Source organism: Zeus faber (genome assembly GCF_960531495.2).
Source record: "Zeus faber genome assembly, chromosome: 5".
NCBI classification, from domain to species: domain Eukaryota; kingdom Metazoa; phylum Chordata; class Actinopteri; order Zeiformes; family Zeidae; genus Zeus; species Zeus faber.
Window position 1 is genome coordinate 30,001,993 of NC_137192.1, and position 117,731 is coordinate 30,119,723.

The 117,731-nt window shown below is 44.5% G+C and overlaps 10 protein-coding genes across 10 annotated transcripts; 6 read left to right on the forward strand and 4 right to left on the reverse strand.

The window, feature by feature from the left end:
• Positions 1 to 11,493: 11,493 nt before the first annotated feature.
• On the reverse strand, positions 11,494 to 12,587 carry LOC307229957 (calcium/calmodulin-dependent protein kinase II inhibitor 2-like; the record flags this gene model as incomplete). The annotated part of the gene is made up of 2 exons (XM_080000092.1): positions 11,494 to 11,564; positions 12,419 to 12,587. 2 exons carry the CDS (start codon positions 12,585 to 12,587, stop codon positions 11,494 to 11,496), a joined length of 240 nt encoding a protein of 79 aa, XP_079856218.1.
• A 5,082-nt stretch (positions 12,588 to 17,669) lies between these two features.
• On the reverse strand, positions 17,670 to 21,417 carry LOC307230674 (trypsin; the record flags this gene model as incomplete). The annotated part of the gene is made up of 5 exons (XM_080001112.1): positions 17,670 to 17,867; positions 18,783 to 19,049; positions 19,431 to 19,572; positions 20,507 to 20,666; positions 21,363 to 21,417. The coding sequence occupies 5 exons, from the start codon at positions 21,415 to 21,417 to the stop codon at positions 17,670 to 17,672; spliced, it is 822 nt and encodes a 273-aa protein (XP_079857238.1).
• A 4,535-nt stretch (positions 21,418 to 25,952) lies between these two features.
• Positions 25,953 to 27,660, forward strand: LOC307230675 (trypsin-3; the record flags this gene model as incomplete). The annotated part of the gene is made up of 4 exons (XM_080001113.1): positions 25,953 to 26,119; positions 26,636 to 26,777; positions 27,095 to 27,352; positions 27,508 to 27,660. Coding segments are annotated over 4 exons (720 nt in total), but the record flags the coding sequence as incomplete, so codon positions are not given.
• Positions 27,661 to 30,615: 2,955 nt separating this feature from the next.
• On the forward strand, positions 30,616 to 34,877 carry LOC307230677 (cytidine deaminase-like; the record flags this gene model as incomplete). The annotated part of the gene is made up of 4 exons (XM_080001114.1): positions 30,616 to 30,814; positions 33,620 to 33,731; positions 33,902 to 33,959; positions 34,740 to 34,877. 4 exons carry the CDS (start codon positions 30,616 to 30,618, stop codon positions 34,875 to 34,877), a joined length of 507 nt encoding a protein of 168 aa, XP_079857240.1.
• Positions 34,878 to 35,066: 189 nt separating this feature from the next.
• dnajc16l (DnaJ (Hsp40) homolog, subfamily C, member 16 like) lies at positions 35,067 to 46,494 on the reverse strand. Its single transcript, XM_079999971.1, has 16 exons — positions 46,043 to 46,494; positions 45,768 to 45,834; positions 44,126 to 44,274; positions 43,747 to 43,922; positions 42,217 to 42,401; positions 41,995 to 42,099; positions 41,726 to 41,884; positions 41,508 to 41,638; positions 40,894 to 41,071; positions 40,132 to 40,314; positions 39,929 to 40,005; positions 39,572 to 39,652; positions 39,339 to 39,428; positions 36,980 to 37,150; positions 36,363 to 36,855; positions 35,067 to 35,427 (listed from the first exon to the last, which is right to left on the reverse strand). The coding sequence occupies exons 1-15, from the start codon at positions 46,228 to 46,230 to the stop codon at positions 36,363 to 36,365; spliced, it is 2,433 nt and encodes an 810-aa protein (XP_079856097.1). The 5' UTR covers positions 46,231 to 46,494; the 3' UTR covers positions 35,067 to 35,427.
• Positions 46,495 to 47,591: 1,097 nt separating this feature from the next.
• Positions 47,592 to 50,505, forward strand: b3galt6 (UDP-Gal:betaGal beta 1,3-galactosyltransferase polypeptide 6). Its single transcript, XM_080001458.1, has one exon. It carries the CDS (start codon positions 48,097 to 48,099, stop codon positions 49,114 to 49,116), a length of 1,020 nt encoding a protein of 339 aa, XP_079857584.1. The 5' UTR covers positions 47,592 to 48,096; the 3' UTR covers positions 49,117 to 50,505.
• A 3,133-nt stretch (positions 50,506 to 53,638) lies between these two features.
• tmem167b (transmembrane protein 167B) lies at positions 53,639 to 56,534 on the forward strand. Its single transcript, XM_080000344.1, has 3 exons — positions 53,639 to 53,772; positions 54,735 to 54,866; positions 55,454 to 56,534. The coding sequence occupies exons 1-3, from the start codon at positions 53,763 to 53,765 to the stop codon at positions 55,534 to 55,536; spliced, it is 225 nt and encodes a 74-aa protein (XP_079856470.1). The 5' UTR covers positions 53,639 to 53,762; the 3' UTR covers positions 55,537 to 56,534.
• Positions 56,535 to 57,570: 1,036 nt separating this feature from the next.
• On the forward strand, positions 57,571 to 75,145 carry mapk14b (mitogen-activated protein kinase 14b). Its single transcript, XM_080000178.1, has 12 exons — positions 57,571 to 57,822; positions 63,025 to 63,154; positions 67,804 to 67,862; positions 68,756 to 68,867; positions 69,311 to 69,340; positions 69,764 to 69,811; positions 69,969 to 70,083; positions 70,328 to 70,399; positions 71,921 to 72,000; positions 72,311 to 72,389; positions 72,568 to 72,741; positions 72,943 to 75,145. Exons 1-12 carry the CDS (start codon positions 57,704 to 57,706, stop codon positions 73,008 to 73,010), a joined length of 1,086 nt encoding a protein of 361 aa, XP_079856304.1. The 5' UTR covers positions 57,571 to 57,703; the 3' UTR covers positions 73,011 to 75,145.
• A 1,912-nt stretch (positions 75,146 to 77,057) lies between these two features.
• Positions 77,058 to 101,849, forward strand: srpk1b (SRSF protein kinase 1b). The gene is made up of 16 exons (XM_080000460.1): positions 77,058 to 77,256; positions 77,812 to 77,866; positions 93,075 to 93,202; positions 94,355 to 94,463; positions 94,658 to 94,745; positions 94,842 to 94,929; positions 96,168 to 96,274; positions 96,496 to 96,661; positions 97,122 to 97,147; positions 97,258 to 97,483; positions 97,823 to 98,146; positions 98,231 to 98,325; positions 99,261 to 99,368; positions 99,518 to 99,587; positions 99,994 to 100,086; positions 100,257 to 101,849. Exons 1-16 carry the CDS (start codon positions 77,244 to 77,246, stop codon positions 100,439 to 100,441), a joined length of 1,881 nt encoding a protein of 626 aa, XP_079856586.1. The 5' UTR covers positions 77,058 to 77,243; the 3' UTR covers positions 100,442 to 101,849.
• A 637-nt stretch (positions 101,850 to 102,486) lies between these two features.
• lhfpl5a (LHFPL tetraspan subfamily member 5a) lies at positions 102,487 to 105,536 on the reverse strand (the record flags this gene model as incomplete). The annotated part of the gene is made up of 3 exons (XM_080001115.1): positions 105,122 to 105,536; positions 103,020 to 103,256; positions 102,487 to 102,497 (listed from the first exon to the last, which is right to left on the reverse strand). Exons 1-3 carry the CDS (start codon positions 105,522 to 105,524, stop codon positions 102,487 to 102,489), a joined length of 651 nt encoding a protein of 216 aa, XP_079857241.1. The 5' UTR covers positions 105,525 to 105,536.
• Positions 105,537 to 117,731: the final 12,195 nt, after the last annotated feature.

The following is a 117,731-nucleotide window of genomic DNA, read 5'->3' on the forward strand; positions in this document are numbered from 1 at the left end:
AGCGATGCTTATGTCAAAAAGCCCATCAATCAGAATCAGAATCAGAATCGTAGTTTGACTGCCTTTACAGAAATGTGTCACTCGTGTTCCTCATGAAGCAATGAAAGCAAATTCCATGAATGCACAATGAATGACTGTACCGCTGGGCTTTCTGCCTCTGAATGCACGTCATTGTTTTTAGACAAATTGGATTTCTCTTTATTTGGATATTAACAATGTGAATATAAATGGCATTACAAAAAGACAAATCAAACGTTCGAAAATTCCTAGCAATACTTATTTGATCCCTGCGAAAATGTCCCGTTGCACTTGTGTCCCCTTAAAAACTGGATAACTTGTCATGTTGGCGATCCATCAGATTCCCATACAGATGTCATTGTGTTTTTAACACTGCCTTCTATATAACCTTTTGACTTTCGGGCTCTTGGCAGGTCTTTTAATAGTCCTGATAGCAGTCCTCTTAGTGTTTGCTGCTACTGTTGACTATTGTTACTGTCTTCCTTTGTAAATGCATCACTTACATTGGTCTTATTTACTGCCAATCACAATAAGAAAATCCACAGGTTCTATGTCATTAGTATCATTTGGGATTAGCCAATTCCAATACTAATAGCAACTAAAAGCTAATACTTTACCATTAATCACGTCATCCCATGCAGATTTAAGAGTGACCTTATTAGTTGTATTCAAAATGCAATATGATTTGACTTTACTTGTATTTTTTTCTTCCTTCCCTGCATTTTACTGCTCTGGGTTTTTAAGCATATTTAACTTTGTTAAAACTGCGCAGCTTGGGGTCTGTTTTATCATACAGCTATGAATTGATCAGTGGAAAAAAGCAACTTACGGAGGATCACTAAGTTATAATTGATTTCCCAGGCAAAGTGCATTGCAGGTTCAGGTTTGATAATCAACAGTATAATGGTCAACGAGGGTCTCATATCACTGAACACTCATCCTTCGCATTTCCTTAGAGCATGGCGAGCCGTCGAATTGTTCCTACCTGCTGCCTGTGCGGTTCGACAATGGAATACCAACAACACATGTGAAACTATGGAGCACTAAGAACACAATTGGTTCCAGTCTGTTTCCTCTTCCCTCACTCGCTCCTTTCTGTCTTGCTCTCTTTATCTCCCTACCATGGAGGCACTCAGATTCTTAGCCATCCATCGGCAACTAATTAATCTGAATCAAAGGGAGGCAAATCCTGTAAACAGACCATGGCTCCATGGTCCATAGGATAGCCAGAGAGTGGGAGAGGGAGAGAGAGAGGGAGAGAGAGAGAGAGTAAGGGAGATTAAGAGTGCATTCTCCCCAGACCTCTGCTCCTCTTCCTCTTCCTAGAAGTCATTAAGATTCACGCCCATGATCCTTCGCTCTACGCCTGCCCCTCAGTGCTCGTTCAATGTATCCCTTGGAAGAAGAAAAAAGTATCCCTGCACACCCACGCCAGAATTAAAATGGTGATGCAGCAATTGTTTTTCTGTCTACAGGAGAGAGTATGAGACTTGGTGAGAGGAGCGATGGGAGGGAGGGAGGGAGGGAGGGAGGGAGGGAGGAGGGGGGTTCGCAATAAAACTGGTTGGTATTCCTCAGGCTTAGCCAGGGAGGCCAACGGTGCAGAGTGGACATCACCAAGGAATTTCAATGGGGATGAAATGGCTTTGTCGAGTCAGTGCTATGCTGCCTAATGCACCGCAACTGTCCTATACATCACTGTGCTTTTCTATCTTAATGCACACGGACATTTAGTGTGCTCGTTAGCGAAAGGGAAAGAAGAAACCGGTTCGATCATTCCATAGAGTTAAGCCAATTGGTTTAGAGTTAAGCCAATCTTTTTTTTTTATAAAATCCTATAGTGGGACATATTAACCTTCATCTACCAAACCAAACACAAATCATTTTGGTGAGCAAGGTGATTTGCCACCCTAAATATTTAACCACCTCAACAACTCTAATAAGTCATTATTGTAATCTCAAAGTTCCTGAACTGCACACAATAGAATAGAATAGAATAGAATAGAATAGAATAGCATGCATTGGACGAGGCGAGCTGATGGCCGCCTGAAAGCTCTAACTCCTCAACCTCTCACACGCCTGAATGCAGATCTTCAGACGGGGCCCTCTTGGCCACTCTGAAATGTAGGCTGAAGTCCAAAGGTGAGTGCACATTTGCCATCTGGGCCCCTAAGCTTCGGAAAAGTCCAGCTGCGCCGCTGGGAATATCCAGTATTGTCCCTTAATCATCTCTTGAAAACATTTTTGTTGCCGCTTTTAAATGACATTTTGTTCGTGCCCATCTGTATCTTTTCCAATGTGGGGCTTGTTGCTGATGGCATAGCATCATGCAGTATTTGTCCCGTCTGTTGTTCATGCACATGCTTACACTTGGATCAACAGTGGGGCCAGGTGAAGGGTAGGTGCCGGCGTGTGTGTGGGTAGGCGGAGTGGCCCTCCAGGAGCCAACCCAGCTGACGATCACTGGACTAAGCCAGGCAAACACAAGCATCTGGACCCAGCATCCCTTCTCTCAAGGGGAGACTGAGCTCCCAGCGATCCCGCCCGTTTCACTCAATAAACAGATGGATTATTACATAATACAAGGGGAATGGACGTGACTCCGTTGCAAAATGTGAAAACGTGAAGCGGCAGACTTTTACACTTGCCGAAGCAGTTTGGGTTTTTGACACTTGCTTAGCCACAGGGGGTGAACAGCTTCAAGGCCATCAAGCCCTGGCTCAACAATTTTCAATTCCCTTATCATTTATTGATGGCAGGCAATCAAATTGCATATCAATAATGTAAGGGCTCAGTACAATGTTGATACAAAACACCCTTTCAGTTGTGTTCATTCATGCTCACAGACCTGCAGACGTACGTATGCGCTATGTTTAGTCCCACATAGTCCAGCACTGGCACATGGCACGATTCCCCTCCGCATCAGTGAGCTATACAGTATAATGCCAGCTGACTGTGGCGCTCTTTAAAGGCTCCTTGTGAGTTTTTTTTGTCTTATGACGCTCTCCATAAATGTGCGCTGGACGAAGTCATGGAGGGGAGAATACACCACGCTGACACACAGGGAACATAGAGGTACAGGGCACAGACATCATTGGAGATTGGTGCCCTATGTGATGTGAACGTGCGTCCCACTCCAAAGTCCTGGTTAAGACTTCTATGCAAATTTGGACGCTGGCATCATTTGAGCCTAATAGAGTCACACTCCGTGGCCTCCCCGAACGCCTCCCCCATCGATTGGACAATTAGACTGTGTTTGGCCATGAGCCAATCATGCATGTAGGACAAATTAAGTGACCAATGGTGGATTTCCATCTAGGTCAGCATCTTTTATTCAGGAGGCACGCGTACACAGTTACATGCCATCTCGCCCCGGGGGCCCTGCTGAGACCCACTCTGCCACCGAGACTCAGCCCACCATTTTGTTCCATTTAGAAAATGATCTCCATGCATGAGGGTAGCTAGGGGCCCATAAGTGCTTCCCTTTGTTGTGTATCCCAGTTTGGATTTTTTTCGGCTGGTGGAAAATGTGTGTGTGTGTGTGTGTGTGCGTGTGCGTGTATGGAGGCATGTGTGTGTTTATGTGTGTTTACACATGTGTATCTGCTTGTTTCTATGCATGCGTGTGTGTGTGTGTGTGTGTGTGTGTGTGTGTGTGTGTGTGTGTGTGTGTGTGTGTGTGTGTGTGTGTAGAGTGTGGGGGCTTTGCCCAGTGCAGGGGGAACACGATCTCGGTGAGACACCCGATGCCCGTTCTGTGCCTAAGACCGCGGTGTGCCGCCGCTGAGCTCAAAGCGAAATCTCCTCTCAATTAAATCTCAATCTGTTCTCTGTGTCGACGTCTGTCCAGATTTTATCGCCGAACACGCGTCGCGTGCACGTGTAGAGTATGATGCATACAGAATAATGTCCTTGAGAACGCCACGGAACACATCGCTTATGGAGGTCATGAGGGAGCTTATCTCCGGGGTCATTGACTTGAACTTTCCGCGACCCGGGTGCTCGTGCACTGTGCAGCGATGCATTCCTGACCCCTCGTCTTTGACTCCACGCGTACACGCCGCTGGGTTCTTTGCACTGTGGGGAACCCGCTGTGCGCCATTTGGGTGACACTCGTCGAACACAATGGAGGAAGACTAATTAAGGCACACCCACAACTGAACGGTGTTGAAGTTAGTTGTGTCAGCCTCGGTGATGATACCACTGCACCAAAATGCTTTCTGGGAAAAAAAAAAAAAAAAAAAAAAAAAAAAAAAAAAAGCTTCTCTCTCAGATGTTGGTTTCCCTCCACAGACGTACAGCCGCAACAAAGCAACTAGACAGAGAGAGAGAGGGCGAGAGAGAGGGAGAGAGAGAGAGAGAGAGAGGGAAGGAGGGAGATGAGGGGGTAGACAGAATGAGAGGCAAGACAAAAAGAGAGAGAAAAATAAATAATGAAAGAGAAAGACAGAAAGAAAGAAAGAAAGAAAGAGAGAAAGAAAGAAGACCAGGAATGAGGTTGCTATAGTAACCATCCGGTAGGTCTCAACCGTTTCTTTCTGCCGTACATTTCAGCATATTGAACACCCCCCCTCTCTCTAAGTCTATTCTCACTCTGTTTTATCCTCTTTTTTCCTCCTATACCATGGCTCTCTATATCTCATCTCACCTCCAGTCTCTCTCTCTCTCTCTCTCTCATCCTGCCCTGCGTCCTCGGAAAACAGTGGCCGTTTGATGTGAATGCACCACGTCCCTTCCTCACTTTCGGGATCCTTCCGTTTCCCGTTCCCATCTCGTCACCTCCACTAAAGCCAAATCCCTCTCGTTTATGACCCAAAGCCCCGGGGGGGGCACCGGGGTAGGAATTTGGGCTCCTGGTTGGCCATCTGGGATCAGAATGCGATGGGCATTTTTAGACGCGCTGGACCGACCTCTGAGCGGGAACCCACTTGAAAGGCTGACGTCATCGGCGATCAGGCTTTAACTGCAAACAAAGCGGATTTCTACATTCGGACACACCACAGAGGGTTGTTGTTTTCTGAGTTCCCCCCCCCTCGGTCAGTTGTTCTGACTTGGCTGCCGGCCAAAACAAATCTTCGTTCACGAGCGGATAGAATATTCCAGTGAAGTACGCACGCTGACATTTTTCCAACCGGGACAATGTTTCCATTTCCTGTTCTCAGAGGTTGTTCCCGTTGAATTCCCAGGAGAGAGTCGCCCGGCAAGAGAATACCTGATGCCATTGCCAAGGGAATCTTCGCACCCGGTGCACACACACACACACACACACACGCTCACACAGACACACATGCACACGCACACGCACACACATCTGCTCGGCATGCAAATAGAAACGGGGCAAACACACAAACAGCTACACGTAAACGAGCCACACATGCAGATCACTACATGCTCACTCAGTGAAATGCAAATGACGTCAAAGTCATTTGCATGCTGTGCACATGCAGCTGCGACTGATTCATACGGAACCCATCGATTCGGGCCGAGACAGGGAAGAGGTGATTATCCCATTGGGTGGTTCTGAACCAGCCAGCCAGGGTTACAGCAGGAGGGTGTTTCCTCTGCAATAAGCCAGAGAGGGAAGACCAAGGTCGCACGCAGAAGCCCAGCACAGAGCTGCTGTGCACACGTTTTTCTTTCTCAGGGACGGCAGTGTGGGAATTTGCGAGTGGTTATCCTCGAATGTGTGTGTGTGTGTGTTACAGTCTGCGCGATTGCGTGTGTGTGTGTGTGTGTGTTACAGTCTGCTTGATTGCATGTGTGTGTGTGTGTGTGTGTGTGTGTGTGTATGTGTGTGTGTGTTGCAGACTGCTCGATCGCGTGTGTGTGTGTGTGTGTGTACGTATGGGTGCAGCGACCCTCTATATGTCAGTTCCCGAAGAATTCCTTGATCCCTCCTTTCCTCCTTCCTTCCTTCCCTCCTTCCTTCCTTCCCTCCTTCCTGCTCTAACTTTCCCTCCCACCTTCCCCTCTCCCATCCCTTCTTTCTGTGTTTCTCCTCCCCTCCTCCCTCTTAAAATTCTTTCTCAAAGTGTCTCTCTCTTCCTCTGCCTGTACACCTGTCAGGGCTTATGTAACCAAACAGCTATCCGATCCCGGCTCCTGTCGGCCTGTTCTCAGAGCATCAGTAATATTTCCTTGTGCAGTCCTCAGAACCAAACAGATAGTCTCAATAGAATAAAAATAAACCCCCCTACCATCAATCACAGGAGACTGACGGCTCTTACGCAGCATTTATTTTAAGGGGTCATTCTGAACTTGAACCCACTGTTCAAATGTTCATCTTGCACCATAGCTGTAATAGTGAAGTGCTTTACATAAATATATAGCAATGAAATACTACTTGTACTACTTCTAATACTACTAATAATAATGATGATGATAATAATAGTAATAATAAATATAACTGCATGCAGCAATACACAGGGTCCAGTTTATACATTTTAGGTACAAAGTTGTTTTTTGGTTTCTGTTAAATGCATCAAAATTTACTAAACTTACAAACATCAAACTTCATGGAGTTTGTCCATAGTATTTTTTTTTAAGAATATTGTGACTGACCTTGAGGACTGGATTTTTAGACATTTTTCTTTATTGCCTAATAGTCGGTCGATTTATGACTATTTTTCGGCATCTGGAATAATAATAAAAACAAACTTTGTAATTACTTTTCATAACAATAATAACACATTTTATTTATAAATATAATAAGTAAATGTTAGATTTGATTAGTACTTTATTGTATTTTTCTGTAAATAATTAATAAATAATACTTATAAAACAATTCAGTTGAATAAATGACTTGTCTATATTGTAACATATAGCACACAAGAATTTGTGATTACAATTATTATGGAAGAACTTGTCAATACTTAACACTTTGTATTTTCATTTAAATCTGCTACGTTTATACCTGACGTTTCATTAAAAGAACCATTTATTCTTTACTTTAAACCAAATCTTGTCATTGTTAAAACTTACCTTATTGTATGCGGGGGCGTTTGGGGTGGACCGATGGACTCTTTCTTTCTGACCGTGTCAGACCAGACGTCACTGAAAATTGCCGATTCTCTCTTTAATCGCTCTCCTATTGTGGGAGCCGCGCCGGGCTGGCGTTTGGAGGAGGGCGACTTCAAGTTCTAGTTGTCTTTTGAGGAAGACCCGCCGCATCAGCTCCGGGGTACCTCATCCCCGCCGCGCTGCCGCCTGGAGGGCGGAGGAAGCACCGGCGCTCCTGCTGTACGATTGGCTGTTCGTGTCACATGGTTGTTTCGCTGCTCTGTAGGACTGGCTGTTCGTGTCACATGGTTGTTTCGCTGCTCTGTAGGACTTTCTGTTCGTGTTGTGTCTTTGAGCGTAGAGGAAAACTGACTGTGTATCAAACTGTATCGAAAAGAAATATCATGAATGTATCATCGTTATCGCGGAAGATTTTATTGTAAAATTTTCTAGATTGTTTTATCGCCCAGCCCTACCATGAAATACCAAAAACCTTCTGATATTTCTGTGATTAATTACCATTGCACGGCCTCTACACCCCATTGCACGGAGTCTACCCAGCACACTGGACATTCTCAATGGGAATCTGTACATTAAAAGTAAATAATATGATGACATCATAAAGCGTCTTACTGTAAATCTCATCTCCTTCATTTTAGAACGAGACGTGTCACTTGTCAACTAACCAAGACAGCTGAATATTTTGGGTCAATGTTTGTTCAAATATATGCTCTGTATGTGGATCGATTTTGTTTAAATATAAACAACGAGATCCTTATTACATACAGGTTTAAACGACACCTCAACCGTGTTCAAAGCTTATGCCAAAGTATGTGTTCCAGATAGTTTAGCTGGGTTGGACATATTTCGGCATCAAATGCATTGGCTGGTCTGTGTAATCTACTTAAATTTGGTCGGTTTTTCGCTAATATCTGCTCCGTATGTGGATAGATTTGGATGAAAATTTAACCACGAGGTCTTTGTGGCAGCGCAGTTCAAACAAGACGTGCCGTGGTCGTGTGTTATGTTGAAGTTAGTGTGCCGGATAGTTTTAGACTTTAACATTCTGAGAATTTTTGCCAATAACAATAGGGCTTCGGCCCTTTCAAAATAATATTGAAGAAAAAAGCAAACAAGCAAGATCAGTTATTATTTTTCCCAAATGATTGGTCTTGGAATATTAGTCTTGAGCTACTCCAAGCAATTCTAAAAATTATCCTCCACAATAGTTTGATTCCGTAGAAGAATTATTTCTTATTCGCCCAGCATTATCTGCTGCATCTCACTGGGGTTTTGCAGCTTCAGCACATAGCCTGCATTGAGTGATAAATGTATACGTTCCCAAAACAGGGGTCACAATACCTGGTGATAAAGTGTCACCACGGTTGGATATTGATATTAATGGAGCGAGGCAGACACAAGGGCTGAGGAACACAGTGGCAAAGTGATCTGCAGAAAATATCCCTTTTTGAAGCTTGTGCCGTTGTGGCTCTGCGAGGAGCACAGGAAACATATTCAAGAATGACTTTTAAACATGGCTACAACTCCTTTTTCGCTCTCGGCTCAAAATGCTAGAGGAAAAGGGGGAAATGAATGATGAACGATCATTTCATAAACCCTGACCTGCTGTCAGTTATGTTTATATATATTGAAATAATATGACTATATATTCATAGGACACCATTTTAGACCCTCCTCCTTTCTGTGCATTTGATTATTCCACCCCTCAGCTGCTGAAGTGCGTCACCTTCAGCTCCGACCAAATGGCTTCCCCTCTTTTGCGGGACCACGACCACTTCATTGACAAAAATGAAGTGGTGAATACTTATCATAAGCCCTGTTCCAATGTGATTTAAAAGCCTAATACTGAACATTAATATGAAGTTTGACTGCCCGCAGGTACATTATGGGATGAGTGGTAACTCGGTACCCTCAGATTAACTGCTGTTTAAAAATTGAACCTGTGAGACTCTTAAGAACTACACAGAGGACATCGACACCAGGCTCTCGCCGCATTGTTGCGGCTGAACGAATGAAGCACGGGGGAAAAAATAATAAGCTCTTACATTCTGACTGTAAAACGTAGGATGCTATCAGCTTGTATGGGAGGGTGGTTTGTTGTCCAATATTGCAACCGCGCTATTGTTGTGGACGGTTGCCATCTTGGAAGAAGGGACTGTTGGGGAAGGATAATGCGGTCACGCCACACAGTGAATGGGGGTCTTGAGAGAAGAGGGCGCAGATAAGAGAATGGAGAACATTCCATTAAAGATAGCGATGGTATCATGCTGTGGCTCGGGGAGGAGGATTCGGTGCCAAAACCACCGCAGCACCATCAAGCACAAGGTGCATCTGTTACCATGGTACCCGGCCCAGGCAGCCCCGTTCGTGTCTGTCAAGACTGGAGAGATAGAGGAAAGGAAAGAGGGAGAGAGAAGGGGAGGAGAGACACAGACTAACAACCGGCAATATTTTGCCGTCGCCGACGTGTACGTACGTATGTACTGTACATATGCGAGCGCATCCCCGCGCCCCGGGGCATTCGATGCCGTGTGCTGGCAGAGGCTCATCACAAAACATGAATCATTTAGCCACCACAACAGAGTCGGAAATGCCACGTCTCATCAGCATTCCCCACGCCTCAGTGCCCCTGTACTGTTTATAGCTCCAGCAACTAAGTTATCGAGAAAGAAAGAGAGAGAGAGAAAGAAAGGGAGAGAGGGGGTTGAAGACGGGAACTGAGATTTTTCGGAAGGAAAGGGCCGATCGCGTCGTCAGGTTTTTCCCCAGTCGTGGGCTTTTGACCCGAGGAAGCCTCCGTGTAGCGTGACACCCTGGGCGCGGGAGGCGGTTCGTGAGACGCAGAGGCCCCGGTGCCCTTCAACTCAGGTGTGCGTCGTACATTCTTAACGGGAATTTGCTGCCGCACCAGCCCCGATTTTCCCCGCGTTGCTCAAGATCCGGTCTCTCTCATAGCGGAACTACTCGCCTAGGAGGAACATGCCAACTCTGCCCTCCCTGGCCGCCAGATGGGCACTCGCAGCAAAATGGATGTAAAAATGGAACTTTGGACTCGACGTCGAGTCAGGAAGCAGGATTTTGTGTTGGACCTACAAACAGCAGTGGGCAAAAATAAACAATCGCTCCTTGAGTTAAAAATAAATGAAATAAAATCAGGATTAACAGTAATGGTGAATATTACATCTTCAGAATCTTTATTACAAGATATTAGGCCACTGTACAAATCAGTGAGAATCGTACAGCACGACGTTGAATTAAGACCGTTACTTGAGGTTTGTCATTCAGAGCTGTATACGAGGTGTTTCAAGAATACACAAGAGTTTCAGAACTTCTGCCATGCATGCATGATTCAGTATTCGCCATGCATGAGTTGGAATTTCAGTGTTTTAAGAAAGATCCCTAAAAATGGCAACCAAACAAACAACTAAATAGTACAAATAAATGTATAAAGCACAAAAAATAACAAGTTGTCCGGTATAGTATATCCTTCATGAGATTTGGCACACACGATAATGCACAATGCAGTATAAATAGTTTATCAATACGGTGTGTATAGTCAACTTACAGTATCAACCAATCCAGGTGAAAGCCTGGGAAGCTTACAAACGGGTGGGAGGTACACTGTATATAAATGACTTTTTAGCTGCAAAGTATGGTAACAAAAAACACTCAGGCAACATCAAGGATTTTAAGAAAAGAGAAAAAAAAAAAAATCACTTTCATTCGTTCTTAATTATCGCGACATACAAAAAAAATCTGCCTACTGGAAAAGACATATCTCAAAGGTTCAATAAATAAGGTCTTCTATACAGACAGAACAACGAGTAGAACCGCTTCCCACCTTGTGCAAGAAAAAGAGGGCGACCCATCCCGTATCTACAAACTCTCAGCTACTTGTTTGCCCTCGGTCCGACTGAAGAGCTTTCGGTATGTTCGGATAAATAGAAGTGTGTGCTTTCGTTTTACATGACATTTACAATATACCTTTATCCTGTCCCTGATTTCTGCGTTTTGACAGCATCGCTCCGGCCCACAACAGAAGCCCCCCCGCCCGTCCCCGCCCCTTTGTTGTCACCTTCTGCTGCTTTTGTGTTCATGGCGAAACCCCTGTAATCAAGGTTTAGTGTGTTTATGAGTGAGTGTGTGTGTGTGTGTGTGTGTGTGTGTGTGTGTGTGTTGGTAGGGGTCCACCTGGAAGAGGGTGTGTGTGTGTGTGTGTGTGTGTGTGTGTGTGTGTGGGGGGGGGGTTCGTTCTTTCGCTGCCAACCTCCAGCCCTGCCAGCGTATGTCACCCAGATGGACATGACTGACTCGGAGAGGAGGGCGTGGAAGTTTTGCTTGCTGCCACATGAGAGAAAGTGCTTATATACAGTGTCTTTGGATTAAAACTGGTCGATAATCACCATAAAAAAATTCTCGAGAGCGTCTCTGCGAAGGAGTGGCGAGCGGCGCGTCCTAAGCCTCCGTGGGGGTCTTCTCTGTTCCATTTTTCGCGTCGTTGTCGCCGTTCTCCTCCTCGATCACAACTGTGGATGACAGGGAGGGGGGGGGAATGGTTAATGGGGGGGGCGGGGGCGGGGGGTGGCTCATCTTGATGCGGCGTCTCTGAGATTCGCCGCTGTCTGACGGCGCACGAGAGCCTCCGAACCCCCTTACTGCACTGTGTGTGTGGGGGGCGGGGGGCGCATGAGCGTGTGTGGATGACCAAGAGCATGCACACACAGTCAATGTCGTGTCTGTCTGTCTGTATTTGGATGGGGAGCCTCGCTGTGGTGTTCAAGAGCTCCTCCTTGGCAATTTAGGCACGTCTTGTGCGAACCCGAGATGTGTGTGTGTGTGCGTGTGTGAGTGCATGTGTGTGTGCATGTGTGGGTCCCTGCTTGTCTGCGTTAACACCGACGTGAGCCAAGCCGGCAACGCAGGGACACATGGAAGACATACGCACACACAACCTGCACAATAAAAAATAATTAAACATTTGGACCATGCAAATACCAACCACACCAACCATCCATCCATTCATCCACTCACTCACGCATTCATTCATTCAGTCATTCCTTCATTCATTCATTCATTCATTAGGACTCTGCTGTGCAGCATTGGCGAGGCATTACCAGCACGCACGCACGCACTGCGCATCCAACTTGTGTTGCAATGCGATCGGAATAACAATAAAAACAGGAGAGTGGGGTTCGACACAAAGGGTGACACAACATACGACGCAATGTCTTTCTTGTGATTAAACCCCAGACTGTGTCGGGGCGATCCGGTGGTGCACCCCCAGCCCCCAGATCGATCGACAGGTCTGTATTGTATGTGCGCCACGATCGCTCTCCGCCGCCGCCGCCGGTCGCGCCGCACCGCACCGCACCGCACTCACCCCGTTTGCTCCGTCCGATCTGGCCGAGCTTCGGCGGGCGCTTGTTCTGCGCGCCGTTGAAGAAGTTGTTGGTGTCCTGCAGGCGGCAGGTGAAGGACAGGTGTCCCTCGTCGCCCTCGCTCCCGTAGTGACTCATTTTCTCCTCGTTGAACGGCAGCACCTCCGACATCTCTCCACAAAAATAAAATAAACAAAAAAAATAAAAATAAAAAAATAAAAACACAAAGAGCCGCGTCTTGGTTTTTTGTATCGCCGACAAAAAAAAACCCAACAAAATTAAAAAAAACACCAACGAGACCGATTGAGAATAAAAATGGGAAACAAGCCACAGCTCGAGCGCGCTTGTCTCGAGCGTCACCACGAGCAAAACAAAGGAAGAAGCCGCGCGCGCTCGAGCCGCTTCCCTTGTTTACCTCGGAGGCACGTGTCCCCCCCCCCCAAAAAAAATAAAATAAAATAAAATAATAAAAAAAGGAAACGGAAATCAGATCGAACGGCGTCTCCTCATCGGTTTCCGCGTTCCGCGAGCTCCGGCGACATCATTCACCGGTTTCCCCCGATTAACGATTTTCTTTTTTTCCCCCCCAATTTCCAAAAATCAAGGCGGGGGGGAGGAGGAGGAAGAGGAGGAGGAGGAGGAGGAAGAGGAGGAGGAGGAGGAGGAGGGGGTCTCTCTCTGTGCGCGCTGGTTCCGACAAGCCGCTGGTGGAGCCGCCGCTCGGAAAATGAAGAAGAGGAGGAGGAGGGGGAAAACCCGGAGCCGGGGGAGGAGCTGGAGCGGAGCCGCGTTAGGGTGGACGCAGTCAGAAAGTCCCGCGATTCGGGGTGCGGGGGATCCGGGGTGCGGGGGGATTCGGGGTGCGGGGGATCCGGGGTGCGGGGGGATCCGGGGTGCGGGGGATCCGGGGTGCGGGGGGATCCGGGGTCTCGACGCAGCCGCAGCCAGTGGGGGGGGGCTTTATTCCGCGATGAGATACGCAACGAGAATGATTTGGAAACGGCCGCGTGTCCACGACGGCAGCCTCTCAATTCCTCTGGGCATCCTCTCTTTTCCCATTTTCATATCAAGGACCCACGATTAAATACAAACAAAATGTTTGTTTTGGTGTCTGGGAGGCCGGTCCGAGATTTTTTTTTTTTTAGATATGATTTACTCAAAAACGCCACACCTTGCACGGAACTGACTCAAACAGCCATTATCACGAGTACATTCCCCAATGTCTTCAGCAGCTGTAGTTTTAACTACTAATTATTTTGCTGGGGGACTTCTTGGATAACCCCTGTGGGTGGGTGGGGGACCCCCACGTTTTGGTTTTCAGCATCTATTTCAAACGGGCTTATTTGTCTGCATTCTGTTTCACACCCGCAGCTTTATATCCTGACAGGCTGTGGACCCACAGAGAGTGAGAGCTCACCAAGGGATGGCAGTGTTTTCACAGGGTATGGCGTGGCTGTGGCCCCACGCGTGGCGCACTTCCAGTTCCACCCCTGAGACCCTTATTATAACCACGCTTACACTTCACAGCAATCTAACATCTAAAGTGTTGGGGCATTTTGTGTTTTTTTATTATTATTTTTTTGATTTTATTTTGTTTTTTGGAATGCTGCCCTTGTGAAGGTGGGTTCAAGTGCGTCGTTTTCAGGGGGGTCAAAAGATAGGTTGTATTTGGCTGGTTGAATCCGGTCCACTGGATGGTTTGGAGAAAAATTTTAAAAAAAGTAAAGAACAATAAAAATAGAAAAAATATGTTCACTAAAATGTTCACTTCAGTATTATTATGGGATATAGTTATTATTCCATTTTTTTTATTATAAATCTCCTTGCATTTTGTGGTCTTAACCTGTCTGGAACGCGACAACCACTGGAGCTACAGACACGAGGTCTCGTCAGAACCGGGACATCACAGACATCTCGTGGCTCAAGTTTCACCCATATCGATCCACATTCGGTGCAGGAATCAGTGAAATGAACGATGAAACGATGAAATTTGACCGGAACTAGCCGTGCGTTCGTGCATCGCCCACACGCCAAGGTTCTAAAACTTCTGGTGGGGCGGTGGAGCGGGATGAGTTTGTGGAGTAGGATGCTTTGTGACAACATCATCCAATTCGCTATATGTGCAGGTTGTGGCTACGAACGCACATTTGCGCCGCGCAAGCGGCGTAGTGTAGACTCCATCGCTCTGTAGTGGTTGCAAACTGTATGTGTGTGTGTGTGTGTGTTTGCCTTACCTGCTGGATGTTGGCAGGGCATTTCGTCTGATATTTTATCTCTTTTATTCTTTTTGTAAATATAAACATATTGTGTTTGCATGTAGCCATGTGTCTTTCCTTATTTTGCTGCATTGGATCCACTCGTAACACAAACTGTAGGAGTCAAACAGTCCAAAACATATTCTGTGTTTGTGACCTCACACATGGAGTTCACTTGCAGCTCCAGAGCAACGGGTCTGAATCGTGTCCATTTTATTTTTGTCCCAAAAGTAAAAAAAAAGTGGATGAAATGTCTCTGAGGGACATGCAGCGTTGAATGGAAGCGTGTTGTTGGGAACTTCCACACAGAGTGATTTCCTTCCACAGAGACACCGTGAGGCAGGACTCTGTTGAGTACAGGAAGTAGACAGACACCTTCTCATTTTTAGGATAAAGTCATAACACACAACAAGTTGATCCTTGTATTCGTGATTCTGCGTGTCACCAGGACGGGGAAAACCCGCGTCATTACATCATTACCTCAGCCGATGCTGCGTTCAATGGAAACTCTGAAAATTGTAACTCATTTTAGACGTAATGCTGATGAGCAACAGCACAAACTGACGCTGCGTTCCACTCAAAAAAATCTAATTGGTAAAAAAATGGCATCTATACGTGTCTTATCTTATACTGTATGTGTACAATTAGTACAGATACAGCTATATCAGTTGCAGTTTAGTTGAGGTCTTAAGGAGATTGGAGCCAATCTAGTCAATCTTGCTCGAAAAATAAAACAAAATTCATAGAATTAAACACTTTGTGGTTTGAGCAGAGTCACGATTTAACAAAAAGGAATTGGGTGCTACACGGAGTCCTTTTTATGATCAGTCCGACCTGCTACGTAAAATGCTTTTGACACCCCAGATTTAAAGAACATAAATGTATAATTTCACTTACAATATTAAAGAGCATATTTTTGCGATCCATCAGATTTATTATTGTTATTGTTTAATTGATTATTGTTTGGTTTTGTCTAGTTTTACTTGACACATTTTGAGACTCGTCACAGCAACATTCTCTACTGGGCCTTTGAAGGACGTAGTGGATGGAGCTGAAGTCATGGAAGTTGTCGCTGGAAAAGGAAAATTCCATGAAAATGTCCCATTTGCATATCTGTTGCACGGAAAGCACCAGAGATCACACGTCACGTTCAGTTTGCCTCCCAGAAACAACATTTAATTCACCCAACAGCAAAAAAAACCCCCAAAAAAACTTTAGCCGTTTGACAAATTGGCAGTGTCGTCTGAAGGGATGCCATGGGGAGCAGCAGTGGTGTTTGGAAATAAAATCAAGGGCGACGATTCTTGTGTTAATTGGCTGTAAGGAAAAAAATTGCGATCTGTGTTGCGTGAGCTGTGGATTAACAATAGGTGTTTGCTAAGCAGAGACCCCTGGGATTCTCTGGAGGTAAATGCCATTTGGATTTAACATACATTCAAGCCACTCCATCGGTTATGATTGTTTGAAACATGTCAGACAAAAATGTCTGAAACATTCGAACGGATAAAGAGTGGGGTGGAGGCCTCGAACTTCTCACGCCGATTTGGCCATTTTCATTCTACAGGCAGGGGAAGGAAAGGTCACGAAATGAGACACCTGTGCTCGTATCACGGCAAACTCTCATATAGCGTCGACTATTCACTGAGAAGATAGAGGCACTGACACGCCCGGCACGAGATGGTATGGTCCGCCCGGCCTTTGGGAACATTGCCGTGCCAACTCATAAAGGTGCCTCTCATCACGTGAGAAAAACGTGCTCCATGAAAAATATTGCCGTTTCGGTCAGGTGTGTGGAGCGCGGTTCAAACTACTTACAGTGCCGTACGCTTGAGCTCAGTGGTGGCCCGAGAAGATTTTGACCGGAGTTTCCGGTTGAATCTGGTAAATATTTCCGGGTGCGACACGAGGAAAGGCTATAGCATCACTTGAGTTCTAAAATAATTTACTTTAATTGTATAAATCCCATTTTATGTCCGATGTATGTAAGAGAGGATTCCCTCGTGCCTTACAAAACGCTCGATTGATGTTGCGGTGCACGGCCAACATTCAGTCCAACTCTCTCTTACGCTTCAAAAAGGTAGGAGTGAAGGGTGGACGTTGACGATTTGCTTGAAGAAAAATACCGACTTCACACCCCTCCTGCACATTTAAGAGGGACGGTGATGATGCAATTTCTTGTAAGTTATTTGCCGATGTCTCCTGACATTCACGCTGACAGGAGGAAACACCGAAAGTGATTTTAAGGTTGAGGCCTTATGCATCAGATCATTTTCTTTTCATAATTTTCTTCTATACGTGTCATAAATTTTCATTAAGGGATAGGTTTGCCATTTTCCACCCGTGTGTTAAACTATTGATTCACTCATCAATTATAACTTCATGACACAACCTCGCTGAACGCTTTGCTATTGATAACCTCACCGCTCCGCTGCAGCTTCTGCATTTAAATGCCGTCCAGTGGGGCTAACGTTGAAGCCTTAAAACAACAGAAATCTCCTTCTGAAAATGGGAATCCTTAAACATAGTCAGACAATCACAATCGGTGCATTTGATCAGGTTTTTAATTTTATTGATCCTTCTTCACCTCTGAATATCAACTCTTGGATACGTCAATGCTAATGTAAGAGACTAGAAACAGAGAGTTGCGCCGCTTTTGTGCGAAAGTGCGGATATCTAGTGCAGAAGTTTAGAAGTCATTTCTATGTACTGCGGCAATTGCAAAATGTAGTTGCACATAAAGTGTCGGGTTACTTTTATTCAAAACATGTTTAAAATATACACTAAGCAGGTGGCTATAATGCGCGTTTCCCGTTTTCAAAAAGTCTTTTTTTTTTTTAGCATTAAACGTTCATCCCAATGGACTGCATGAAGTGAGAAGCAGCAGCAGAGCTGCAAAGCATTCAAAGCTAGTAAAGCAGTCAGCGAGTCTGTGCTATGAACAGCTATAACCTATAACATTTTAATAAAGGCCTGGGCTGAAAACTGGTGGGCCAGGCCGTTAAGATCCATCGGGGCTCCATTTTGCCTCGTATTTTGTGCAACGGAGGAAGGAGCCGTAGATAGTCCGGTCTATCCACCGGCGAAACTTGGACACAGCCGTGTAAACCCCTGGGAAGTTGGTATGGCCGCAGCCATTGCCCCAGGACACCACACCGTAGACGCGCCCCTCACACACCAGCGGCCCGCCGGAATCACCCTGCAAGACAAGAGCGGCCACACCCGCCTTCAGGCTCCGTGCCAATGCAGTATGAAAGTCGTGAAAAACACACACAGTAGTAGCTACTTTAAAGGTGTTGCCCTCTATTCCAGAAAAACACAGCACATTCATTGGCGTGTGCGTTTGCTTTTACTTTTTTTTTTACCCAGGTGTGAGTAGCCGTGGTTACACAGAAAAACATTTTGAATTAAGCTGGTGTTTGGCATAGTCTCAGCAAAGTCGGGCGTCTTCTGTGACATAGAGGGGATTCCTAAAATTGATTACGCAGTCGCTCACACGCCATGGACACATAAACAGGGATGTCACACGCTAAAATGAAACGTCGTCCAACTTTGAGGGTAGTGCTAGATGGTACAACAACCCAAACCTGAGTATCTTGTTGTCTTTTTGTCTGCATACTGGAGAATTACGGAAGATTTCGAGTATCGATTTACACTATTGCATTATTCTCTATTTACCTTTGGAGCCTCCCCATATAACTTAATCCAACAAAGATAATACTGCTGTGCAAGATCTGATTAATAAATGACGTAAGGACAAGTAAGGAAACCTATGACCACATAATAAACATCCATGCAGGGTTTTTGGGAAAGCTTTTAAAAATTGCTGTTTTGCCCCAAATGTTAACCATTAGAACGAAACAAATTCTTATTGTATTTCACATGTTGGTGGACCAGCATCCTTCATCACCTCATGGACATAGACAGACTCCTTTCTGTACTGGGAAATGCATTCCTTCAGGTTCCACATTCCTAGGGCGGGGGATTCCCCGCTGTGCCGAAAGACCCTAATGTACAAAGCCCTGCGCAGCTTGAATTCCAGACCGTTCAAGGTGAATGCTCGGCCTGAGTGAAAGACTTTGAATTGGCGATCGCCCCCGGTCCGCTGCTGTACCTTGCAGGCGTCCTTCCCCCCGGCGCCGTAGCCGGCACAGATCATGTTGGCGGTGATGTTTCCGCTGAAAGACTCGCTGCTGTTACACCGCGCCGCCGAGACAATGGGCACCTTGACCGTCCTCAGCGTGAAGGGTGCCTGGCCTCCAACCAGACTGGTGTAGCCCCACCCAGACACCTGACACAAGCGGCCCTCTGTCACGCCAGCCCCCTGTCTGGGGAGGACGGCCAGGGACACGTACTTGTTCAGCACCATGGGGGCCTGCAACTAGACAAAAAGTTTTGTGACGAAATCACAAAGAAAATGGATGAGTACGGTATTTTTTTCCCCCCTTGTACTGTTTTGAGCTTTGTCACAAAACGGGACCATACTGGTGTCGAATTGAGCTTTAGCCCATTCATTAGTCAGTGCACACAGTTTACATTACCCTCGAGCATTTTCCTGATGATTGATCACATTTTCAGATTTTTAATATTATCTCCAAATTGGAACCTTTAGAGAATTAATATGTATTTATCTGGAGGTTCCTTCATTTTGCCGTATTTGATTTCTGTTAATTCCATGTTAATGCTTCCACCTTTTCAAATGGACTATGGTCAACGGCTGAAACTCAAACTAAACTAAATCCTGATGCAGCTCCCGCTGTACCTTGACGAGCATGAGGTCGGCGTTGTTGGTGCTCCTGTTGTAGAGCGGGTGGGCGACCAGGCGCCGGGCTTTGGAATACTGCTCATTTCCCTCATAGGCGCCAATGGTGTAGTCACCCGCCACTATCACCATGTGTTCTGCCCTATGGGTCAACAGAAGGCTCAGCATCCCATACAAAAACATTCAGATAAATGTAATAATAATATTGTAGCACAAAACAATATGACTCTAATCTGACCGTTTTTTTGCCTTTATATTTCTTTACGCCCCAAGAGTAAACTTTTTTTCATAGGATTGGACCATTAGTGTGGCTTTGGGTATGAATCTTAATTTCCATGTTTTAAACCTCCGGTTTATCACTCAGAAAATTGTTTGATTCCTGTTTTACCAGATGTAGCAGTCTACTTCACTACTACTACTACTACATTTAACAGGATAGGCGAGATTAGGAGTCACACGAGCAACAGGTGGTGATGAGTAAGTGGGTTGTACTCCAGTCCACCCAGTTCTGTTTATTTAACTGAATCACACGCATTCATTGAGAACGATGTCCATCCGAAACGATGAAGGAATGGATTTTAATGGGGGTCGTAGCGTCTGTCCGTCCGTCAACACTGGTCGACTGTATTAGAGCTGGGGCACAATGACAGAAATGTTCCCAACTTCCCGGTTGGCGAGGGACTGCCCCGCCCCCACCATGCAGTGTGCATGAGGTAAGCCTGGCCATTTCAAGCCTGTTTTATTTTCACACTCTCCAAAGCTAGCTGCTTTATTGTGTGACCAAGCAATGCGCTGTACTTTGCACGATGCCTTTTATTTTAAGACATCTGTTGGACCATCTGCCGTCCCTGGTTATCTCCCTCACGGTGAATTTATTATGTGCTTTTGTTTTTGCCCAAAGCAAAGCAGCCATTGAAAGAGCCTGGTCCTCTGTCGGACCGTAACTCTGATCATTTCTCGCGTGAGAATCCCGTGTGGAGTGAGATCAGATGCATTCAGACAAACAGGTTTTCTGGAGACGATGATGTCATTTATTTTGTGTGAAAACAGGCCGCCCAATGACAAGCCACCCTTACCCGATGTTGCAGTGTGCCGCAGTCAGCACCCAGAACTTGTGAACCAGCGATCCTCCGCAGAAGTGCTGGCCCTTGGCGCTCTGCAGCGACACAATGTATTTGATGGAGTTTGGGGCCGGGGTGTAACCGCCCACTATCCGCCCCTGCATGAGCACCTGGCCTGGACGGAAACACACACATTGAGGAAACAGAAACGATTCCACGGCGGTACGTGGCAAAGTTGTCCCCTCCGTGTTTGTACTGCGAGTGGAAGCTGAGGAAACTCCCCAATCACATCATCTCCGCGCGGCACGGAAATTCAACCGGGCGCCCGGGAATTAAGCGAGCCCGAGGGAACGACGGAAGGCGTTAAATAAAAAAATAAAATAAAATAAAAAACACGACGACCTCTCATCCTCCTTCTCGCCAATTAACCCGGGCCCACGATCAGCGGATTTCTGCGACCCGGGAAGTCGCCACGTGAGGGGAGGAAATCCAATATTGCCTCGGCTTCTAGTGTCACCATCGCACCCCGGGCTCTGAAACACTAGAGAGGGCTCACCCTGCCCGTGTTACGCAACAACCCTGATGCAGTACATCGGCCTGAGGCTGAGAGGCATGAAAGGAACACTGATGCTCATTCATCGGGAAAAGACGCACGCACGTCCCGTAACAGCACATATACCCCTTCATGGATGTAAAAAATATACTCTTGTAAAAGGAGTCACGGGGAAGAGAGAAGGGCTCGGAGAATGACTTTGTTTTTGGGAGAGATAGCCCAATAGCTCTCGATAATCACCCATTATTCCCATCGTTCTCTCTCCCCGCAGGAGTTCCGAAGCGTCAAACGCAGCGGCGGCCCGTAAGCCGTACTCACAGTTGACCGCTACGAGTCCCAGCAGCGCCCAGCACACACCCAGCGGCGGCTCCATCGCGGCGTCTCCACCGGCTTGCGGGCGACGGGGCGACGTTCACCTGTCCTCCCGCCTCCGCCAGACCAGCGGTCGCACTGACCCGGCCTCCGGCGCCGTCCCCTCCGTTTTTTTTTCCCGGAGCAGGTGGCATCGATCTCAATCGGCCTTGATCCTCGGGTTTCCGCCGGGTGGGTGGGTGAAAACGCGCTTTCAATGTCATCGCTCTAACAATATAGGGTTGAGAGGAAGACGCAGGGAAGCCAGAGAGAGAGAGAGAGAGAGAGAGAGAGAGAGAGTGACGAAAGTTCACCTTCACATCCCGTCCAAGCTCGTCCGTCCTCCCTGACAGACCACTATCACATCTCCCTTTCCTGACCCCCCCCCCGACTTGTCGAAAGGCCCCGCGTTGTTGCCATGGTAACCTGGGCTACTGAGAGGAGCTGGTTCATCCATACTGTATCAGCATGCCATGTCTGTGTCATCGTTGCAGCTTATCGCCGCTGAAATGTTTCAACACTCTGCCGCGTGCGTGTGTGTTTTTTTCGATGCCGCCTGTGTGTGTGTGTGTGTGTGTGTGTGTGTGTGTGTGTGTGTGTGCGTGTGTGTGCGTGCATGTGTTTGTTTCGCTGCCGCCTGTGTGTGTGTGTGTGTGTGTGTGTGTGTGTGTGTGTGTGTGCGTGCGTGCGTGCGGGTGTTTGTTTCGATGCCGCCTGTGTGTGTGTGCGTGTGCGTGTGCGTGTGCGCACGCGCGTGCGTGTGCGGAGAAATGTGTAAATATGGGAAGCCAGAGAACACAACAGTGAGATATTCCAGGCGGCGGGGTGCCGGCGTCGTTCCGTGCGACCATGACTCATCACGCGTTAATGGATCAACGTCTGCAATGACAATGACTCATTACCATCAGCATAATGATCATCGTTATCGCCATTAACCGCAGCCTTGTGACAAGTCAGCGCTACGGACAGCACGGGAGGGGGGCCGCGCATGACCTCCCCGCGTCCCACATTTAGAAGGAGCTGAATAATTGATGATTGCCCGGTGCAAATGGGGGGCGGGCGTGGCGTCATGGCGTCGTGTGGCCTTCCACCGTCAGGTATTTCCTGAACCGCATCTCACCTGCCCTCCCAGAGAAACTGCTGACTTCACACTATGTTTATGTTGTGGCTCAAGGGCATCTAGACATCTAGAACGATCTGTCCGTCTGTCTGTCTTCGTCTGTCTGTCTGTCTGTCTGTCTGTCTGTCTCGCTATCTAACTGCCTGTCTGTCCGTCCGTCCGTCCGTCTGTCTGTCTGTCTATCTGTCTATCTATATATCTGTCTGTCTGTCTGTCTATCTATCTGTCTATCTATCTATCTATCTATCTATCTGTCTATCTGTCTGTCTGTCTGTCTGTCTGTCTGTCCGTCTATCTAAAATGTAGGAATAACTGACTGTTTCATGTAAAAATTCCATCTGGTTTCCTTTGAATAACACCAAACAGGATAAAACAACAGCAGCACCTTTATTTCGCTTGAGGTTACGCAGCATTTCTGTTTGGCTGAAGGTGGAAAGCTGTGACTACAAATCAAAGTAGTGTTAAAAAAACAAACAGGCTTGTATTTGAAAAAAATGCATACGAAAAATCATCATTTTGTGACTTTGATTTGGCGTCTAATGAGGTTAGCTTGTGCTGTTTCATAAGGGGAAACACACACACACACACACACGCACACACACACACGCATATCCTGTTTGTCACTGCGGATTGGCACCTGAGGGAAAGAGGAGTACGCTATCATCTTTCACCCCCACGGATGGGATGACACCTTGGGGAGTGCACACAGTGAGGGTGCCGTCCGCGATCACACCTCCCACCCACCACCTGTGTATAGCCCCCGTCCTGGGAACTCCTGGTATAGAGAACATGGGAACATAACTGGGAGACACCTGGGGAGGAGAGAGAAAGAGGGAGAGAGGGAGAGACGGGGAGAGAGAGAGAGAGAGAGAGAGAGAGAGAGAGAGAGAGAGAGGGAGAGAGAGCGAGAGAGAGACAGAGAGACAAGGAGAGAGGGAGAGGGAGAGAGAGAGAGAGGGTGTGAGAAACAGGGCTAACAAAACAATATCTCACTGCTGGGTGAAAGTGTCGATCGGCCTCTTGTCGAATAGCCACATGTGCAGCGCTCACACTCAAAGCCTGGGCTTCAAGGGATAAACGGTGCGCAGCGAGTCCACAAACTAGAAATGGGATCAGCTGGGTTTTTTTTTTCTTTTTCATCCCCTTCTGATAATCCCAATCTCCAGAGAGGATCTCAGGACGGTCCCGCCGCAGAGACATTTGGGCGACCAGGTTAATGTAATCTTTTGTTCTGCCTCTAATAACATTGCGGGGCACAACAACAAAAAAAAACAAAAAACCCACGTCTGGAGAGTATTGTCTATCATCACCCGGCTTTGCTGGGTTTCACCTCCCTGCAGATTCTCTTTCTTAACCGCTGGGGGACAATGGGCTGAATGCGCGCGCACAAAGGCCTTCAAAGCCTCATAAAGGGGAAGACAGTGGCTTTTGTCACATAGTAGGTCATCTTCACCGTGTGTGTGTTTGTGTGTGTGTGTGTGTGTGTGTGTGTGTGTGTGTGTGTGCGCGTGTGGGTGGGGTGGGGGTTTGGGGGCAAAAGTGTGGAAGAGATGGAGAGACAGCCCCGCTGCACGACACAGGGATATATGATGGTCAATGCAGGAGGACAATGGCAGCCAGCTCGTGGAGGTGCAGTATAAAAGGGCCCAGGTAGTTCTCAAGCTCCACGTTGGTGTTTGAGTGTGAGCGCGGCGTGTTTGTGCGTGACGGAGCACGCGGACGAGGGATTAGGAACCCGACCGTCAGCTTTCCAACTGGACTCTGACTCAGGTGAGGTTTGTGTCTCGGCGGTTACAACACGTTGAGTATTTTGCCGCCAGGCAGGGGGAGACTCAATTCAGAGCACTGCCGTGGTGCAAATGTAGATAAAGTGGACATCATCACAATGCTTGGAAGTTAATATAATTAGCCTAATCAGGGATGGATTATAAAAATTGTATAAATAATAAATGGACATTAAGAACGACTGTTTCATTACAGTTACTCAGGAAATCAATATATTAATATGGCTGCAGGCAGCAGTACACGAGGTCCATTATCAACACCAATTGCAAATCCCAATGGAACGTAGCAACAGTTTGTGCTGTTGCTCATCAGCATTAAGTCTAACGAGTTACAATTTTCAGAGTTTCCATTGAACGCAGCATCGGCTGATGTAACGACACGGTGACGCGGGTTTTCCGAGTCCTGGTGACACGCAGAATTACTTATACAAGGATCCACTTGTTGCCTGTTATGACTTTGTCCTAAAAATGAGAAGGTGTCTGTCTACTTCCTGTGGTCAAGTCCTGCCTCACGGTGTCTCTGTGGAAGGAAATCACTCTGTGTGGAAGTTCCCAACAACACGCTTCCATTCAACGCTGCATGTCCCTCAGAGACATTTCATCCACATTTTTTTTACTTTTGGGACTAAAATAAAATGGACACGATTCAGACCCGTTGCTCTGGAGCTGCAAGCAAACTCCATGTGTGAGGTCACAAACACAGAATATGTTTTGGACTGTTTGACTCCTACAGTTTGTGTCACGAGGGGATCCAATGCAGCAAAATAAGGAGGGACACGGCTACAGGCAAACACAATATGTTTATATTTACAAAAAGAATAAAAGAGATAAAATATCAATCGAAAAGCCCTGCTGATGTCAAGCAGGTAAGGCGACACACACACACACACACACACACACACACACACAAACACACACACACACACACACACACACACACACACACACACAGTTTGCAACCACTACAGAGTGATGGCGTCTACACTATGCCGCTCGTACGGTGCAAATGTGCGTTCGTAGCCACAACCTGCACATATGTTGCAAATTGGATGATGATGTCACAAAGGTTCTTACTCCACGAACTCATCTCGCAACACCGCCCGACCGGAAGTTTTAGAACCTTGGCGTGTGGGCGATGCGCGGACGTTCGGCTACATCCGGTCAAATTTAATCGGTTTTTCATGAATTCCTGCTTCAAATTCTTTGCAAAACCATTATACTGAATGATCTCAATAGTCCCAGTTATAATTATTTTTGATGCTCAATCATTAAACAATTCCCGAAGAATGCCCTGGGAAAGGGATGTTGAATGGTGAAAGATGATATTGATTACATTTGTTTAGAATGGTTGGTCCAAAGACAGACATGTTGCTTTGACGTCTTATCTTTTTCATCATTTACGGATCTAAATGAAACTGGAGGATAAACCGATTTTTTTGTCTTGTCGCCGCCAGGAAAGATGACCGTGCCTCCGTCCTGTCCTCTCTTACTGCTCCTTGTGATATTTCTCAACACAACAGGTGAATACACAGTGGATTGTACACTGTATTTTTACGGTCTAGAATAGAATTTTTCTTTTTTTTTAAGTGATGAGTAAAACAAATATGAAGAAGAGGAAAAAATGAAGATAAACCCCAGAAAAAAAGTTGATTTCTTCCTCTGCTCTCAGGTGCACTTAGGATGAGGATCATCGGGGGTCAGGAGGTGCAGCCCTATTCCATAAAGTACCAAGCCTCACTCCAGTACTACAAGTCCCACTTCTGTGGGGGAACCCTCATCCACCCGCAATGGGTGGTGTCTGCTGCCCACTGCTGGATGCCGTGAGTCACTGCACTTTCACACCGATGAAGGCCTTTGTGGAAACCTCTAGGTTACAAGGGGACCATCTGCCTGTATTCCCTGCCCTTATATTCCTAGAGGTATCCTAATTGAACCAGTATGTAATAATGTTTAGCTGGATGAATGAAATTAACGATGGAACCAAGATTGAATACAGTTTAAAAATAAATTTGGTGGTTGACAGTTGACACCGCAACCTTTTTGGATTTGGCAAGGAGGAGTACAAAATGTAATGGAATACTCATAGCATACATGAAATTGACTGACAACTAGGGCTGGCCAATATTGACTAAATCAAATATCACTATATTTTACCCTGATATGGAATATTTGATGAGTTTTGCTATGTTGGGAACGCATTGAATCGAATTATTTGAGAAACAATCATTAGTAATGTGGATACTAATGTGTATAACCACGCAGGTTGAGGCATTAATCAGAAGAAAAAAATCTGGACGATTAAGTTGTGTGACATGCCTCTTCGTCTGCTCTTCCAGGAGCCATCTCATCAAAGTGGTGCTGAGCGAGCACAGCATCTCCAAGAAGGAGGGCCTTGAGCAGGAGTTTAACGTCTCCAAAGTCATTGTCTACTTCATGTACAATTCCTGGACATTTGACAATGACATTATGCTGATCAAGGTTTGGAAATGGTACCTTATATAACCTTATGTGGATACCCTGTTAGGGGACGAGGATGGAGAATTAGGAGAAATATGATTTGGATGTATCCATTCACAGCATTTGTTCTAGTACAATACAGTGTGGGATGAGCATGCATTAGTGTATCAATCATATGTCCGCATGGGTAGACATGAATCATTCCTCCTGTAGGTCTCGTAGGACGTATGCTATTCTTGACCTTGTTCCGGACAGCCGGGCTATCTCATATTCATGTTTGCATTTTTGTCTTCCTATCGTTCGGCTGATTGGTGGGACGGCTCCCCTCCGCGGCTCAGCTGGACCGACCGGCTCAGCTCAACTCCATGGTCCAGCCGGCCCTTCTGCCGGGCGAGGACCACCCCCCGCTGACAGCCAGCACCAAGTGCATAGTCAGCGGCTGGGGGTTGACGCAGATCACCAACTACTACTTGTCCTCGGTGCTGAGGGCCGTGGATGTGGACATCATACCCAGCTGCCAGTACTACTACCACTTCAGGATCACCGACAACATGCTGTGCGCCGGCTCCCGCTTTGGAGGCAAAGACTCATGTCAGGTGAATAGCAGCGTCAGCTTGGGGATGAATTTAAAGGCCTCTTGACCTTTCGCTCAGCAGCAACCACGCGTAAGCAGCGCGGAGCAGACACTTTCCTTTGAATCCGTACGTGCTCCGTGACAATCACGCTTCACCTTCTTTTTGTCTATCTCCAGGGGGATTCGGGAGGGCCGCTTATCTGCAACGGTAGATTTGAGGGCATCGTCTCCTGGGGCATCAGCTGTGCTAACCCGTACTTCCCTGGTGTTTACACCAAAGTCCGGAACTACCGCAGCTGGATCAACTGGATCATCCGGAGCAACAGCTAGTCGGGAACGTTCAACAGCCAGAGCCACTGACGACCGGTAGACGCAGGAAGCCTGACGCTTCTTCGTGACGGACTCACCATCTCGACGGGAGCCCGGACGAAACGTTTTGACGTTTATTTTCTATAAACTGACGGGTGCATAGGCATCTTCAACGCAATGACCAGCTCAAGAAAAGATGACAATGTTTACTAAAAATCACTTTTTGTATGACTCCATTTGAACTCCGCCTGGAACGTACACTAAAAAAAAACAAAAAAAAACATCGCTTGGAGTCTTTAAACTGATTCGTGACTGGAGTCCATGTTGTGGCCACACCGTAAAGATGATAATGACAATTTCTTCCACTTAATGAATGGAAGTGGAAAAAGTACTGTACGGGTTTAAAGACTGAGCTAATTGCATTGTACGTTGTATAAACCAATTAAAACGCGAGAATATTTCTTAGTCATGTGTGCTTAGTACATGAGTTTTTATTTTCTCTCAAAATGGTCATGGGAAAGGTATAACAAACACAACACAGCACCTTATGTCACATGACAGCCGTTTTCAATTTGCGGCGAGGCTGCCTCAGCTCCTTGGCAGTGTTATGGTTTACTTCATGTCCATGCCATCACCACCAGAATTATCCCTTAAACTGATGAAAGGGTATTCAAAACGATTGAGTAAGTAATTCAGAATGAATATTCAGATCTCTATGTCTTAGAGTAAACTAAAAAGCCACCTTTATACAGAGGCTGGATCAAAATAATAGTTTTTAAGTTACCTGAAAGCAGACATGTATATCCACAGACTTTTCGGTGGGTAGTGCATTGCACTGCTGCCTTACAGCAAGAAGGTCCAGGGTTCGATTCCCGCGGGTTATCTCCCGATTAGGGTCCTTTCTGTGTGGAGTTTGTGTGTTCTCCCTGTGCTCACATGGGATTTACTCCTTGTAACATCAGTAAGGACCACCAGCAAAAACATGTAGAAGGTCGTTGTCTGACCAGCGATGGACATTTGTAACTGGTCCCCTGGGGACGTCACTGATGCTGCACACTGCTCCTGGACAAGCCAGCATGGGTTAAAAGCAGAGATCTCATTTCACCGGCCACCATTTGAAGCGTGTGTGTGACAAATGAAGATTCTTCTTCTTTTCACATCAGTCCTCAAAGCAATTTGATGCTGGTTATGGTTTCAGTATCGGCCCCATGTTAAAAGAGGTGGAATATGATGCTCTGAGTGTCATCAGGTATACTGGCAACAGAACCCAAACGCAGACACGGGAGGCAGACAACATTTTTAAAGAGTTTTTACAACAAAAATGGGGAATGGTACAGGTTCAGGTCAGTACAGGCAGACGGGCGGGCGGAGGAAGCTGGAGGCTGACAAACAGGAGCAGGACAGACCGGAGGAGCCAGGACAGGTAACACAGGATCGTGCCAGGAGGCTAGAAACGTGGTCGGTAGTCGAAGACAACACGGAGAACGGGTCACGGACGGGAGCAGGCTGGGCAGGTGTGCCACCAAGATTCTACAATCCGTGATAGTGTCGTGAAGTTCCCAAACTAAGTTCAGGGAGGCGGTAGAAGCCGTTTTTTCTGGAACATCGCACTTAAATGGCTTAAATAAAAACTGTGAATTGATATAAACTTTTTTTTTTCTATTTATTAATTGCATGGAGGAGGCAGATGGAGGATTTGGACATGGTGGTCTCGTGTGGCACGATTGGTCTGTGATAGCTGCTGCTCCAGGTTATTACTTGTATCAATTCTTTCATATAATTACACACAAAATAATTGAGTTTAATATATTTTATTGCAGATAAATCAGTGCATCTGGTGTGGCTCACTTCCGTTATCGTGTGGCTCACTTCCGTAATGTGGTTTTGCGGTCCTGTTTTCACTTAATGCGTTTGTGTTTTCTGTTTATGCGGTTGTGTTTTTCTGTTAATGTAGTTGTGTTTTCTGTTTATGCGGTTGTGTTTTTCTGTTAATGTGGTTGTGTTTTTTTGTAAATGTGGTTGTGTTTTCTGTTTATGCGGTTGTGTTTTCTGTTAATGTGGTTGTGTTTTCTGTTTATGCGGTTGTATTTTTCTGTTAATGTGGTTGTGTTTTCTGTTTATGCGGTTGTGTTTTCTGTTAATGTGGTTGTGTTTTCTGCTTATGCGGTTGTGTTTTTCTGTTAATGTGGTTGTGTTTTCTGTTTATGCGGTTGTGTTTTTCTGTTAATGTGGTTGTGTTTTTCTGTTAATGTGGTTGTGTTTTCTGTTTATGCGGTTGTGTTTTTCTGTTAATGTAGTTGTGTTTTTCTGTTAATGTAGTTGTGTTTTCTGTTAATGTGGTTGTGTTTTCTGTTTATGCGGTTGTGTTTTCTGTTAATGTGGTTGTGTTTTCTGTTTATGCGGTTGTGTTTTCTGTTAATGTGGTTGTGTTTTCTGTTTATGCGGTTGTGTTTTGCTGTTAACGTGGTTGTCTTTTCTGTTTATGCGGTTGTGTTTTCTGTTAATATGGTTGTGTTTTTCTGTTAATGTAGTTGTGTTTTCTGTTTATGCGGTTGTGTTTTTCTGTTAATGTAGTTGTGTTTTTCTGTTAATGTAGTTGTGTTTTCTGTTAATGTGGTTGTGTTTTCTGTTTATGCGGTTGTGTTTTTCTGTTAATGTGGTTGTTTTTCCGTTAATGTGGTTGTGTTTTCTGTTTATGCGGTTGTGTTTTTCTGTTAATGTAGTTGTGTTTTCTGTTTATGCGGTTGTGTTTTTCTGTTAACGTGGTTGTGTTTTCTGTTTATGCGGTTGTGTTTTCTGTTAATGTGGTTGTGTTTTCCTGTTAATGTAGTTGTGTTTTCTGTTAATGTGGTTGTGTTTTTCGGAATTTGCTTGTGTTTGCATGTATTCCAAACGTTGCACCTCCTATTTGTTTGAACAAGAGATAAAAGGCACAAAACAAAGAGACCAGAGCAGACTCACCTATCCAGAGACAAGATGAACATGGAGGACCTCAAGGTGAGAGGGGAGATCGGGCACAATGGGGAGGACGGCCGGAGCCCCGCAAGGACGCCCCCAGACCAGGTGAAGGCACTGATCCAAAAGGCCATGGAGGCCAAGCAGCGCGCCTACTGCCCTTACAGCAAGTTCAGGGTGGGAGCGGCTCTCCTGGTGCATGATGGGACGGTGTTCACAGGTGAGCTGGCCTCCAACCTTCTTGCCATCAAAACACAAGTCAAGGATTGTATCTATCTATCTATCTATCTATCTATCTATCTATCTATCTATCTATCTATCTATCTATCTATCTGTCTGTCTGTCTATCTATCCATCTATCTATCTTACCTCTTATTTACTATCATATTTCAGACCTTTGACTTTTACTCAACTACATTCAGAGCAAATATCCATACAGTACTACATACTACATTTCCAAATTTTTTTCCAAAAACAAATCACTAGTTACATACTTACATGTATATAAATCACACACACACACACACACACACAAACATATATATATTTACATATACTGTATATACTGTATTTTGTGTGCGTGTGTGTTTGTGTGTGTATGTAAAAAATAAAGTATATATAGCCAAAGCAAAACAATTAACTTTACACCTTGTGATTTACCAATCCGAAAGTCAGATAGACCAGGGAGACCAGATAACATTTTGAAGATTCAGATTCCAGAAGGCGTGTAAGATATTGTGTTTAATATGGTTTAATAAGCTCTATAAAAAGGATAAAATATTACAACGTTCGAAGGTGAACATGTTTTCACTATCAACTCCTTGGTCGTGTCACAGGGTATTTTATGTCCATGCCATCACCACCAGAATTATCCTTTGAACTCTTCAAGAAAATGTATTAATATAATTATAAAAATCATCAAAAATAAGAAAAAAATATATATATATTTAGAATGAATGTCAATATAATAATTATAATCATAACTTTTATTTGTATAGCACCTTCCATACACATGTAAACTGAAAGTGCTTTAGTACTGATAGATGGCTCTCTGAAAGTCCACAGCAACATCCATCATCATCATTTTGCTGATAAATTGCTATTTGCTTTACCAACAAACCTACCAAACAAATGGAAAACTCTCCTGTTCTGTTTGGACAGTATTGTTTATCTTGGATTTCCCTCCAGGTATTAATTACCTTGTACAAAGTTTGAAATTGACCCAAGCGATTTGGCTTAAGATCTCAAAAGAGTAGAAAATGCAGAGTAAAATTTGTTCAGCAAACAAGCCCTGAGTGAAAAGAGGAGGAGGAGCACGGGATTCTGATCAGGGATTTGCTCTATAACTACTACTCAACCTCAACCTTTTCCAGCTCCGGAGCGATTAACGAAAACAAAAAATATTTTCCCAAGATCCAACATTTCTGAAACGTCCCTTTCCTCCAACAAACCACTACGAGTAATATGTTATTAACGAATGAAAAGCATGATGTATGCAATAATTGCAATTTATTATCATTACCATTAGGCTACCATATACTCTACAATGTATTTATTACCATTGCTACCACCAATGTATGTGTTATTATACACAAATGTATTTTCGTCAGTTTGTCAAAAGTATCCAAACATCAGTGCACTATAAATATGAAATGATTTCCCCCAGAAATTAAATTGCTTGCAAGTGCTGATCACAAAGTCCATAACGACAACAGAGCCCATTGCTGACAAAGTCCATAACAGTAGGTGACAGGCAGCCCATCGCTGAACATCACAATGTCAATAACGGTCGGCAACAGGCCGCCGCCAAACATCACAGTCGATGACTGTGAGGTCGGCTTCCGACCGCCCTCCGACCACCCCACTCAACTGCGAATCTGGATCTCTGAAAGAGGAGGATGGAGAGAAACTTCCAGGTCTACTGCACATGAGGGGGTTGTCAGAAGACCAACGTTGCACTAACCTCCTTCAGTGTGATTTCTGACACTCCCTGAGAGCGCAGACAGTGGCGCCTCACATCGCTACGCCGACGGAAACGTTCAAATCACGCGTCGTACGAGTTGGGGGACGTTTGGATGATGTGTCTGATGGGAAATTCGGTTTTGAGCACTGCAGACAACGTCCCAGACAAAATGTATAGAAATACTCATTTATAATTATTTCTTTACTTCATTTTAAGTAAGACTTTAAAGAGCCGCAACTAGGACGCCAGGACGCCAAAGAAGGAAAATACATTCTATATAATAAAGATAATAATAAAAAAGTCATTGTTCAACTTAAGAATTGACACTCACATCAGAAATCCACCCGATGAAGGACAATTCATTCAGGGTCAGGAACCCTGTTGTTATGTTCAGTGGTGGAAAGTAACAAAGTACAAATACTGAAGTACTGTACTTAAATACATTTGTCAAGTATCTGTATCTATACTTACTGTACTGAGTTTATTCAGTTTCAAAGACTTTCGACTTTTACTCCACGTTTCACAGCGCTTTACACTATTTAATCTACTACGTTTATCTTGTTACGTGTTACTTTATGGTGGTGACGGTGGAGAAGCCACATGTTGTTTCATTTGGGAAGTGCTTCTCAATCCGAAGTCTCCACATCCACCCGGCCGTGGGCTGGCCTGCTTTATCCACGTTTCAGCTGTGTTTTTTTAAATATATTTTTTTATTAATAACGAGGTGAGACACTGAAGACAATTAAATAATGGCTGTTCCTGCTGCTCGTACCACGTTGGGGAAAATGGCTTTTTCGCATCCTCTGCTCCGTCTGGTCTGGAACTGAGTGGCTGACACAGTCTCCAGAGAATTTAAATCCACTTTCAACAGTTAAATGCGCCGGTCACTGTCAATGTATTTAAACATGCTTCATTTTTAACCATTGATTTCAGATACTTTCTTGTCCGTGTTGTGTGTGGTGTAAGTGTATGAACTCGAGACAGGGCGTTTGCTCTAGAAGAGCTTTTTGCTGTAAAATGAAAAGCCACTAAACAGGTGTTTTGGCACGATGTCGTGTGCAGGATGCAACGTGGAGAACGCGTGTTACGGCCTGTGCCTGTGTGCAGAGAGGAACGCCATGTCCACGGCCGTGTCCGAAGGCTACCGGAGCTTCATGGCCATTGCAATTGCCGGGTAACGTCCATTTTGGAGAGGATTTCTATTTTAAACGCCTCTGTACAATATATATATTTTTTTAAAAGACTGTATTTGTTATGTACTTGATGTGGCATAAGATCGCCCCCCTGCGTACTTGCGCACAGGATAAAGGTTTGCTCACACATGCTCTGATCCACTCCTTGCAGGGACACAGACGACGAGTTTATCTCCGCGTGCGGGTCCTGTCGGCAGTTCATGAGTGAGGTAAGAGCATCTGACTCCGCCCTGATCGAAACACACCGGCAGAGTACGCGTCAGACAGGAGCGGCCTTTCAGAATGTTTTAATGGCTGCAGTGTGACACTGTGAGGTGACAGTAGAGTTAATAATAATCATATTCATATACATCGATAAATGCCATTGCATGGAATAAATGAAACATGTAAATGATGGTGTAATGATGACATCGTCCATTTCCCGGATGACAGCTGACGTTTTTCAAAAGACATTTGATACGGTTTACATTTTTATTATATTTATCTATTTCAATTTGAACAATATAGGCCAGCTGACAAGAACAATAACACATCCCTCCCCAGAGTGAATTAATTCAGCCATATTCTGTACTTTTTAATTCCCTTAAAATTTGGCCAAATCAAGCACCTTTGACCAAAACATGCGTTACCGTGATTGTCCACGGGACCAGGAGCTCATTTGGAGGTCGGTTTCTCACCACGTCACCACCATTTGAACCATCTCCAGTCGAAAGGCTCTCATTGGGTGCCGTTCTTATTCTCGTACCGTTGTTGCATCGTGTTTGGATGAAACGTAAAGGCAGGGCTGCGGATTCCAGGGTTTGACGTCGTTCAACTGTCTTTACCTCTGATCAGTTATCACCCCCCCGCTGCGGCTTATAGGATGCTCATCATTCAGACTGAATGTGGTTTGGTTTTAGAGAAATGGCCCACACGGTTCAATGCACCAAAACAACAGTTGCCTAACTTAACCGTATATGTAATGGCATTTCCATCCCACTTCCTTCCAGTTCGGGTTAAACTGGGAAGTTTATTCTTCGAAGACGGACGGATCGTACGTAAAGAGCGACGTGAGCGAGCTGCTGCCAGGCGCCTTCGAGCTCAAGCTAAAAAAAAACAACATAGGTTCACACATCCAAGAGAGCTGATACCCATGTTTTCAAAATAATCTCTTACTGGCTTCATGTTTAACATAAACTAAAGGTCAGTTGATGTTAAATGTGCCATATTTATGTTCAATATTCTTCTATTCTATTCAAGCTGCACATATTGATAAATGTTCCATAATGTATTCAATTATTGAGTATTTCTATTTATTTTATGAGCAGATTCATAGCCTCGTTTAAAAAAAAAAAACTTTATTAGTTTTGATACGCACATGGATAAAATTACATAAATAAGAAAGATTGAACGGTATCAGCATTATTTCATCATTTCATAAATAAACTGCAAATTACTGCAAATAAACTGTTTGAGTCTCACACGAGGACAAACATTTAAACCACATTCGACAGACAAGTAGAGATGACGTAACGCAACTATAACGTTATTTGGTGAGTAGCAAAGAGAAAGAAGCAAAATCATAAGAGGCATTTGATAAACACGTAAAAACCTGAAAGTGGCAGCAACCACTGCGGCGCTAAACCTTCTGGCTGTTCTGAGGCGGCGCCAGGTCGACTGCCATATAGGCCTTCAGCTCTTTATGGGCACAGAAAATGGGAGAATGGGTCATTTATTTTTTCGATTTGGACATTCGAGAACAAGCTTTGACAAAAACACCAAGGTGACAAGACACAAAAACGTCAGAGACCAAGAAGCTGTAAAGGCAGACTTTAAAATTTCTGAACATAATATATCGCAACCTTTAACCTCATCGACTTCCAGATGGTGACAGTAGATAACCTTTCCCTCCCCCCCCCCAAAAAAAAGTGACATGACATGTCAACTGGACCTGAGAATCTCAACAAAACATGAGCGAAAGCCCTCTTCGGTCATGCAGAATCCAATGCATTTGTGTAACAGTTTAAAAAAAAACAAAAAACAACAACAAAAAAAAAAGCCCAGGCCATTATTTCTTAATTTCTTCTGACTGAATTGAGATGCCTTTATTCTTGCAATGCAGGTGTGTCAGGTTTACAATGGAGATTCAAGTTGGGTTCCGTGACCAATTTAGATTAAATACGGTTCTTAAAGTTAATAAAAAAAAAAAAATTCAAATAAAAAAATAGACATAGAATCAGTGCAATGGTTCCAATTTCTCAAGCTTAAAGTATTATTAATCAGCCCCCTATGAAAGCCTATGTCAAGATCGGAGCGGAACACCCTAATGACCCTAAATTAACTTATTAGTTCCATGTTATGCGTGCCTTAGATAAACCACCTCCGTTAAAGGAAGACGTTACATGTCCGCAACTTCTGCTTTGCCTCAATCTTCAATACACTTTACTGCGAGGGCTGTGAATAAATTAAATCCTTTCATGTTCAAAATCTGGGTGCGAGACACACCGCGTTCAAAGCTGCGTCGATGACGTTAAGCCGCACGACCAATCTCTTAGTGAGGAACATAAGGAGGAAGCAAAACCAGAATTGGGACAGCTCCCTTGTAAAAAGGGCTACGTGGATTGGCGTCTCACTCAGCTGTCTGCGGAGGTGTTGCAGCCGGGCGCCGCCAGGGACGGCCAGGCCGGGACCCGCAGCCTGCTCAGGGTTCCCTCCATCAGCCTCTCCATCCACAGTCCCAGCCGATCCAGCTTGTGGTGGACCTCGAGGCTGGTGGCCCGGGCGGAGCCCCGCTTGGAGCCGGCACCGTCCTCTCCGGAGCGGGACCTGGACCGGGAGTGGGAGCGGGACCGGGAGCGGGACTTCCGCCGGAACGAGGACAGGACTTGAGAGGAGGCGGGGTCGCCGGATTCGTCCCCGGTGTAAACGGGCCGGAAGAGGCAGAAGTATTTTTTGTGTCCATTGAGGGCCAGGACGTAGCCGGTGAAGTCGGAGGACTCGGCGTCGTCGTCGTCGTCGTCCGAGAGGCCCAAGCTCTGAGAGGAGTCCGGCGTGGAGGCCAGGAGCGAGGGCATCCAGTGGCGGTGCTTATCGGCGTTCAGGAAAGAGAAGTGGAGCGTCTGGGTCCTGTAGGTGGGGAGCAAGAACCACCGTGAAACCAACAAATACAACCCTGCGGGAACGGGGGGGGGGGGGGGGGGGGGGATGATGGTAGGCGAGCTTAGTTCACGCCGTTGACAAGCAGCCTCACCCAGAGAAGGAGAAGACCTCCTTGGCAAACTTCCTGAGTAAGGCGTTCTTGGAAGCGTCCGTGAGGACCAACACCACGTTCATGTGGCCGGGCCTCAGTTTGACCAGGTTGCTGATGTAGGTGATGTCGGTCAGCTCCGTCACCTCCACAAAATCCTTCTTAGGAGGACGGCTGCATGAACGTATAATTGATGTGAACAAACACAAGTCACAGTTGGGGGGGGTAGAGTTATAGGGGTGGTCAAGCAATGCAAAGGCGCACAACTGAATAATTAACCACGATGTAAAAACCTCCCATAATGTAATGAAATCCAATATAATACAGCCAATGATGTGCTGAAAATCCAAGCGCGTAATAAATCCAATCACTCTTTGACCGTTGAACTTAATAACCAGGGTTACTGTGTCCTTCTACATTGCAGGCCTGACAGAAACATTTTTGCTGAATAAAGCAATGATATGAAGCAGAGCGGCTGAGCATCAGTCTGAAATGCCTCCAACTTAATAGAGGAAAACTAAGAGAGATGCATTTGCTTCTGAAGTAACATTCCTGGGAGAAACAATCACAGCAGCCACAGCAGTTATTTACCTTGGATATAGATTTCACCTCCTGCACAGTAGGTAAGGTGAGCACCTAATTATATTTAAGAATAATATATATATATATATATATATATATATATATATATATATATATATATATATCTCCAAAATGTTCAGCTCTGACAAGAAATGTCTCAAAATACAAAATACAACGTTACACAAATGATATCAAGGTGGCACGAGGTGCACCACAGTCCGACATGTGGAACAAAACACTGTGACACCGCAGTGAGTTACATTACTGTTCTAACGCCATCTGGCCAGAAAACGTTCACCAGGCCTGTACCGTACTTTACAGACACTATATGGTCATGACACTATGGGGAAAAAATGCTTTTGCATTACAGGCTCAGGATGTTATCATGTTATTGGGTTAATATCATGTTTCATCTTTATTACATTTGACTTAATCGCATTATGGGAAGCTTTTACGTCATCATCCATTACATCTTGGGCCTTTACGAAGAAATAACAATATGAAAAGAGAGTGGCACTGATCCATCAACTCAGAAGAGGTCATGAGGAGATGCCTTTATAGTGTTTTGCTTTATGTCCACAATATGCAGTCTGCAAACGAGGGACGCAACGGTACACGGAATATTATGGAACCGTTCAGTACGCCCCCTACGGTTCAATACGCACACGTGAACCGCGGTGTGACGGTATCACTGTGGAAGTCCACCGGACGCATTGGTGCAGCGTACAGGCAGGGTGCGGCGTGCGCCGTGCAGTTAAGTCGCTTTCCATTAAATCCACTGTTGAGCTCCACCGGCCACGTCAGGCGCACGGCATTTCTCTGTTTTTGCGAGAGGTATGCAGCTGCGCAGCCTTTTCCATAGGAACACGAGATAAATTGACGTAGAATTTTTTTTGCAAATGTTTTCGAGTGCAATTAATCAAGGTTTCCAGTCAGAAAATAAACCCCCTGGGATGGACGGGTGCGTCTTTGTTACGAACTTCTCCCCTCGCACCAAGTTGTGTCGGGTCGCTCATGAACCATCTGGTTCTTTTGTAGGAAGGAAGGGACCGAGTCTCGCCGGGTGATGAGCTGTTCTTTCTTTGTCAAGTTTTACAGTTTAATGTGGTGGTGTTTGTTTAAGTTGCCATCTCCTGCCACCAGCAAATGGTTCCCCCTCCGTGTAAGAGATAGCCTAAGCTCCTCCCTCGACGGGAGGTGCCCTGGCTGAAAAGGAGCGCACCCATTGTCACGTCAGGTTCACAAAGAGAAGTCACACACGCACTGGTCTGACTGTGAGCTCGATTTTACTATTATTATTTATGTGGGAAAAATACTGCTTATACCTGTTCTACATAAAAATAACTAACTATGGTACTGGTATTATTTACTGTTTAATTGTGAAACATTTTAAAATATTATATATCAATAAATAAATATTAACGAAAATGTATATTTCAATTATCCACTCTCTCTCCTCAGATGAACTTATGCAAGTTAAAACAACCCACCAATGAACTTAAACCCCCGTCTCCCCCCACAGTCATACACACAGAACATTACACTAGTTATTGGTCACAGACTACTATAAAAACACTTCCTGCACCTTTTAACTTTAATTATAACAAACAAAAAAAAATAAAAATAAAAAACCCTGAAAATTCCTCAATATAAAGATACCGAAACCGGACCGTCACGTGGCCCCAGAACCGTGACACACACCGAACCGTGAGCCCACTGCACCCCTTACGCGTTTACAAAACTGAACAAAGAACAACACAGGAAACGCCGTTACTGTTACCTGGAAGTACTGGATCTACTCGACACCTCTTCCTTGGTTTTCGGCGGCTCCCTCGGCTTCGGCTTCTGGGGCTTGTCCTCACCCGACTCACTGGAAAGGAACCGAAAAAAACAATCATCAGCCACGATGGTGAGTGTGATACGTAACAGAATGACTTGAAATGGAATTCCTGACTGTGACTTTGTCTGGTTGGTCTGCATTCAAGGGGTGGGGGGTCTCTCGCTCTCTCTCACCTGAAGGCCTGGATGATGACGGTGCCGAAGAGAATGAAGAGAGCGGAGAAGATCAGAGACAGGATGGGCATCATCTCTCGCCTGGAAGACACATTCACAGCTTATTTAAAAACAATCTTTCCATCGATGGACTGATTACCCCCCCCCCCCCCCAAACTCTGCACTTCATTTAGAGCATAAGATAACAGTGAAATAAAGCATTTCTGATAAGCTATGCATTTCTATCAAGGTAAGGATGTGTAGTCAACTCAGTCTACATTATATCTACCAAGATTTGACCAAAGGTTGCATGAGACACATGCGTTCTCCAGACTTTTCCATCTGGTCCTGACTAATTGGTCGTGCATGTCATCTTACCAGTTTGAGTAGAGAAGGTCGTCATAAATTTGAAGGAAGAAATCATAAGCGGCATACATCCACTGAATAAGAAACATCTGGAAGTAGAATAAAAGATAAAAAATAAAAAATAAAACGTTCAAAAAAGTGATCAACGTGATCAAAAAGGTGAGAACACGGCATGCTGACTGTGATTGTGTGCCATGCCGTCCAGCATTCCCTACCGGCGCCATCTCGTTGTTGAGCTCCGGCAGCGTGGCGTCGGAGCTGAGGTACGAGGGGTCTCTCTGCAGAAGCTCCAGCTGCTCGTGGAGGCGGTGCTTGTCCTCCTCACTCCCGTTCCAGCCGCCCAGCACCGAGCGGTACAGGACCTTGCCGGCCTGGTTCCGCCGCTCAAGGACCACCACCTGCCCAGCATTTGTGCGCGCGTTAAAAAAGGCCGCCCGCAATATTGTGATTGAATTTCAAGGAACTTGTATATTTTTCCAATGGTATTCCAGGGCGTTCACTGATCCCAGAGTCATCAATATTTTCTACACAAGAGCTTAACTGTGTCATATTGTCTTAAGACAAATATAGTGCTGTTAAGGGCACACTCAAAAATATTAACACTCAAAAATAAACACAATTTAAATGAAAAGGCAACAGATATTGCATCAAGAATGCAGCTGCTCTGTCTTAAGTTCCAAAAGAGCTTGTGGTTTTGTATTTTTGCATCGCTTTTGTTGGATCAATGTCACTTAAAAAAACAAACAAAAAACAAAAACAGACAAGTGCTACATCCTGCTGTTCCTTCCCCCCCAAGGCTACAACACAACAAAAAGCAGAACGTGAATGTGGTTGAATTCAGAAAGGTCAGATGTCACACCGCCTGACGGTGGTTTAAGACAGACTACAGATGTGTGTATTCTCAGTGTGTTGGGGGGTGCCTGTGCCCACAGCCACATATTGATATACATGCATGTGTATGTGCATGCGTCACTGACCTGAGGTGAGGGCGTGGCCTGGCTCTGGAGCAAGGCCTGGCAGAGAGGCTGCTGCTGGCGCTGGTAGACGTAGGCAAAGCGCAACACGTCCTTGGAGTTGCTCGTGGCGAAGTCCAGGAAGGCCTTGTTGCTGGGGGCAAAGGCTTGCTCCTCACCCGTGATCAGCAGCACACAGTACCTGGGGACAGATCAGTTCATCGTTATCACATCACCCCCAGGGAAAAAAAAGAATAACAATCTTAATCGATTCCAGGATCGTGAAAATCAAATCTGTGCTCCTTGGCTGTAAACTGCTTTTCAAAACTTTCCAGTTTCGGTGTAAAACACATCAGAAAGCAACCAAATCACCGCCGTATTTCGTCTTACGGCGCTCGCAGGACTTAGAAACAGTCCCAGCTTTCATCCTCACTGCAACCTGCGTCCTCCCGGCCCAGATGTCTCAGTGTCACTAAACCGGTCAGAGGTATCTTCACGTGCTTGTCTGTGTGTGTGTGTGTGTGTGTGTGTGTGTGTGTGTGTGTGTGTGTGTGTGTGTGTGTGTGTGTGTGTGTGTGTGTGTGTGTGTGAGTGTGAGTGAGTGAGTGTGGGAGGGGAGGAGGGGGCGGACTTCTTACTTCCTGCGGCGGTGAAACTGCTTGACGGGACAAAGTTCGTCGAACAGTTGCTGGTTGACGAGCCGCGGCACCTGCAGGAACTTGTTGTTTGAGACAAACTCGTCCATGATCTGCCGCTTCATCCCTCGGGCCTGGATGGGACGGGGGGGAGTTAAAAACAATCGAACAAAACATGCGCTGAAGGGTGCAGCTGTGTACTGGAGGTTTTTGGGTTCTACCTGGATGATGTCAGCGGCCCTGTCCATGTTCTCCTTGAAGAGCAGCAAGGTGGGGGCGTAGGTGTTGATGTTGAACTGCCGCAGGAGGCGTGTGTTGTACGTCTCGCCCTGCTCCACGTAGCCGAAGCGCACGTAGTCCTTGAAGGCGAACGCTGTCAACTGAAGGGGGCAGGGAGAGGGGAGTTGGGCGGCGCAAAAGAAAAGCGCAGCAGTACGAGGAGACCTCTATGAAAGCTTTGTAAATGTGTGTGTAAAAACAAGTCTCTCACTTTGTACAGGAGGGGAGCTATGGGTACTTGGTCAAACAAAAGTACACTGGGCTTGTTCTCCACATGCCAGCCACTCAAGAACGGCAGGTAGTTCCTGTCGTTGATCTGGGGAGACACAGGGAGGCCCCTTATTTCACAGTGTATTCATTCTTCAGGAAATGCGCCGAGCCAATGTCCGTGATGGGGGAGCGACGGCACAGCATTTGGACCAGGTCCAGCTACCTTTTCCACCAGCCTCTGGGGCAGCAGGTCTTCGATGAACTGCCGCAGGTGCTCCACCACTACGGCCTGGTGGAAGAAGGTGATTCTGCCGTTCACCAGACCAATGATGGAGGGCGTGCGATGGGCCCCCAGCTGGTTGGCCAGCCGGCGCTCGTAGCCCATGTCCACAATGCCGATGCCCACACCTGGCACAGGGTCCAAATTTGCAGCCAAACCACGTATTGTAAAATACAGTAAAGACAAGATGATCTTGTTTAAGCATGAAAGAGAGGTCAGGTGGATTAAAAAAAAAAAGTTGACCTTTGAGGTCACACCACACAGAAATGTGTTCTTAACTACCCAGCAAAATTTGAATGGTAAGAAAATAAATCGCCAAGTATATAAAATAAGGCAGTTCCCTCCATTCTCAAATGCTGAGGGCGCGTCCGCTAAAGACGCTCAAACCACAGCCAATCGCGTTAATCATGTCAAAGCTTTATAATGGAGTAAGTAAATTCCACGTTTAACTGTCCTCATTTGAGTTGGCGTGTTTCCTATTGAAATGGTGTGATATTCTGACCAATGAAGGACTTTTTGGAGGAGATAACATGGACTATGAGCCAACACACACCATTGTGTTATTTCCCCTGTACACAGTGGTTCTACCATCTGTGATACTAAATATAACACATGCGGCAACAGACTTTGGTAAGTCCATCTTTTATACCAACCACTTGCTTATCACTGTGCATGAGTTCAGTATATAAATTATGCACACTAAATTTCTGCATCATACTTTCATTTCGGACACGCTATCAGAACAGACAGGGAGGGATGGGAGGGGGGAGAGGGAGATTGTCCTCTAGTTAATCTACTGCAGATGGCTTGGCTTTTCTTTTTTTTTTGGTCTGGTTAAAAAAAAAAAAAAAAAAAAAAAAAAAAACTATAAAAATGGGTTTCCAAATATATCCCAGCTGTCACTAATGTACCTCTGAAACACTGGGATATTGTTCCGAGTCAATGTCAGCTCCATCAAAGCCTTTTATGGAGTGAGCCCGTGGCTGGGTCCCTGAGGACGGGTGCATAGTTGAAGTGCGATGTGGAGAGCTTCGCCTCGCCACACCAAGCCACTTACGAGCAACTCGCACATTGCTTGGCAGCCGTGTGCAATTACATACACACACTGTGGCAACACAGGCTGTTGCTGATGGTGGGCTTCAAACTATGCATATGAATACTCAAAACAACGCTCTACCTCCATCCGAAATCAACGGATCACCGGACTGAATCATTGACGTTTTGTTAAACTCTGCCATTAACATGTCTTAGAAAGTCTTACGTTTTGAACGGGCACACACTATTAATTCCAAAGGTGCCAATTGTGTCTAAATGGACAAAAGGACTACATCACGAGTAATTAAATAGAATAGTCTCACAAAACAGTTGTCTAAATGGCCTCAGAATGAACCTTGTGTGTCGATGCTTTAGAAAAGCCAACGCTACCTAATGGCGGTCAAGATGGGAGAACATCAATAACAGCAGCAGCCTTACCCAGAGGTTCAAGTTGCTGGACGGTCTCCCTCCACACTGGCTCGATGTGGATACATGCAAAGCACCAATCGGAGGTCACTTTGATTAGATATGGCTTCCTGTGGCTGTCCGGCAGCACGTCGCTGTTGAACTGCGCATGGTGCAGCAGGTATTTGCTGTCAGCGAAGTCCCTAGATCTGGAAGAGGGGGGTAAAATAAAATTACATCACAACTTTTTGCATTAAGTTTTTTTTTTATGCATTTATAGGAGGTAAGCATCAGGGTCTGTGTAAGGATCTTGATCTAGCGTCGCCTATTAAGGACAAACTGGAAAAAAAATAAGAAACTGGTGAACAAAGAAGGTTTAGAAGATTCTGAAACCATTTTAGCCTCTCCTTGCCTGGGAAAGTGGAAGAAGGATTCATCGAAGTAAAAGCTGTTATGGAAGCCGCGGAAGTCCCGTTGCTGCGAATGGCCAAATGACTGGTGGCTCTCCTCCATCTGGCCGTAACGGTCAAAGTTTGCCCTTCGCTCCTCATTGGACAGAATCTGTGTGAGGAAAAGACAGTGGAAGCATGAGAAGGTTAATTTAATAAAAGGAGGATGAGGAGGAATTAGTGTATGCGCTGGAGAATTGCAGCAGGAATAAGACAAATATTACTGGGTTTATAAAGAATATCCTTCATACTAGTAGGGCTGGGCAATATTGTCAAAATCAAATATCACAACATATATTTTATCAATACCTCAATATTGATTATTAGGGGTCCAGCCTGATAGGCAGGAAGCAGGAACCCGGACATGATTGAATAAAATTTGTATTTGGGGCAGTCCAAACACGCCGGATTCCAAGTTTGATCCAAATTGAGCAGCAAGTGATGCTGCGTTCCATGGAAACACGGAAAACGGTTATTCATGCCGGTAGGAAGTGATGCTGCGTTTCACAAAAACAAATTAGTGTCGGTAGTCCCAAGGTCTGTTAGCTTGGCGTTTTTCAACCGCATGATACCACACTTAAGCACTCCAGCGCCCCAGTCAGTTTTCAGTGATTCTAACATGCCTCTGAATCAGTTGTGTTCCTGACGCTTAGTTTAAGTGGAACGAGCCACCCTCCCGAGGCCTGTTCCGTTTTATTTAGTCCGTAAAGGTTCACTGATTTCACCTCATCAGACCACCAAAATCTGTTTCTGAACAAATTTGAAGTGAGAAATAAGCAATCCAGTTACTGAATCTTCACTCATATTAGCCCTGCAAGGCCTCATTCAAAAGTTTGTTCCAACTTTCGTTGCCGTGCCACCAGACACCACCTCACGTCCGCACCGGTACTCTGACGTGAGGATTTTTTGTTTCATGTAAACATAACTAAACTAACTAAAACACATAAATAAAATGAATAAACACATACATCTACAATAAAAACACAACTTTTATTGGTTTCATTGGAGAAACACACAGCAGATCGCGCCTACAGTCTATCTACCACATCCTTTTTTTTTTAGAAAGAAAGAAACAGCAGAATTATTTTTTAAATACTTAAACTTCCATCGTCTGCAGTTTCTTCGCAGACAGTTGGTATTAATTCCTTTCTTTTAAAAGATTTGTGGTGGTCTGTGAAACGAACGGAGCAGTTCCCTGCGGCACTTGTTATTCTCCAGCCGTGGGTGGAGTTACTCATACTCCTAATTCTACTTAGACCCTTAATGACCTAGATAAGGGCTGCAAGTCTGAATGTGATGTTTTATGACATTTTATGAAATAGACAGCTCACAATAAACTGGGTCATCTTATTTCACAGTTTGTGTGTTCGTAGGCCCATCAGAGACACAAATGTGTGTGCACAAGCACCGAAAAAAACAGGTCCCCTTTAATGACAACATTAAACTATATCACAATATTAAAACGACCAAAATCCTAGAGGTATTTAGTCTTGTGTCAAGATGGTACACAATTGGTACTATTTCGATATATGGCCCGGCCCTCGCCGCTAGTATAAAGAATTCTGTGCTGTGGCTTTCGTCTTTGTTTGATGGAAGATCACCAACCTCATATGATTTTGTAATCTTGATGAACATGTCCTCTGCACCAGGGTCCTTGTTCTTGTCTGGGTGCCTGCAAACAGATTCGTTAGGGGTAAGTCATTGCTCTGCACCTGCAGGGTTGCAGATTTGGAAATGGCACAATTAGATTAGAAGGTACCATACAATGATGACCGGGTTGGGTTGTTAATGCATGGTTAATATTCAATGCACGGCGCCTGGTTTATCGCAGGGTTACCCAAAATCGTGGCCTGGAGACAAGGTGCCCACCGCTCACTCACCATTCCCTGGCCAGATGTTTGTACGCCTTCTTGATCTCCGTCTGACTGGCGCTCCGGCTGACACCGAGCACTTTGTAGGGGTCGTGCTCAGACGCACCGTCCACCAGCCGATCGCCCAAAACCACCAAGGTGACGAGCAGCAGCGCCGCGCACGCCCGCCGCCGTGGGCTGGACATCCTGATTAGCATCGCTAGCCACCTTCCTCCTCAACAGTCGACGAGCGAGGCTAACGGGGAGCTAGCGATGCGAGGGGTCGGAGCAGGCGACGCGGGATCGTGGTGCCCTAGTCTCACATGACAGGGTCCGTTGTCCCTTCGGTGCGAAGTTTGAAAATGAAAACGAAAATGAAAAGATCATACGATATCATATCGTGTCATATCGTGTCGCGTCGTCCTCCAGATCGTTCCGAACCAGCCGCGGAGCTGGAACTAACGAGCGCCGCACCGAGGACAGCGGAGTGGAACTGTGAGCTGCGCGTGCGCAGAGTGACCGCGGGCAGCTGACGTCACAGATCCGTCTCGTCCTTATTATGGGATGGCGCTGGCCGTGGTTTACGGGTGGATCCGTTTACGCTCCGACTCTTGATCTATTTCACGTGTCTGTTGTCGGTGTTGGACCATGTTTTTCCTGGTGCTGTGCACGTCACTGCATTTCAAACAAAGTCCTAGTGAATGTGTCATGGTAAATGAGAACAACAAGACGTTCGTCCATACAAAATGTTCACGTCACCTCAAGCTCCTTCTTGAACTTCCACATCAAATGATTCCCATCGTTCAACCAACTTTTATTTGGCACATGCATCATAAGTCAAATGATAACGGACAACCCCAAAGGCTGTGCACAACAAAGTAGGGAGACTCATAATAAGGAACAATAGAATCCTCCAAGGACATACATACAAGAGAAAGAAATATATAAGAAAACATATATATTTAATTTATACACTGTATATATATATTTATTTATTTATATATATATATATATAATATATACAATTATATATATAGAGTATACTTTTTTTTCTTATTAATATATATAAGAAATATTTAAATTTATATAACTATATATATATAATAAACAAGTAAATAAATATATTTAAAATAATATATATAGATATATATTTACTTCTTTATATAAATATAAGTATGTAAGTATATATATATAATATATATATAATAACTATATAATATATATATATATATATATATATATATATATATATATTCTGTATATTTTACTGGACTTTCCCAAAACATTGATTTCGCTATACCCCTCAAGGTAAAAGGTGTTGCCATGACGACGCGAGGCAACGCGTTGATCTTGGATGAATCTCATTTTAGTTAAAAAATGTAAAAAATAAATAAAAATAAAAAATGTTCCAGGCAGAACGAAATCTCCAGTTTTTAACTCACTTTGAACGTCCAAAATAATCAAATATTACAAATATAATTTGTTTCCGCGTGTGAAATACGTCACTTCCGCTTCCTCACCCCGCTCAACCCTCCCGGACGTCACAGCTGTGGCGGCGCCGCTCCACTCGGGTGATGCCTCAACCTGCTTTGTGTGCGCAGCCCCGTGAACGCGACCTCTAAGACGCTCTTTCGCCCTGGGATCATCATGGCGACGATGTGTGCACCGGCTCTCAACCCAGCGAGCTTTCGCAGCGGGAAAAACCTGAAGTCGGTAGTTTACGTGGGCTAAGGTAGCTAGCTAGCTGGCCTGGACTGTGTACGTCACTGGCTCTGACACCAAGCGTACTGAGCAGGTGAGCTGCAGCTGGACCGAGGCACTGGATGTTCTGTTAAACATTTGGAATTACTCTCCCTTCTACCAACCTACCTGCGTAGCGAAAGCAAATGCACGCGTCGCATCATTGATTTACTTTGATTCTTGTGCGTCATATTATATATTAACTACCGTTAACGTGTTATTAATAGGGTGGGATTGCTGAACGGCACTGTATAATGCCTATCATTGAACATATGCTGCAATTGTGATTTTGTGAAAGGATACTGTCAGGACCACAATCATTTGTTCATCAAAGGCTCAGCACCATGAACTTAATACGCGTGTTGTGTCGCCACAAGACGGCCCTGGTCATCGGTGGCGTGTGTGTCTTTGCCATAATCCTGCTCTTCTTGGCCAAATGTACATCGGAAACCCTAAAACAGAGTCACCCGGATCCCCCTGGCCTGGCGCCCCATGTCAACGTCCTCCAATCCCGCCAAGAGCATCCAGACCAGACCTCTGTGTCCAAAGACCTGTCTGCATTCCTGGTTGTTCTGATCACAACTGGCCCTAAATACACGGAGCGCAGGAGTATAATCCGCAGCACTTGGCTCGCCAAACGTGACTCTGACGTCCTGTCCCTGTTTGTGGTGGGCACCGAGGGGCTTTCCAACGAGGACCTACAGAACCTCAACACAGAGCAGGGGCGGCATAAGGACTTGCTCTTGTTGCCCGATTTACGGGACTCATATGAGAACCTAACGCTGAAGCTGATCCACATGTATTCCTGGCTGGACCAAAAGGTGGAATTTAAGTTTGTCCTGAAAGCTGATGATGACACATTCGCCCGCTTGGACCTCCTGAAAGACGAGCTCAAGGGAAAAGAGCCCAGGCGATTGTACTGGGGCTTTTTCTCAGGCAGGGGACGTGTGAAAACCGCCGGGAAGTGGCGGGAAAGCGGCTGGGAGCTGTGTGACTACTACCTCCCGTACGCGCTGGGCGGAGGGTACATCCTTTCGGCCGACCTGGTGCGCTACGTGCGCCTCAACGCGGGCTTCCTCAAGACGTGGCAGAGCGAGGATGTGTCGCTCGGGGCCTGGTTGGCACCGGTGGACCTGCGGCGGATGCATGACCCGCGCTTCGACACGGAGTACAAGTCGCGCGGATGCCACAACAAGTATTTGGTGACCCATAAGCAGAGCTTGGAGGACATGTTGGAGAAACACCAGACTCTGCAGCGCGAAGGGCGCCTCTGCAAGGAGGAGGTCAAACTGCGGCTGTCCTACGTTTATGACTGGGGTGTGCCGCCCTCTCAATGCTGTCAGAGAAAGGACGGCATCCCCTAAGCCAGTGTCAGTGTTTTTCCACATTTAAAACTGCTCTTGCCTTGATGTTTTGATCCACGGTCATGTGCTTTACCTTCTCTTAAGTCTGTCATATTGGAGGATTAACCCTCACCTCTAATGGTAGTTTTTAACCAATACTGTAGATGACATTGTAAAGGGCATTGTGTTACATATTGGAGTCAAACACTTACAATCATGCCATAATGTCTACATTTGTTTTAGCCTATTTTTTGTATTTTATTTATTGTTAATTTATTGTGGACCTGCGGGAAACCTCATACTTGTTTTAGGGTTGGATAAAACAATGAACAGTGCAGCTATTCAGGAGATAAATTATATGAATGCGGATTAAATACTAGCTTTTATTGCAAAGCCTTTATGTAGGCTTAAGGGTGTGTATACATGTGCACGGTGAATGTGTATCAGAACGAGGCAGAAATGTTCTGCTGCCCTTCTCCCCGAAACTGGATGTGATATCACGCAGGGAGTCTTCGATATTTACATCAACCCAGGCAAAATTAAGGCATAAACACTACTTGGTTTGTAGAGAAAGATACAGAAACAATGAATTACTTTGGACAGTTTCAGAATGTACTCAACAGTCTAGTTCAGGAGAAGTCAAATGTCGAGGTGAATTCAATTTTTAATTTAATATCTATGTGACCCTGATGGCGCTCACTTCAGCTCGAGACTGAAACAAAGCTTTTCCAATCATAAGCTAATATTCGTTATGAGTACTGGTTAAAAAAAAACAAAACTTGAAGTCCTGTGAAGTGTAACTACATGTGAGGTCACGGTACAGAACCCCACTGAGGAAACTGGTAAAGCCATCCTGGCACTCGGTCACTTTTTTATGTCATTGTTATGTCTCCAATAAATGGTATTTCAACTATTTTATTTTCCTTATACTAAACTCTTCAACTTAAACTAGGGCAGCACAATATATTTTTAAGTAAATAAGCACTTGGACAGTGACTATTACATTTAATTTGAGTTTATTACATTTATGTCAGATGAAACATCTTCTGACATGCTCATCAGTAGGCCCCATCAGTAAGCCTTTTCAATATTCCAGTGTTAGCAGGTTTAACATGAGTATGGCAGTACGGAGGCCTTGATGGCTCACTCAATCGGATAACATAGAGGCTGTTACTAGTCCATATTGTCTATTTTGTCCACATTGTGCAGCCCTAGCTTGAACTGGTCATGCATTCTTAACTACCGATGTCCCACATCTTGGAAATGTGTGCAACAGCTTTGATCAGGGGAGACAGTTGAATATTTGCAGTGGCTGCAAGTTGTGTAGATGTTTGTTTTCTTAACTATTATTGTGTTTGTGGAAAAAAAAAAAAAAAAAAAGTCTCTCAGACCCTCTGTTTTCATTAGTAATTCCAGTTCTATTTCCTTTTGCTGTTTGTTTTAACAGTTCAGCCTGCCTCAATGATTTATTAAATTTTTTAATGTATGCTTGACGTCAACCATTTTAATTTTCCTCTGGACTCAATATCTGCCGACACTTTCGGTCTTTTCAATAATGCTGAAGACGACAAAGATGATTCAGAAACAGATTGGCAAGATGATACACAAGCTCAGGATCATTTGTGGATCACAAAAGAAAGCAAAAAAGTCGAGGTCAAGTCAGCTCTACTCTCAAAACATGTCTTTGTGGGTCAGAATTTGGAACACAATTTAAAGATATCCCATTCAATTTATATCCAAATTCTAGTATTAGTCAATTATTCAAACTCCCATCCTGCTATTCACTGTTGTTGAAGTCCTTGGCTAATCACTGTCTGCCATGGACAGACAGTGGGTCTTCAGCATCCACGTGAGACGATTAAGTGATTCTCATTTATTTATGGATCTTTTCACCCTTTGCACAAGACCCTTTTTGCATTCCTGATGGTGTTGACAGGGCGTATCTCTGGGTAATCAGCATGACCAGGCATGCACCTCCAGTTTAGGAACAACTGGCATTTATCATCTGGAATGACTGGTGCTTGTACAGAATCAAGGGACTTTGCATTTGTCATGAATCCCACATCCTAATACAAATACAAACTGCATCCAAAATGGTATACCAGCATGCTATTTGGTACTCCAAATTAGTGTGTGATTTTCTTTTGGTATGAAACCACAGTATGCATCAAATAGTATGCAAAAGTAGGAGGATGACACAATTCATCTGGTGAAATAGTGTAGTATGCAAACAGGGCACTGGGCTGCCAAACCTCCCACAATGCCATGAGGACAAGACGTAGGTACACTTTTCTTTGCATTCTATGCATTTAAAGTGATAATCCATAAGATCAGCGATATTGAGTAGATTACTCTCCAAGCCCCCCGGGCTGCCTTTCACTTCTTGTACATGCTCAATATTTACACTCTTGCGCAGGAAAGACAGAACCCGCCGCCAGGCATATAAAGCATTGAATGGCTGTTTCCTATTAAGTGTCAGATAAAAATATATAATTAATAATAATAATAATAGTAATGAAAAGAATAATAATTATAAATATAGCTGCAGGCAGCAATACACAAGGTCCAGTTTAGTCGTGTTATGTAGGAATTACAGGTAAGTTTTACAGTTTTCAGAGTTTACATGAAAAACATCACGAGTTACAATTTTCCGAGTTTACTTTGAACGCCCCCATCAGCTCCTCCTGTATGCCGTCAAGTGAGCGCAACTCTCCGAATGCTAATGACCACCTAGAGACGTAAACTGGACTTATATCGGTTCATGATGTCACAAGTGGAAGTTCCCAGCAACACGGTTCCATTCTAACAGACTTAACACTGCATGTCCCCCAGAGACATTTCATGAAGTTTTTAAACTTTTGGGACTGAAGTAAAATGTTTTTTCAGTCTTTTGCAGTGTGTTTATCGCGCACATTCATATCGCGATGACGATGAAAATATGATTTCTGGTACCCCGGAAGAATGGAAAATATTTAAATGGAAAGCTGGGGCATTTACAGTAAGTGGCACCGAATCTGCGTCTAGTAGATATTGATCCTATGGGTCATGCCGCATGTGTTTTGTCTGCGACGTCACCGAGGTGCACTTTTGAATGTATAGCTGTACACCACGTGATTTCAACTAAGTCCGGTATCCAACACATTAAGTCGTCAAACAGGATTCGCAATTCAAATTGGACACCGGAAGTGGGTTGATTGAGTTTGGTGACAATACCACCGGACAACATGGTCTCCGTGGCCCGGCAGGCTCTCCCTGGTTCAAAAACTGGAAACTGCTCTCACCCAAAAAAAGCTCGGAACCACGGGAGAAGTGTGGAAAGAGGACGACAGCCGAGAGGGTGTGGTGCGCGTGTCGTGGACCAGAGTGCAAGGACGACATGGTGGCCTGTGACAACCAGAACTGCACGGCCGGGCCGTTCCATCCCAGCTGTGCGGGGCTGCAGCAGAACAGCTGGACAACTGGTGTTTATTTACATTATTCACATTGTTCATGTTTATACTGTGCAATTATCTTTATATGTATATGTCTGTCATAATTTGTATATTTATATCATATATCAATCGTTCTATTAAAAATAATTATATATATATATATATATATATATATATATATATATATTTATTTATTTTAACTGCACAATTATCCTGTGCAATTATATTCTCTGATGAGACTTAACAGTGCAATACTTTATATTTACATTTGTAGCATTATCCTGCACACGTGTATATTAGAATCGTGTATGCAATTACCCTGTGGGGTTATCCATCATGGTGATATCGGTTTGAGTGAAAGCCGGTGTATATATTTTTTATTTTATTTTATTTCTTTTTTGTAACTTTATTTTACTCTTTTTTCTCGTTTTATCACTCAATCACTCTTTTCCTTTACTTTTGACTCTTGAGCTGCTGTTACAAGTGAACTTCCCCGGTGTGCGTTTGATGAGGTTTCTCTTGTCACGACGTCCGAAACATCCCGGTTCTAACGGGACCTCAACCATGGCTCTGTGTACTGCCGCTGTCATGTTTCAGATACTTTTAGGCCGAAAAAACACAAAGATTCAAAGTTAAAAAAAAAAGTCAGAGCAATAATAATGATAATAATAATAATAATAATAATAATAATAATAATAATAATAATAGCTATTTCTCGGTCCTGCAGGCTGGACCCCTAATAATAATAATAAGAAGAAGAAGAAGAAGAAGAAGAAGAAGAAGAAGAAGAATCATAATAATAATCATAATAATAATAATAATAATAATAATAAGAAGAAAGTTAATAATAAACAATGTGTCCTCGCTACACATAGAACCTAGGAATACTGTTTAAACTGCATCTGTGCTGTTTAAAGCGACATTTGACGCTGTCTTTATGTATCCGGCTGTAAAATGGTTTCTCCTTGTACTGTTACGGTGGCGGTGGGCGTGTGAAAACGCTCCGCCTTGATCAAATAAGTGTCACGTCGAATGCCGGAACTGGCCCCTTCCGCTCCGTGTTGCGGGGGGGGAAGGGGTTAGGCGCCACACCGGAGGCTCCATCCATTAGTCGGGGATCCGCGATTGAGCCTGGCCGCGCGTTCGACAAACATTCTGTCCGCGCCCCGGTGACATGGAGTGTTGACCGACGAGGAGGACGGTTTACACGGGACCCACAGCCACACACCCGCGAACATGACCAACGGTAGGTGGTCCCCGGCCGGCCGCGCGACGAGCGGAGCCGAACGTGGGTGGGACTTCCCGAGTCCCGGCGTTAGCATTCCCGCTAGCTGCGGACGTGTCAGCGTGAGGGCTGGCGACCAGGGCGTCTCTCCTCCGCACGGTGGAGCACCGATTCACCGATCGGCTGTTCCAAAAGGGCGGCGGGCCTCCGTGAATAGTTTCGTTGTTGTAGAGAGAATTAGGTTAAAAAAAAAAAAAGAAGCGAAACAGAAATATGTCAAATGTGCTAAATGTCATCCATGCACAAGCTAAATGAAATGCTATGACGTATGGTTGCTAGTGTTTTCATCTATGCTATAGATATAGATGTATATTCTTTACGGGATGAATACATGTGTATTGCGTCACAGCGGATGACTGTTTACATTTTTAATATGACTTAAGTTATTAATATAAATTTCCTAATTCTCATTTAGTACAGTAGCTTAGTGCATGCCGTGTGACGACTAAGGAGACTGATCAGAGGAATGTAGTGTCAGAACGGGTTTGGGCAGAATGGTGCTCCACACACACAAACTAAAATGTCCTGATGTGCAGATGTTCCTGTCCGTGTTCCCAGTTTTTCCTCCTTTAGAAATATTTCTGAGAGTAACGTGTCTTTGGCTGTTTAGAACAATAAACGTCTGTGTCAACAATTCACATCATGAAGTAGAAAACAGTGCAAGTTTGCGTACATATATAGAAACTGTACATGTACTTTGTGTCTATGGGGGAATAATGTAATAAATAATTGAGGAATATACAATAAAATGTGTGCGTTTGTATGTGTATAGATTTATATTACATTACAAAAGGTTGAGTGTTTTCTACGATCAGATTTGGCCAGCCAGAGGCGATTTATCTTATATTATGTCACGTATCCTGTGTAATTTATTTAAATATTCATTGACGCTCAGCCGTACACTACTTCCTTTTTCCCCACAGTGTATTCCTTCGACGGCATCCTTGTATTCGGGCTCCTTTTTGTCTGCACATGTGCGTACCTGAAAAAGGTGCCTCGCCTCAACAGCTGGCTGCTCTCTGAGAAGAAAGGGATATGGGGCGTCTTTTACAAAGGTAGGTGAAACATATATCACTTTTATCCTCAACCTCTTAACAAAGATAGGCAGCAATATCATTTAACTTGGTGGTGTACCTCTACTGGTTACCTGCCATCTTAGTATCTGACTCAAATAGAGTAGGATATTGGAAGATGTCCACAAAAATCTACAGATTGGGAATTTTACACAACATTGATATATTTTATCAATTTACTTATTTTTTGGTCATATTTCCTTCCAAACCACTCATGGCTGATAATAATATTGCGTCATAGGCTCTTCTCAGGAACTAGACTCGGTTCACATAGATTACAGTAAAGGGATACTCGCTCGATAGTCGTGGGTTTGTATGCTAACTGTGTTGGCTCAGTGCAAGGCTGCATCCTCAACTAGCCTAACTCCTGAAATGGGGGAAAATGCAACTGTGTGTTTTCAACACAATTGAAAACAAGTGATTATCAGCTGGGAAGCACTGCAAATCTCCCCCCAAAATTGAAGTATGCCTTTAGCTGAGCCTCACGCTGCATATCTCCGTTCTGTACATTGTGTTTACAAGTTTCCTGTTAGAACCTTTTTTGACTTCTTATTCTCTATTCCCTTCAGCGGCGGTGATCGGGACACGGCTTCACATCGCTGTGGCGATGTCCTGCATGACAATGGCTTTTTACTTGGTCTTCCTAAAATGAGAGCTTCATTTTGGACTAAAATGAACTGGACGATTGAAGGCTGGTGACGTGCTTATCTCAATGGCCGCGAGCGAATCCCCGTAGCGGACGATGTGGCCAATAAAGTCTCGTTACCCCGCGGAGGTATGTGAAGGACAGGGCTGTGCTGCCACTTTCTGGAGGCCGGGTTCATGACGTCCCTCCTCCCGTCGTGTCTGTGGACCCAGGTGCAGTTTGCCTGGATTTCTGCTCCATAGACACGATGGAGGAGAGAGCCTTGTAATGTCATGTGTCATCATTCCAGAGCAACATCACATATCCTCCTCCAGAAATGTGTGTGTTGGAGCATTTAAAATGTTCAAGGGGTGGATGGGGTTATGTTATGTCTTTGTAGAATATGAGAGAAATCTAACTGTATATATTTGAAAACATTTGACCCACAGAGGGTTACCAGAGCACAGACTGTAAGAGTGATCAGTTAAAAAATGATCAGTACCACTTATCTTAACTATGTCGATTTTCCTGTATCGGACCCATTGATCCAGGGTTAAAATAATATTACAATAAAAGCTAATATATAACACTTGTTATGTACACATTTATTTTTTTCTTGGTCCGTTACTTTCTCCCGACTGTATTTCCGCTAACTATATGTATTGTGTTTTTGTTTCCTGAGTTAAATACACACCTTTATAATGGTAAACATTGTTTTCACTTGTGATTTTAGCCTCGAAAAAACGTGTCACTTTCTTTTTAACATTGCAACGTGTTTCACAACTGAGTCCGTGCGGAGGGATGAAACCATGACGTGTCGTTTGGTGTCTGTCCTGTCTGTGTTTACAATGCCAAACAGGGGTGATGAGTATCGCACTGTATCATCAAAACTGTATCATCAAAACTATCATACTCTGTATCATCAAAACTAGCATCCTGGGATCAAAACGATGAAGAAATACATTTTCCTACCTAATAATCATGTTTTATTGTCATTATCACGTCTGAATAAATACGTTTGTTTATGTTTTTTTTTTTTTTTTGTGGGAGGACGTTTGAACAGACCCGTTGCAGTTAAACCAGCAGCCACCAGGCGGCACCAAAACAAATGTATCATTTAAAGTGAAGATATAATAGAACTAGTTCAGAAAGTCAAAAGCGTCGCTTTCTGACTCGGACGCACATCCCACAATATTATTGCTGGACAGGGCGGCGGCCTCTTTTTTTTTTTAAATATCTCGCACTCAAGTTTGTTCGGTTTGTTGGCGCTCTGGGTGGCCTTTTTCAGTTTGAACTTATTGTCAAACGCATGAAAACATATTTTAAGCTTCCGCGGCCCAGACTGGGGCGTTGGAGGAAATTCATTTTAATCTCGCGAACTACGGCTGTGATCTCGCGAGATTCAATTACAACTCATATATATATATATATATATATATATATATATATATATATATATATATATATATATATATATATATATATATATATATATATATATATATATAAAAAGCGATATTAAAATCAGTTTAACACGAGAACGAAGGCAAGAACATTTCAACAGAGATTAGAGACGAAATGTCAAGATTTAAAGTCAGTCAGGCGAAAAAAGCATATATAAAACAAATAATGTTTTACATACTATTATAAATGTATTTTAAATACATGATATAACCAACCTTGTGTTCACAATATTTTTTCCCGTACAAACAGAAATGTAAGACATGTTTTAACAGCCGTGGAGCTTGAAATCACCTGGAACAGAACCGGAAACAACTCCATTCCCGCGCGAGACGTTTCTCGTTTGTTTTGTTTCGTCCGGCGGACACGCGCGCGCGCGCTGCCACGGACCAGCGACGTCGTGACGTCACGTGCCCTCACGTTTCCGCGAGTACGGAGCCGAAGCAGCAGCGGAGTCCACGGGGAAGCCTCCGGACGCGGCGGGCGAAGGACGCGTTCCCGAGAAAAACACCCGTTTCACGGGGCCATCGTGCACGCAGGCGGGATACAGGAGAGCGACACGCGGACTCAACTATTTATCGTGCACGGGGACCCGTCCTGGTTTTGTTTCGGGTTCTCGGCGTCCCGGGACCGGAGCGCGGCGGCGGCGGCAGCAGCAGCAGCGGCGGCGGCGGCGGCGGCGGGAGGAGGAGGCGAGCACGGGCGGACGCCGCGGGACGGACACGCCGCAGGAATGTCGCACAAGGAGAGACCCGCGTTCTACCGACAGGAGCTCAACAAGACCGTGTGGGAGGTCCCGCAGCGGTACCAGAACCTGGCCCCGGTGGGCTCCGGAGCCTACGGATCCGTGTGGTGAGAGCAGCAAACACGTTGCACAACGCCAAGCGGCGGGCAGGACGCCCCAAAACTGCAGACACTTTACTCAAAACAAAGTAACGATACATTGAAGGCAATGTGCAATAAACCTGAAATAAATAGCAAGATACACCTAAAAATGTAAACAAAAAAATAAATAAATTATGAGTAGCAGGATACTGCTACTCGTAATTTATTTATTTTTTTTGTTTACATTTTTTCTAACATTTGGAAAAAAATAATTGCCAGATACACCTAAAATGTTAAATAAAAATATCTAATCAAAAAAGAGCAAGATACACCTGCAATTTTGGGGAAAAAATAGCAAGATAAAATTAACCTTAAAATGAACAAAAAAACAATTGACAATTTATAATCAACCCAAAAAAACAAAACAATAAAAATGTAACCAAACGATCCTCAACGTCAAAAATAGGAAATTGTGCAAGTTTTACACATCAAATCGAACAAAAGCCGAATTGGCCGCAAATTGGGGTTAAATCGCCCATCGATCCGCTTCACCGATCGATATGTACGTTCGGCACTGCTTCGGATCTCGTCGGGGCTCTCCGGCGGACGGAGGATTATGATTGTTTTGCTCGTCGCCGCTCACGTCCGGTGAGCGGCGACACCGTTTTGGCCTCGGTTTGCTTTCGTGCCGTGCGCGCGTTCGAACGGCTTCACTTTGTTGAATTCGCCCGGTGGTGGGGGGACGACAAACAAACAAACCAACGGTTTTAAGATGCATAACTCGCGCATGCGGCGGATCGTGAACGGGAGTGCGGTTATGTATGAGTTGCACGGCGTTCGCTGTCCACCGGCCATTGTGTGCGTGCGTGCGTGCGTGCGTGCGTTTGCGTGTGCGCGTCGTGCACTTCGCTGTGGGGCAACACAATACCGCGGAGTCACGTGGCTTTTCGGCAAGCGGCCCCTCATCCATATTGAGCGTTTTGCACAGAACCCGTTCGGCGGTGATGAGCCCCGGGATGATGTCACCCCCCTCTCCCGCTGTTACACCCATGACTCACAATCCCGAGATTAGGCGCTGTCCTCTGACCGGGTTAGTCATCACGCACTGTCACACAAAGATCACAGGGACCTGCAGGTCTTTTTATTTATTATTGTTATTTTTTAAATGTCCTCAACAGCCGTATATAAAGTTTATATTTTTTATAAATATTAGGGCTTAAGAGTCATTCTCTAGCCTAACATTTTAATGTGTGCCGTCATCATCTCAGTGCATGCATTTGTTCCCGTCAAGGTGATTTCAAGTTGTTGTGCGTCAGAATCAGCATTTCAGATGTTAACAACGCCTCACGCCTGCCACCGAACCTGATACTTGCCTTAATAGCGATTCCAGATTAACCCAATTAACGTGATACCTGCCTGTTCCATTTGCCTGCAGAGAGAGTCAAAATGGGCGGCAAATCAAGTAACAGGGTTAGATTCAATTCAATTGTAATGAGTCACCTTGCTGACCTGAAGCAAACTGTTCCTACTCAATACTTACACATAATATTGCACTCGCCTGCAATACCTTATTGATTAAGAGAGAGGCGATGAGTCCGAAACTCAGTCAGGGGCGGTGGATGGAAATCGTCAACACTCAGTGTGTAACACATGCACAGGCTTTTCACTCCTTGTAAATTAGTTAACCTGTCGGTTTGTTGTTTTATCCATAAACATAAGTGTTTGGGTGGGCTAAAATTGCCTGAGGCGTTTCGGCGCTCGCCTAAGGCGCCTTTTTTTTAATTTATTTTTATTTTTTTTTTATTATTCTTTGAGAAACGTGATTCTCTGATACCTGCAGAAACCCTGGGCGAGGTGGCCCGTCGCCACGCTGGTCTTAATATTGAGCGTGAATAACCTCTGCCATCAACTGCCTCCGTCCACTCGCTCACTCCCTCGACTCGACCGAGCCTCTTGGGAAATCATGGTCGCCGACGTGGTGACGCCGTGTGCGGGCGTCCTCTAGTCAGAGCTCTGCCGTGCAGAGAGGAAATGGACACGCCACGGTAGCACCGGTCACCACAGATGTTCTCTCCCATCTCGGGCGAATGTTGAAACGCACCTCCGGGGGAGGGAGGGAGGGGGAGAGAGAGAGAGAGAGAGAGGGAGAGGGAGAGGGAGAGGGAGAGAGATATTCTGCCTTTGTTGCTCAGCTGACTAGAAAACTATGGAGGGCTTTTTCCAATAATCTCTCTCACTTGCTCGCTCTCGCTCGCTCCCACACGCTGCCATGTAAGACTAATTCTATTCATTGTTTTGGGGAATGTCTATACTCAGTGGAAACTGTTGGTTTTCCGGCTTCCGTGGATACATTAAAACACCGGCCTGTTTCTTTCCGTCCCACTCTCACCTGCTTTGTTGACAAAGATGTTGAATTCACTCCCCCTGGCACGGCATATTTTGCTTAAATCTGTGTGTGTGTGTGTGTGTGTGTGTGTGTGTGTGTGTGTGTGTGTGTGTGTGTGTGTGTGTGTGTGTGTGTGTGTGTGTGTGTGTGTGTGTGTGTGCGTGTGCGGCCCTTTCAAACGCCGGGCGAGGCGATGAGGTCGTACTGCTGATCTATCTCAGGCGCACGGGGGGGCGTAAGCTAAGAGAACCGTGAATTTGAACGTTAAAAGTTAAAAGCCCGGGCAGGGTTGCTCTCCCCGTTCTGAAATTCCGCATCCGAAAACAGCAAAACCTCCTGTTTTCTTTTTTTTGTCTGTTTAGAAAATCGCACTGGGCTGCGGATGAGGGCCGGGGTTTTAAATGTACCCTGGAGGTCAGCCGCCCACAGCGCCTCGTCCTGCACCTATGGGTCCCTGTATGGGTGTCACGCAGCGGGGCAAGTAGGCAGAGCGGCTCCCACCGCTCCACAGCTGTAACGGTCCGAGCGCTGCGAGCCGCACGGGAGGGAGGGGGGGGAGGAATGACTGGAATGCTGCAGTGTAGGTTGTTTAAGGCCTGCGCAAAAAACATATTTGGATCACGGGTGTTCCATGTTTATGCGTCGCCAAACCCTCGGCATGCAGCGCCTTTTGCAGCCGAGCGGACCTCGTATCCAGGTGCCCGCGACGCTCGAAGGCCTCGACGGCGCCCGTCGACTGGGAGACGTTGCCGTTGAAATGCCGCCCTCCGTCCGAGTCGAAACACTTGGTTGTGTTGCGTTGGGTTTTACACACTTCTCAAAAGGGGAAACGGCGCGTCGAGTCCCGACCCCCACCCCCGGGATTTCAGAACTCTGGACGACAATCGAAAGTGAGAGAGAGCGGAGCAGCAGCGGTTGGGTAGAACCGCCTGTGTGTACACCGTGTCGCCACATTACAGTGAGATGGGGGATGGTGACATGCGGCACACTGACAGGAACAAGTGCCGCCGCCTCTGAAGAAGAGCCAGCAGATGCTGTCCCGTCGACGCTGCCCTTCTAATGTCCTTTTTTACGGCCCCGGGCTTTTTTTTTCTTCTTTTTTTTTATGGCCGCTCATTAGTGTGCTGACATTCCTCGCGGGCTAATTAGACGGGACCCGCGCTCACACACCTTGTTTGTTCTGCCGATCAGCAGCCGCCTCGCAGACTCCCCGTGTTTACGTTGTTGATATTCCAGGCCGATCCCGGACGGTTTCTGTTCACACGACTGGTTTTCCCTTTTTTCCGCTCTGAAAGCGAGCCGGCTTTTGCGGGACGTTTAAGGCTCTCGTGAGCACGCGCTCGGTTTGCTTTGTTGTCTGTGTCTTGGTGAAACATTTTACTTTTTTATGTATTTTTATTTATTTTTTTATCTGGATATAAGAATGCATTGCAACTTCTGTGTATATCTTTTGCTGATGCAAAACATGAGGGGGTGTCCCTGAGGGGACAGTCATGCCATGCCATCTAGTCGAAAACATCGAGGTAATTAGGATTTTTATCTCCGATCAAATGGCCCATTTCAGCATGCATTTATGTGCGGTTCTTTGCTTTTCATATCTCTCTAAGTGTTTTTGTTTCCAGCCCCTCGAGTATCAAATATCAACATCGATGAGAACCAGACGTTGGTCTAGATGAATCGGTGTTCCCCCCCTTAGGATGGAGTGTTTTTATGCGCGTGCGATGGCGTTTCTTTAAGGGAATCCTACCGAAATAATAAGTTTGAGTGGGATGTAGGCCATTTCTTAACTAGGACACTTGTTCCAAAGTAAAAAATAAAGAAGAAGATGGGGAGGAGAGAGAGAGAGAGCGCGGGGGAGGGTACCTGTCAGGTGTCTTTGAGATCGACCGCTCCCAGGAAGAAGAATCAGTGCATGTGGAATGCCTACTATCTTTGGTAAGACTTGACGAAACAAATCCTATGAAGATGGATCTCCCAAATGTCGTGTACTCCACAGATATGTGTCTCGTCGCGTGTTCCTATCGCATGGATGCGTTTTCCGCCACGTCACCGTGCGATACCCACGTGAGGTTGCAGGAATGTTTTCCCTTCAGCGAAAGATAACCCTGAATCCGTGATCGGCGTTGCTTGCTTCATTGTTGACGTCTTGTTGCTATAATCATTGTGCCGACATTATCAGTTAAGGGCAACGCGTCTGTGCGCCTATCTTCTCCTCCAGCGCCGGCGGTCATATTTTGTGCGTACTGCTGCCGCAAGGTGCATATAGGGGAAACGCTGTGAACTCAGGCCCCGTCCCCTGTGTCTGGGAAATATAGAAACATATGTTTTACCATCCTGCATTGAAATATATTGACACCATTAGTCAAGGATCGCCGTGTCTTGGAATCAGACTCAAAGTAATGGACTGCAATTCCAAACGACCAGTGTCCAGCATTACAATTGGTTAATCAGTTGTCATTTAAACATGGATTTATTAATGTGTTGGAGTAAAATATTGTGATATTTGCCAACGGGTTGAGTCCTGTTCTGCAACATGTCCTCTGGCTATATTGTACAATGTGAAGTGAAAATAAGAGCCCAGTGTTATGCAATGATTTGCTCTGCTTACTGGGTTTGAGCCACCTACGCACAAAGAGGAACATCGTGTTCCCAGTCAAATTCAAAGGCATGTTTGTTTATAAATTGATTATAAGAGCTGTTGTTTTTTTTGTTTTGTTTTTTGTGTGTGTGTTGCAGCACGTTTGACTTCTACCACAGCCCTTGTCCTATCAGTCACTGACACTGTGTGTGTGTGTGTGTGTGTGTGTGTGTGTGTGTGTGTGTGTGTGTGTGTGTGCGTGCAGTTCTGCATATGACATGAAGATGGTTGCGAAGATAGCGGTGAAGAAGCTGTCCAGACCGTTCCAGTCCATCATCCACGCCAAGAGGACGTACAGGGAACTGCGGCTGCTCAAACACATGAAGCACGAGAACGTAAGTCACCTGGAGCTCCTCCCAAACCGTGGCCTCTGGCTAGGATTACACGTACACACACACACTCTCTCTCTCTCTCTTTGCATTGCATTTTAATTTGGCGTTCATAAGAAGAGAGATGCGTACGTATGTGCACACAAATGCAAATTGTCGATGTGAACAAGAGAACTGTAATTAGGCTCAGTATAACCTGTGCTATTAAACTGCTGCTTATCTTGTTGTTCTACCTGCGTCATTGTTGACTTTTGAGTAATAACCGTTTGGCACCAAGGGAAATGAGACGGCTGTTTAGAGCTGAAGCCAGGGATGTAACTGAGCTTGCACAGACCCACAAAGGGCAAGGTGCTGACACGGAACTCTAAAGTTAGAGAATTCCCTCAAAGACTAAAGTATAGACGACAACTACTTCTACTACTACTACTACTCCTTCAATTCCGATCTGATACATAACTGCCGATACCGATACTGATTCCGATACCAGAGTTCTTTTCTGTTTTCTATGTGGAGTGGTGGTGGAGGGGGGGAGGGGGGATTCTTAACTTATTTTTCTACTCCACGTAGATCATAAACTCTTGAGTACAAAAACTACTTATTGAAATTGGTTGAGAAATGTAAACGTAGAAAGAAAAAAACGCAGCTCCCCTGTTGTGGACAGTATTTGTTTACAGGTCAGTGTTGCCTGCTTCAACACGCGTTGAAGCAGCAGCAACGGGCCGCAGCAGTCAATGCAGCGTCTGTGGCGTGCAGCGCGTGCGTGGCCGCTCGGGTGGAACAAGGATTTTCAGTGAATGCAATCATGGAAGAGCTCTATGAAAAGTACTAAGCCCCCTATATGGGATTCTTTTGGTTTCAAACTGGACGCAAGCGGAAGGACGTATCTGTGTAGTTTTTAAATCCTCATCCGCTGATTGGTGTCAGTGCGGCGCTGCACGAATAGAACTACGACTCCCAGTAGCTCTATGGCGGCGCATATTATAAACGTCAAAATCATGATCTTATATTGAGGCCCGAATGACTGATTGAACCGTGACGGTTTGCCCAAACTCCAAATGCCAGTTCCCATTCGCGCACGCTTTGAATTGCGCTTTACTGGTCAATTATTTGCCGAGTGGAAGTCTCCAGGAGGCCGACCATGGAAGGGAATTTGGATCGGCGATGTCAGATGAGTTAAGGGAAAGTGAAACAGTTCTGAAGTTTAACAACTTCTGTGAGTCAGAACAGCAGCTGAGCTGATTGGGTGTGTGGATCCAGTTTGGCGAGGCCACGAATTGTTGCAGTTGCGTCACGTGACTCCGACAATCTGTCCTTTGGCTCGGCTCTCCGTCCTGTCTGTCTCCCGATTCCAGCACTCGTGCAGAGTTCCTGATTCATTTTGCTGTAACGACCCGGTCGTCGTGGGCAATGAAATGTCAGGGCCGCAGTGCGATAACTGGATTCTTTGTGTTCTGGAGTGTGATTAAAGTTGTGAATTGTGGATCTGAGGGCGGTGTGGGTGTGGGTGTTTCTGCATGTGTCACAAGTGCACACTAGTATCGAATAAGTAACTCTCAGGCGGCTGTGCACGTGTCTGTTGAAAGGGTGGGCTGCAAAGTACATATTGTTGATCAATTTAGCGTTTATTTTGGCCGGTCACACTGACATAATGGTTTAAAAGGAAAAAGTCAGTTTCATTATAAATAGGTGCTTTACCACAAACACCCTCATAGCAACACTTGCATACAATGCTCTCTCTGGATGTGTTTGTGTGTGTTGAGCAACCCTGGAATCCTTGGTGTTATGCGGTGCAGTGGTACTGGTATAGACCCTTGGTACATTTGTGTCATTTCACGTTTCCTTTTGAAGCAGTAAGCCTGTTAAAGCACGGTTGGAAAGGCTGCATGTAAGTATCGCATTGTGGTAACATGTGAATCCAATTTACACATAACAAGGTCTCTCTCAGAGCAGAGATGATCTGAAAACATTCAACCAGTGACTGATATTCAGCCAGTTCTGGAGGTTTGTTTGGGTTTATGGTTATTGTCGGAAAATAGATGCTTGACTCCGTAAACCAATGCTTTTTTTCATCCCCTGGATCCTTTGCATTAGGGGGGAGTGTGTTGTGTGTGTTGTGTGTGTGTGTGTGTGTGTGTGTGTGTGTGTGTGTGTGTGTGTGTGTGTGTGTGTGTGTGTGTGTGTGTGTGTGTGTGTGTGTGTGTGTGTGTGTGTGTGTGTGTGTGTGTGTGTGATATTATACTACCCCTGTTGCCAGGAGACTCCCTGGGTTTTAGATTTTGGAAAGCTTTAGTAGACCAATCAGCTGTTTGTTTTGGCTCCGCTCTGCCAATAAGCTGCCCTGTGTGGACAGGCTGCCGAGCTGTGTTTTCACACATCCCCAGCCTCCCTCCGGGGGAGCGGGGATGAGGTTGGCGTCGACGCTCGCTACCGGCGTGCTGGTACATGTGCACAACGTTCTACCTGTTATTTCTTCCTTTGTTAGAACCCTAACCCTTACATAAAGCCCCGCTTCACTCTTCTATCATATTTGCACATTGAGGTTTTTTTCTCAACTCTGTGTGGATTTCCTGTTGTGCAATCGCGATCTGACTTCCTCATAGGAGTGCTCTTTGTGGAGAGCAGCCTAGAAAATCCTGCAAAGGGCACATAATTACGACAGATGCAGATTAAATTGAGCACGTAAGAACAAATGATAAGGGGCATAACTTAAAAGGAACTCACTCAAAACAGATTGGTGTTGTTGCCGTAACGGTAGAGAACCAAATGACCTGCAGCTCGTTCCTCATTAAAGCTATTTACCACATTCCTGCCTTTGTTCGTATCGTGATGTTGTGGTGAGCTTCCTAAAAAATGTGCAAATATTAATTCCAGCAAAAGCGATTGTGTCTAGTAACGCCTGGGACTCTGCCAAAATGAGCTGAGCTTGGAAGGTAGTCAAACTTTCCCCACACATGCTGTTTTTGTTGAATAACATGGAAGCCCCACCTTTTTGATTTCCAAAGAAACAAAATACCTTCTCAGGAGTGTGTTTGTCATTGTTAGTCATCAGGATGGGATTTTGCAGTACAGGTCATTTGTATTTGAATTAGGGCAGGGGCTCAAACTACAGGCCCGGGGGCCACATCCCGCCCACGGGACTATTTGATGTGGCTTCTTGATAATATGTTGATTACTCTGGCCCGCAAATAATTTTTTCAAATCACAATGCTTAATTAATCCACACAAATGTTTTGAAAATATAAACCAAAATTAAAAAAAAGAAAGATATTTCTAGGCAATTCACTAGTGGGAGAAAAACAAAACAGCCCAGTTTTTACCTTGAAGTTTAACACTAGCCCCCCTAGAAGATGACAACCTAGCCAGTGGCCTCCAGATCATTTGAGCTTTTAACAGTTATTATGAATATGATATTCATAAACAGATTTTTCTCTTGTTAAGCCAACCTGTAATTCTATGCTACAAATATGCATTTTCATGTTTTGACTTTTGACGGGTGGGATTCGTGGGCAGGTATTCAGTGATTGGGCCGTCCGCCCACTAGTGGCTCTGGTGGAGGAAACACTGGGATGATATGGGAGGCAGCGTCCTGCTTCCATGAGGCTGAGAATATTTTTCCAGTTTTTATTGAAATTGACACAGTTCAATGGACTCTCAAATGAAGGCGTAGAATAAACAATTGGAGATCAAAAATAAATAAATCATGGAATCATTTTAACAAAATTTAATCCAAATCTTTGACTCATCAAAGTAGCCACTTTGACATTTGATGGAAATCAAATGTTGTGGGGAAAGTTCTTCCCAACACAGAAGTTCCCACAAGTGTGTTGCACTTGTAGATTGCTTTGCTTTCACCCTTTTGTCCAGTTTATCCCAAACCAGCTCCATGGGGTTTGAGTCTGGAGTTCTCTTCTTCTAGGGTAGTTCTGACATAGCCTTGAGGTATGTTTTTGGGCCATTATCTTGCTGTAGGATGATCCCCTGACCGTCTTTGTGTAGACCAGAGAGTATTGCATTTCGCGGCAAAATTCTGTGGGAGCCCTTTTGGTTCAGGGTGCCAGTCACTGGGCAAGTCGTCGACTCTGGATCCAGCAAAAGAGCGCCAGGCTATCACGCTTCCTCCTCCGTGTGTGACACTTGGTGTCACACACTGAGGAACCATCCTTTCGCCCCGTCAACACAATCACACTTATCGGGTGGCCCCCCCCAAGGGGTCGTGGCCCTGAACAACCCCGTAGTGTTGATTCCAGTGGCCGGCCCTGCGTACAAAAACCCTGCGTGATGAACCCCAAGATTTAAATTCATCGCTCCATAAGACCATCTTCCAGTCCCCAGACCCCAGTCATCCACTGACGGTGCTCCATGGCCCAGGCGCGCCTCTTTTTACTTTGCCATCCTGGCAATGGCTTTCCTACGGCCACTCTACCTGTCAAACCTGCAGCTCTAAGTGTTCTTCACAGTTGAAACTGAGACATGCTTACTTCGACCAGTGCGAAGTCCTTGAAAATGAAAGGAAACGAGGCTTAAAAAGTACTTGAAAGTCGTTAAATTTCCTTTTATGCCAGAATGAACCCTGTAAAAAGGTAATTAACGATGACTTCACATTCAGTCTTGGTGGCATGTTTTGAATACTAAATATTTGATGTCTTTGCTCTCAGGTGATTGGTCTATTGGATGTCTTCACACCGGCAACAAGCCTCGAGGAATTCAACGATGTGTAAGTGTCGCTTTCTTCATTAATTTTTCAAACCTTTTGTATCTTGTCTTTGTTTTCCTTCCCCTTGTGTAAAATAATAAGTTTTCATAAAAACCTAGTGTTAATTCTGCTCCTTCAGCACATACAGTAACTGTACACTGCTGGTTACTGAAGGGGGATCAACATGTGCAAAGTGTCGCCATGGTAACAGCCATTCGGTGACCTCGAAATGTGCACGGCCCTCTGTGTCTGCAGCGTGCACATGCGGGTGGATGTGTTGTTTGGGCAACCCCCACACTGCCGCCCAACAACAGGGGAACATGTGCCGCTTCTCCACTGTCCACCATGAGCGGCCGGAGAGGCGGGGGAACCAATCCTGTCCAAGGAAGCCGCCGCTTCTGCTCCTGCACATGCAGCCCACGGTGGTCTGAGTGTGGTGCAGACGCGGCGTGCACCTGGAGTCCACACCTCCATCCGTACACGCAGACACCTCCATGTCTATGGCGCCTCACAGCTCATCTATTGGCGCCGCGTCCCAGATCTTCCGCAGCTTTGATCCAGTCTTTAAAGAGCATTAGTCAAACAAGGTCAAGGCTTAAACCCTCATAGTTTGATATTAATATTTAATCATGTTACATTAATTATTATTCCCATTTAATATTCAGCAATCAGACAAAAACATGTAATTATTTTTGCCGCTATCACACAGTAATTGGTCATTAGGGGTGCCTTGGAAGCCCCCGGACAACATTGACAAAAACAAAAACACAAATTCCCGCAAAAATAGGCGAAAAACAAGCTTAATGGTTTCATTGGTTTGTTTATGCATTCGCATTTATTATAAAAACATATATATTTTAACAAAATATATATTATATATATTATATATTATATATTGTTTGTGTGTTGTTTAGGTACCTGGTGACCCACCTGATGGGGGCAGATCTCAACAACATCGTCAAGTGTCAGAAGCTGACAGACGACCACGTCCAGTTCTTGATCTACCAGATCCTCCGGGGGTTAAAGGTCAGTGCGGCTCCCTGAGCGCGCAGCACGCCGCCTCTCGAAATGCTTCACTTTTTATGGTCAAACGCCCCGAGATTCAGCGTGACAACGATTTCGTGAGTGGGTTTTTTGCTCGTAGGAATTCCTCACACTAAATGATGTTAAACGGTCTTCAGTGTTTTTTGGGGGTTTTTTTCAAAGTGACATCAGTGCCTGGGTTGTAATAAGCCGAGGAAGTGGCAGATAACTGGAAGAAATGACAGCACTGGAGGGTAGCATCGCTTGCGATGACTCATAGTTGTGTGTTCAACATAATGAACAATAACATTCAAAATGAATGGATCCGTCCACCAGAGGGTTGCTCCAGATGAATAATAAATAAATCACAGGGTCATCATGCTGCATGTGCACCATCCCTGCGGTGTGGAAGGAGGGTTTGATCATCTGTTTCTCTTTTCCTACAGTACATCCACTCTGCGGATATCATCCACAGAGTAAGTTACATTCAACCTAAGTTACTCTAATTATGGATATGTGCATACATTTACATTTACATTTACATTGTCATTTAGCAGACGCTTTTATCCAAAGCGACTTACAATTATTCAAACACCGACGGACGCAGCCATCAGGAGCAATTAGGGGTTAAGTGTCTTGCTCAAGGACACTACAGCATGCTAGCAGGAGGAGCCTGGGATCGAACCAGGAACGTTTAGATTACTAGACGACCAGCTCTACCTCCTGAGCTACCGCCCCCATCATGCATAAATGATAAATAAACATTTGATAAATACGAACAGAGATGTAATGGGCATGACCAAATCGATTACCGCATGTTATGTCACCCAAGTTACCGATGGCGGTTCCTGTTTAATTGTCTTCATGTCTCCCATCTTTTTTTGTTGTTTTCCTTCAAGGACCTGAAGCCCAGTAACCTTGCAGTGAACGAGGACTGTGAGCTCAAGGTAATTGGGGAAATACCGCACAGAGGTCAGGCTGTCATCGCACAATGCGTTGTGTCGATTCACGCACACGATCTCATTTCACGCTTATCATCCGTCTCTCTCTCTCTCTCTCTCTCTCTCTCTCTCTCTAAACCTCCCCCCAAACACCTCCTCGTAGATCCTGGACTTTGGTTTGGCACGGCACACGGACGATGAGATGACAGGCTACGTGGCCACGCGGTGGTACAGAGCGCCGGAGATCATGCTCAACTGGATGCATTACAATATGACAGGTGATACATACACACACACACAAATACACATCTTCATTGTGGTCAGTTGTACTGTATTGAATTCTCAGTACAGGATTTCAAATCAGATCTTTTGGGAACCCTCAGTTCCAAATTTGATTCAACCAGCTGGCTTTGAGCTGGACCTTGGCCGTTTATCAACTTTTATTCTGTGAGATTCGGTTTCTTTGTGCCAAGGTCTTTTCACTCAGCTGTTTTTTTTTTTTGTGGTGTTCTCGTTTTCTAGTGGATATCTGGTCCGTGGGCTGCATCATGGCTGAACTGCTTACAGGACGGACGCTCTTCCCCGGCACGGATCGTATCCTTTCGCCGCACCCCGTCGTTGCACACCGCCCGACATGGTCGCCTCGGTTCACACCTTGTAGACCAGCGGGGCCTCGGCCGGTCCAGGTCCGGGATCCACGCTTGTCCTCGGTCACTAACTCACGACACAAGCACAATTTACGACCTGAATCATTCAAACTTGTTTCGCAAAAATGAATAGTCTTTGCCACTGCTTGAAAGGAGATCACCAGCTGTTTGGGGTTCACGGCACTGCTGGACCTGCACATTAAGTACTGTTTTGCTGCAAGCGCAAAGGACGCGCCAGGATCTTTTTTTCGACCTTTGATGTTTGTTTCTTTCGCTGGCACATTTTACAGTAATATAGCAGTGCCCGCTTGATGAAACAGAGTTAAGTAGTATTTACTTAGCGCTGTTTACTTTACTTTACTTTTTGTTTTGTTACTTATCTCAGTTGTGTGCAGGCGTGTCAAAAGGTGGGTGGGTGTGTGTGTTCGTGTGTGTGTGTGTGTGTGTGTGTGTGTGTTCGTGTGGGCGTGCGTGTGTGACATTCCTGTTACAGCAGAAAGACGTATTCAGTGCAAGGAGACCCTTGTGAAGGCAGCTTGTAAACAGGTTTGGGGGAGGGTGACCTGACGGGGGTAAAACAACAAAGCTCCAAAAATTCCTGTCATTTATTTGTGTGCCCCGCTCCGCATGTGTCGCTGTCTGCTGAGTGGGTGGAGGTTTTTTTTCTTTTTGTTTAGTTTAGTTTCTTTTGAGTTTGTGCCAGTCGTAGTTGGGCTTATCCTCCTGACTTTCGACTGGTCCGAGACTGGGCCTGAGACTTCTCCATCTGCATGTCTTGCCACGCCGTCTCCCAAACCACACCCTATAAGCTGAGTTGTAACGGTGCTCGTCGGGACCCTAGATGATGTCCCCGCCCCTCCTGCCTGCGTCTCAGCTGTCACTGCTTCAACGGGATTTGCCTTTCCTTACGTCATAGGCACTTGTAACACCGTCCGGCAGATATGTCGCGGCGCAAAAGGCAGAAAATCGACTCCAGATCTAATGGATAAAAAGTCATGGGTGGTGTAATGCTGGACCAGGGAATTAACATGGAGTGTTCTGGAATAACAGGAGAGCTCCCTTGAAACAAAACGGAGCCCGCCTGGCCCAGAACACGGCAAAAGTTGCGTTTGCTCCAGTCGTGCAGCTGTGTCCCCCGAGACGTTTCCACAACTGGATTCCAGGGCTGTAAAATGTGACCGCTCCTTGGTCCCGTTACAACCAAAACCTGTCGTCGACCCTCCTGAAACAGAGCAAAGGAGCTGAGCGAGTCTGTACAGCGAGGTGATCTCGGTCTCTCTCTCGTAAACGTTTAACAAAGACCCGGTCTGTCCCCACACCGTCCCTCTTCCTGGTCCGTCGTTGCTCCCCCACGCTTCCCCAATTGCATCCCCTACAGACAGTTTCGCCGGCACTGGCCTGCAGTCGCCGAGCGGTTTGATGCTCTACGGTTCCCCTCGTTGGCCTCCCCTTGACTCTGAACGCGAAGATATCAACCAGCTGCAGCAGATCATGCGCCTGACGGGGACGCCTCCCGCCTCCCTCATAAGCAGGATGCCCAGCCACGAGGTGAGACGCGCCTCCCCCCGCAGCCTCAAGGCGCCCCGGCGCGCTTTGCTGTTGCGGTGTCAGTTTCCTAAATGGTCCGTTTGTGCCGGCCCACCCGGGAGTCGGAGGCATGATGTGTTTGATGTGCACTATTCGCACGATTATTTGAGTTTGCGCGTTATTGTAATTGCTCCTACGACACCGGGCCTTCACGGCTGTTGCTAAAAAGTCATTTGACCCTATGTTATCGTTATGGCCGACGAGCGGCACGGAATGTTTTGGTGGCATTTCTCAAACAATGGTTCAGTGGCTGTTTTTCCCTTTTTTGCAGGCGAGGAACTACATCAACTCACTTCCTCAGATGCCCAAGAGGATCTTTGCCGATGTGTTTATTGGCGCCAACCCACTCGGTAGGTTCCAACCTTTTTGTTCCTTGCCCAGCCCTTGCCCCCCCCCCGGTGGTGCGGGCCGGTCACTGCGCTTTACTGTTTACTGTTACTGTTTTGGGGTTTCGACACCTGTCCCGAAACCGTTGGCCTGGGACCTGTCATTTAAACCTTATTTCTCGTCCCTTCGCGGCTCCGTTAGCTGTGGACCTGCTTGAGAAAATGCTGGTGCTCGACACGGACAAGCGGATCACGGCGCCGGAGGCCCTGGCCCACTCGTACTTTTCCCAGTACCACGATCCAGACGACGAGCCCGAAGCAGAGCCGTACGACCAGAGCTTTGAGAGCCGCGAGCTGGAGATTGAGGAGTGGAAGCGTAAGTCGAAAAAAAAGGGCGGAGGAGCGGAGTTGCTGGTGTAGGATGACGGCTCGGTAGTATTTGCTGTGGTCTGTTTTACCGCCGTGGGACAGACCGGGTCGCAGATTGGATATTTGTTACCTCGCTTGTGTGGCTTGGGAGTTAAAGGACGCAAGCGATTGAATCAGTGCGGGAACTGTCTTCGTTTCTGTGCCTCAGGACTGACCTACGAGGAGGTTCTGAGCTTCGAGCCGCCGCCATTCGACGGAGACGAGATGGAATCCTGAGGCGGCCGTCTCTTCCGAGCACCGTGACGACGACCCTCTTTGAGGATCGGGGATTCATCACCCTCCGCACACACACACACACACACACACACACACACACACACACACACACACACACACACACACACACACACACACACACACACACACACCACCAGACGTGACATTCAAGTGCCTGCTGTTAGATTCTGTATGGGACGCCTTGATTTCAGGGGTTAAAACCGACATTTCCACCTTTCTGCTGATCTTTGTCATCTTCGCTTTCCACCTCCTTGAGCAAGGCAGTTTTAAGTCAAATTGACACCTTTTTAAAGTGTTTTTGGTTTTTTTATCTCTCCATCTGCATGATATAGATTGTTCTTTCACAAGTTGGACTCCCACCCATAATCTTTCCATATTCACAAAATATAGGTTAAAATGACATATCTGAAACTTTTCACCCACCCCGTTAAAACATATGTTACCGTTCCTATCAGTACTCAACACGATGGAAATACGACTGCGGACTTGTAAATACTGTATAATTTAACCACCACCACCATTTGGCAAAATATTTACCATATCTGTGTTAAATTCACACACTAGAGTAGACACCCCTGTTGACGGTCTGAACGGGCACTTTCTTGGGTTTTAGCGTAAAATCTTCTGGAGCCGAGAATATATAAATGAAAAAGGCCAAGCCTACATGCATTTATTAGTATTAGACATGGCAGCCTATATTTATTATTTACATAGATGATACAAAGTGGGAAAGCCTATTTATTTACCAAGGTGATACTGAGAGACTACCGTCTGGACCCTTTTTATATCCCCTTAGCTCGTTTTTACAAGGTCCTTGTGTTTTCTACTGTTTGCTCTCTTCCTCAAGCACTTCCTACGTCTTAGACGAAGAAGAGTCGCCGCACCTCTTGCAATCGATGTTAAAAGGTAAATTCACAGATTTTGAACCTACATTTAAAAAGACCAATGGCAAGCTGCGATTGAGCTGCATTAAAGGTGAGAAATGTTTATTTCTAGGTTCACGATTGAAACTTGCCTTTCGAAAGATTGGGTTTAGGTTAGAAAATCAATGTTTTATGTCAAGTTGACTGGCTTCAAACAGCATACTCCTTTTAAAACATCATTCTATTAATGTTTATTGATTGTGGGCCACACCAGCTCCGTATTTATGATCCTATGTTAACTTTGTATATCGGTGTAAAAAATGATATTGATTTTTGTCTAATTTTCAAGAATTTCTTATTATTTATGGCGAGTTTGAACCTATACAGAGAAAACAAAAACTTTGTCAATAATTTGTCATGTTTTAGCGTAGCCATAGTGACTGCAGTGTAACTTGTATATCAGAATGACATTTTTTGTGGGTTTTTTTTACTCTGCTGTATTGACGACCAAATGAATCATGAGCAACACTGACATCTACATGTTGCTCTCAGCGACAGACCATTTACATTCCTTACGTACATCTGCAAGGTCATAACTTACCATTTGTAACCTGACCTGTTATCAACATATTTTGCTATAAATCTTTTAATTGGAAGGTTTCGGAGGGAAATGGGATATTTAGGAGTGGAAGTGATGGTAAACGTGGTGGTCCATATTTATGCATTTTTAAGTAAGCAAGAAACGTTACTTTTGATATACAAGCTATCTCCACAGTAGCTAAGATTATCAACTGCTCAAAAACTGATTTTCTCTATTTTTTTTGTTTAGTTATCACTTTTCAAATGTATGTTGTTTTTTTTTTTTCATTGTGTTTGATGTGATTCTGTCATACTTGACTTTTTTTTTTTTTAATGCTAAAACTGAATCATTTCGCAGGTTTGAGCGGCATACTACAGGGATTCATCCCATCTATATAGTTTGATGGCACATGTCCGTAGGATGGAGTGTAGGTTTACTCACTGGATGCTGAAGGGCAATGTTGAAGCCTTACACTTTGTAACATGATTGCAGTTACGTACATATTAAGCCTGTTGGCCACAATGTCAAAGTTATGTTGTTGTCATTGGTATTGGTATCATTAATTGACATGCTTTCACATTGGAATGGAGTCTGTTTTTACAGTTACTTGCCACATTCTGTTCCAAAACAGCAGGCCGCACCACCTGTAAATATGACTATGAGAAAATAAAATAAACTATTTTACAAAAGTTGTTTGCAGCACTTTGTTGTATTATTGAATGCAGTATACATACTGGACGTATGTATAACATTAAACCACCACTAATATTGTGTAGCTCGCCCTTGTGCCGCAAAAGCAGCTGTGACCCGTGGAGGCGTGGACTCCACAAGTCCTCTGAAGGTGTCCTGTGGTATCTGGCACCAAGACGTTAGCAGCAGATCCTTTAAGTCCTGGAACTTGTGAGGTAGGGCTCTGGATTGGGCTTGTTGTTCCAGCACATCCCACAGATGCTCCATCAGATCAGACCCTAACCCCGCCCATCCACACGATGGAGAAGAAAATGTGATTCATCAGAGCAGGCCACCTTCTTCCATTGCTCCATGGTCCAGTTCTGACTCACGTGTCCATTGTAGGAGCTTTCGGTGGTGGACAGGGGTCAGCATGGACACTCTGAGTCGCTCTGTGGCTACACAGCTCCATACACATCAAGCTGTGATGCACTGTGTGTTGTGACACCTTTCTATCATAGCAGCATTCACTTTTTCACCAATTTGTGCTACGGTAGCTCTTGTGTGGGGTCGAACCAGACGGGCCGGACTTCACTTCCCATGTGAATTAATGAGTCCAGCCCATGACCCCGTCGCCGGTTCACCGGTTGTCCTTCATTGGACCACTTTTGGTAGGTACTAACTACTGCATACTGGGAACAGCTCCCAGTCGTCTGGCCATCACAATGTGGTGCTTGTTCAGTCTCTCAGATCCTTACGCTTGCCCATTTTTCCTGCTTTCAACACATCGATTTCAACAACTGACTGTTCACTTGCTGCATGATGCAGCCCACCACAGCCGCACCCCAACAGGTGTGTTTACACACACACACACACACACACACCAAACTGTACCATATTAAAGCATACCACTTATTGTTAGTATATTGTTCTATATTATGCCTTTATGTGACACACTACTTTACTTAAGTGTACCCACCACCTGCCTGTATAAGTGTTGCTCCCTGTTATATGTTTATATAACGTATTTCATTTATATCCTGTTTTTACTTCTGACTCCGAATGTATTTTTTTTATTGTAGTTGCAGTGCACGAACAGGCCAGTAGATGGCCCAGTGACACCGGGGTGTTTTGTTTTAAACACGCTTTGCCGCCAGGGAAACGGCGCCGTGGAAAAACGTTCGAAATCCGACTTTTTAAACAAGCAACGGAAACTTTTGGCAAAACGCTCCACGGGGCCGCAGCGATTCACCGTCCTCCGCCGCAGCCAGAAGCGCAGCTCCGCGGTCGCCGCTCCACGCCAGCCCCGGCGTCGATGGGAGCTTCGACTCTTTTCTTCCGATTCGACTGAGCGAGGAGCGAGAGTCGGGCGTGTCGGCTCAAGGTTGCGCATGGAATTATCCCAAAATGTTGGCGCGAGGCAAAACGTAAATCGGTCCCGTTCGATACGAATCGCGCCCAAAATAAAACCCTAAAAACACGTTTGCCTTGGACTTTATTCCGCTCCTCCGAGATTTTCGGTTTGCGGGTCGATTCATTTACCGGAGTGACTCCGGACTCCCGGGTCGTTTCCGAGTCGCTCGTGAGTAACTGTTATGACGGCAGAGTAAGGAGCGCGCTGCTCCGCGTTTGTGACGTTTTTTGTTTTTGTTTTTGTTTTTTGTTTTTTTAGGGGGGCGGTGGCGGGTGCTGCGGCTCCATCGCACGGGGGGTTCCGCTGCAGAGCAAAGGTCGGGGAGCAGCGCCCGGCTCGACCGAGGGTTTATCGTCCTAAAAATAAACGCGCGGGCTTCCATAACGCGGTCACGGATGGAATGAGGGAGGGGGGGGGGGGGTTAAGAGGGAAACGTGCACTGGGGGAGAAAAGTTTATCAAAGGGAACGTGTGTGTGTGTGTGGGAAATAAATAATAATAAATAATAATAATAAATAAATGGTTGAAAAATCAATGTAAATAAATGAGAGGGGAAAAAAAAAAAAAAAAAAAAAAAAAGAAAAGGTGACTTTCCGCGTCCCGCCGCCGCGTGCGCCCGGTCAAACAGCGCCCGCGCCCGGTTGAGCGCACGCGCCGCGAGCCGACTCCCCGACCGCTCGTCACAGCATGGAGAGGAAAGGTAGGGGACCCCGCCGCGCTCCGGCTTCTACACCCCCAGACCCCCCCGGCTAAACCACGCTACTTTCGGAAAGTTCACCCCCGACCGGAGCCACTGTACACGGACACCCGGAACACGCGCCGCGCCCGCCTGTCTAGTGCTAGCAGGCTAGTGCTAGCAGGCTAGTGCTAGCAGGCTAGCGCTATATGACAGCAACTTTTTTTATTTTTTTAATTTTTTTTTAATCCAGCGCGGCGAACGCGAGGACTTCGCCCGCGGCTCCTGAAACGTCGCGTAGCGCCCGGCGACGGGCGACATTGTTGTACAGGTTTAAAACGCGACGCGGCGGATCCTAAAAAGCACGCTGCGGTCTAAACCCGCTAACACACGTTGTACACCGCGCTAGCCAGCGCTGCTAGTGGGCACCTGCAGCCCCCTGCGACCCAAACACCACTGGGTTGATTAGAGACCCTTGACTGTCATAACCATATCAACCACAGGTTTCGTTGAAAAATAAATCAAGTTTTTTTGATGAGGTTGAAGTGACTGTGGACTAAATGCATCTTCCTTTATTAGTACTGGCCATGCAAGCGAGGAAGAAGAGGACGAAGCCCAAAAGGCCCAGTAAAAAGTGAGTAACTGATTACCGACGCAAGACTCGCGAACGATTCGTTCGTAGCGAATTCATCTTTGAATGAATCGAGGCCTTGGAGTCATTCCGACGAAAGAGTGAGCGAGTGAATCTTGGGCTCAAACGAGGTAATAACCGCAGACTGAATTAAAGTATATGGCAAAATAAACAAAGTGTGGCAGGGCAGGGGCGCTGGAGGACTGAGTTGGGTCAACACTGCTCTGTCGCTCTTCAGCTTTCCCCCCCTTCCCTACAGGTACTGGCCTCGTTAGCACAGCTGCAGTTATGCTCCCATTGAATATTATCAACCAATCTGGTTGTGCCACAACGAGTCTACGTGTAAAAAGGTTTGTGAAAACGCCTTGTGTTTAGGCAGCCAGTTTCTCAAGTCTGTAGTTTAGGAAAGTTAAGTGCTGTGTCCTCAGACTCAAGATGTACACCGATCAGCCCCAACATTAAAACCACTGGCAGGTGAAGTGAATAACATGGAACATCTGGTTCCAATGGCACCTGTCAAAGGGTGGGATATATTAGGCAGCAAGTGAACAGTCAGTTCTTGGAGTTGAAGGAAAAATGGGCAAGCGTAAGGATCTGAGCCACTTTGACAAGGACCACATTGTGATGGCTAGACAACTGGGTAAGAGCATCTCCAAAACGACGGGTCTTGTGGGGTGTTCCTGGTATGCAGTGGTTAGTACCTACCAAAAGTGGTCCAAGGAAGGACAACCGGTGAACCCGTGACAGGGTCATGGGCGCCCAAGGCTCATTGATATTCGTGTGGAGTGGAGTCTAGCCCGTCCGGTCCAATCCCACAGAAGAGCTACCATAGCACAAATTGGTGAAAAAGTGAATGCTGCTATGATAGAAAGGAGTAATAGGTGTGGATGGTATAAACGGTGAATATATGAATTTGCCTGACAGTAGGGTTTTTTTGATTTTCCCCCCTCACAGATCGAAAGTAGCCTTAGTGTTAATATTGGGGGTTTTTTTATACACAACAATTTTGAGTATTTGAAATGGTTTAAATACTCTTTTTCCGCACTATCGATGTACTGTTACCCGCTGCGCTTTCTCGCCCTCTCTCGTCAACTTTCAGGGGGCACCCCTAGAATCATCACACGTCACTACAACGCATTTTATTAATTTATTCATTTTATCAAACAAATTACTCACGGTGCAATGACTATATTCTTTTCTTCTCGGGTTAAAACAGTCTCCCTCTGGCCATGCTGACCTATGCTTGGTACTGGGTTTGTCCTTGGTCATCCAGGATTTTGATGATAATCTGAAATACAGTTAGCAAATGATCCAATCTTCCCTGTTCTGTCCTAGATAATGCACTTTTTTCCAGAGGGGTAAAAGATTGACCACACTTACCCTGTAATAACCTCCCATTTCTCAGCTAAAGAATTGAAAAGATAGTTCACAAACAATTACACTACTACTCATCCACTAAGAATATCTATGATGGTTTACAAAGCTCTCACGGGCCTGTTACCAAACTGTATTTCCAACATGCTGGTCAGGTCTCTCAGGTCCTCTGCCACTGGCCTTTTAAACATTCTAAGGGTTCATTTTTATGCTCCCATATAGCTTCCCAGTCAATCTGTGATATGCCCCCCCCCCCACAATTTACTTATCTTTAATAATGCTAAGACTTTCTAAGCATTTTAATGGCACAAATAATGTCAATGATTCGGTCCTGTGTTCCACAATCAAAGATGAAACCGCCGGTTAAAATCATACACCAGGGTAAGACACCCTTTGTGACTCAGTCGCAGAGCCCTGAAGTCCCGCCCACCGCTGGCTCACTGTTTGCTGTTTATTGAAAATTTATTAATATTACACGTGTTGCGTGTCCAAGTAGCATCAGATTGGACATCACGTCCTTGGGCCCCAGCAATAAACCTGCCCAAGTGTGACGTAGATTGGCTGAACAGTTGTCCAGATAATCAGGAGAGATACATACATAGATTCCTTCCTTTATGATTAGTTTCTAGATTATTTTAGAGGGCATTTCACCAGTAACACACACACAGCCTACATTATGAGCTAGTTTTCTGGACAGGCCCTGCACTACAGATGGTTAGCTCGTTGGATTCTTCGATATATTAAAGATTGATAGACAGCATTGAATAAAACCTTGGGAAAGCAAACAAACTTAAAAAAACCGCTATCTTACCTATCTAAGTCGCCTTCTCACCTTTCCACAAGTGGACTACATGCGCAATGCTGATGTTCACACAAACTTCTGCTGCTAACGTCACGTGATTTTCCTATCGACCGTGGACGTGCCTATTGTGGACATCAGCCATGTTGTCTGCTCCCAGGTCCCTCTCCCGGCTGCTGCAGCTCGAGCCGCTCGCAGCTTGTGCATTCTCATAATTAAAAAAAAAAAAGTGTGCTCCGATTCAATAAAATGTTTAGTTGGCAGAGTTGAATTGCTCAGCGATGCTGGTTTAAGTACCCAGTGCTAGCACCGACATGTTTCAGAGGATTAACGCACGGTGACGCATCAGTTCTGCTCCAACTTGAACTCACGCCTGGAAGAGAACTTTATTGATGCACGCCCATTGTTATATTGTTATATGCACACGTCTCATTGGCTGTTATCATTGTCTATGTCACAATGTAGATTAGGATGTTTGTGTCACAATAACGCCTGAAATGAGAGCACATTTCATATATGTTCACCCCCACGTGCCCTCCCTCACAGTATTATCTTAAAAGAAACAGCATTTCTCTACCTTGCATCATGTAAATTTCACATACAGTGGTACCTTGAGTTACAAGCGCACTAACATACGAGTTTTCCGAGTAACGCCGCGTCTATTTTTTTGTATTGATTTGCGAAAAAAAATTTGAGTTACGAGGAGCGAGCTTCAGGTACCGCCGGTAGTTGGCTTGGCGAGCAAATCTGGCCAGCATCCTGCGTCTCACTCCTTCACTTTACGTGGTTACCTGAGCGTGGAAGCATCGCTTTTGTTTTGTGCTCTTTTCTCGAACCATGGGTCCGAAAACAGTAACTGCTGAGAAGAAGAAGCGGATGATGTCCATTGACTTAATGCGCAAAATAATAGAAAAACATGAGCGAGGTGTGCGTGTGACGGAATTGGCGAGGCAGTACGATCGTGGTACTTCTACGATATGTACCATACTGAAGCAGAAGGAGACGATAAAGGTTATTACGCCAGCCAAGGGCGTTAAAATAATGTCTTAAGCTGCGGATTGCTGTCCATGAAAAGATGGAGAATTTGCTGTTGGTGTGGTTGACGGAGAAGCAGCTCGCACGAGATAGCGTGATGGAGGGTATCATCTGCGAGAAGGCAAAAATGACACATTCTTTTATTGTGTTTTTATTATGTTTTTATACAATATTTGTTATTTATAAATATATTTTTCTTATTTAAAAACACGTAACAGAAAAAAATTGGGATGGTTTTTTGGGGGCTGGAACGGATTAATGGCATTTAAATTAATTACAATGGGGAAAATTGATTTACTATACGAGCAGATTGAATTACAAGCTCTGTCACGAAACGAATTCAACTCCTAAATCAAAGTACCACTGTACATGGTTAACCCCCAAACATAAACTTTGCAAACTTAATCAACTTAAATTGTGTTGCAGTTTTCGTCATCACATCTTCTACCACCTGGTCTGTTAGGCAATAATCCAAACTTATTTTTCCATCATCCCATTAAGATACTTGTGCCCTAGCTTATACACCGAGGGTAAATGTGTCCCTTTCTCTCAGCGATTGCATTTCGTCATCCATCGCATTAACCCATTCCACCCAGTAAGATGAGGTTACAGCTTCCCCAAAGTCAGGGATGCATTAATCTGTAACAATTACCTGTTAGTCAGTACCTGATCACTTAAATAACCTGAAAAAAGGTGTGTGTGTGTGTGTGTGTGTGTGTGTGTGTGTGTGTGTGTGTGTGTGTGTGTGTGTGTGTGTGTGTGTGTGTGTGTGTGTGTGTGTGTGTGTGTGTGTGTGTGTGTGTGTGTGTGTGTGTGTGTGTGTGTGTGTGAGATCACTGGCACTTAGTTGCAACTTTACTCAATTTGGGAACAAGGGCTGTATGGGAAAATGGGGCCAGTGTAGCCCTGCCTCTAATTGGTGTGGCTGTTCTGTAACCACGTGGAGTCATGGAACAGGTATACAGAGTTAAGAGTCAAGCCTGCAGAACCAGGAAACTTGGCTCTCTGTCTGAACTGTCGACTTTAGATAACAAGATTACTTTTCTTTACCGCTTTCTTTCCTGCAGTTACTCTTCCGTTGTTTGATGCAAGGCTCCATGGCGTTTTGGCCTAATTTCTGTCTTTTAGAACCCTCCCATTTCCTCCTGCACTTAACTTGCCTTCTTGTCTCATTTTGTTGAACCTAGCTACAACTTCTTCCTTCTTTCCAAGTGTTCTCTGCATCTCTATTGTGCCCAGTATTACCCCCCCCTCTCCAACCTATCGCTCGCTCGCTCTCTCTCTCTCTCTCTCTCATCACAACCCCCCCCCTGCCCCCCACACTGTTTCTTATCTCGGTAGCTCTGTTGTGATAGTCACACTGGAAGTAGGCAGCAGCAGTATTCACTGAAGAGAGAGAGAGAGGGGAGCTTATTATAGAGCAGCTTCTGTCCTTTCTGCGGTATCTTAACAAGGCTTTAGCCCAGTGTCCCCTGGGCAAATGTGGCTCCTGGACTGGATCTTCTCGATCAACACGGCCGTGATGAAACTGGCGAGCGGCCTCAGGTGCAAGTGAGTTGCGCAGTTACATGCCACTTCCATTTTGCTTCTTGTCTCTGCTACTTGTTGGGAGCTAGAGGTTTTTACAGTTTGTGTGTCCTGTTTGAGTGAGCAGGCAGCTTGACTTGACTTATTGATGGCTAGGTCCATTTTTAATTCAGCAGCAGATGCTGACTGCCTCGGCTTCGTTATGTACCTGACAAAGCATCTTCAGTTTTCTTTGGGGGGGGGGGGGTCCCAGCCATGTGAGGTTTTATGGTCATCTATGAAGTGAACAACCGTCTCCCTGTCCCTCCTGCTTAACTTCATTTAAACATGCTCAAATGGATACTATCAGTTTTCCTCCTTTGTTCCAGCATTTTTTCCATATTCCCTGCTCCTGTTACATTGGATCTTTTTTTAAACATAGGGTTTTGCAACTAATGTGTGTACACATAGAGACTGAGACTGAAATGGAGACTGAACATGAATATCCATTTCTCTTTTGTCATTTTCTATCCGCATGTTCTCTCCCAGCCTCAACTGCAGTTCATTACATAACCCATCACATCTTTTTATTATCTGCAGTCCACCAAAGCTCTTTCTGTCTGTCCTCCCCCTTCTCTCTCTCTATCCTTTTTTTGCTCTCTCCATCTCTGTTACCCAACAGAAGCTTGTCAGGACAAGGCAGTTCAACGTTTATTCAGACCATATTTCTCAAGCTGTGCAAACTGAATTAATATATTCAAAGTAAGAGAAACGTGATGGTGAGTTTCACAGCAGACAGTTTGATGTGCCGTGGAACGGTCAACAGAACTGAAGCCAGTGTCATTAATGGCGGGTCTGTTCAAATTTGGTGGTACTGTGGCCCAGCATTTTCATTGGGGTTGTAACGGTTCACAAAATTCAGGGTTTTGACCGATGCGACAGACTTTGAACAATGATGGAGCTGTACCTGATCCATCTCATGGGGTGTCTTCTTAGCAGCATATCAAGCAAAACAAAAAATGTAATGTATTGTAGTTATAAACTTCTACAAACAAAACAATTCTGTTTTTATATGGAACTCAGTGTGTTTTTACCAAATTTTCAATAAGAAAAATCCGTTGGAAAGTTAACAATATTGAAATGACGGAATTTTATTACAGCAACCGATTTGGTGGGATTGTGTTGGACCTCTAAAGGCATTTTCCACCACTGTGCTGGAACCTGTGAACCTTCTTTGTTTTGCTTTTTCCATTGCCAACTAAGCTTTGTTATGCCATGCCAAAGTACCCATACTGATTTTAACTCCTGGTCTGCCATCGTACCAAGTGTACCAACTGGGCCACCTGGGTGGAGCTAAGCGATACAGCAGGCCATTGATCAATCGCTATTGTCACAAAATCTCCAAATCTCCGCTGACTAAGAAGTAAAGCACAGCTTCAAGTTCCTCCATTGTTGCTAGGTTACAGTTGGGCTGCGTGTGAATGCATGTCTGTTCTTATTGCTTGTGTTCAGTTTGACTCATGATGGTGGGTTTGTTTCAATGTTTAAAAAAACTGATACTGTATGTAATTGTTGAAAGATACAGTTCACAATATGTTGTGGTTTTGTAACTTTCCCTTAAGTAAACAAACAAACAATCTGTTGTTCATTGGGAAAAATTACATAGGTGACTCGGTTCGTATCAGATTGCGACAAGCGGCGTACGCTACCGTGTTGTTCAATGGAAAGCACCATAAGGTGTTAGCAGCAGGACAAGCTCATTTACTAATACATAGAACCCGCTGTCTTATTCTTCTGTCCAGGCGTTGATAATCAATGTTTATTGATAGAGATGGATGGGGGGTACAGACTTTGGCTGCATTCCATTCCAGCTCCTCCTTCCTCTGTGCCCTTGTACACTCCACTTCAGAGATCTCCTTTATTCAATTGCAGCCTTCATTCCCAACAATCTCTTCTGCTGATTTAAAAAAGTCTATTGGGAAATTTGCCCTAGTTTGTTGGGCACAAATGTCCTTGTCAATTATTTGTGAACCTGCTAATAAGCTGAACAAACATGGCTTTAAGGTGCATGTGTATTGGTAACACTGTGTGTGTGTGTGTGTGTGTGTGTGTGTGTGTGTGTGTGTGTGTGTGTGTGTGTGTGTGTGTGTGTGTGTGTGTGTGTGTGTGTGTTCTTAAAAGTGGATTTACATAATTATTCTTTTCTTTCGGCTGCTCCTGTTAGGGGTCGCCACAGCACATATTTAACCCCCAATAATAAAAAAACAGCCATAAATATATTCATGCATAAGCCCTCCAAACCAGAAAGAAAATGGTGTGCCTTTATCAGCTGCAACTTTGCCATATTGAATGAATAAAGAAAAATGTATGAGGCAGTGAGTGAGTCAGTCCTGCTAAAATGAGTGTGGTCCTTACTGTCCTGACTCGCCAACATTCTGAAAGTGGCGCCATCTCCCCATGTAGACGTTTGAGTCACTTTGCTTTAGTCTTAGTTGCTCAATATTATCTGTTGTCACAGGTGTCTTGCTAAAAGGTATGACACTTGAAAGAAAAATAAACCATACATTCAGAAATATATCAAGAGAGCTTGATATGGCGATAAAGACTGAAGTGTTAAAACCATCGTCTACATTTTAAGTATGGACTTTTGACCACTTAAACATGATTTATAAAATAAAAAAAGCAGTGCTAGGAGAAACTATGGCTGCTTACATCATTTAAGTGATGCAACCAAGTTTGGCTCTGTACTGTTAAGGGCTGTTCTGTTTTAACACCATATCTCCCATTATATTAATTATTTGTGAGGAAATACTTTTACGTTGGTATATTTCTGAAGTTATATGAATAGCTTAATTGAATGATTTCATTCCAATCCACCTTGATAGGCAAATCAAGGAAACTCTAGTCTGTAACTCTCTTCTCTGTGCGAAGACACAGATCCATTTAATAAAAGTTAGTTGGGTGAGATTTTAAATGGATGTTGGTGAACATCATAGTGTTATCAAATAAGGTCATTTTTTAAAATATTCATATGTAACATAAATATTATATATGAATATTAGAATCTGAATATACATTGGAGTTAAAGGTCATATACAGAAGATTATATGCAAGTTGAGGCCCACTGTAACTATGCTTAATACAATTAACATGATTTATTCATATTGTTTTATTTTTCAATTTAAAAGACAATTTTGTTTAGGTACCTATTCAGACTACCAACAAATTAATTATACAATGCAATTAATGTAATTGGTAATCAATTGATTCTTTACTGTAATGCACTTAAAAAAATAATAATTGGGGTCTAAATATTATTCTTTTGTTTAGTCTAACAGCAAGTCACTTGGAGATGGTTTACAACTCGCAAAAAAAGATAAACATAATCCCAAGATTTTAATGCTAATTTAGTTTCCTTTTATCTTTATCCTGATCAAAATAACTCAGCATTTTAATATGCTGAACAAAGCCTTAAAAGGAAGGGTCCTTATGCATACAAAAAGAATCCTACTGTAACGTTGTGTAAACAGCAGAACTTTCTTCAACTCTGGGAGACTGACAGCGGGAAATGGATGTGGATAATGAGACGGAGGTTTGTTTTGGTCTGAAGAGAAACAGGGAAATGCCGTCTTCTCCACCTGCAATGCAGTGCTGGACTGAGTCATCCAATCACAGCCCAGCGATTGGGGGACGGGGCGGGCCTTGGGATTGACGACAGTCAAGGAGAGTTCTCGGTCAGAGATAGAGGCAGCGGGTGAATGGGAGAGAGGGGGGTAGAGCGAGCAGTGGTGCCCTGCGCTGTGGCACTCTGCCTCCTTGCTCAGCCTGCGGCAGAGCTTCTCGATTCTTCCCTTTCTTCTCCTCCTCTCGCCTTCTCTTGTCTGTCATTGTCCACTTTTCTTTTTCCATCACCCATCCCTTTCTCTCCACTCTTCCTCCTATTGCTTTCAGTTTTCACTCTTTGCCACCCACTCCCACACCGTTTACTCAGCAGCACTGATCTATCTATACTTCGTCTCCACATCTCTCTTCTCATACTTTTTCATCCTCGCCTCCTCACTCTCATCCCTCTTTCACAGTCTCTTAACACTTACTCACTTTTATTATAACGCATGGGGATCCGGGCATCTCACAGGTAAGGGAAGTCTTTTGTATTGCAGAAGTGGTAACGTTGTTTACAGGGATTTAACTCTGTCCAGCTTGGACTGAGATTCATTATCTCTGCTACTGCAGAGTTCCAGATGATGCATTTCCTACAGTGTTCTTGTGTTCAAGATTCAAGATTTTTTATTTGTCACATACATATACATACTTTCATACATATATGCAGTGAAATGTAATGCAACGCATCCGGTGATAGCACACAATATGTCCTAGGAAAAAAATAAAAGTAAAAAATTCCTTTCTAATAGACCGACTAACTGACTCCTAAAACGTAATACAGTAAGTTGAATACTTATAGAATAAGATAAAAATATATAGAATAAAATACAATAAAAATAAAATGAAATAAAATGGAATAGAGGGAATATGCCTATGTATATACAGATATGTGCAATTAAAGTGGCATGTGAGTGGGGTGTAGATTGCTTCCACGAACCTTTCCAGCTCTCTGTCTGCTGAACCTTCTTAGGCTTATTGGTCATCAAACAAACTAAACTGTTTGTGTATGTATGGTCAGGTTTATTATGTCTGCAAACTGTTTTCCTTTTGCAGTAATATGCTTCATCTATTGCACGCCCACGCATATTGGAACAGAATTCCTTCACATTTTAAAATGTGATGCTATGTTTTATCCAGGGGAGTTTTTCCTGTTTGAGTGCTTAAGGATTCATCAAATGATTCCATAAATGTGTGCCATTGAAGCCCTTGGACACTGCTGTCGAGATCGTTTAGACTGAGAAATGACCACATAAATAAACTTCACATAAGTTATTTTTTCATATGGAAGTCATTAAGGCAAAACATTCTGATAGAAGTCAGTGAATCGATTGCTTGTATTTCTTGCCTCCCTCCCTGAGTCAGTGCATGTCGTGCGCTATGTGACGTTTGGGCTGAAGGAATACTTCAAGGTTGCTTAAACTATGTCAAGGTCAGAGAAAGAAATTAAAATGTACTTGTTGCATCCTTTCTTTTCTCTAACAAACAAATAGATGTGGTCCCCTCTCTTCCACACATACATCTTCCTTTTTTATTGTATCGAGCAGCAAATATGCTGGAGCAGCTAGTGCGGCTCACCAGAACTCTGCAAAAAAAACCTTTTAATTCCGTAACTTTCATATTCAGCAATCATTCGAGAAATGTCACACATGATTTAAGTTGCCCTTTTCACTGTTAACAGTTTACAGATCCTTTAAGCGCACATTTAAACAGCACATTTTATAAACAGATTGACAAAGGACTTCGGTTTATGTCACAGGTTGAAGTTTCCAACAACACGGTTACATTCAAATGGACAAACACTGTGCATGTCCCTCAGAAGCATTTCATCAAATGTTTTTACTTTTGGGACTCAAATAAAACATTGTCCGACAATGTCCGAGACGTCCTGGTTCTATTGAGACCTTAACCATGTCTGTGGGTTCATCCTATTGTCGTTGGTCTTTTAGCCCGAAGAATAATAATCAAAAGTCCACAAAGGTTCCAGTCCTGTTGGCTGGACCTCTAATAAATGAACGAAAATACAAATCAATTTAAGAATACAAAAATGAAACTGATGAGAATTTTTCTTCTGTTCTGTTTTTGAGGACGGTTGCTGACTTTGAGGTTTTGTCATCAGTTAATGGCCATAGTTGCAAAACACTTATTTTTCATTCACACTTCCTCTCTTGGCCTGTCCTGCTGCTCTGTCCGATCATCCGCTATACGACTCTGATTGCCAGCCATGATGTACTGTAGGGTTCCAAATATTGAAAAGTTCATCTTAATAAATTTAACTTTTTGACACAACATGAAAACCTTTGTTTCATAATTGACCAAAATTCAGAGCCACAGCCATAACTTAGAAAATTTGAGCCTGTGTTTGAATTATGAAATATAAAGGGGTTAATGATTCATATTTCAAAGGTGAGCTTGCCTTTTCACTGTTATGGTTGCAGCAGAGACAAACATTTAGTATTGAACTCCTCCTGCTAGCGTGCTGTACTGTCCTTGAGTCAGACACTTATCAGTGAATGAATAATTGTAAGCTGGTTTGCACAAAAGCATCTGCTAAATCATTGTGTAAAGATTTATAGTGTTTATAGTTTAAGGCTTTAAATCAAATCATTCATCTGTCTATATGGCATCATATAGTTAAGCAATTTCAGAATTGTAAAAATAGGAGCTTGACATAAACGCCTCTCATTGATGCCCTGGTATTATCGTAGGCAAGAAATGGTGGCTTTCAGTTTCCCTAAAACACAGTTAAAACCATTCAGGGCAAATTTAACAGAGTGTGCTGGCATCAGCACAGCCTTTTCTTTGAAGTGGTAAAAGCAGGTCTCACAGCAGATGGGGTTGCATGTAGAGGCAGGCTCACAGGATGAATAATAATCGCTACTTCTTGTTCTGAGTTAAACCTAGTCCTGTGCTTTTGTAGTTCAAAGACTCTAGAGGATGTGAAAAGCTTCCATGAAGGCTGAATCTGATTGCATTCAGTAACGTCTAAATAAATATAGAAAAGTTTTGCATCCTGTGTGCAGTTGGAAAGCACGTTTTCTGTGTCTGCGGAATTCAGAAAGCCTGTAAACTTGACTAGGGCCAAACGATTAGTGAAAATCTACTTTTTTATTTTATTTTTTAGATCAAGATTGCAATTTAGAATGCAATTATTTTAAGTTCCTTATCTACTGTGTTATTCATTAAACACAAGCAATATATCATTCTATAGTCTGACCAACACAACATTGGTTACAGTCAACCTATAACCTGCTCTTTCCTGTAGGCCAGGGCCTACGTGTTATGATGAAATGAGAAGATTTCATTCATGAATAGATATGAATAACTATTGAATTGTATAAAATAAAAATGTTGCATGCATACGTCCACATACAGTACATCCTCTTTGTGCGCGCAAGTCAATGAGCTTTGTCCGTGCACCGCTCCGTGTGGTCAGGGACAGCTTTATGCTCATTAAATTTAAAAAAAAAAGGTTAATTAATTAATTAATTAATTAAAAACAGACAGATGCAGTGTTCTGGAATAGGCACCGTTCTGCCTGTACAGAGTAAGCGAGTCACGGAGGAAGTGTCCCCATTACACACAGTTTCATTCCATACTGTTCCATACGCACTTGTTTCATTCCATAAGGAGACGTAAAATGAAATAAAAACACTGTTCTGGCACGGCGATTACTGGCACCCCATCGCTGGTGCGTGCATCGTCTGTACTGTCAGAGAGGGAGACAGGTGCACAAATTACGCCCTGATTGATGCGTCTCCGCGCCCCCGCCTCGGGTTGGCGCCTTAGGCGGCCGCCTTACTCACCCGTGGGAAGCGCCGGCCCTGGACAGCCGAAGGCTCATTTTGATCGATTTTCAATTTCGAACTGTGAATTGAAAATCGAATTGTGACACCCCTTTTAACCACAAACCTTAATGATCATTCAATGGAATAAAGTGTGTTCAAGAGAACCATATAGCTTAAGAGACAATGTTGCTTTGATCAGCTTCTGATCCTTGTAATGTTCTTTAACAAGCTCTTACCCTAGCTGGGTTTCATTCCAGCCAACAAATGCTAGGCTTCACTTGCCCACCGAGAATCTCTGCCCCAGATCACAATAGCCATGCTTGGCTGTTCATTTGAACAGTTTGATTTAATAAATAAGTCAGAGGTTATTGGTATTTGAAGGACATGGGCTTTTTGAAGCCTCTCATGCAGCAGTGCTTTAAAAGTTATGTCAGTGTTTTTTACCTGTCCAGCATCTGTCCGGCTCTGTGTACCAGTTTAGTAAGCTGTCAGCCATCCTGACCTCGAAGCCTCGCTATGTTCAGGTAGTTCACATCAGCAAAAAGCTCGCTGTTGGAATGTCTGAATACGTTGCATGTTCTTCAAGTAGAAGTGCTGATGTAGTACTCCTCGTCTCTAAAAGGATATATCAGAGCCAATGAAATGAAGCTCAATATGTAGATGAACGCTCCACTTAAATGAAGATGGGGATCTTTATATATCCTTCCAATGGAATGCTGTATTCTCTTGACATTCTGAGAGCTATAAGAAATAACTTAGAATAAGCTATAAAATCAAGTATTTATTTACAGTCAGATTATCTTTAAGTTTCACTGAAAACGTGCCTAACTTAGCAGTGTGCTTCTGTCTAATGTTAGATAGTAGGACATCTATTTAATGTACCACATATAAAGTTGTTGTATACAGTCTCTGCATCGGTCATGTTTTCAGCACCATGGACAGCACCACTGTGCTCAAAGTAAAAGGTGTGTGTGTGTGTGTGTGTGTGTGTGTGTGTGTGTGTGTGTGTGTGTGTGTGTGTGTGTGTGTGTGTGTGTGTGTGTGTGTGTGTGTGTGTGTGTGTGTGTGTGTGTGTGTGTGTGTGTGTGTGTGTGTGTGTGTGTGCGCGCGCCCACATAATGTTACTGGAGGCTCCGCATTTTCCAAACAAAACCGTAGATGTATTTTATTTTCCAACGTTTCGACAATTTAATGGAACTAAAAATCCCAAGCCCGGCTGTATCTCACGGAGCTCTGCGCCGGTCTGGATACTGCGGTGAAATGAGGCATTGTCTAATATGAGTGAAGATTCAGTAACTGGATTGCTTATTTCTCACCTCAAATTTGTTCAGAAACCGATTTTGGTTCACTGATAAGGTAAAATCAGTGGAAGCTTATAGAGGGTACGGCCCTCAGCACACTTCCAGAAGTTGGCCGATCAGAAGATAGTGGGCTTTTAGGGAGAAGGGCCTTAAATAGACTTCATTCTAAATTCAGCAGAGGCTGAATAGGGGCTGCGTAAATGGCCAGTATTAGATAAATGATGTATTTTTGGATCTGTGAATCATGCAAAGCCACTCTAGTGAGTCCAAGAACAATAATATAGAGCGTAAATGAACATAATCCCCTTTGAAATGAAACCATCCACTAAATGGCGACCGTCATGTCATATAAGGTTCACAAAGAAAGACGCTTGTGATGACTAAAAAATATGAAGACTGGAGATTCAGCTTTCAATTATCTTCAGCTCTTCATGTGTTTTTCTATTTGTAGGTTGTTGTGTTTTGCATTAATTTGTGCTATACAAAAAGCACATTTTGTTGCAGTTGGATTTTGGAATGCTTACGCTGAGTATTTCATCAAAATACACAGTATATGTTATTCTCCATTCAGCTGCCATAGATGAACAGGCAGTGAATTGGCTTTTCATCATTTATTACATCATCTTTGCAGTCAATCACCACCTATTCATTTGAGCTTTGTCACATCCAACCATGGGATTTTATTATGTTAGATCACAAACTACCAAAATTATTTTTAGCTCTGTGTAGGCACATTTCAACTTGGGCAAATGCCTACATTGTTCATGTTTTCCACTGCTGTTTTATACTTAAATTACCAAATAAAACCACAGACCTCTATAAATCTGCTTCTGTAGGAACTGTTTTATATTTGTAACATACAGGTGTCCCTGGTATCCCTGCTACTGTGAAAAAGCCCCCACCCCCTTATATCACCCCCATCTATCAATCTGTTCTGTTGGGGCGCACACTCACACAGCGGAGAGGCAGAAGCTGGCAGATTTTGGTTGCTTTCCAAAAAATGCACTTGTATTCTGATGCTGAGCAAACATATCAAAAAGCGTCCTGGAAAAACATGTTTCATAAATACCAGTTTATGGCAATGCCCGATATCACTTGACCAATAGGCCAGTGACACAGGTCTATTTATCTTTTAAATGTAGCTGACTTGATGTTTTGCAACCCGCAGCTCATTTGACCACAGTAATTGATAAAAGCTTCTTTTTAAAATGCTGTGACAGCGATCTTGTACAGTGCAGAACTAGCAAAGCAGAACTATCTTTCTGTTGGTTTAAACAGTGTGTACGTGTGTAGCCTATAATTTGGCTCTGGGTCCTCCCTGAAACAGATTCAAATATTAATTCGTAATCTTGACAGATCTGCATTTGCACATTCTTCGGCTTCTTACAGGAATTTATAGGCCGTTTTACTGTTATTCAGAGGGTGAGATGGAGATTTTTGCTTTTTATTTTCAGCACCCACCCTCTACAGCCGTTTATTTTCTCCATGCACAGCATTGTACCTATCTTGTTTCTATATGCTCTGTAGTTTAATGTACCTTGGTTTAACACAGCCATGGAAAGCATGGCTTGCTGTGCTTCTCTAGCATCTCTCTCATCTTAAAGTGCTTACTCTGTCATCTCTTCGAAGACTTCCCCTGCACCTTGTCCTTTTTTTCCACCACCGGTCATCCATCTTTTCCCTGACTCACCACTCCTGTCTCTGTTCCTTTCTGTCTGCCCACCTCCTCCCCCTCCTCAACACATCAGGCCAGAGCCTCATGGCCGTGGAGGAGGCTCTCAGGTGGATCAGGCGAACTCGCCTCTCCCAGAGCAGGACGAGGAGATCCTGGGCTCTGACGACGAAGAGCAGGAGGACCCCAACGACTACTGCCGGGGTAGGCTTCCCTCTTTCATCCATGTCAGTCAACCAACTATGCATCAGGCCCTTGTGTGTACATTTAAAAGAGCACTATGTAATTTTTGAGATTTGGCACCTCTACAGTATCTGAGTATTATTGCACTTTTATACCACTGTCGGTATAAAAGTCTGGTCCGTGGTCCGACAATGATTTATTTTACCGGACATATTTCAACCATATCGTCAGGTTTCCATAACGGTCTGTTACAAAACACAAGTATAATGTACACCTAGGTTACAGTGCCACTTGCACGGACCCCGCCGCTTCAGCGAGCACTCAGCCTGAGGGCGAGACGGTGCGGCGATCGGTATCCCTGCTACCAGTGTAGACACCAGATGTGCTCGGCCTGGCGGATCGGCTCACACACGCAAGGCAGAGGGGTGAAACAAACCCTGTGGCTCAATGAAAGTGAGTGCCGGCGTGCACCGGCCCAGGTTCGGTTGTCGGCCGCACCATAGGGAGGTGGAGGGGCTAGGTTTTGTTTGAGCATTATTACCGGAGATTTTGACCGGCAAGGTTATAATTTACCGGGGGCTTTTTTAATATGTTTTGCAAGGCAAAAAATGGTAATTACCGGCCAAACATCAAGGAATTGTAGTAATTGTAGGATGTAGTGGCGTAAAGCGTAATTCACTTTTCCCACAGTTTCGTACCCGAACACCAAAGTTACCTAGTGCCAGAACAGGCGTTCAGAGGAGGTGGGTGGGAGGGAATGAAAGATGTGCCGTTCTCCATATTATAAGTCAGGTTACCATCAAAATGTTTTGAAGCTGTTATTTTCAGGTAAAAAAGTCACACTACACCAATACTTGCATTGAATGTTGGTCCAATACTCGACTGTAATACCAAGAACCTCCTTAAATATGTCTTATCTTGAACAAAAGTGGTTAGATTTTCTGTTTTACATAAGCATGACAGATTTCTCTAATGGAGAAAAATGGACTGTCAGTGATTATTACCATAATGATTTCAAATTAACAGGAGTCTTTACTGTTCAGTAAAATGAATGGCCCAGATAGCTGCGCAATGTTGAATAGGACTTAAAGATTTTAAATTGGTATTCGCAATGGAAAAGTAATTTTGGTGCAGTATAATTGGTATTTTTTCTCTGTATCTGTCTTTGGTCAGGTGGATATCATCATGTGAAGATTGGGGACTTGTTTAGTGGACGATACCATGTGATTCGGAAGCTGGGCTGGGGACATTTCTCCACAGTGTGGCTGGCCTGGGACATCCAGTAAGTCGACTGTAATGCAACATTGCACTGTATTACATTCTAAGCAGGCCGTTTCCAGCCATCCAGTAGAAACAACTTGGTTAACATTTACAGGCGCCAGGACAATTGTTTAACGCTAACTCTTTACATATCCTAGGATTTTGTAGCGCATCCCATATGTGACTTATCAAGGGTGTGAATGTGTGTTACTCCAGGGGGAAACGCTTTGTGGCCATGAAGGTGGTGAAGAGTGCTGAGCATTACACAGAGACGGCCCTGGACGAGATCAAGCTGCTTAAATCTGTAAAGCACATATTACTTATTTTATACATTTCAATGGAGGATTATTGATGGTTTCTATCTTTCGGTCTAATTATTTGATTCTTTGTGTTTTTCAAGGTGAGAAACACGGATCCCAGTGACCCCAGCAGGGAGAAAGTGGTCCAGCTGCTTGATGACTTCAAGATATCTGGCATGAACGGCACCCGTATCCTTCACTTGAAAAACTGTTGATAAGAGCTGCTGTCAGCCATGTTTGTCCGACGTACAGCTGTACCGCCCCACTAATCACATATTCTACACAAACTGGTGTGTGTGTTTGTTGTTCCTAATGTTAAACATACTCTGTTCATTAGTGTTAAGAATGGATAGTGGAAAAGCTATCTCACCTGGTCACTCTGTAAAGGCTGACAGAATGATAGCTTGCACCTAATTGCTTTGTGCCAATTTTGTCTTCACTTCTGTTGACTTCTTGGACGCGATGATTGCACCGGTTCCAGGCATAGCTGCTTCAATGTGTTTAACATCCACGAAAGAAATTGTTTTGCCTCTGGCTGGAAATTTCAATCAACTGTTCCTAATCATTATTACTAATACACGATTCAAATGAGTAAACAGGGAAATCAAGTTTAACTGTTTAAAAAATATATTTTCTATGCCAGTCAAGTCTGATTGCCATTTTTAGTTAATCCACGCTAAAACACAAGAGAAGATCTTTATTTTCTATGGTGGTCAACGTCATCAAAGCAGCCTTAACATGGCAGAGTCCTGCACGTGTCTGATTTTAAAGACCTGGTCCTGCCTTGCACCTGCTACGTGCAGTACCGTACCCGCCCCGCCACCCACACATATGGCCAATTAGTTCCGCGGCCCGATGAGAAACCGCATACCCTAGCGCTGTTTGTATAATTTGGTTAGGCTTAATCAAGTACGTTTAAAAGTGACCATTTTGGGCCATTTCAAACATGTGAAATCAAGATAACATATTTTAAAAGGAAGGTATTTCAGGAAATACAATTTACATGACATTTTTTTGCTTCTTCTGATAATATTGAGCAGCACCTCCACAGTTAACATGCCTGTTAGTAAGGCACCTGATGGAAGCGGCTCTCATCCAGAGCCGACACACAAAGCAGAGACGATGTTTTTTTCGGTAACAGTTAAGAGAGTTGAGAGCGGTTAAGAGACCTTCTTGTGCACTGGGCGAATTGATGCGGTGCAGTGGTCAGGATTAAAACATTAATAAATGTCTATTAGAATTTTGATTTTATTGTAATATATTTATTATCTACCATATGCTCTGCGCTTTACCCAGAACTGAACCCAGAAATAACATTTTAAGCAAACCAAACCAAAAAGTTTTTAACTAAAAATTATTTAAAAAGCTATGTTTTTCTGTCCACACTGAATGCCCTTGGTCACTGCTCCTTGACATTGTCTACCCAGACGTGTGCATGGTGTTTGAGGTGCTCGGCCATCACCTGCTAAAGTGGATCATCAAGTCTAATTACCAAGGCCTGCCTCCGCCCTGTGTGAAGAGCATCATACGGCAGGTACGATACAACATTAAATAACTCATGGAGATATCCTGCTCCAGTGGAATGTACATATTCAAAACCTTCATGCATTAAAGCTACTCTACAAATTGAATATGCGTTGTGTTTGTCAGCCCACCGTGGGATAATCCCAAATATGTGTTGTCATAAACTGGAAATCTTGTCAGTAAATGACATAGAAGAAAGCTAAGTGAATCACCTGTGGCTCTATGTTTTAGGTCCTGCAGGGTTTGGACTACCTCCACACCAAGTGCAAGATCATCCACACGGACATCAAGCCTGAGAACATCCTTCTGACTGTCAATGAGCCATACATCAAGAAAATGGCCGCCGAAGCTACGCAGTGGCAAAAGACTGGCGCCGCACCCCCCTCTGGCTCTGCAGGTCAGAGTCTCTCTCACCCGAATTCCGAGGAAGCTTTTTCATTATTTTTTGTCCTTGTGGTCATATAAAACATGCATACCATGTCCATTTGTTGAAATAGCAGTAATTACTGAAGAACAGGGTCAAACAGGGGGATGAGATGTGAAAGTGTTTAACATACATTTCGTCGCTTTGCACACTCCACACTAGAAGAGGTTAATGCGTTCGTCACTCCTCCGTCACTGAAAGATGAGCGCAGAGTGTGAGTCATCCCTGGGTTGGTTATGGAAATCACTGAGTCACTCGGTGGAGTCCATGTGATTCTCAGTACTGCAGGCACTTGTTTTTAACACAGCTGGGTGTGAATCCACTCAGCCATTACGACGGAGGACTAATTATAGAGTTTATTGGGGAGGGGATGTGGGCTATGTGTTCTATTTAATGTGATTTGTAATTGTCTATATTTCACGTCTTCTTACAGTCAGCACAGCGCCGGCACCCAAACAGGTAACGATCGCTCCACCGCCTCCGCCAATGAAAATGATCTGAATAGACAACGTTGTGTGTTTCCAAAGCGCAAACTGTCACGGTGGCCGCTCCTCTCCCGCTTTCCCCAGGTGGCCAAGATGTCCAAGAACAAGAAGAAGAAGATGAAAAAGAAGCAGAAGAAGCAGGCGGAGCTGCTGGAGAAGAGGATCCAGGACATGGACGGAGCAGCGGAGGAAGAGGAGGAGGAGGAGGAGGAGACGACGACGGAGGCCACAGACGCCACGGAGACGTCTTCATCGGCCACCTTGTCCACGTCGGAAACCCTGCAAGGCATCGCCAACAACGACACCACAGGTGTTCAGCTGGTGGCCATCTTGGTGACTTTGTGGGGGGGGGGGGGGATTTGGGATGGATGGCAGTGTGGTTCAGTTTATGATTTTACCACCTGGAAAAAAAGTGTTTGCACAGATATTTAGATAGAATTTGATGTTGTTTTCTCTTTACAACTAATAAGCCTTAAATTAACTATTTATATTGATCTGAAGGTACTATGCTCAGACAAAACCCTTCAACGCCTTGCAGGAAGAAATACAACAATATTAATTGGACAAATCCACTAGTAAGAAGTATGATATTGTCCAGTTTATTTGTCTGTCTCTCAGTTGGAACTAGTTTTGATATGAATCCACACAGACTCGGCTGAGCCGCAGAGGCCGGAGGGCGAGGCAGAAGAGGAGAACAGGATGGAGGTGAACTGTAATGGCCACGCCTCCAGCCCGGAGGGCGAGGAGCGAGCGGAGCTGCAGAATGCCGCACGCCAGGAAATCGCCCGCGAGAGCCACGACTCGCCCGGTGACAAACGGGAGCCGCCGGCCGGCGACGGGGCAGACACCCAGTCCCAACCGCAGCCGCTCGACTCTGACTGCGTCGGCGCCGAACCGATGGCGGGGGCGAAGGAGGAGAGGAAGGAAGAGAAGATGGACACGAAAGGAGGAGACGACCAAGACTGTCAGAGCGGTTGGTCGCATTGTTGTGGTTTGAGTTGTTTCTGTAAGACCTGTTTTGCCACGGTGACGTTTGATTTCTTTGCCTCTCTTCCAGACTCGTCGTGCAGCTTGCTGGTGAATCCGCTGGAACCTCTGAACGCGGACAAGCTGCAGGTCAAGATTGCTGACTTGGGCAACGCCTGCTGGGTTGTGAGTACACGCCCACTACTGGGGCGCATGTGTTTTTTCTTCATCAACTCCTAACGATAGGTTGTGTTCTGTTTGAAATTAGAAATGTTGCGCTAATTTGAGCATTCTTGCTGAGAAGGGTGGACCCCACCATCAACAAGCAAACATATAGAGGAACAAATACATTGAGCGGCTGTTTCTGATAAATTTCCATCTAAACCCTGAAATATGGGTGTGGGAGTCTGTACCCACCTGTACGGGTTTAGGGAGCAAGACTGTCTGGGACATGGCGAGGTTTATTAATATTCACGAACATAAATATGGCTCGGCGGCCGAAACTGGGAACATAAAATAACGATAATAATCAGCGTCTGGGTTTTCTCGGTCATGGCCGAGTAAGGCGTGGCAGCGTCATGCACCGGGCAAGCCCCACTGCCAGACGCAACCACACACGAGAGAACTCTCCCAGCCGGGTCCGGCCCCTCAGCGCCAAGGACGCTGGTTCGGCTGATTCGGCTGATTTGGCGGACCCGGTACAGCTGTGCTGCAGTGGGGAGAAGCAAGCACCGTCACCTGTGGACCGTGGCTTTACCACGCTCCCTTCTGCTACAATGGGATTTTGTTTTTGTAGATCGTAGGGCGAGGTGTTGGGCAGGACATCACGATTGGATTTAATATTGATTTAATCCATCTCACTGACATTTTACGCCTTATGAGAATTGCAACCCATTTTTTTCAGTATACCATCTAATGAGTTACGTACATATTTTGCGAAACAATTTCCCTAAATTAGAAATGGAGTATTGGTTGTTTTTTTTTTTTTCCCTCTTTGAACTCCAGCCTTGGTAGATTGACATAATAACGTCAACGCCCACGCGGCCGCAGCGGCGGCGCTCGTCGCACACGCGCTCTCGTTGTTTTTCTCTCCGTGTCCTGACGCCTCCTCTGCCCCTCAGCACAAACACTTCACGGACGACATCCAGACGCGACAGTACCGCTCTCTGGAGGTGCTGATGGGCGCCGGCTACAGCACGCCAGCTGACATCTGGAGCACGGCGTGCATGGTAGGCTGTGCGCGCACGACTCAAAACAAACCAGGACCTCCGTGCCGAGGAACGTTGTGTAACCGTTGAATCTTTCGTGTTACCATACAAAAAAGTGAAATAAAATGATTTGTCATGCAAGTGTAACAGTGAGTCGTGTGTTTTCCCAGGCCTTTGAGCTGGCCACAGGAGACTACCTGTTCGAGCCCCATTCAGGAGAAGACTACTCCAGAGATGAAGGTCGGCAGCTCGTCGTCTTCTCGGTTGTTTTTTTTTTTTTTTGGTTTTGTTTTTGTTTTTTTTTGTTTTTTCAGAACCGGCAGCTTTTGTTCCTGCTGTGACTGCGTTTTGAACAGAAGTTATAGATGATTTTCTCTGATGTTTGATATCAGACATTCATTTCTTGGTTCATCTCCATTGGTATGGAAACTAGTCGGCGCGTTCTATTGCTTCCCTGCCGTAACAGTCGAGGGTGATTTACAGTCTGTTCACATCCTGCTGATGTGGAGAGCGTTGTTGTCGTGGGTGCTCAGTACGTCAAACCTGTGCTTTCTGTTTTTGAAATGTGTCAAATACCAAAATCGGGACCCAGATTTTCTTCCTATTGTGACTGAAACAGTTCCATATTCACTTTTTCTCCGTGTAGATCACATAGCTCTGATCATCGAGCTGCTGGGTAAAGTTCCGAGGAAGCTGATCTTGGCGGGGAAGTACTCCAAGGAGTTCTTCACCAAGAAAGGTAAAAATATACAATCGCAATTATTTGGAGGAGACTGAATCTCCAGCGAAAATTCCATGATGGTAACGTGTGTGTGTGTGTGTGTGTGTGTGTGTGTGTGTGTGTGTGTGTGTGTGTGTGTGTGTGTGTGTGTGTGTGTGTGTGTGTGTGTGTGTGTGTGTGTGTGTCAGGGGAGCTACGTCACATCACTAAGCTGAAGCCGTGGGCTCTGTTCGAGGTGCTGGTGGAGAAGTACGAGTGGTCCAAGGAGGAGGCGCACTCCTTCAGCAGCTTCCTGCTCCCCATGCTCGACCTCGTACCCGAAAAGAGGGTCACGGCAGCCCAGTGCCTCTCCCACGCCTGGCTCGTCTCCTAGACCCCCCTCCCTCCCCCGGCATGCAAGGACGCCCGCGTCATGGAAGGAAGAGCCAGGACTTGAAATGCCCAAACGTGAATGACTGACTGTAGCCGCAGGCTCCGGTGTGCACCAGGGCAGACGCTGTCACACCGGGGTTGCAAAGTAGAGGCTGGTCGTGGTCATGCATTACACTGGTTCTAGACAGAAGTAAAGGAGCTCTAGTCTTAATTTTGGTCCTTTTTTTTTTTTTTTTTTTTTTTTTTTTCCCCCCCCCTCTTTTGCAGGTTGTCTTGGATTTCATTCATCAACCCTTCTTTTTTTTTTTTTTTTTTGTTTCTCTTTGTGTTATTTGAAGGTATTGTTAAAACTTAGAAATGTATATTAAAACAGGAAATAGCATGTCAACATGGAACAAAATCCAATTATTTTTTTTTATTCTAATTGATACCTTCCTCGGTAATTTGGTCAACATCTCCTGTTTTGTATTTTTTAGTCTCTTCAGCCATGTGTTTGTATTTGGTTTGTATTTGGTTAAGTTCTGTAAATGATTGTATTCAGGTAAGAGCTGACGCCTGCTAGCAGTACACAGTTATGACAGACTTGTATGACTGCTAGTAAGTTTGCCAAAACCCCCAAAATGGCCGATATAGGTCTACAATATCAGAACACTTACCTGCTATCCAACTTGATGGTTGCACAGCAGGTCACCTTTCTTATTGTCACCGCGCAGAAACATCTTTTCAACGTGTACATTATTGCTTGCATTCGTGAAAAGACTAATATGAACTGTTTTGGGAAACCACAACATGTAGACAGTTTAAGACCGTTTTGGTTTTTTTCTTTTTTAAATATCAGCATTGCCATATATTGTCTGGTAAAAAGAACAACGACAAAAAAGAAGCACTTGAAGCACAACCTCTAGATTCTTCTTGCGCGAGTCTCCAGAGGAGTACAGCTGAATGCTGCTGAGCTCCATGCCTCCTGCATCCCCGCATCAACAACTACACCCATCAACAACTACACCCAAACAAGCAGTTTATCCCGGTGAAAGGGTTTGGTTATTTTTCCACATGAACATTCCATAGATTTGGGTGCACATCTGGTGTGTATCCTCCATGCAGTGTACCAAAGAATCTGCCTTTGCTTTGTCTCTGCGCTGTACAGTTTCCAGACGCAACTGTCAATGTACATTAGAGGAATGACTTTACCGAGCTGTCAAGGTTTTAGGTATATCCGCACTTTTAAAAGTGCCTTGATACTGTATATGGTCTATTTATTTCTCATGAATAGATGTAATTTCATAACACGGCCCTTATGCAGTATGACACTTGATCCAGCCCCCCCCCCCCCCCCTCCACAAGTGAATGCTTAATTTTTTTACTCATCTGCTACACACAATCGCTTCCCTTTGATTGGTTACGAAAAAGTAAAAATAAATAATTTTCAAAATAATTCTATTGTATTCTTTAATGAAATCTCCTTTATTCCAAGATCTGTTGCATCCATAGACACATCTGTAGAAATAACTCTAAGCCTGATCTTATCGATACATCTTAAAATGACAATATTACGTATCATGTTTTCATTTGATGTGTTTTGTCATCGTAGCAGAACACTGTACAAATGAGAGATCCTCAATGAGCCTAAATTCATTTGACATTTTGGTAGAATGTTTTATTTTAATGGACATCAAACAATCATGCAGCATCAGTGTGGTTTGGCATAGATGCTATATATAAAAGTTTCAAGCACCACCAACAGGCGTGTGGATATATTTTGCATGTTATTTACTTATATGGGGACTGTAAACAGTGCCTGGATTATTTTTATTTTTTTTATGTGATTATCCAGTTGCTTAACTGAATGCGTTAATCGAGGGAACGATGAATAAACAGCTTGAACTTTTAACTTAACTTCATATTTTTTACGCTAACTGGAACTATAAACTTGGCCACGTGGGCAAACAGACCTGTTCCAGGTCCTCTCAGTAATGTAAATTTACAAATTCATTGCCATTTGTTGGTTTTTCTTCCCATGTTCTGTATCAGTTTTCCACCGTGGACCTAGGCATCATCTGCAATGGAGAAAAGATAAAAATAAACAAATTGAGTGTTTTTAACAAGCCCAACGGTGACATAACACCAGGCACAAACCTGGCTTGTGAAAATACAAAATGCATTCCATAAAATGGGATGGAAATAAGTTATGCCTCCCAGGCATTTGCAATTTTTCCATATTTACAGATCAAACTCAAATCAACATAGAAAACTTGAACTAATCTATAAATTCCCAAATTCTTCCTACTTTGTATCTTCAGAGACTTGTTTATTTGGAGAATGTTTATGTACATGCTGTACTGTGTTCACAGCTACTGGGGTCTCAATAAAATGCATATTAGAGGAACCTCCCGCTGTTTTGGTTTGATTCCCAGTCATCTTACCAGACAGTTCAGAGGGCCAAGAGAGGGAGGAAATGATGAGCAAACACTCTTTCGGCCAAGACTTGACATTAGGCTCACATCTTCTTTCACCCCTCTGTTCTACCCAACCCCATCTCCATTCCCGCGCCGCCAGCCTGCGTCTCCCACCTCTGGTACCTTTGCCTTCCACCTGGAAGTCCTCGGGGAGCAGCTTGTCCTGCCGGTTGCCCAGGCTGAACGCCAGGAAGGCCAGGACCAGCGAGTCCATGATGCTGATGATGGCCAGGATGTAGGCCCAGCGCACGGTGCAGTTCCCCAGCGTGTACTTGTCCGTCCGCTGGCCACACATGCGCTTCACCTCCTCCGAGTCCCAGCCGTCGGGGTAGATCATGCAGCCGATCACCATGCAGGCGCCTGGACAGCGGGAGGCACAGGTTAGTAGAAGTAGTTGTAGTCGTAGAACTTTTGTCCCTAGGAGCCCAATTGGTTGTGCAGCGGTGAAAACAGTAATAATACAAGATCAATCTGATGTGACCTTTTTCGTTTGGAGCTTAGCAGTGATACCGAGTGGGTATCTGAAGCAAGGGCGGGGGCGGGGCCCGCCCCACCACAACAGGCCGGGCGCCGCATCCAGCCGCGAGCCCCGAGCGTGAGTGTGCTCTGCGCAGGGCACCAGGTGAGACCATTCATTTGAGTGTTTACAGGGTTGGAGTGATGACGTCTAAAATCAGTACACATCCTTGGTCTGTGTCACATTTATTCCAAGAAGGCTTCTTGACACCATCTTGAAAAATAATCTGTGACTGGACCATGAGACATTCCCGCCTCCTTCAGCAGGCCCACAGCTGAAGGAGGGAGAATAAATGTGATGAATGTGATGAGTGTGATGAATGTGATGGCCAGATGATCATCGATCGTTACTGTCAACGTGGGGTGTTTTAGGGGGGCTTTAAATTTTAAACTGCCCAATTACACACGTTAAAAACTGCAGTTGAGCAGGAGTTGCTTTTACTGGTGATTCCTTTGTTGCAGGTTTGCCGCCCTGTTTAGTGAAACTATACTACTGCCCTCCAAGTTTGAACATACCTAGAATATACTTCAGCAAACTAAGCCTTTGAGGACATGAAAAACACCCGGTGTTGCCTGGAAACACTGGACCAACTTCACTCCAGAGAGCTCTGAGCTCATGTATATTTTACTTTGCAGAGAGACGGCTCGGTGCCGATGGAGCCGCGTGGACTATCCGGTGACGAGGGAGAAACTTCAGTGCACGGTGACTCTCACACGTCTATCACATTTCACTTTCACCAAAACGACTCCAGCAGCCCCTTTAGATACAGCCAGTAACCCTGAATGCAATGCAAAGTGCTGTGATGCAACAGTGGTGCTTCCTTGAAGCTCGGCTGCGTTTGTGTCAGATATTATCGGTGAAATTAAGGATCACAAACAGAGCTGTTGTCATGGGAGCGTAGGGACACACACTGAAAGAGCAGTTGCAGGTCACGGCGTAACAACACGACCTCGGTCGAATCTCTTCAGTTTGTCTTATCCAGTATTATCATCTCCCTCCGAAGAGATCTTCCTCCGATGGAGGTTCGTGTCTCAGACTTACAGAAACCTTAAATGGATCCGATAGAATATTACATGATGAGTTGAACCCTGCAGCTGTACATGTTGTCTACACGTCCCTCTCAGTTACAAGGGGTATATTTTACAGTATTTTATGCGTACTGTATGTGTTGCGACCACGGCCCATATCCAAAGAGGGCTTTGAGATATGCAACAGTTGATCAAGAAACGAGTGTGTACCTGTACGAGCTCACGCTGTACATTTTTCAAGTATCTGTACTTCCTTACAGTACAGTACAGATGCGGAATATTCAGTTCAGAGACTTTTACTCCACAAACTGTCGATTTAGGATTCATCACTGATGAGGAGGACTCATCATTGATTCATCAGGTCGATATCCTTGGAATTACGATTATGACTTCACCGCGGCAATTCTTTTCTTGTTAATTGTCGTCAGGATCTGCACTTATCTGCGGAATAAAAAAAAGGTCCAGTAGCACATTATGTGTTAAAGGCTCTGTTATGGCAAGGCACTGGATATGACAACTGGATATAACTTACAATACTTTGACTTTAGCACTTGGAATTGTACAACAGAAAGTAAGTAAAAGGTCTGAGTATTTCATCCACTACACTGTAAAGAAACTTAAATTGGCCAAAATGTGGACTAAACACAGGACAAAACAGCTGAGGGCCACAGCACACTCACAGGAGGCGAGCTGCATCCAGCCGCAGATCTTGTAGACGCTGCCTGCGTTGCAGAAAAAGAAGAGGCTGAAGCAGACGATGCTGCCCACCACCAGCAGCATGGAGATGCCCACGAAGAACATGGCCGTCTTGAAGGCTCCGGACGGGATGGAACCGAAGTCCAGCGCGCTGCCCTTGCAGGTGAGCTCCGAGGTGAGCGCATTGCCGATGCAGTAGTGGAAGAGGCCGAAGTAGCCGGCCTGCGGCGTGTGCACGCTGTCCCCGATCCAGTAGGGCTGGATGAACACCACCACGGTGATGATGGCGAAGGTGATGGTGAACACCGTCCACAGCACGCCCATGGCGCGGGCGTTGCGCACATAGTTGGTGTGGTAGATCTTGGCCGCTTCTTGGGCCGGCAGCATGGTGGGGACCTTTGCACCAGTGTCACTTCACGATGGGAAATGTTTGATTAAGGGATGGAGGAGAACAGGACGAGTGCGCTGGACCTCTTTCTGCTGCTGGATGCTGGATGGAGCTGCTGCTTCTCAACTTCTTGTTCTTGTAAAAATCTGATTTTCTCCGTCTCTTATCATCGCTGTATCCTTCTGTTGTCAGGACTCTGCTAAAAAATTAAGATGAAGTTAGACATCGTATGTGTCTAACTGTTCCTTCCTGTCAAGAGTAAGAGCATTTCAGCACCACGGAGATGGACAGCTCCCTGCTCCCGAAACACTGGGAGAAGGTCAAACGAGGAGTCTCTCTCTCTCTCTCTCTCTCCCTCTCTCCCTCTCTCCCTCCCTCTCTCTCTCTCTCTCTCTCTCTCTCTCTCTCTCTCTCTCCCTCCCTCCCTCTCTCTCTCTCTCTCTCTCTCTCTCTCTCCCTCTCTCCCTCTCTCCCTCCCTCTCTCTCTCTCTCTCTCTCTCTCTCTCTCTCTCCCTCCCTCCCTCTCTCTCTCTCTCTCTCTCCCTCTCTCCCTCTCTCTCTCTCTCTCTCTCTCTCCCTCTCTCCCTCCCTCTCTCTCTCTCTCTCTCTCTCCCTCCCTCCCTCTCTCTCTCTCTCTCTCTCTCTCCCTCTCTCCCTCTCTCTCTCTCTCTCTCTCTCTCTCTCTCCCTCCCTCTCTCTCTCTCTCTCTCTCTCTCTCTCTCCCTCCCTCTCTCTCTCTCTCTCTCTCCCTCTCTCCCTCTCTCCCTCCCTCTCTCTCTCTCTCTCTCTCTCTCTCCCTCTCTCCCTCTCCCTTTCTCTCTCTCTCTCTCTCTCTCTCTCTCCCTCTCTCTCTCATGAATGATAAATGGTCAGAGGATCTTCAGATAGAATGACACCACTTAAACTGTTCCGGGTAGCAACACGGCCAACTTGTTTCATTTAAAACAGTATTTGTAAGTAACAAAACAACTCAAATCAATTGTAATAATCTTCTGAACTCAATTAATATAGGCTCATTTAGATTTAAAGTCCATGTTTGTGATAAGTGGTTTAAAAATAATAGTTTTTACCCTACAAATGATGTTTGTATTTGCTGATCATTTCATTTCATTTCACAAAGTATAAACTGGCCTTGGAGATTGCAGACAATCATGGAATCAGACCAATGTATTTTTTGTTTACTGTACTGTGTACACCCTGCATAGCTAACAAATATATCGTTTTTTTTAATTATGTAGATTATTACAAAGTCACATTTACGTAGGCCTACTCAATACAACACTCAACACTCTGAGGTAGGGAAAACACACAAGGGTATTGTATAGTTAGGGCTGGACCCCCCCTATTGTAATTTTTCAGACTAAAACTATTTGAAACGGAGCAGATATTAGTGAAAAACTGAACAACTTTGACCCAAATGTTCAGCTGGTCATGCTTGACTGACATGCCACTGGTCGTAACCAAAATGAAGGAGATGAGATTTACAGTAACATGCCTTATGATGTCATCATACTATTTACTATAAATGTGGAGGTTCTGATTCAGAATGTCCATTCCCACCCTGTCCAGTGTGCGGTGTAGACTCCTATGCGTTTATGTGTATATTTATTTACTTTCCTACCTGGAAGATGTCTGTATATCTGTTCAATTTATATTTTATCTCTTTGGTCCCCATTACTTTGCCGGATTCATGAAAAATACGAAACTACATTTGTCCACAAAATCTTGTGACCACGTCAAGTCGAGTCCACTCGAGTGTACGACTGAGTGATGGGTTCAACATCCAGCGAGGCATCGGAAAAATAGAAGCCGTGCAATGCTTATAACTCACAGAAATACCACAACATTTTCCATATTTCATGGAAACGTAACTTATTGAAAATGTAATTCAAGGAAAGAAGTCATGACTAAAATTAAGTAGGTTTGATTACCTTCGTAACCCTCCCGAAAATCCGTAAACCTACGTAAATATGTCATGATTGACGCCCACGAGACTCTACATGTACTTACACACAACAAAGTAAGTTCTAACAATGACAAGGTTTGTTTCATGTATAAACTAGGGATGCAAAGGTACACGGTGTGTTATTGAACCGTTCTGTATGCCCCCTACGGTTCAATACGCACACATAAACCACGGTGTTACACCTACTAAGTACGTTTGAGCGAATGTTGTCACTGAGTACATCGCCTGAGTGTTGTTGTTTTTTTTACAATCTTTAGTCGGCAAAATAAAATTGGATACAGAAGACATTCAAGTGACATCAATCAATCATAATTAAATAAAAATAAACAAAGTACCGGGGGACAGTATGCATGCACAAAGCCAGAGGACATTAATCATTCTACAAATACATTAAAGGAGGTGCTCACTGTCCATCACTGTCTGGATAGCCTTCTTGTTTTTGGAGGAGAAAATATTTCTTTATATTGCTTGATTTCATTTTTAAACATGACGAATGAGGGTTTGGTTGTTAAATTAGGATCGTAAAAATCCAAACCTGTTTTCCAACAGACAATGGTAGTGACTCAGTTTAGGCTTGGAGAAAGTGAAGGTATTCTTTTAGTTAAACATTAAGTAACATATTTTTATATATATATATATATATACTAGATAAATATGTGATACGTATTACAAATCGGAATGGTTTCGATAGTTTTCCAAAAAATATTAATGAAATTAGTCATTGTCTTTATCATAAGTAAACCAAAAATAATATCCTCGAGGGGCGTGGAGAAATCTTGCATAATATTTATTATGAAAGTTAAAATATTGCAATTGTTCCAATTGTGCAGGTTTTAGGGGAAAACCAAACGTGTTGGAAGAGATTAAAGGTTCCTAGTTACATGGTATTTTGAAGATGACGCGAACAAAAACAAACAAACAAACAAACAAACAACAAAACAAAAAACACCATTGACAATGAGACGGCGACGAACTTATCGCTGCTGCGGCTCCACCGGCCACGTCAGCCGTGCGGGGTCCGTGCGGGGGTCCGTGCGGGGTCCGTGCGGGGTCCGTGTGGGGGTCCGTGCGGGGGTCCGTGCGGGGTCCGTGTGGGGGTCCGTGCGGGGGTCCGTGCGGGGTCCGTGCGGGGTCCGTGTGGGGGTCCGTGCGGGGTCCGTGTGGGGGTCCGTGCGGGGTCCGTGCGGGGTCCGGTTCTTTTGTAGGAACGAGGGATCTCGCTGGGGGACGCTTGGCTTTTTTTTTTTCTCTCAAGTTGTTCCAGTTTGATGTGGTGTTGGGTGTTGTTTGTTTAAGTTGCCGTCTCTCGCCTCCGGAAATTTTTCCTCCTCCATGTAAGAGATATCCCGTGCTCCTCCCTCGCCGGGAGGTGCCCTGGATGAAAAGGAGCGCACCCACTGTCACGTCAGGTTCGCGAAGCAAAGACACGCGCACTGGTCTGACTGTGAGCTTTTATTTTACTGTTGTTATTTATATGTAAAAAATACTGTTTATACCTGCTCTACACAAAACATACTAACTGTAGCACTGGTTTTATTTCATTTTTTATTGTGAAAAGTTTTTAGAATATTATATATCAATTTATAATTAACGGAAATTAATATTTGAGTTCTCCACGATGCTGGACACCTCCAATCAGATGAATTTATTCAAATTATAACAACCCGCCATGAACTTGAATCCGTCTCCCCACAGTCATACGCACAGAACGTCACGCTAGTTATTTATGGCAGACTACTAGAAAAACACTTCTTGCACTTTTTAACTTAAAAAAAAAAATATATATATATATTTTATAAAGATACGGAAACCGTACCGTTACCGTGGCCCCAAAACCGTGACACATACCGAACCTTGAGCCCCCTGTACCGGTGCATCCCCAGTATATACAATTTCCTACAGCTACAGTAAACGTTACAAACTTAAATGAAAAGACAGAAAGCGTTAAGTATTGACAAGTTTTTCCATAATAATTCTAATGACAAATCCATGTTGAAGTCCAATAACAATATAGAAAAGTAATCTATTCAGCTGGATTTTCCAATTGTAGGTTCTACAATTCCACAATATGCCAAATACTACAGATATTAAATACAAAGAAAAGACAGAAAACAAAAAAAAAACAAAAACTAAACTAACCTCTTGAATCTTGAATTAAATACGTTGCACTGTTGTTAACTACAATACTGAGCGGAATTACAAAAGAAAGGACAAATATAAAAAAGACAAATATTTATATAGTGAACAATACTGGGCGTGTAGGAAAGAACGAAAAAAATTAATTATGCAATTAATTAACACAAGACAATAATAAAAAAAGAGGAAATAATTACATTGAATAGAGAATAATTTAGACAAAAGATAAGTAAATAAGATAGTGGTCCAGAATATGTTTGTGCAGTCTGCCATCTACAACTTTTTCAACATCAAGTCATTAAATGTCCGAAAGAAGTATGGTGTAAAAAAGGAAAACTTAATTGCTTCAAGCTCTATTAATTGTACAACAGAAAAATATTTACACAAATATACAACATTTTTTATTGACAATTGTATTTTCCAAATTGGACCTTGTGGTCGACTATGGATTTGTTTCACATGTCACAGGAAAATTACTTCAGGTAAAGTTCCAGAGGAAAGTGTTGGAAACAATTTGACTTTAGATCCTAATCCACCAGAAATAAAAAGGCTTAAACTCAATGGAACAGCACTTATTTGCAGGGAATATTCCATTCATGAAAATACCAGCTTTACCAAAGGATGGAAAAAATGGCTTTCATGGACTGGTCACATGTGCACCTTTAAATATCACCAATGTAACAAATGTACTTCCAAGATCTGTATAGTAGATCTTGGAAGATCTGATAGTACCTAGAGTTATAGTTATAGTAGTTATAGTTATAGTACTTAGAGTTAGAGTTATAGGAGTTATAGTAATAGTTCTTAGAGTTAGTTATAATAGTTATAGTTCTTAGAGTTATATTTATAGGAGTTATAGTTATAGTACTTACAGTTATAGTTATAGTAGTTATAGTTATAGTACTTAGAGTTATAGTTATAGTAGTTATATTTATAGTACTTAGAGTTATAGTTATAGTAGTTATAGTTATATAACTTAGAGTTAGAGTTATAGTAGTTATAGTTATAGTACTTAGAGTTATAGTTATAGTAGTTATATTTATAGTACTTAGAGTTATAGTTATAGTAGTTATAGTTATATAACTTAGAGTTAGAGTTATAGTAGTTATAGTTATAGTACTTAGAGTTGTAGTTATAGTAGTTAGAGTTCTTAGAGTTAGAGTTATAGTAGTTATAGTCATAGTGCTTAGAGTTACAGTTTTAGTACCTAGAGTTATTGTACTGAGATTTATAGTTCTTAGAGTTATAGTTATAGTTCTTAGAGTTATAGTTATAGCAATTAGAGTTATAGTTCTAGATCTTAGAGTTATAGTTATAGTACTTAGAGTTATAGTTATAGTTCTTAGAGTTATAGTACTTAGAGTTATAGTTCTTAGAGTTATAGTTATAGTAATTAGAGTTATAGTTCTGAGAGTTATAGTTATAGTACTTAGAGTTATAGTTATAGTTCTTAGAATTATAGTTATAGTAGTTATAGTTATAGTACTTAGAGTTATAGTATTTAGAGTTATAGTTATAGTTCTGAGAGTTATAGTTATAGTCTTTAGAGTTATAGTACTTAGAGGAATAGTTATAGTTCTTAGAGTTATAGTAATATATATATATATATATATATATATATATATATATATATATATATATATATATATGTATGTTTTGGTTGTTTTAAAGAGCATGTGCTTTTTAAAATAAATAATACATTGACACAGTATGATAAACAATAAAATAGTAAACGTGCCCCCATGTATTTATAAGAGTGAACAGCAGGTGGTGGTACTGTACAACAGAGCAGGTGTAAAGACTCCGCACCAGCGTTTCACTAGTTCTACGTATCGTTAGATACAAGGTTCGTTGAAAGAACCTGCGTGTTTTGGATTCACCTCCTACATGTTCATGTAGTGTAAGCAACATTTGAAATGCTAGAAATTCAATTCGCGTGAAAGAAAAATATCTATCGTACAGGTATTTTTTGTCGTGCGTTTTCATAAACAATAAACGTTTTATGATTGTTGGAGTTTCGATTTTTTTCTAAAGTGACGTCATTACCGCTGTGGCGCCACCCACAACATTTCCCGGTGACGTCATAGGCGGACCAGAGAATAATAACATGTTGTCCTATTATTATTTTTTTTTTTAGTCTTGTCTCTTGTCAATAATGTGTCGTTTTTTGTTTTTGTTTTGTGCTGAAAACTCAAAAAACACAATCAGACACCAAGGTTGTCAATTGATTTACTAGATATAGACTAGTGGTAAAAGCTCTACTCTAGAGTTTCTTGGATTGGCAAAAAGACTAAATCTAATTTTTTTTTTCCAGTTTGTGCTGAAGAAAATGGTCGTTGCACTCGGGATGAGACTATTTGGGTGCTAAACAAATCCAAAACCACAGTGTGACTGTATCTTTGACTTTGCAGTTATCTCATTGTACTTTCATATGTTGACCTAGTTTAAGGTACTAATTGCCCTGCTTGTAGAATCTCTAACTTTTAACAAGTTCGGTAATGATCCTGTGATCTCATTTGACTAACGTTTGATCTACTATTTCATAACCTGAAATTATACCTAATTAAGTGTGCTGAGAGCACTGCTACATGCAAATTGCATGCATATTATGCATGTTATTATTATTATTATTATAAAAGGGTACAGCCCCGAAGGGACGGGAGCCCTATTGCTTTTGTCAATGAAAAACTGAAGTCAGTGGTGTGTGGATCATGGATCTGCTGCTCTCACAGGCAAGATGAATAAAATGTGTATTTGGGGCAGTTCCGACATGCTGTTATCCAAGTTTGATCCAGATCGATCCATTATTGTGGAATAATCTAGTAAAAAAATATTGTTTTATCATCACCGCAACGTGTACACGTGCACAAATGGCACGCACAGGTCACACGATAGCATTGCGGTCTAGTGATTGGTCAACAACCGGGACCGCACCAAGATGGCGGCACGTGCAGATGTAACTGACGTCAGAACTTTATGGATGTCATGGATCCGATGAACCCACTGACAATCTGAATAAGAAGTTCCAACATGGCGATGTTCGAGTTTCATCCAGATGGGTTCAGTATTGTGGAAGAAGTTTGTTATCAACAATCGCAACAGCGACAGGGAGATGGACAGAAGTCAGTCTCGTGACACACAGATATAGTCGTGATTGGACATCAAAACAAGGAAGATAAGAACAAAAATTTGTTTAAGTATAACCAGAAGACAATTGGATTAAACAAAGTGCAGCATATTAAACATGATAAATATATATGCTGAGAACAACTGGCACGCACCAGAGTAAGTTCTACAAAATAAAAACCTAATAACATCACTTTCAGAATTTATAGACATTCCAGAGATGTAAGTGTATGCAAACTTCCTGAATTATTATTACTGGTAACGATAACCATAAGAAATTATTACACAATACAAGGAACATGTATTTATTGTGTGTGTGTTTTGAAATATTTTCATTCTTTTTGCATTTTTGGTGTAGCCCATTACACACAATGTATTTCATTATATTTCTATAGTTGAAGTCAGTTAAACCACTTACCTTGGTTTATTTATTTATAGGTTTGTAAAATACATTATTATTGTGTAGGAAGTTTTCTGTTGATTTACAAAGTGCAATAAAATAATTGTGTGCCCCAAAATGGAACAAAACAGAATAATCGTGATAAATAATCCTGATCACAATTTTGAGTAAAATAATTGTGATTATAATTTTAGCTATAATTGTGCAGCCCTACATCAGAATGATAACCGTCGTCAGCTGCGGTGTTGGAAACCCACCCACAACCGCAAACACCACCCGATCAGAGAACTACACTCTAACCAGTCACGAAACACAACAGCGAGCCAAAGCACACTCGTCCATTGAACTTTAACGGAGGGCCGACTATACCCTGGACCCTGCGTCTGCCTGCAGCTATATTTATTATTATTATTATTATAATTACAGTATAGCAAATTTGGAGTGCTACTCCTCATGGGTTTTGAGCCACATATTAAAATATATCAATATATCAAAACATCTGGCTCGCTCAGGAATTTGACTGTCAGAGGTTTATAGAATGTTCCACTTTAATGCCAAAATTTTGCCCAGGAGGTTTCCTACTGTTTTTATGGAAACACAGATAAACATATTTGGGGAATTCCCCACATGGCCCCGTTAGAGGAACTGAGACCATATTTCAACCTTCAGGCAAATCTTTTACCTTTTTTGTATATACACTTCAGTTTGGATCCCTTTGCAGTCCACTTCGACATCCACTGTGAAGTACACTTCATAGTGCACTATGGGACAAATATTCTTTATTCTTGTCTTTCACTTTATATATACAGTGTATATATATATATACACACACACACACACACACACTGTATATGTACAGTATATATAGTGTATATACAGTTTGTGTGCATATATACACACACACCCACACACAGTTCAGTTGCTCCCACTTAAATGCATTTGTACTGTTCACACACACACACCATCCTACGTTGAATATTATTTCTCTCTCTCCACTCCCACCATTTAGAAAAACCTGAGAATACAAGTTTGAAAAAGCTACGAGACCTTTCACCCATCACCATGAACTTTGGTGCACAGAGCATCACCCTGGTTCTCTTCATCCCTTACTGTCTTGGTCGTGAGATGCCGGTTGTTGTTTTTTGGAAACAGTGTAGTATGTTGGGGAGGACATCGTTAACGTACATTGTGAAGTACGCCTGACGATAGTACAAACATGTATTATGTAGTACACTACCTCGGACGCAGGGTTGGCATATTTTACAGAGACCGCGCCAACAACGGCCCCGCGATTGCGGTGGTTTATGCAAACAGGAAACGGGCCTCGTCTCCTCGACATAACTTTGACAAAACGAGGACGTTTTGCCTACTACGGTTCCCTCATGGAGCCGTGGCCCGCGTCGCTCCCGACCGTCCCCTCGCTGCGGGCGGGGATCACTTTCCCTCCCCTCGCTTTCAAAGCGGATTCCCTCTATCGGAATCCTGCAGCCCAGCATCGCGGCGGGTGGTCCGTGTAGCAGGCTGGCCAGGCTCTGCGGGCCGCCCGCGTTTGTTTGTGAGTGTGCGCACGTCCGCGGGAGCCTGGCGCTCCTCCGTGTCAATGCACTTAGCCAAATGAAGTGATATCGCCCCCGTGCGAGAGGTGGGCCGCTTATAATCAAGTCAGTCAGCGGCGGCAATCTAATTTCCCCCGCACAGAATGGAGCGAGACGACGTGGACGAGCTAGCAGCTGCGCCTTTGTGCGTCTGTGTACGTCCGCGTGCGTGAACTCATGTCTCCAAAGCGTCAGATGTGCTCCCAACACCACTCTCCCCTTGTGTTCTCCAGAGAAACAATATCGGGCTTGTATACCCCACCCCCCGCCTCCGCCTCCCCGCCCGCCCCACACCCTCCCCAGGATGTGTGCCCCGACCAAGGCCTGGAATTGTGTGATTCAAATTGACCGACTTGGCCTGCCAACTTCTGTAATCAATTTGCAGAAGCTGCGGAGGTTTCGCAAAACCCCTTTCATTTGAACCCCCCCCCCCCCCCCCCCTTTTTTTTTTTAAGCCAACCACCTCACTTTCTCTAAGCCGCAGGAAAGAACACGTTAGGATTCACTTGAATCAAATCTTTCAGTCAACCCTGAATGCTGCCTCCTACTCACGCGAGAGTGTGAATCGTGCTATTTCACTGTCTGGGGGGAGGACAAACAAACAGACAAAAAAAAAAAAAGAGCTCCAGGCAAAAATCATCAATTCTCTAATTCCCCATCATGGTGTAAGTTGGAATTTCAGGGCCGTTACGTGTGTTTGTGCCTGGTTGATGATGAGGGTTTTTTTAAGAGTGGGAGTGGAAGTTAAAAAAACAATATATACATATATATATATATATATATATATATGTATAAAATGTTGGTTTTGTCATCCTTTAACACCGTTCAACTGGACTGCGAGGCTTCTCACGTATCAAGTTTTCGAGCTTAGTCCCAATCCGCGTCATTTAAAACCGCTTTTTTTTTCCCCCCGGCGACAAACAGCTTGTTATACGCAACACCTGAACACGTACTGCGAGCTGACAACTTTGAATCTGCCCGGGAGGGACCCGGGGAGAGGCTGCTGATCACGCCGCGGGGTCCAAACCGGGGCCGGGGGTCGGCTGACCCAGGTGGCTTCCATTAGCCTGGCGAGGGACGCGTGAACGTCTGTGTGTGTGTGTGTGTGTGTGTGTGTGTGGGGGGGGGGGGGGGGGGGGGGCTGGCGAAGAGGAGGGTCCGAGAACTGCCGCTCCGGCGCTGATATCTGACCTCCCTTTCACCACCACCACACACACACACACACACACACACACACACACACACACACGTGCCTACACTAACTTAGTCGTCGTGTTCCGTGACGCGGCAATAACTCGATCAATGAGCGTCGCCGGCCCCGACCGTCTACCCCGCCGAAAGCCACCCGGGGAGACGCGCGTCAAAGTGAGCCGGGGGCTGGAACCGACCCAGCGGAACGAGACGCGGGCGAGGGCGGGGGGGGGGGAGGGGGCAAAGTGTGGGTCAGCGCGCTCAAATGTAGGTCTCTCGCCCCTGTAGCGGGAGCTCGTCCGCCACCCGCCGCGGGGACCCGCCTATCGCGTCCGCCGCTGCCGCCGCGTACGCCTTCGCCGCCTTTCGTGGCGCAGTCACCGGCCCGTTTTCACTCGGGCGCGCCCCCCACTGTGAAAACGCACGGCAAAAAAAAACAAAACAAAACAAAACAAACCAACACGTTTCTACGAGCCAGGCGAGGTCGACAAGTCGCACGCACGGGACGTCAGAGCCGCTGTCTGAGGCCCGGGGAGACGGAGGAGCCGAGGCCAGAGGCTGCGGCGTCGGCGGTGCGCGTCTCACTCTCCCGGCTGGTGCGAGCGCAAACGGGCGCTTGCGTAATCCTGGCCGATGGAAAAAAACAAAAAAACAAAACGGTTTTATTGCGGTGAAGAACGGGGAATCAGCGCACGGAGCTTCAAAGCCAGATATATAAAACGTGTGTGAGGGATTATAGACATCAAAGAATGGAGGAGGAGGCGGTGCGCGGTGAGTCGCGCTCTCAAACTATCGCCGCTTCCCTTCCTTCGATCCCCTTTCCCTCCTTCGAGGTGAAACCGCCGAGCGAGCGTGGAATTTCTGGAAATATAAGGAAAATTCTGGAATCACATTGGAAACCCAACGACCCCGTTTCACCCCGTTCACTTCTGTTTCAACTTAACAAGTGTTGATCATCAATAGGGAGAAAAACGAAAATAAATCCGATTGACCAAGTTCAGAAACTTAAAGCCCCTTGACATGTAGTCGTGTTTTGGAGGACAGCGACGTCTTTGAATGAAAAATATGAAGGATTTTTTCCCCTCCCCCAAACTGAATGTGTGATTTTGAGGTTTGCTGCAGCCACCAGTGTGACTGTAGAATGCCAGCCACTGTGGACCAGGCACAGAGGAAATGGGTTGTCAAGTGCGTAGTAAATCACCGTTTAGCAAGACAGTTGCATGTCGTCGCACTGACCTCCAAGTAAATACAAAGTCTAGCCCCATGGCAACGGCGCAGATTGTCCGCTGCAACATTTCTTCGGTGTATTATATTCTGCATAATACACTGCAGACACACATTTCTGCTGTGCGCCACAGAGTGGAAAACAATAGTCTCCTGTGTTGGCGTACAGAGCAACATCTACATAAACAGCGGTATGACTATCTATGGTGGTATTCGCCATTAAACCATATTAAATGTGAACTTGCATTGTTTGTGTTATGCAAAATTCCGAGGAGTAATGATAATGTGATTTAAGATGCGTGCCTGGAAGTATACGTGTCGGTGTGGCTATAGGGACATTGTTGGAGGGCCACGCTCGCTCTGGTACCGGTGACCCCTAGTCCGTTCCAGTTGGTTCCAAGAGGATTGAGTCTTTATCCTCATAACTGAGCGTTAATCTCGTCTGGAATCCGATGTTGTTTGCACAGAATATGGGCTTGTGTGGCGCTGACGCGGCCACCTTTTCCTAAGGAAACGAACGCAAAAATGTGAAAACACACGTGCACGTGGGGTCATGAGGCTCAGCAGG

Coding starts and splice junctions, on each gene's coding strand:
- dnajc16l (XM_079999971.1), bottom strand. CDS start 46,230: ATGCTAATCAGGATGTCCAGCCCACGGCGGCGGGCGTGCGCGGCGCTG. Junction 41,639..41,725: donor GGGCCGCTGACATCATCCAG/GTAGAACCCAAA, acceptor CGTCCCATCCAG/GCCCGAGGGATGAAGCGGCA. Junction 40,315..40,893: donor AGGCCACGCCCTCACCTCAG/GTCAGTGACGCA, acceptor AATGCTGGGCAG/GTGGTGGTCCTTGAGCGGCG.
- tmem167b (XM_080000344.1), top strand. Junction 54,867..55,453: donor ATGGGGCGTCTTTTACAAAG/GTAGGTGAAACA, acceptor TATTCCCTTCAG/CGGCGGTGATCGGGACACGG.
- mapk14b (XM_080000178.1), top strand. CDS start 57,704: ATGTCGCACAAGGAGAGACCCGCGTTCTACCGACAGGAGCTCAACAAG. Junction 57,823..63,024: donor GGAGCCTACGGATCCGTGTG/GTGAGAGCAGCA, acceptor GTGTGCGTGCAG/TTCTGCATATGACATGAAGA. Junction 72,001..72,310: donor GCAGGATGCCCAGCCACGAG/GTGAGACGCGCC, acceptor CCTTTTTTGCAG/GCGAGGAACTACATCAACTC.
- srpk1b (XM_080000460.1), top strand. Junction 99,369..99,517: donor TCTGGAGCACGGCGTGCATG/GTAGGCTGTGCG, acceptor GTGTTTTCCCAG/GCCTTTGAGCTGGCCACAGG. Junction 100,087..100,256: donor GGAGTTCTTCACCAAGAAAG/GTAAAAATATAC, acceptor TGTGTGTGTCAG/GGGAGCTACGTCACATCACT.
- b3galt6 (XM_080001458.1), top strand. CDS start 48,097: ATGAACTTAATACGCGTGTTGTGTCGCCACAAGACGGCCCTGGTCATC.